General features: G+C 42.1%; 10 protein-coding genes across 11 annotated transcripts; 4 read left to right on the forward strand and 6 right to left on the reverse strand.

The window, feature by feature from the left end:
- Positions 1-219: 219 nt before the first annotated feature.
- pgls (6-phosphogluconolactonase) lies at positions 220-5,837 on the reverse strand. The gene is made up of 6 exons (XM_061090481.1): positions 5,773-5,837; positions 4,394-4,680; positions 3,525-3,632; positions 1,981-2,082; positions 1,601-1,741; positions 220-955 (listed from the first exon to the last, which is right to left on the reverse strand). The coding sequence occupies exons 2-6, from the start codon at positions 4,655-4,657 to the stop codon at positions 809-811; spliced, it is 762 nt and encodes a 253-aa protein (XP_060946464.1). The 5' UTR covers positions 4,658-4,680; positions 5,773-5,837; the 3' UTR covers positions 220-808.
- Positions 5,838-7,298: 1,461 nt separating this feature from the next.
- On the forward strand, positions 7,299-22,249 carry LOC133023738 (zinc finger protein 619-like). The gene is made up of 12 exons (XM_061090800.1): positions 7,299-7,627; positions 9,112-9,187; positions 9,283-9,379; positions 10,107-10,793; positions 11,568-11,741; positions 13,082-13,135; positions 13,310-13,442; positions 14,158-14,230; positions 16,387-16,612; positions 18,699-18,835; positions 19,977-20,082; positions 20,166-22,249. Exons 1-12 carry the CDS (start codon positions 7,335-7,337, stop codon positions 20,777-20,779), a joined length of 2,670 nt encoding a protein of 889 aa, XP_060946783.1. The 5' UTR covers positions 7,299-7,334; the 3' UTR covers positions 20,780-22,249.
- On the forward strand, positions 11,475-14,272 carry arl6ip6 (ADP-ribosylation factor-like 6 interacting protein 6). The gene is made up of 4 exons (XM_061090723.1): positions 11,475-11,741; positions 13,082-13,135; positions 13,310-13,442; positions 14,158-14,272. The coding sequence occupies exons 1-4, from the start codon at positions 11,555-11,557 to the stop codon at positions 14,249-14,251; spliced, it is 468 nt and encodes a 155-aa protein (XP_060946706.1). The 5' UTR covers positions 11,475-11,554; the 3' UTR covers positions 14,252-14,272.
- Positions 22,105-25,981, reverse strand: LOC133023647 (zinc finger and BTB domain-containing protein 17). Of its 2 annotated transcripts, none has more exons than XM_061090722.1 (4): positions 25,615-25,981; positions 24,205-24,317; positions 23,416-23,509; positions 22,105-23,328 (listed from the first exon to the last, which is right to left on the reverse strand). In XM_061090722.1, exons 1-4 carry the CDS (start codon positions 25,889-25,891, stop codon positions 22,589-22,591), a joined length of 1,224 nt encoding a protein of 407 aa, XP_060946705.1. In that variant the 5' UTR covers positions 25,892-25,981; the 3' UTR covers positions 22,105-22,588. The 2 variants fall into 2 exon arrangements, with proteins under 2 accessions (XP_060946705.1, XP_060946704.1); XM_061090721.1 differs by having other exon boundaries at positions 22,105-23,331.
- Positions 25,982-27,341: 1,360 nt separating this feature from the next.
- Positions 27,342-31,886, forward strand: vac14 (vac14 homolog (S. cerevisiae)). The gene is made up of 2 exons (XM_061089992.1): positions 27,342-27,707; positions 28,616-31,886. The coding sequence occupies exons 1-2, from the start codon at positions 27,342-27,344 to the stop codon at positions 30,590-30,592; spliced, it is 2,343 nt and encodes a 780-aa protein (XP_060945975.1). The 3' UTR covers positions 30,593-31,886.
- Positions 31,887-34,851: 2,965 nt separating this feature from the next.
- On the forward strand, positions 34,852-37,525 carry trim35-13 (tripartite motif containing 35-13). Its single transcript, XM_061089758.1, has 6 exons — positions 34,852-35,274; positions 36,132-36,227; positions 36,316-36,546; positions 36,655-36,677; positions 36,769-36,887; positions 36,975-37,525. Exons 1-6 carry the CDS (start codon positions 34,873-34,875, stop codon positions 37,508-37,510), a joined length of 1,407 nt encoding a protein of 468 aa, XP_060945741.1. The 5' UTR covers positions 34,852-34,872; the 3' UTR covers positions 37,511-37,525.
- A 72-nt stretch (positions 37,526-37,597) lies between these two features.
- slc27a1a (solute carrier family 27 member 1a) lies at positions 37,598-49,524 on the reverse strand. The gene is made up of 13 exons (XM_061089759.1): positions 49,386-49,524; positions 45,521-45,688; positions 44,356-44,750; positions 42,386-42,553; positions 41,710-41,779; positions 40,742-40,833; positions 40,535-40,644; positions 40,210-40,419; positions 40,000-40,126; positions 39,746-39,883; positions 39,329-39,493; positions 38,731-38,877; positions 37,598-38,627 (listed from the first exon to the last, which is right to left on the reverse strand). The coding sequence occupies exons 2-13, from the start codon at positions 45,685-45,687 to the stop codon at positions 38,470-38,472; spliced, it is 1,947 nt and encodes a 648-aa protein (XP_060945742.1). The 5' UTR covers position 45,688; positions 49,386-49,524; the 3' UTR covers positions 37,598-38,469.
- Positions 49,525-51,153: 1,629 nt separating this feature from the next.
- ptger1c (prostaglandin E receptor 1c (subtype EP1)) lies at positions 51,154-53,231 on the reverse strand. Its single transcript, XM_061089314.1, has 2 exons — positions 52,365-53,231; positions 51,154-51,393 (listed from the first exon to the last, which is right to left on the reverse strand). The coding sequence occupies exons 1-2, from the start codon at positions 53,229-53,231 to the stop codon at positions 51,154-51,156; spliced, it is 1,107 nt and encodes a 368-aa protein (XP_060945297.1).
- Positions 53,232-56,830: 3,599 nt separating this feature from the next.
- On the reverse strand, positions 56,831-67,614 carry LOC133023739 (adhesion G protein-coupled receptor E2). Its single transcript, XM_061090801.1, has 22 exons — positions 67,600-67,614; positions 67,495-67,510; positions 67,369-67,382; positions 63,826-63,841; positions 63,634-63,717; positions 63,256-63,408; positions 63,006-63,158; positions 62,310-62,456; positions 61,592-61,714; positions 61,402-61,445; positions 61,193-61,297; positions 60,605-60,764; positions 60,270-60,392; positions 59,954-60,160; positions 59,714-59,862; positions 58,979-59,173; positions 58,583-58,800; positions 58,433-58,493; positions 58,246-58,337; positions 57,933-58,101; positions 57,754-57,849; positions 56,831-57,416 (listed from the first exon to the last, which is right to left on the reverse strand). Exons 1-22 carry the CDS (start codon positions 67,612-67,614, stop codon positions 57,375-57,377), a joined length of 2,382 nt encoding a protein of 793 aa, XP_060946784.1. The 3' UTR covers positions 56,831-57,374.
- A 33,051-nt stretch (positions 67,615-100,665) lies between these two features.
- Positions 100,666-102,835, reverse strand: LOC133023203 (E3 ubiquitin-protein ligase TRIM39-like). Its single transcript, XM_061090175.1, has 2 exons — positions 102,771-102,835; positions 100,666-102,687 (listed from the first exon to the last, which is right to left on the reverse strand). The coding sequence occupies exon 2, from the start codon at positions 102,683-102,685 to the stop codon at positions 101,048-101,050; it is 1,638 nt and encodes a 545-aa protein (XP_060946158.1). The 5' UTR covers positions 102,686-102,687; positions 102,771-102,835; the 3' UTR covers positions 100,666-101,047.
- Between the last annotated feature and the right edge of the window lie 31,955 nt (positions 102,836-134,790).

Below are 134,790 nucleotides of genomic sequence, written 5' to 3' on the forward strand. Positions count from 1 at the left end.
TCTATCTATCTATCTATCTACATGTATAAATATGTGTATATAGACTTATATATACAAAGAATATACAGAGTATGATATAATATATGATATATAGTAGAGGTATAAATATAAGTATTTGACTATACAATAGATAATATAATATACTATGAGTGTAAGAATATGTAGACAGTGTGTGCAAAAGACAATAATATTGTATAAAATGAGGAATGACACAAGGTAAACGTTTAACACTTTATTATTTGGGTTTTGACTGCGAATGAAAATACAAGTTGCAGATGGTTTTATGATGCACCAACGTTTTAAATTAGATTTTTTTAAAGATTTGTTTTAAGTGGTGTGAATGCAACTCTGAGCTGATGAGAAGAACAAACTGTTTCTTTACAGTTTCCAAATAAAATCCCTTTGACAGGTTATTGGTCTGTTTTTTGCGAAAATAAATGTTATAAAAATGCATATGCACACATTTATATATCATATATGTACCGTATGTTTGTGCCATTCACCCACATTCACACACTGCATCTATGTGCACTTTCTCTATGAGGACAAGGGACAACCTCTGCAATTCAGCCTGCAGAATGGGGGAGACTGGGATCAAGCCAGTGACCTTCTTGTTTGGCGGACGACCGCTCTAACCCCTGAGCCAAAAAGTCCGCCCCCAAAAATGAATATCCAGTTTCTTCAAATTCACAGTGACGAAAATGCCCGCAACGCCTAATATGTCAAAAGACATTTAGAATTACTCTCCCTACTTATATCTGATGTGATTAAAAGCACATCAGATCTTTGCATCAGGGTGGTAAAGTCTCTACAGTTTGGCCCCTGAGCCCAGCCTCTCCACCTGGATGGTCAGGGAGGCAGCTGCAGGTTCATCCACAAGCCAGAACAGCTCGCCGTTGGTTGGGACCACGCGGGCTGCTGGGAACGCCGGACCCTCTCTACCCTCCAGCACTTCCTGTAAAGAGAGAATTACTGCGTTACAACCCAACAGTAGTGTTGATTCAATGGTATGAATCATATTTGTGCAAGGTCATAAAAGCACTGAACCATAAATCATTTTACAATTTAAGTAGGCATTGGTGGAAATTAAAAGATATTTATTCTTAATTTTAAATTGTCCTCCTTTCTACAGATACCAAATTGATAAACAGAAAACCCCACGATAAAGTCCACAGTATATAAAACCAATAACAATACAAAGAAATAAAGTAATTTCAATATATGTTTGGATTCCAGTTGAAAGATACACCCAACATCTGTTCATATAAAAGCGCGGATTATATAATATAATATAATAGCATAGCATAGAATAGAATAGAATAGAATAGAATAGAATAGAATAGAATAGAATAGAATAGAATAGAATAAAATAGAATATTATATTATATTCTCCTGGTCCCATTTAATCTTTCAAACTGCAACTAGTGTTTCCTGAAATAGAACCTGCAGAAACTAGTTCAGCGGCTTTTCTTGCATTGTTGTATTTTTGATCTCCATCTCATATTTAATTCCGCCTGTTTCTGGACCTGATTCAAGCTGATTTCTCTCGTCATGGAAATAGCCGCTTTAAGATTCAGGATTAAAAGTCTCTAAATGTTACCTTCAAAATTGGTGCTTTGCTTCCCCCCGTTGACACAAAAGCCACACAGCGGGCAGCGTTCACCACGGGAAAGGTCATAGTTACGCGCTGCGGTGGTGGTTTGGGAGAGTCGCTGATGGGGGCCACGATCTTCTTGGTTTCCTGAGTATGAAGCACACCCAAACCCAATCATCCATCATGTGTACTGTGAGCAGGCGTCAGAAAGTGCCATTGTGAGAAACAAGATTATACCGTTACTGTCAATTATATGATGAGCCTCACAGAAATGTAGCCAGGCATGACGGTGCAGAACACAAGGCACTCCCTGAATAGACAGCATGACTATACAGAAACTTAAATTGTCTGTATGTGAAGCGGATTCACTGGAGTAGAGTCCTCACCTCCAAGAGAGGGTGGTCCGGGAAGAGAGAACAGGTGTGTCCGTCCGGCCCCATGCCCAGCAGCAGCAGGTCAAACACAGGGAAGTCGTCTTCTGGGAACGCCTGGGTGTTTGAATGGAGCAAAAAAATACTGTTCAGAATCAGAATCAGAAGTATTTTATTGCCAAATACGTTTACACATACAAGGAATTTGCTCTGGTTATTGGTGCAAACAATGAACATAGAAACATAAAAACGCAATAAATACAACATACATAGGAGAGCAATAAAAAATAGGAAACCAGTATATATTTACTCACTGTTTACTTCTTATTTACTCACTTTATACCAATATTTATACAAAGTAACATTTATTTGACATAAACATTTCTGAATAAAAATATATAAAAGATATAAAAAGTGAAGTAAAAAGTGAAATGCTAAATGCAAAACAGTGAACAGTGTCAGATTGCAATATGCAATGTAATGCAGTATAATATAATATGATATGATATAATGTGTTAATATAACACATCCTAGAGGTGTGGGGGTGGAATAAAAAATATATTAAATAAAAATATATTAAAGCTTGAAAGAACATCCCTGTGAGAATATGGAGCAATAACTGATCTTGTACCAAACAGTACAGGGCAGCTACAGATCATTCAAACCAACAATACCATCAGGGAGGCATCTGATCACCCCCATATTTGTTCTAATGTATAAAAATAACCCCAGCCCCCCCCCCCAACAGATGGTATGGCCCAATAGAGCCCTACAATCACTGTTTTGCTTTTTGCATTGTGCATTTCACCTTTTACTTCACTTTTTATAGCTTTTATCTTTTATATATTTTTACATAGATAAGTTTATGTCTAAATAAATGCTACCTTGTATAAATATTAGAAAAAATGAGTAAATAAGAAGTAAATAGTGAGTAAATATATATTGTTTTTTTATTATTACTATTGTTTTTCTTATGTGTGGTGTATTTATTGTGTTTTTATGTTTCTATGTTCATTGTATGCACCAATAACCAGAGAAAATTCCAGGTAGGTGTAAACCTACTTGGCAATAAATACTTTCTGATTCTGATTCTGATCTGATTCTGATTCTGATCTGATTCTGATTCTGATTCTGATTCTGATTCTGATTCTGATCTGGGGGAACTCAGATCTCTGTATCATTTGCCTGAGCAGGGTAATATAACCTGAAGGCATCACTGGCCAACAAACACTACTTTGTCCCACGGTCCATTACAATCTCTAACAACACTTAGGTTGAAATATGTGTTTTTTTTATCATACTATTTATAAACTTTCAAATGTAGATGGGGATGTGCAAATCGACAGAAAAATGTATTGTTTTCGGTTATGATTTTGTATCACAGGGAGGACATTTCTCATCTTATTTTATCTTTTCTTATTTAAGTTAACCTGGGAGGGAGCCATGGAGAGACATTACACAATAAGACAATATAATTTTGGCAAGTTTCTCCAAGTCCATGATGTTTGGAAAAACCTAGATCTTTAACACAATGCTGTGTGTGTAAGAGATGTGCGTACCTCCTTCAGCTTGCGGGTGTAATCCTCAGCGCACTGACTGACAGGCAGAGAGGGGTCGATGGTTAGGATCCCGCTGTCAGGGAGGTTCACCTTGGAAAACAATTTACTCTGGAAAAGAAGCAGAGGTGTTATATTCTGCTCCGATGTGACAGAACAACGTAAATACTAGTGGTGGGGGAAAAAATTCTTAATATTCTTCTTAATATTTTATTTACAATTACATATGTAACAGCCCAGAGGAACTTTAACATCTGAGCATGTTGACCAACTCCTTTTCTGAACAAAAATGCCAATATTCCCAAATGAATTTAACATTTTGGGTCATGACCTTGCAGCCAACTGGACTGGACTCTAGTAGTACACATTTGTTTATTTTTCTCAATTTGATTGAAGCTCTAGGTTACTCTTATTTATATGATTATTCTCAGGTTTATGTTACTCTATTATGTCTGCTTGATGTTACTGTATTGTATTTAAATAATTGTAAGTTATGTGCTGGAAGCTCAGTGTTCATGTGAGAGGTCTCCTATTCAGAAAATAATTACAAAGGTCCTGTGTCCTGAATGTTCAAGGACAAAGTTTTTGCACTTCAGTTAATGTGTAGAAGACAATGTTGTTCACAGAATTAAATGTGACATTTGAAGTGAGGTGAGCAGTCTTATTTTCCTCATTTTTTGTAATGCCTTTGAATAATATGGGGGACACTTGCAGTATCGCAATATATCGCAGAATCGAATCGCAATACTTGCAGAATCGCAATACTATTGAATCGTGGCCCAAATATCGCAATACTATTGATACGTCACATTTTTGCCAATTCCCACCCCTAGTAAATACACACACACACCCACACACTCCTGAACAGATACCTTGTACAGCCCGTAGGTGCTCTCGGGATCATCGAAAGGAAGCAGCCGCTCGTCACAGAAGCCGGCCAGCCACCTGCTGCAGTCCAGCTCCGGCACGGCGAGCAGCTCTTTGCCGAGCATGGACACCAGGCTTCCTCCGGAGAGGCCCAGGGTGAACCGGCCCCGAGAGGCGATGGCCTTCTCGGCCCGGGACGTCACCAGATGGGCCAGCGCCGGACCGAGCTCCGCTGAGGAGGGGAAGACCACAACTCTTCTGTCAGCCATGGCAACGGAATGAATGGAAATGTCTGAGAAGAAGAAAAACAGGGGATGTCAAAGCGTGTTTGTTTATCCTTTAAGAGAAGTAGAGCCGAACTCAGTTTGCTCAATCAAAGTATTTATTTAGAAAGCAATGAACAGGTTACAGCAAAGCAATGGGCTTCCAGTACATTAGGTGTATCAGAGCGCCATGAACATCCGGCGCCTGTCTATTTTATACTCGCACACATCATTGCAATATTTATATTTTCCTTTATACTATCTTGTAGTATTATTTATATTATGGTCACTACTTTTTAATTATTTTTTTCTGTATCATGGTCACTACTGTTGCAATATTACTTATAATACTTTTGTTTTCATTACAATAACACTTCATCATTCCACTTTCTCCCCAGTACCTGCTCTTGCACAGTGTCTGTTTTGCAGGTTGTTTTTGTTTTTGTTTTCTGTACTCTCATTATGTGTAGTTTAGTAGTATATATATTTTGATCTTTCTTTTTTATTGTGCTTCGGCACTGTTATTTAAATTCTGTTTTTCTCTTTTTTGTGAAAGTGAATTTCCCCGTTGTGTGGATAAATAAAGAAATCTAATCTAATCTAATCTAATTTATAATTTGTAGATTAAACATTACAAGAGGAAAAGGTTATTATAAAATCATTTGTACTAAGGCCTTATATCTAGCTAAAACTACTCATATCTTTTATGTTAAGAGTACAAATATAATTTGAAATGCTTCTATCTTTATTTGTTTAGAGAGTCAGTCACAACCTATAGTTAAAAGCTGGAAATCCCAAAAGGGAACAAATGAGTTTGAGCAACATTTTTAAGGAAGTTTCAACAATCTGTTATGCAAGTGTTCCTGTTGCATCTCTCCTCTGACACATTATATAAACTACTTGTGTGTTTGTAGGTTAAAGCCTTATTCTAATGTCATTTATTCTAAAGTTGTAGCTGAGGCTGTGCAGACAAGACACTGGGGATTAAACTACGAGCCACAGGAAACTGCTTTGACCATTTGTTGGACAACATCCGGGAGAGGAGACGATTTATTAACATAATAAATAAACCTGACATCTGACCAGAAACTCATCAGTTAAAAAACAATACGTTTCATTACCTTGTTGGAGTCTGAGGTGCCGACTGTCATGAGGAGGATTTTCAGTCGGCTAATGTAATTCGACGGCACCACTTCCTGGAACGAGTTTTCACCAGCCAATCAGATTCTTTGTTAAGACCGCACTGCATTCTGGTCAGTCGAGGATATCCCACACAGACTGTCTGATCCATAGATATCATATATAAACACCTTATATATATGTCTATGGTCTGATCCACTACTAATAAATAATAAGAAAAAAAGGTAATTTATAAAACATCTATGTATATTTGGAGTTCTGGTTACACAACACATACTAATGTTTAAGTTAACTCTTTCTTGATTGCAAAATACAAATCTTTGCAACATATTTCTTAAGATAAACACACTTCTGTGCAGGACTATGATTACAGATGCCAGTACAAGTACAGAGCAGGTTCACACAAATAAACAGAAAACACCTAAATAAATTCCAAAGTATATAAAACCAATAACAATACAATAATACAATAAAGTAATTTCAATATATGTTTGGATTCCAATTGAAAGATACATCCAACATCTATTCATATAAAAGCGCGGATTATATAATATAATATAATATAATATAATATAATAGCATAGAATATAATAGGATAGAATAGAATAGAATAGAATAGAATAGAATAGAATAGAATAGAATAGAATAGAATAGAATATTATATAAATCTTGCGCACTACTTCCTCGAATGAATTTTCACCAGCCAATCATGGTCTTGGTTAACACCGCACTGCCTTCTGGTTAGTGGAGTCTAGACTAGTTTATCCCATTTCGACTCTATCCACTCCTTATAAGTAAAAAAAGATAATTTTACAAATATCTCAGAATATTTTGAGATCACTAACAAATCAGGGACTTATAATTAAATATATAAATACAGAAATGAAGGGAAAAAAATAAATAAACAGAAAACCCCTAAATAAATTCCAAAGTATATAAAACCAATAATGATACAATAAAGTAATTTCAATATATGTTTGGATTCCAGTTAAAAAAAACATTCAACATCTATCCATAAACAAGTGCGGATAATATAATATAATATTATATAATATTATTTTATATAAATGTTATTATATAAATGTAAAATATACTTCCTCGAACCAATGTTCTCCAGCCAATCACGGGCTTGGTTTACACCGCACTGCCTTCTGGTTAGTGGAGTCTTAACTAATTTACCCATTTCGAGTCAATCCACTCCTGATAAGTAAAAAAAGACAATTAAGAAAATATCTTAGTATATTTAGAGCTATGTTACAAATCATAGACTAATGATTAAATACATAAATAAAAGGGAATACAAGATTAAGATCAGACAAAATATTGTAGTTTCGTAAACCGTAATGATTCATCCCATCCGGCAGGTGGCAGCAGGGCGCCGGTCAGTCCACCGACCACTTGAGTTCTTGTTGACACACTCGTACCTCGCTGTCATGCACACACGCTGCTCCTCCCGTGCGTGATATTATAATAACTACATATTAACAATAACCACCGACAAGCAGCTCGTCCGTCCACGTCAGAGAGACCCTGAGGAAACACCATGTCCACCGCCTTCTCCTTCCACACGCAGCTCGGCTCCATCATGGACGCGATCTCCAAAACGGCCGTGATGGAAATCAGCAAACTGGTAGAGATCGAGTCGAAGATGCTGAAGATCGAGATCACCCGAGGACGCAACGAGATCTGCTCCCTCAGCGAGAAGCTGCAGCTGATGGAGAAGCTGCTGTACATGGCCCAGGGGGGGGGCAGCCGGCAGGAGGCGCTGGTGGTGAGGAGGGAAGCTCCGGTCCACAGAGACCAGGAGCCGGGCAGGACCAGAGCTGCCATGAAGAGGTGAACTCCTGTGTGGGTTAGGGTTTCAAAATTCCGGGTATATTCAAAGTTGGAAACTTTCCATGGGGATTAACGGGAATAAACTGGAAATGTTGTGGGTAATTTATACTAACTGTATTTACCTTGTCATATACAGACATAAATATAAACATTTTGTTGTGTCATAGGCTGATTTGAGCCCTGAGGAAACTTTGGGCACTTGACTATATGCTTCTGCATCGTTGTGTCATTCTTAACATAGGTCTTTGCACAGTATTTGCAAATGTACACAGCCTCTCCTTCTACATTGGATGAGGTGAAATGTCTCCACACATGAGAGAGTGCACGTGGCATTGTTCTGTAGAATAAGATGAGAAAAAAGTTTGTAAAAAAACACTAATGCAATGCCAGAGATATAAATAGTTAGCCAAACAATTGGAATCGTCTGTAAATATATGTTACAATTGATGGATAAATGAATGGAAATAGTCTAGATGAACAGATGAACAATCCTCAATCAGCATGCTAATATATTTTCCCAGTAATATCATGGAAACTTACCTGACTAGTCCTTCACTCTACAGCAGGCCTCAATAGCCCTGCTGTAGAGTGAAGCATGCTGGGAGTTATCTGTGCATGTGATGGAAGAATGCACAGTGGAGGCTTGAAACTCAACGTTCCATACATCTTTAAAATAGAGTTTTGAATGATGTTTTTATTGCTCAGCGTTTCATTTGCATAGTTGTTGTTTTTTTCAAAATTCCCGAGCTTAATATTCCCGTGGAAAGTTTCCGGAAATCAGTGGTGGGAAGGAACGAAGTACAAATACTTCGTTCCTGTACTTAAGTAGATTTTTCCCATATCTGTACTTTACTTGAGTATTTATTTTCCTGACGACTTTTTACTTTTACTCGTTACATTTGAACACCAATTTCGGTACGTTCTACTTCTTACATTCTCAAAACTGTCTTGTTACTTGAGCAGCGGAGGTTAGCGCACCACGGGCTTTACGCACTAGTCCATTACTATTTGAGATATATATATTATATATATAGTATTTATTTTTTTATCATTTTTTTCATTTTTTTTTCTCAAGGAACAGTACAACAATATAACACGTTTGATCATATCAACTTTTAAATGACGTCTTAGACCTACTATAAAAAGCACTTTGCATTTTTAATTCTGGTACTTGTACTTTTACTTTACTAAATGTCAACACCAGATACTTTTGATACTTAAGTACATTTAATATGAGCTACTTTAAGACTTTTACTCAAGTCATTTTCTGACGGGAGACTTTTACTTTTACCGAAGTCACTTTCAGGTAAGATATCTGTACTTTTACTCAAGTATGGCTTTAAAGTACTTTATACACCACTGCCGGAAATTTACCAGAAACTTTCCGCCCCTTTGCAACCCCAGTGGTGATAGGGAGTTGCCACCATGTCCTGTGTGCCATCCTGCCTGGTGTATTAATCCAAGGTGTGTTTTTTTCCGCCCAGTGAGATCCACTGGGAAAGCACAAGTTCCTCCACTGAGATCAGCAGCTTGCATCACGTTGAGGAGGCTGCAGCTGAGGTAACTCTGCTCTCATCATAAAGTCTAATCGCCATTATATCATATACTGTCCTTCATTTATAACAGGTGCAATTTGTACATTGTTTTCTCAACAGCCTCCACAGAAAGAGCAGCCTGATCTGATCGTGGTGAAGGAGGAGCCTGCAGAGGTGGAGACCAGGGACACTCAGCGAGACAGGACCAGTGGAACCAGTGAGTTTTAAATGTACAAGTTACTGATAATTATCACAATTAATCTCACATTATTATTTCTTTCAGTTTAAAATACTGATTTGTGATCCTGAGTGACATTTGTGGTTTTAAACTCAGAATGATTAACACTTGAGAAACAGCTAAACATTTCACAAGACTGAGATGAGATCAGTTATGTGGTTTATCTTCCTTCTGTGCTTTCACAATCTTCATATCAATATACATCAAACTTGTAGTGCATTGCTTTTGCTAAAATTATATTGTGATACTTAGTGATGTTGGTTTATTGCCCAGCACTATTAGAAACAATGTTTTAAAGGGTATGATGAAGAATAACTTTATTATGATATCAGTGAATTCATGTTTGACTCCACCCTGGCTTGGACTGCCACTGTTACTTTGTTTTTTATTACTATCCCGCCAATAGTGTATTCATATTTATATATATTTATATTTTTATCCTGCTCATAGTGTATTCATAGTCCTTATATCCTACAATTCCTGTTAATACTGTAATATTCCATATATATTTCTACTGTACAGATCTTATTTATTACATTTTCACTTTAATATGCACGATACTCTGCACTTTTACTGCCTTTTTCTTGCACTTCTGGTTAGACGCTAAACTGCATTTCGTTGCATATGTACTTGTGCAATGACAATAAAGTTGAATCTAATCTAATCTAATATTTCTCATTTCAACATACTTGTGTGATGTCAACAGGAAGGAAAGCGGTCACAGACGCTCAGAGGAGCTCGGATGTGATGAAGAGCCACAAACCCATCGCAGAACGCCATCAGCCCGTGTTCCCTCCTGAACGCTTTGTGACCCTGAACGCCCAGCCCCCCCCCGCTGCACCAGGGAGGGGGGTAACACAGTGGAATCAACAGCTCGCCCCTGCAAACACATCAAACCCAGAGCCCGGGAAAAGCATCGCTCAAAACGTTGCCTCCCAGAGCTTAAGCGTGCTCAGGAACATGAAGATTCACACTTTGAGGAACACCGGGGCCAAGAGGTTCGCCTGCCTGCAGTGCGGCAAGAGCTTCAGGTGCTTCAGCCAGCTGGAGATCCACCAGAGGAGTCACACGGGAGAGAAACCCTTCAGGTGCACGCTGTGTGGAAAGAGATACGCACAGAAAGGACATCTGTACACACACCAGCGCACACACACCGGGGAGAAGCCGTATCGCTGTCCAATTTGCGGGAAGGGCTTCATTCAGAAATGCACTCTTGATATGCACCAGCGCACACACACCGGAGAGAAACCCTTTGTTTGTATCAAATGTGGCAAAGGTTTCACCAAGAACTGTAATCTGAAGAAACACCTGGCAGTACATTTAGATCCGGGTCTGACCATGTATGATTCTGCTGCTTCAACATTCAGTGTGACATTAATCAATGGAACCACTTAGAACAGTCAAATGTAACGTCCACAGCTGTTTGTTTGAAATTAAATATTTATAATAAAGGTTTTTATCTTTGCTCCAGATTTGAGTGGCAGATTTTTATAAAGTGTAAGTACTTACTTTCTGCTGCTTTCCTTTCATATCTCAATTGAAACCTGATATTATGCTACAATACAAAAAATACACACTTGACAATACAAAAAAACACCTTTTCTGAACTGACCCTGAGGAACAAACAAATAAGTGAATCACTCTCATCTGTCAATAATAAATATGTTGAAGTTGCAATATTCCAAATGCCAGAAAATTTGCTCTTCAATAGCAAATGCTGTGAAACAATGGAGGGAGGGGTCGCTCTGGAGTTATCTCAAGCTATACTGTAGTAAGTATAAAGTAAACTTTTTTTTTAAGACTTTTTATATCTTGTATATATCTGTTTTGCATTTTACTCTTTATTTAACTTTGATGTCTTGTATATATATTTGTTTTATATACAGTTATTTCTTTCTTATGTAAAGTACTTAAATGTATGCACCTTTTCACCAAAGAAAATTCCAGGTAGGTGTAAACCTACTTGGCAATAAATCCTTTCTGATTCTGATCATAGACTGTATGATTCTGATAAATAAATAGAATCGAACTACAGATACGGAACAGCCCGAGGGACATTTCTGAATGCGGAAGTCCCACCTGAATATGGGCAGAGCAGAAAGTGAGAAGAGTTCCTGACTGGGCAGCGGAACACGGAGTTTTTTTTTAAAAGACATGGAACATCCAGGCTCTTCCCCCGAGGGACCCGGCGGGAGGGTCGGGTCAGGGGTCGCGGAACAGCCGCTCTCCCCCCGGTACGACCCCCGACGCTGGTCCGTGGTCGGCCTGTCCGTCCTGGGCTCCGCGGGGTGTGTGTCCGCGGTCGGCTGCTTGTGCGCCTTCATCTACCCCATCCTGAAAGGTAACGCGTTTAATAACATTTAATAACTATTAAGTAACTTTTAATTAACTTTGTGGAAGTGTTTCTTGGCTCTTTGGTTAGAAGCAGAATCTCCCAGGCCCCGCCCCTCAAACCGCATTCCTCAATGTTATAATATGTTGTAAATAATCTCGTGTAGGAAGTGTTTTTAAATTGAAATGTTTCACCTGCATTTAAATAAAGAACATTAAAACCTTCCAATTTTCAAAATGTGAAGAACAATAAAAGCCTTAAAGGTGTCAACCTTAGCATTCTGTTGCTGCCATTATTACTATATACTGCTATTATATTGGTATAATTACTATCATATATAAATGTACATTGTTATATTATATACTATATATACTGTACTATTTTTATATACTGTCTAACAATAACATTAGCATCATATCATCAGTACTATTACCATCATCTTGCCACTGCACCTTATCTACCTGTTTATCTTGTGTTTCTGTTTTTATTCTTTCTACCTCAATATTTTTTATTTTATTGTATTGTATTTTATTGTATTCAAATATACCGGCTGCTATGACAACTTAATTTCCATTCGGGGATGAATAAAGTAATCTATCTATCTATCTATCTATCTATCTATCTATCTATCTATCTATCTATCTATCTATCTATCTATCTATCTATCTATCTACCTATCTATCTATCTATCTATCTATCTATCTATCTATCTATCTATCTATCTATCTATCTATCTATCTATCTTTTAGCTGGCACAATATAAATCTATAGAACGTCATAAATAACTTGAAATAAAAGCTAAACTTGAGTAGTGTCTGTACTGCCATGTTCGTTTATTTTTCCTCATCATCTAGTTTTCTCTTTCTCTCATAAAGGATATTATTTAAGAAGGGATGACGAAGTGGAAATTCGTCCACATTTGATTTCTTTAGGCAAATGTTCAATGAAACGACCCAAACACACTAACAGTGATATGTATCATGTTCATCATGTTGCAATCTGACACTGTTAACTGTTTTGCATTTAGCATTTCACTTTTTACTTCACTTTTTATATCTTTTATCTTTTATATCTTTTTATTCAGAAATGTTTGTCAAAATAAATGTTACTTTGTATTAATATTGGTAAAGTGAGTAAATAAGAAGTAAACAGTGAGTAAATAAATACTGGTTTCCTATTTTTTATTGCTCTCCTATGTATGTTGTATATATTGCGTTTTTATGTTTCTATGTTCATTGTTTGCACCAATAACCAGAGCAAATTCCTTGTATGTGTGAACGTACTTGGCAATAAAATACTTCTGATTCTGATTTATGAGAATGATGCTTTTGCTGCTGTGACTGTTTCAGAGCTGCGGGCAGGGAGAGTGAGAGGAGAGGACGGGACTGAAGAGAGAATCCTGGGTGAGTATCAGGACGTCTCTCTCTCTGTCATCTCTACGTACAGTTACATGAAGTCAGCATACAATCCTCCATCTGTAATAAAGAGCTGAAAGTACTTCTACTCCCACTTTAGTCGGGTTTACAAAAATAAATACAGATTAAAACTAATTTGATGATGCTTTTGCATTTGTGCAGGTTTCTGGAGCATCCTTGTGCTGTCAGTAGTCGTTGGATTCATCTGCTGCGTCTTCTCGTGGACTCTCACCTACCTGGACTCATACCAGCCGGGCAAGGGCTTCCTGTCACCGCTGCCACCGGCCCACCTCAGGTAACAGGTAGTGGTGGGGGGAAAAATCGATTCTGTTCAGTATCGCAATTTTTTTTTTTTTTTTAATATTTATTTACAATTATATATGTAACAGCCCCTGGCTGGCAAAGCATGACGAGGAGAGTTTCAGAGTTTCAGATACCTAGTGTGTTCTCCACTGCAGGAGATATAGTAACGTTCCAGAGGAACTTTAACATCTGAGCATGTTGACCAACTCCTTTTTCTGAACAAAAATGCCAATATTCCCAAATGAATTTAACATTTTGGGTCATGACCTTGCAGGTCTCAATTTGATTGAAGCTCTAGGTTACTCTTATTTATATGATTGAGCTCAGTGTTCATGTGAGAGGTCTCCTATTCAGAAAATAATTACAAAGGTCCTGTGTCCTGAATGTTCAAGGACAAAGTTTTTGCACTTCAGTTAATGTGTAGAAGACAATGTTGTTCACAGAATTAAATGTGACATTTGAAGTGAGTTGAGCAGTCTTATTTTCCTCATTTTTTGTAATGCCTTTGAATAATATGGGGGACATGAATGGCAATAAATCGCAGAATCGCAATACTATTGAATCGTCACATTTTTGCCAATTCCCACCCCTAGTAACAGGGTGTTGGACGAGTGTGTAGTGTGGTTCCTTGTGTTTGAACTCACTGGTAAACAGCAGAGGATGACGTCATGTTAAGAACTGCCTTGCCTCTCTGTGTTTCCTCATAGAGATGAACCTGGCCATCGGTCTCAGGTGGGTTATGGAGCTGTCGTCCTCAACGGCCTCATGGCCGTGCTCACCGTCTTCTGGATCCTCACCTGACACACACACACACACACACACACACACACACACACACACACACACACACACACACACACACACACACACACACACACACACACACACACACACACACACACACACACACACACACACACACACACACACACACACACACACACACACACACACACATACTGTTTCTTCTGTTTGTGTTTCTGTAAGTCTGCGGGATTACACAAAACTACTGGACTCATTAAAACAACATTTTGAAAAAAGGATGCAGTATGGGTCAGGACCTAAGAATTATTATTATTATTCACATTATCATCATTGTTGATATTATTATTATCATCATGTACTTTAGGGTCTTTTCAGTGCCAAGGCAAACAGGGTCTGCACTTCACTTTTCTACAGCAGTGAGAGTTATTAAGTTGCAAATCCACCCAAAAAAAGGAATAATATTAATAAATAACCACAAAGAAATGAGAATAAAATTCAATGTGTTTGCCTGATTTATGTTTTCTGTTTGTTTTTTGGTAAAAAATGAAAACACTTTCAATCTGTAGACTACTGCCTAATAGTCGTATCTTTGCCATTTGATGGCAATTGCTCATATACTGTAAGCCTAAATAAGTATATTTATTATTTTGAACAAAGGTTAAATATTATTTCGCAAGTTTCAAAAAGTGCCCCCAATTTTTTCAAATGCCCCTGGATTTCAGTCAGTTACAAAATATGTAAATTTCCTACCCTGACCCCAGGGCAGTCGTCTTAGCCCCCATCTTTTCTCACTGCCATAAATTAATATAACAGTGTTTATATTTTTACATTAATTTCACATGAATTTACCTCTAACTGTATGAAACGTGTTATATTAACAAAACTGACCTGCCTCTACGCTGTGTGCTGCCTTCAAGTGCCCCTCGTTAATATCGCAACGCAATTTACAGATTTCCATAAATTAATATTTATTTGCCATAAATTAATATAACAGTGTTTATATTTTTACATTAATTTCACATGAATTTACCTCTAACTGTATGAAACGTGTTATATTAATAAAACTGACCTGCCTCTACGCTGTGTGCTGCCTTCAAGTACCCCTCGTTAATATCGCAACGCAATTTACAGATTGCCATAAATTAATATTTATTTGCCATAAATTAATATAACAGTGTTTATATTTTTACATACATTCTATATGAATTTACCTCTAACTGTATGAAACATGTTATATTAACAAAACTGACCTGCCTCTACGCTGTGTACTGACTTCAAGTACCCCTCGTTAATATCGCACCGCAATTTACAGATTGCCATAAATTAATATTTATTTGCCATAAATTAATATAACAGTGTTTATATTTTTACATTAATTTTATATGAATTTACCTCTAACTGTATGAAACGTGTTATATTAACAAAACTGACCTGCCTCTACGCTGTGTGCTGCCTTCAAGTACCCCTCGTTAATATCGCTACGCAATTTACAGATTTCCATTTATTTGCCATAAATTAATATAACAGTGTTTATATTTTTACATTAATTTCACATGAATTTACCTCTAACTGTATGAAACGTGTTATATTAATAAAACTGACCTGCCTCTACGCTGTGTGCTGCCTTCAAGTACCCCTCGTTAATATCGCTACGCAATTTACAGATTTCCATTTATTTGCCATAAATTCATATAACAGTGTTTATATTTTTACATTAATTTTATATGAATTTACCTCTAACTGTATGAAACGTGTTATATTAACAAAACTGACCTGCCTCTACGCTGTGTGCTGCCTTCAAGTGCCCCTCGTTAATATCGCTACGCAATTTACAGATTTCCATTTATTTGCCATAAATTAATATAACAGTGTTTATATTTTTACATTAATTTTATATGAATTTACCTCTAACTGTATTAAACGTGTTATATTAATAAAACTGACCTGCCTCTACGCTGTGTGCTGCCTTCAAGTACCCCTCGTTAATATCGCAACGCAATTTACAGATTTCCCACAATCCCTCGCGGTACAGCTATAACATACTGGACCAGAAATCAGCGTCGCTGCGCTGGGACATTTTTCCTCCCTAAAATAAAAAAAGCAGTTTCGAAATATCCCGTCTCCCCGTCGCGATGATGTGCGACACCACGAACCGGAGCTTCCGGACGCAGCTGGCCGTCATCCTGGACAAAGTGACCCAGGCGGCTCTGCTGGAGATCAGCTCCCTGGCGGACGAGTGCTCCTCCGTCCTTCACGCCGAGATGTCGCTGCACAAGACGGAGAACGAGGCTCTGAAGAAGCGCTGCTACTCGCTGGAGCTCCAGCTGCGAGCCGCCCGGGAGCCGCAGACCTTCCCCGGCCACAGCGTCCACAGCGTCGGCCGCCGGCTCCCCGCAGGTCAGGCCGGTCACAGACCCCCGGACCCAGCCGGTCCCCGGGCTCGCTCCGGCGGGTGGAGGTGTCAGCCAGCCCCCGGTCTCTGTTTGACAGGCTGTAGCTAGCTGCTCCACCCCGGTGGTGTTAGGTGAAGCAGGCTAAAGCTAAGGGAGGCTGGGATTGAAGATCCACTGGTGTAATGTTCAGCTTCTATTGTTTAGTGGTTTTCTGGAGGATGTTTGTGGAGCTGTTTGTGTTCTCAACATGGGTGGGGGGGCTGAACCACTGCAGGGGGGCGTGGGGGGCGTGGGTGACCACAGGAAGATGGTGTGACATCAGACAGAATCAAAATCTGAAAGTATTTATTGCCAAGTAGGTTTACACCTACCTGGAATTTGCTCTGGTTATTGGTGCATACAATGAACATAGAAACATAAAAACACAATAAATACACCACACATAAGAAAAACAATAGTAATAATAAAAAAACACTATATGCATTTTTTCACTATTTACTTCTTATTTACTCACTTTTTCTAATATTTATACAAGGTAGCATTTATTTAGACATAAACATATCTATATAAAAATCTATAAAAGATAAAAGATATAAAAAGTGAAGTAAAAGGTGAAATGCACAATGCAAAAAGCAAAACAGTGAACAGTGTCAAATTGCAATATGCAATGTAGTACAGTGTAATATATTAATATAATAATATGTGTTAGTTTAATGATATTATCCATGTAGGCACAATCATTTTAAAGGCTGCTGATGCTGCTGTGTTTGGATTTAAATATTCATTTTTTTTTTCTAGTTTATTTTAAAATAATTGCTTGACTGATGTCAGTTGTGGTGTGAGCTCTCACCTTAGATAAGTGGGTAGTTGACAAATAAGGGTGAAACAGTATTTTTTTAATAAAGTTCTAATGAGGATTACAGTTGTATGAAATTATAATGTTCAAATGCTGATTTTTTTTAAACTGCTAGTCCCCCATAGTTGTCCATGTAACTGCCCTTTCAAAAATCTGATTTTCCATGTCACGCCACAGGACAGCATTGGTGTTACGAAAGTTATTTTGCTGTAAATACTAATATACTAGTTTTGTGCATATTAAAACCTAATATTAATAAAGTCATGATATACAATATAATGCCAAGGCAGTTATTACCTGCTCCAGATATTTCTGGTTTATTTTGTTAATATGTAAGTTTAATGCTTCACCTATGTTACGGTCACACCGCAGGACATTTTGCGTATTCACCTTAAAATATAATCAAAACATAACAGATATTTCATACAAAATCATAAGTTTAAAACAAAGTACCATAATATGCATCACATCCATGTGTTGTTTAAGTGGTTAAATGCATCTAAATAAACATTCACACTTAGTTACAGAAAAATCATGCGTCATGTCATCCACCCATGTATATAAAGATGGATGACACGCCCCCTCTTCCTCCCACTATCCACAAATGCTGCTACAATTGTTGAATGTGGGAACAAGTGAGTGGGGGGGATCGAGCTGTGGTAGTGACCAATCAACAGCCAGTCTCAGCTGTCAATCATGACATTTCACCCCCCATATTGACAACATCAAATTGATTATTAACACCAAAATTACCATAAAATAAGAAACTTGAATATAGAATACTGTGAGAAGAACTGCTTAAAATGACAGAACTCATGAGAAACAATGATTGAATGTGTACTTTGACGTTTTAGTTTGGTCTGTGTTTCGTCCACTAACATGGAGGAGGCGGGATTAATCACCAATTCTGCATCCAGCCACCAGGTGGAGATCGAGGTGCTGTGGCTTCACTTTTTTTGGAAGCCTTCATCTCGTCAACATTGATATGAAGGAGTTGGACGATAGCCCTTAAAATGCAATGTAGTTGAGTAGCAGCGCAAACTGACCATGGAGTCGATCACTTCCTCTCTGAAACAAAGTCAAACAACCTGAATGTAGAATTTATCGTAGCGCTGTTTTGGCCAAAGTGCTGATCTTCATTCGCAGGCCTTCACATTTAGTCTCAATGAAAAAGACTTTCACTTTGATAACCATCTGTTGGAGATCTCAAGTTCATATCTGCTTTGTCCTCCAGAACTTCATCAACCTGCTCCGGCCATCGATGGAGTTTTTGGGAAGGACTGGTGTATGGACTTCTGGAGAGAAGAGAAACTCCCCTCTCACAGAAAAGAAACAATGGAGCCTCCTGCAATGACAAGCATGGGAGCACCGGTTAGTCAACCACTCAGGAACTGGTTTTCAACTTTTGAATGATCTATTCTTTCTTAGTGAACTGAAATGACTAAATAAACCTGTCTCCTTGCACTGTGGACCTGTACAACACTCTGCTCCATATACACTTACTTCACATCATATGTGATATGTGTTAATGTAAACCATATTGATATTATATATCATTTTATACAATAATATTGTCTTTTGCACACTCTGTCTACATATTCTTACACTCATAGTATATATATTATCTATTGTATAGTCAAATACTTATATTTAAACCTCTACTATATGTCATATCATATTATATCATACTCTCTGTATATTCTTTGTATATATAAGTCTATATAAACATATTTATACATGTGTACATTTTATTATTATTATTATATTTACTATTATTATTATATATACTGTTGCTGCCATTATTACTATATACTGCTATTATATTGGTATAATTACTATCATATATAAACATATTTTATGTTATATTATATACTATATATACTGCACTATTTTTATATACTGTCTAACAATAACATAACCATCATATCATCAGTACTATTACCATCATCTTGCCACTGCACCTTATCTACCTATTTATCTTGTGCTTCTGTTTTTATTCTTTCTACCTCAATATTTTTTATTTTATTCTATTGTATTGTATTTTATTGTATTCAAATATACCGGCTGCTATGACGACTTAATTTCCCTTCGGGGATGAATAAAGTAATCTATCATCTATCTATCTATCTATCTATCTATCTATCTATCTATCTATCTATCTATCTATCTATCTATCTATCTATCTATCTATCTATCTATCTATCCATCCATCCATCCATCCATCCATCCATCCATCCATCCATCCATCCATCCATCCATCCATCCATCCATCCATCCATCCATCCATCCATCCATCCATCCATCCATCCATCCATCCATCTATCTATCTATCTATCTATCTATCTATCTATCTATCTATCTATCTATCCATCTATCCATCTATCCATCTATCCATCTATCCATCTATCTATCTATCTATCTATCTATCTATCTATCTATCTATCTATCTATCTATCTATCTATCTATCTGATCGAGTTACCTTTAATTTACAAAGCTGTTTCTCACCTGCAGGCCATAGACCTGACGGAGAGAGAGCCTGATACCATCTTTGTCAAGGAGGAGATATACGATGATCATCCCATCGGTCAGCAGATGACTTTCACAGATAGCAGAAAAAGTGAGATAATAAAAGATAACAAAACAAATAATTGTAATCCCTGAAGTTGCTGTGGTATAACCACATTTATTCTCACTCAACAGTTGCTGGGATGTTCGAGGAGGACACCATGCTTCACAGGTCTGTGGATGAGCTGGAGCTTCACCCGGGGGAGTTAAACAACTTCCCCATGACGGCCGACAGTCAAACACTTCTACGCACGCACCCGACAATCATGGACAAGTTAATAGACGACGCGACAATGAGCACTCTGGCCGACAACACAAACCCTCCTCCAGCCACCGCCGAATACCCTGACTACACCAACGACATCCACATGAACACCAGGAAAGAGCTCACGATTCAGCCCAAACAATTAAAGCCAACAAAACGGTTCGAGTGCTTATTCTGTGGGAAACTGTTCAACTACTTGAGCAGTTTAAAAGTCCACATCCGGCGCCACTCCGGTGAGAAGCCGTTCAGCTGCTCCGTGTGCGGCAAGAGATTCGCTCAGAAGACCTACCTGAAGCTGCACCAGCGCGTGCACTCGGGGGAGAAGCCGTACAGCTGCCCCAGCTGCGGCAAGAGCTTCTCCCAGAAAAGCTCCCTGAACATTCACCTCCGGACACACACCGGTGAAAAGCCTTACAGCTGTGTGGACTGTGGGAAGTGTTATGCTTACAAGTACGGCTTAAATCACCACCAGTGTTTCACTTGACCTGTCAAACGACCACGTGGCTGTTTTTGGTGAGATGTCTGGCTGTGATGAGCGGTGCTTTCGGTTGTTCTCACAGTGGTCCAGCATGTGCCAGTATGTATATAATAATAATTAATAATAATAATTCATTTTATTTGTAAGGCACTCTTCATCCGAGGATCTCAGAGTGCCACAAGTACATAGTTAAAAACAAAGTCCTAAAAAAACTCAACTCAAAGTAAAAACGCCTTCTTGAATAAAAAGGTTTTTAGGCCAGTCTTAAAAGAGTCCAGGGTCTGTGTTGCCCTCAGGTGGTCAGGGAGACCGTTCCATAAGCGGGGCGCTGCTGAGCAAAAGGCCCGGTCGCCCATGGTGCGGAGCTTGGTGTTGGGAACCCGAAGGAGCGAGCTACTTGTAGATCTGAGGGTGCGGGTGGAGGTTTGGGGAGTTATATAGGGAGATTTCAAATACCCCATTTTAAATCAAAAAGCCTGAATGGTCAACAGGGCTGTAAATTGTAGCTTGTTTGGTGTTTTTAGTTTTACTTTATAGGAAATCCTGCAGCAGCAAAATGAGGGTATAAATAATATTGATCCCTTTCAGTGTATCATTTGATTTGGTGGGATTCTTGGCCGGGGGGGTTGTTGTCAATTTGTACGATCCCCTCATCAAATTGTTTTAAGGTCAATTTCAGAATTATCAGCTTAGATGAGACACATTTTCTGATCCAAAAATATTTCCCATTTTGCCCATGCATGTTGTCTTATGACTGGCGAAATGTGTTACATATACATATATACCTCAGTGTTGTTCTGTCCATCAGACCACAAAAGGCCTGTGTTGATGCCAAAATAGCTTTGGACAAGTGCTCAGTTTGCACACATGTAGCATAAACCTTTAAAACTACCTCTTCACAACAAGGTTGGAGTAAAACAACTTCCTCAGTTTGCTTCATTGCCCATTGCCTCAACTCTGCTTTGTATTCACCACATGCCACGCTTCATTTATTGGCATTTATCAGTGGAGAGAGTAGGTAAGCCAATTGCTTTGAAATAACATGAAATGTTCTGTGTTGGTCACATATTTTTAAGATTTGTATTCATTGTCCAGGTCTGAGAGGTGTTACTGTTCTGAAATGTGTTTGTATGGCTGTGTCATTATAGTGGAGAGACAAGTGTTGTCAATGTTCAGTCTCTTAAATGTTAACCAAGAAATTATATTTTATTCTGTACTTTCCATTGAAAGATCCTCATCAGAGCCGTCTTCCTCTGGACAGAGCTATTAGTGGATCTTGGGTATGACTCCGGATAGGATTCCCTCAGAACACACCACGCTAACACACTAAATGAACCCAAGAGGGATGTCTTTTTTATTTCCTTCACACCTGCATGCCTCCTTCACAGCCCTCCAAACTGCCAAAGTTGAAGATTATATTCAAGGCAAAAATACTTTAAAAGAAAGAGTTCTATCAATAAACATTTGAATCTCAAAGTGACCAACTGTGACTGTTCTTTATTGTAAAGATAGAAAGAACAACAGACACTGAACTGCATAAAAGGGTAAATAAAAACACATGGGTATGAAATAGAACATTTGCTTCACATTCCTGCTACTAAACATGACATTAACTACCCTAAAGTCAATGTGAGCAGAACTATTTTGCATTTAAATCAATAAAAATAAAAGTAAAATCAGTCATTGACAGGTTTCAGCGAAGTTCTAAAGATGTCCTCACGCTACAGGCTCGTCTCCCACGACCTCAGAATGTCTGTGTGCCATCATGTGCTCGTTGAGGTTCACCTTTGGCGTGAATGTCTTTCCACATTTACCTCAGCTGAACGGTTTCTCTCCAGTGTGGATGCGTATGTGACATTTTAGATTGCCTTTCTGGGTGAACCCCTTCCCACAAAAGCTGCACGTGAAGGGTTTCTCTCCTGTGTGGACCACATAGTGCATCCTCAGAGCCGATGGGTTTTTAAAGCTCTTCCCACACAGGTGGCAAGACTTGCTGTCCGTCATAGAAGGATGTGGAGGCACGCAGGTGTGCGACTTGAGCTTGGTCTTGTTATTGAAATGCTGCTTACAAATGCTACAGAAATTGGACTTGTGTGATTTCATGTGGCTCGTCAGAGTGCCCTTGTGGTGAAATGGCATGCTGCATATTCTGCATGTGAAGTTTGGTTTGTTTGGAGCTCCGACTGTTGCTACATTAAGCACAGTGAGGTTTTCTAGTGAATCCATTTTCACAAGCGTGCTGTTTTCAGTGTTGTGGGTTGGTGATATCTGCAGCTTGTTGTTGCTGGGCCGACCTGCAGCAGCGTTCAGAGGCTCCTGCTGACTTTCTTGAACAAACTGTACGTCGTCGTCGCCATCTTCCATTGGCGTGATATAAGTGCTGAAGGCTTCCTCTGTGTCGTTGTTGGAAATCAGCTGCGTGGATGGTTTCTCAAGAGCAGCTGCAGACTCGACCTGTTCTCCTTTCCAATCAATTGACAACATGGAAGTGCTGCCATCAGCCGAGTTACCCGATGACAGCTGCTCTGGTTTCACAGCTGTACTTTCTTCAGGTTCTGCTGCATGGAAATACACAAAAACAAACGCTGACAAATCATCTCATCGTGTGTGTGGTCCTTAGTGCCAACACTGCACCGTCTTACCGTCTGTACTCAGCGTTTCCTGCTTGCAGCAGCTGACAGCACCCGCCACAGAATCCTCACTTTTTGTAATCTGGCCAGATATTGTTCCCACAGACTGTCAAAATAGAAAAATTCCATCTGTTGAACTGTAGTTTAATACGGCAACAATTTCTGTGATGAGAGTTGAAATGATTAATCAGGTTCAGTCAATAATGAAAGGTTCAGTGTGTAGAATCTAGTGACATCTAGTGGTGAAGTGTCACAATGCAGCTCACCTCACCCTCCCCTTCCAAACATGAAAAAGAACCTGTGGAAACCTTCAGTTGTCATAAAAACTCAAAAGGTGTTTAGTTTGTCCAGTTTGGGCTCCTGTAAAGAACATGGCGGACTCCGGAGAGAGGATCTGCTACCGATGTAAATATATAGTACCTAAATATAAAGAGCCCATTCATAGGTAAACAATTTGTACAATTTAGATGAAATTGAATGAAAGTGAAAAAACACGCTAGGATTATTTTATATTCAATTTCTGCCAATGGATCCCTTTCACCTAAATCATACACACTGAACCTTTAAGAGGATAAAACAAAGTTTGAGGATGTAGCTAAAGGTGCAGTTTGTGTTGTGTTTAGATGCATTACAAATCATCCATTGTTATTAATAAGTGTGCTGCCTTTAGCTGGAAAATTTATATTACTAGCATAATATAAAATAACAAGCATCAACCACACTGGCATCGATAAAGTGTTATATCTATACATGGACTTTTAAAGCCTGCATATCTTGAACACAGTTGTTTATTCCTCATACCTTATCACAAGTCTGTGGTGAGTCTGTGTCCGGATGATACGGGTCTCTGTCTTTCCACAGGCTCATGCACCAGTCTTTCCCAAAGATGGCTTCTATGGTCGGGCACCCGGACTCTGAGAAGTCAAACAGAGAAGACAGAAGAGTTCACATCGAAGAACAACAGTCGCCAAAAAGTGTTGGTCCTTCAAGATTCAAGATTCAAGATTTTTATTGTTAAATGAACAGAGATAACATGAAGCAGTCTCTGTCAATGAAATACTTGGGTCACAGGCTCTCTTTAAGCAATGCTCAGTCATTTCAACCCAAAAAAATCAAAAATAAATAGTATAAAATAGAATAAAAAAGAATAAAATAGAATAACAATAAAATAGAATATCAAAAATTTAAAATAGAATATAAAATATATATATATCTAAATGTATATCTTTACAGATGAAGAGAAAAATAGAGCAACAGTTGATCTTAAAGTTTTATTGTCCCGTTTATTTGTTTTCTGTGTCATTTTCCTTTCACCTTTTATTTCCAGATTGGTTAGATACATGTATTCATTATAAAGCAAGTATCCCTATGTTTCTGCATTAATTTCCTCCATTTTATTTGTGTTCTGTGTTATTTTCCTTTCACCTTTTATTTGACTTGTTCATTTTTAGCATGATTTTCCAGATTGGTTAGATACATGTATTCATTATAAAGCAAGGATCCCTATGTTTCTGCATTATTTTCCTCCATTTTATTTGTTTATTCTTTATTTTCCTTTCACCTTTTATTTGACTTGTTCATTTTTAGCATGATTTTCCAGATTAGTTAGATACATGTATTCATTATAAAGCAAGTATCCCTATGTTTCTAAATTATTTTCCTCCATTTTATATGTTTTCTGTTTAATTTTCCTTTCACCTTTTATTTGACTTGTTCATTTTTAGCATGATTTCCAGATTGGTTAGATACATGTATTCATTATAAAGCAAGTATCCCTATGTTTCTGCATTATTTTCCTCCATTTTATATGTTTTCTGTGTAATTTTTCTTTCACCTTTTATTTGACTTGTTCATTTTTAGCATGATTTCCAGATTGGTTAGATACATGTATTCATTATAAAGCAAGTATCCCTATATTTCTGCATTGTTTTCGTCCATTTTATTTGTTTTTTCTTTATTTTCCTTTCACCTTTTATTTGACTTGTTCATTTTTAGCATGATTTCCAGATTAGTTAGATACATGTAGTCATTATAAAGCAAGTATCCCTATGTTCCTGCATTGTTTTCCTCCATTCCCCTAAAGTTTAAATGAACTTTTAAAGTGCAGCAAAACTCTTATTAGTCACTTTCCCACTAAATCTCGACCACTTCCAGGCGGAGGATCACTTTGTGGGACAAGGACCCAACCTGAGCCGGGGGAGGATGAGTTACCCTGCGGCTCTCCATCACCGGGGCGGACGGTCTGGACGCCCACGGTGCGGGAGCTTCTCCCCGGGTTGGAGGCTTCGCTTCTCAGGGTGCTCAGCTCGCTCTCCAGCCGGTTCACTCTCTCCTCCAGCGCGGAGTTGGCGAACAGGAGCCGGGACACCTCCAGCTGCAGCTCGGCCGAGTCCTCGTCCACCAGGCGGCTGATCTGACTCAGGGCCGAGCCGGCCATCGTCTCCAGGACGGAGGAGAGCTGCGAGTGAAGCGGGAAGCGGCTCGCCATCGCTGCGACGGATTCAATGGGATTATGATTTCATAAAAACAACACAATAGCCGTAAGCTAACTGGAGCTAACGGTTCCCCCCAGGCGTAGAGGGACCCAAATACATGTAGCAACCGTGACGTACTTCCGGTGGATGCCACCGGTCAGCTAACGGTTCCCCCCCTATGGTTCCCCCCGGCGGAGAGGGACCCAAAAAAGGCTAGATGTCTCGTCTGCGTTGCCGGCCAACGGAGACGAACGTCCGCACATGGCGGCCATCTTGCTACAGGCAGCTCGCTCACCCATAACATTGTGTTGGTAGTGGTTAATAACCATAACCTGCTAAATTTTCAGCCGATTTTTAAACGGTTTGGTTTTTTATAAACGTCAGAGATGTAGATATGACACTGCATAAATTATTCATTTTTTTTAGAAAATAACATAATTATTCATAAGTCTGGAATAATTATGTTATTTGCAAAAAAAATATTAATTTTTCATTAATTAAAAAAAAAATTATTCATTTTTTTTAGAAAATAACATAATTATTCATAAGTCTGGAATAATTATGTTATTTTCAAAAAAAAATGAATAAGTTATGCAGTCATTTTAGAAAATAACATAATTATTCAATACTTATGAATAATTATGTTATTTTCTAAAAAAAATGAATAATTTATGCAGTGTCATATCTACATCTCTGACGTAGATATTCATTCATTTTTTTTTAGAAAATAACATAATTATACATAAGTCTGGAATAATTATGTTATTTTTTAAAAAAAAAGTATTCTTTTTTTTTTAGAAAATAACATAATTATTCATATGTCTGGAATAATTATGTTATTTTCAAGAAAAAAATGAATAATTTATGCAGTGTCACAACTACATCTCTGACGTTTATAACAAACCACATCGTTTAAAAATCGGTTGAAAATTGAGCAAGTTATGGTTATTTACCACTACCGACACAATGTTATGGGTGAGCGAGCTGCCCCGTAGCAAGATGGCCGCCACGTGTTGCCGTCCGGCTCCGTCGAACGAGACATCTAGTCTTTATATATGATTGAAACATTTAAACAGATGTCGCCTCTCCTCCAGTAGATGTCCAGTGGAAGTGAACCGCTCCGTGTCGCTTCCTTTAAAAATAAAAAACACACAATAGCCGTTTCCACTTAAGCTAACTGAAGCTAACGGTTCCCCCCCCCAGGCGGAGAGGGACCCAAATACATGTAGCAACCATGACGTACTTCCGGCGGATGCCACCGGTCAGCTGCGTCGCATTACAAAACTTCCTGGTTCGTCCATTGAAACAGATGTCCCCTCTCCTCTCGTTAGATGTCCGGGGAAAGTGAACCGCTCCGCGTCGCTTCCTAGCCGGTTTTACCCCTGAGACCCCCACCCCCTACCCCCCCACCACCGCCCCCCCACCCCCTACCCCCCCACCACCGCCCCCCCACCAGCCGCCACCATGAACCCGGAGAAGGACTTCGCGCCGCTGACGCCCAACATCGTCCGGGCTCTGAACGACAAACTGTACGAGAAGAGGAAAGTGGCCGCCCTGGAGATCGAGAAGCTGGTCCGGGAGTTCGTGGCCCAGAACAACTCCACGCAGATCCGCCATGTGATCCAGATCCTGGCGGCGGAGTTCGCGCTCTCGCAGCACCCCCACAGCCGCAAGGGGGGTCTGATCGGCCTGGCCGCCTGCTCCATCGCCCTGGGGAAGGACTCGGGTCTGTACCTGAAGGAGCTGATCGAGCCGGTGCTCACCTGCTTCAACGACTCCGACAGCCGCCTGCGCTACTACGCCTGCGAGGCCCTGTATAACATCGTGAAGGTATTATTATTATATCACCATTACTATTATTATTATTATATATACTGTTGCTGCCATTATTACCATAAACTGCTTTTATATTGGTATAATTACTATCATATATAAATATATATTATGTTATATTATATACTATATATACTGTACTATTCTTATATACTGTCTAACAATAACATTACCATCATATCATCAGTACTATTACCATCATCTTGCCACTGCACCTTATCTACCTATTTATCTTGTGTTTCTGTTTTTATTCTTTCTACCTCAATATGTTTTATTTTATTGTATTGTATTTTATTGTATTCAAATATACCGGCTGCTATGACGACTTAATTTCCCTTCGGGGATAAATAAAGTAATCTATCTATCTATCTATCTATCTATCTATCTATCTATCTATCTATCTATCTATCTATCTATCTATCCATCTATCCATCCGTCTCTCCGTCTCTCCGTCTCTCCGTCTCTCCGTCTCTCCGTCTATCCATCTATCTATCTATCTATCTATCTATCTATCTATCCATCTATCTATCCGTCTCTCCGTCTATCTATCTATCTATCTATCTATCTATCTATCTATCTATCTATCTATCTATCTATCTATCTATCTATCTATCTATCTATCTATCATCTATCTATCTATCTATCTATCTATCTATCTATCTATCTATCTATCTATCTATCTATCTCTCTATCATCTATCTATCTATCTATCTATCTATCTATCTCTCTATCTCTCTATCATCTATCTATCTCTCTCTCTCTCTCTCTCTCTCTCTCTCTCTCTCTCCCTCCCTCCCTCCCTCCCCCCTCTCTCTCTCTCTCTCTCTCTCTCTCTCTCTCTCTCTCTCTCTCTCTCTCTCTCTCTCTCTCTCTCTCTCTCTCTCTCTCTCTCTCTCTCTCTCTAGGTGGCCAGGGGGGCCGTGCTGCCCCACTTCAACCTGCTCTTCGACGGCCTCAGTAAGCTGGCAGCAGACCCGGACCCCAACGTGAAGAGCGGGTCCGAGCTCCTGGACCGACTGCTGAAGGACATCGTGACGGAGAGCAACAAGTTCGACCTGGTGGCGTTCGTCCCGCTGCTGAGGGAGAGGATCTACTCCAACAACCAGTACGCCCGGCAGTTCATCATCTCCTGGATCCACGTCCTGGAGACGGTGCCGGACATCAACCTGCTGGACTACCTGCCCGAGATCCTGGACGGGCTCTTCCAGATCCTGGGAGACAACAGCAAGGAGATCCGCCGGACGTGTGAGGTGGTGCTGGGCGAGTTCCTGAAGGAGATCAAGAAGACGCCGTCCAGCGTGAAGTTCGCCGAGATGGCCAACGTCCTGGTCATCCACTGCCAGGTCGCCGACGAGACCAAGCTCACCAACGACCTGATCCAGCTCACGGCCATGACCTGGATGAGGGAGTTCATCCAGCTGGCCGGCCGGGTGGTGCTGCCCTACACCTCGGGCATCCTGACCGCCGTGCTGCCCTGCCTGTCCTACGACGACAGGAAGAAGAACACCAAGGAAGCGGCCAGCGCCTGCAACCACAGCCTGATGAAGCTGGTGACCGCCGAGGATGACGAGGATGAGGAGGAGGAGGAGAGGAGTGGCAGCACGGTGTCCCCGGCCCGGGAGGAGGGGCCGCCCCGGACGGAGGCGGACTGCAGTGACGTGCTGAACGCGTCCCAGGAATCCGTGGGTTTCAGTAACATCAGCTTCTTCGCTCCGGCGAGTTCCGACCGGCCTCAGGTGACCCTGGACCTGGATGGGATCGTTCAGGTTCTGGACCGGCACCTCCACGACTCCTCCACCGGGATGATGACCCGCATCGCCGTGCTCAAGTGGCTCTACCACCTCTACATCAAGACGCCGCGCAAAATGTTCCGCCACACCGACAGCCTGTTCCCCATGCTGCTGAAGACCCTGTCCGACGAGTCCGACGAGGTGGTCCTGAAGGATCTGGAGGTGCTGGCTGAGATTGCGTCATCTCCCGCCGGCCAAACGGACCAATCGGGCGCCTGCGACGGCATCGACAGCAAACTGGTGCTCAAGGTCCCGGGCTCCAAAGCGGTTGACTCCTCCCCCTCCACTCCCAGTATGAACTCCTACTTCTACAAGTTCATGATCAACCTTCTGAAGCGCTTGAGTCAGGAGAGGAAGCTCCTGGAGAACCGAGGAGCTTTCATCATCCGGCAGCTGTGTCTGCTGCTCCACGCCGAGAACATCTTCCACTCCATGGCCGACATCCTGTTGAAGGAGGAGGACCTGAAGTTCGCCTCCACCATGGTCCAGACGCTGAACACCATCCTGCTCACCTCGGCCGAGCTCTTCCAGCTCCGCAACCAGCTGAAGGACCTGCGCTCCCAGGAGAGCTGCGCCCTGTTCCGCTGCCTCTACCGCTCCTGGTGCCACAACCCGGTGGCCACGGTGTCGCTCTGCTTCCTCACGCAGAACTACAAGCACGCCTACGACCTCATCCAGAAGTTCGGAGATCTAGAGGTGACGGTGGACTTCCTGATGGAGGTGGACAAGCTGGTGCAGCTCGTAGAAAGCCCCATCTTCACCTACCTGCGGCTGCAGCTGCTGGACGTGGAGAACAACCCGTACCTGATCAAGGCGCTGTACGGCCTGCTGATGCTGCTGCCGCAGAGCCAGGCCTTCCGGCTGCTGTCCCACCGCCTGCGCTGCGTCCCCAACCCGGAGCTCATGAGGACGCTGGACGAGTCCCGGGACGTGGACTCCAAGCAGCAGACGGCCTCCAGGCGGACCTCCCACGCTCAGGTGGATTACAACGAGCTGCTCCAGCACTTCGACCGCGTCCAGAGCAAACATCTGGAGGTCAGACACCAGCGCTCCGGGCGGGCCTCGGACCACCCGGACAGGAAGCTGGTGTGAAGTCTCTGTGCCGCAGCGACCTCAGGTCATCGAGACCAGTGAGAGACGGGTGAATCATGTTGGGACGTAGATCTAGTTGAACTGACAGATGCTAATGAAGCCAAAAAGTATTAAGAGATTTAAAAACCTATCAGAGAAGCACTGGATCTACAATTCATCTTCAATAACCACCTCTTATGTTTGAACGTTTCTTTGCTAATAAAGAGGGAAAGATTATGCAACATAAGTAAGATACATTTAAAACAGGAAACAGATTTAATACTCGTCAGATTGTCTTTAATGTGAAGACTCAAAGAATGTGCATAGAATCACAACCAGCTGTGGTGAGGATGTGGTCATATCCCGAGTTATAATCAGCTGCCTATAGGCTCTTTCTTTTCCAGCATAAATTAAATATTATTTCAACCGAAACTGTCACGCATACCAGTGTTTTAATATTTCACTTGTTTCATTTGCTGTCCACGTGAACCTCAGTCTTTTCACGCTGTTTCCTTCTGAGCAGAACAAATACAGCGTGAACTCTTTGTTGCCTTAATCTCACGACAGCCAGGAAAGACGTCTGCACCCGGCTCGGCCGCGGTGAACTCTGGGAGCCGTGGTGACTGATCGCTGGTATAAACTCTGGTTAGAACCCGGACTGTTCCTCCTCATTTCTCTGTTATTACAGTTGATCAGAAACTTGACTTGAAACACTTCCAAAGCTTTTATTTCACTTTCGCCTTCTTATATAATCTTCAGCAGATTTGTATCTGTCTCTTGTTTGTGAAGTGTCTGTTTGTCTTGCATTCCTTATTTAGAAAAGATCTGACTGTGTCATTTTTGTGTGGAAATTATTAAAGTGGACCACATGTTTAAAATCATACTTCCTTTTCCATGTCTGGGTATTACACAAAACCTGTGTATTTATAAATGATGGTTGAGGAAGGAAAAGAAGAAACCACTTCCTTTTCTTCGGTTAGAACCTGAAGCCTTTGAAATGTTTTAAATCAATATTTTGCACTTGATTATATTATAGCAATGTTGCTTATTGTACACCAGGCTTGAAATTAAGTCAGTCTTACTTTCCGTTTAAATGTTTAAAACGCATTTTTAATCATTTTGTTTAGGTGTGTGCTGTGATTAAATGTTAAACGCTAGACTTTATTGAAGCGAATGAATGGTTGTATTCAAGCAGCAGACTTTAAAAGTTTGCTTGTACATATTTAATTGTAAAGAAATATAATCTTTCACCTGTTCAAATGTTTCCTAGTCCTTAAAAACAAATCACTGCAGTAACTGTAAAATTGTAACTAAACTGATCATAAAAATATATAAAAATCTAATTCAACAGTGTTTCTGTATCAATGTTTTTTTCATAATTGCAAATGAAAGCGGTTGAAGTCAAAGCTTTGAAAACAACTTAATATGCAAACACGTGACATCAGAAAAAATATTTCAAATACAGATTAAATTCCTCAATGTGAATTTAAATTGTAGATCTCACTGCTGCATAGTAAAATAGCACATTATACGATATAGCTTCTATATCTCTCTCTTCCATATCTATGGGATTTACTTTTCGTGAAAGTTTGACGTCTCCTCTCCAGTTGAAAACCTTGGTCTGGAAATGAGCTGAGCTGTGGTGAAACCAGAGGAGCCGGGTCTCTCTCGTCATCACTCATCGGCTGCCGGCCCATATGCTGCTGAACACCCATGGTACATAGTGTCCATGGTTAATATAGGTCTTAGTCCCTGGTCGAGATCCTGTGAGTCAGGAGGTCCCGTGCTGCATCAGTAGCTCGTTTGCTTTTCCAAACTACTTTTGCACCTCTAAGGATTTTTTAACTCTTTTTTTGGAGCAGTTCTGGAAACAACATGGTGATGAAGATTGAACCGAGAGTCTTGGATTTCCACAGAAATGATCTGAAGCTCATGGAAAACCCCAGTTTCTCCTCTGTGCTGCTGATCTGGACTCTTCCACTGATCACCACTTCATGAATCACAGCATGTTTCCCTTAAAGGACACATTCAAGGATTGTAAGGTAAGTTGAATGAAAATACCTTTCAAGGTTTAGTATTTCTTTCTCATTTTAAAAGTGTTTTAAAACTTAACTCTAGAAAAGTTAATCCACAAAGTCAGAACACGTTGAAGACCAGATTAAGGTTTGTATAATTTACTGGATCATGGTTATATTCTTAGCTGCTATCGTTAACAGAATTTGTTGGAAATTAAAAGTTCTACCCAAGAAACTTTAGTTTTTTTGCAGAAACAGCTGTAGAGAACATCTGTTTCCCGAGGAGTCCCTGCTCTTCTCCAGGGGATCTGTGATGTAATGCACTGGAGATGATTCGACTCTCAGTTGCTCATTATCCCTGTTTGCTTCGGTATCACACACACACACAGACTCACACTCACACTCACACTCACACTCACACACACACACACACACACACGCACACACACACACACACACACACACGAACAAGCACACACACAGACTCACACTCACACTCACACACACACACACACAGCATCCAGCTGTCCTTCCCCAATTAATGTCATCTCAACAAGTTGGAATTGACTGTTGCGTGTTCAACAAATGTCTGTTATGTGTAAAGGTTTAAAAAGCGATTCACCAAAAATAAAATGACATTAAACTATGTTTAGTAAAACAACTAAAACCACAATGACTTTGTCACCAGAACCTAAAGCTTATCAATGGAATTGATATTTAAAAAAAACTTTAACTAAAAGAAATAACCATTCAAATAAATATTTATTGTCTTAAATTACTAATACCATTAAATACATATTAAAATAAAATAAAAATGGCTAAGTTTAGATTGAGGCATGATATTTTACAATTTAACCATACATTATAATAGAAAACCAAACTGCAACCAAATTTATAGAACTCAAAGTGAGAAAAGACCAGTCTTGCATAAAATATTAACAAAAATGCTCATCTCTTTTCTGCGTTGTCTATTTTGTAAAATAAACGTCTTCATATCTGTGCATATTTTCAAATATAAATGTAATATTACATAACATTACATGTTATTTACCTGACGCTTTTGTCCAAAGCGACTCATTTTTTTTAGTACACTCAACATTTATAATATAATGCATGTCTCTGAAAGGCTAGAATCAGACGATATTATAAGGCAAGGGATTTTTCGTTCTTCTATCATCTTCACTTTTTTGCAATTTTTTGTTATATTGCCATATTACAAATGATATTATGTTGAAGAAGGTCTTATTTAGAAATCCTTTCAGAATAATGGTTTCTAAATTATTGGGCTGTTATAAGTGTGAAGGACAAATGCTCAATGAGCTCATGTGTGTGTGACCGATACAACACACAGCAGTAACATTCCTGTCCGTGTGATTAAATACGTGACGTACAGTGTATTAATTCCCAGAGTTCAAGCAGCACGGGTCTACTCACTGTTTCCCTGTGGCAGGATCATATTCTGCATGGCTCATATCTCTCTCTACGCACTTGGTCTATTTTAGATGCAGCGTTTATTCTGGTAATCGGAGTCCCACAACAACGTCCTGGGTTACAGGTCAAACAAGGTCAGCGAACTGTTAAATACTTTGGAAATTGACAAATGAATCTTCACAATGCTACTGTTGGAATATCCTGCTTTTTACAGAAAAAAGACAGCGAGAAATGTGAGCTACGTTCAGAGTTTTTGGGGGAGTTTGGACGTCAAGTTTTAAAAATAACCATGCGTCAGTTCTTACAAAGCTGTTGCTCGTAGCTAAAGGTATCTGTGAAAATGAATGTCCCAGTCGTCAGCAGGAGGATATTTCTCTACTCACATAACTTCAGTCCAGATCTGTCTATTTATATGTCCACCCCGACTCCTATTTTAGAGGTTGGTTCTCTGCAAAGTCTTAATAACACTGTGACAGGCTGTTTCAACAGTCTTCTCAAATCACTAACTTGGAGGTGTTTGTGGCATAATTCAAATCTAAAGTCCCTCCTGAGTGCAAATCCCTCCGCTGTCACCCTCCTCTCCTCTGTCATGCTCAGGTTATCCAAAGCTAATATTTCCTCGGAGTGTCACAGATAAAGAGTCCATTACATGTGACGCCAGTTTGTTTTATTCTGAGCTGTAGTGTTAATGTGAGAATGAGCAATGTGCATGCTCTTCAAAGCATCCCAACAGGGGATACGACTTGGAGGAGCTAAAGCATTAACACTTATTTCTGAGGGTAAGATGAGGAAGCTGTGCAGAGCCATGGGAGGGGCCTGGGATCCACGCCTGCCATCCAAACCCTGAGAGGGAGAATGGCCAGCAGACGTGCTCATCCCGAGGATGACCTTTCCTGTCCGATCTGTGGTCATATTCTCAGCCAGCCAGTGGTGCTCAATTGCAGGCACCGGTTCTGTAAAGCCTGCCTGAAAGACAGCTGGGACACACAAGGCGCTGGGGACTCACACTACTGTCCTCTGTGCTGGCGCCGTTCCTCCATGGAACAAATCGTGGTGAGCTCGGTGCTGGAGAAGGCCTGTGTGTCATTCAAGGAGGACAGCAGGAAGAACGACCCCGAGGCTTGTAAGGAACATGGGGAGAAGCTCACCATGTTCTGTTTGGAGGATTTGGAGCCGATCTGTGGGGTGTGTGTGAAGGCAGATGCACACTCTGGACACAGGCTCTACCCCATCGGGGAAGGTGCTCATGACTGTAAGGTAGGCAATGTGAAGGTCTCATGGTTGTTCTCCACAATGTTTCACCTTGGCAGAACATTGTTAACCAACTTCAGCTACTTTGGAAACCTGGCGTTAACAAAAAGTATATAACAACAAGTATTCTTGCAGATTGCTGCAGTGTTAATGATATTATCATTGAGATATGTCACTTTGATAAATGTGAAGACTTGTATCTAAGGTCAACAGTAGTGTGAGTGAGCCTTAAAATAGAAATGAGAATGTTTGCTTTTTACTTTTTCTGCAAATTCACAAATAAATTCCTAGTATCTATCCATGAACACATGAATAGAGGTGACACTTTTATAAATTACACCTTTCCAAAATTGAGAAAATGTCTCTCTGTGTATTTAACTTGATTAATTACTACCTTTATGCTTCTCTAAGCCTGAAATGCTGACATGTGCCAAGGTGTTTGGCCGGGTTCATTAACTTTCTAATTTTAGCTTTATATTTTTGGTTTGTCGTTGCTGCCGGGGTCCCGAGAGGAATGAAACTCGACTCCCACAAGGTTTCTGTGATGCGACATTCCTTCTACTCCTGCAGTCCTCACCAACCGGGACACCTTGAGTAAACATTGTCCTTACGTGTCCATACCTGGACTCTAAGCCACACTCAGCTCGAATTTGTTTATGTGAGAAAGGCATTAGATCACCCAGCGACGAGTTGTCGTTTGCTTTGATCCCGCTGTATTGTTCAGCTCCGCATTTACATGGAATGCTGTCGTGGGAGAGTATGTGGCAGCTGTATAGGCCCCGCCCCTCATTGTGCCGGGAGCCTGGCCACCTGCCATGTTGACCTTGTTTTTAAGTGTCAATGCCATGTAACTGACTTTGCAGGAGGAACTGAAGAGTGCTCTGGTGCCTTTGAAAGACAAGTTGCAGCTGTACAAGAAGGCGAAGGTGGTCTGCGAGGGGATGGCCGAACACGTGAAGGTACTTTGAGTCCCATCAGCACCAACTGTTACTAAGGGCACCACCAGTGTGGAGCTGGTGATCACCCATCCATCATGTCTCTTTGCAGAACCAGGCTGAACACACGGAAACGCAGATCCGAGAAGAATTCGAAGCCCTCCAGCATTTCCTGAAAGACCAGGAGGCTGCGAGACTTTCCTCTTTAAAGGCCGAGGAGGCTCAGAAGAAGCTGATGATCAACCAGAGAATCGAGGAGATGAACAACGAAATGACGTCTCTCTCCAACACCATCAGATTAGTGGAGCAGGAGATGAAATGTCACGATATTGCATTTCTGAAGGTAGATCAAACAGATGCTTCAGATCTTTGGTTTGACAAATCTTAACCAGCTATTGCTCGACATTCACGTGCACAAGAATTCATGAAGTTTGTCCACTTTGTTTTTTAGAATTACAAGGAGACCGTAAGGAGGTAAGTGTTATCACCACATCGAATATCTGGTTAAACCTTTTCTTTGTGAATAAAATAGATCAACAACTGACTGCTAACGTATTTTTTTCAGAACCTGGCGGAATTCCCTCGACCCACAACGGATCTCCGGTGCTCTGATCGATGTGGCCAAGCACCTGGGCTCACTGAAGTACAAAGTGTGGGAGAAGATGAAGAGTATAGTTAGATACAGTGAGTTCCTCAAACCAGGTCATGTGTTCTTAGTCAGCTCTTTCTTTGCCATATTAGTAACTTCTACTTCTTTTCCTCTTTCTGCAGACCCTGTGATTCTGGATCCCAACACAGCCGCTAGCTGCTTCATCCTCTCGGAGAATCTCACAGTGGTGCAGAACTCGACCCAGATCTTCAAGCTGCCGGACAACCCCGAACGCTTCGACATCAGCGCCGAGCTGCTGGCCGCTGAGGGCTACTCCTCTGGACGCCACAGCTGGGAGGTGGAGGTGAAGGACAACACCTACTGGGTGGTGGGAATCGCCAGCGACTCCATCAACAGGAAGGGGAAGCACGTGCTGACCCCAGCCGAGGGGTTCTGGACTATTCGCTTTCGCAACGGAGAGCACAAGGCCTGCACGGCGCCGTGGGAGCCGCTGACCATGACTAAGAAGCCGGAAGTTATAAAAGTGGTTTTAGACATGGACCGAAGCAAGGTGTCCTTTTACGACCCTGGAGAGAGAACGCCTCTCTACACATTCATGGATGTCATCACACCCAGGGCCTTTCCCTACTTCTGCAGCGCCTGCAAAGAGCATCCACTGAGAGTCCTACACACCAGGATATCCTTGTCAACAGACTAATAATTCAGCATTATTGAAGGAGATGATTACAGTTTACAGCTCATGAAAATCTGTAAATGCACTTCAAATGAACGACTGAAACAAAGAAATGTTTAAAATACTTTAATTTGCGTTAAAACAAATGTAGTCTGAATGATTTGAACTTGTAAACAGTGTCACAATCTCTACCACTCATATATTACTACATTGATAAGATTTATTACATAATATAATATTAACAATGTGTGACTCGGGTTTGCATGGCACACAATTACTGTGGTTTTTCTTTTTAACCCTTTTCCAAGAAAAAGATGATACAGGTGTGGAGTTTCATATAAGGCACATACAGTACGTGTATTTGCTTACCCAAGCCAGTGTTGTTCAGAGGCTCAATTATTAACATCTGAGATTAGTTTTCCATTTCATTAAAAAGACTCTATGGTTAGTGTTGGATTTAGTTGCCTAGTGTACAGCATGTGGAAGTCTGGTCTTTTGAGTTTCATCCAAACACATGGCTGTAAGTATCTTCACTCTCAAGTGTTTCCTAGACCTACACAGAAATAAACTTGCAGCATATTCCAAACATTGGTAAAATACCCTGTAACAGAGTTTGACTCGACGCTACCCGTGCAGTCCTAATCACGTTACTGTAACATGCTCCTATGTCACACGGGTTATGGGAGACACCCATTCTATGACTGGTGAGGCTCAGAGGCTTTTTGAGGTGTTCTTTTAATATTTTAAAAAAGTTATTAAAGAAAAATAAATGCCCTCACGTTGTGCCCTGTCCTCATACAGTGTTAAAACTTCATCTGTAACAGTGCTCTCTCTCTCTATGTAAGTAGTTCTCTCAACTTCCATGAGCAGTTAAAATCCAGGCAGGTCAGACTGATGCCAACACCAGCCCATGACTGTTCTTCTCCATCTCTCCACCGTCGGTCTCCCAGAGGCACCTTCACTGCCCTGCTGCGGCCGACACGTCATAGAGACATTCGTCCCTCCGCTATCGCACTGTAGAGCTCCTCATCAACAGCCTCATAACGCGCCGCTCTGGCGTTCAGAAAGTAGATCTGGTCGGTTGTGAGCCGTGGGTCGTATCCCTCCCTCTGCAGCCGGGTCTTCTGAATTTTGAATGTACCTATGCAGGAATGTGGAGATGGACAGATGGTGATTCATTGATATGAAATCATCAGTGGTGGTTGCTGGTGTTATGGACTCAGAAGGGATATGGGAGAGGTTACCTGTGGTGTCTACATTTGGGGAGATTCGCAGGAACACGGGTCGAGCGTACGGAGGAAGAGCACGTTGGACCTGCTGCAAGAAATCACTGCAGTCGAAAGTCCCTGTAGCATCTGCAATGGCTGCCATGCCTGCTTTACCCTCCACACCTATAATAATAACCCTGGCGTTAACAAAAAGTATATAACAACAAGTATTCTTGCAGATTGCTGCTGGAATTAGTGTTGATGATATTATCATTGAGATATGTCACTTTGCTAAATTTGAAGACTTGTATCTAAGGTCAACAATAGTGTGAGTGAGCCTTAAAATAGAAATGAGAATCTTAGCTTTTTACTTTTTCTGCAAATTCACAAATAAATTCCTAGGGTCTACCCATGAATACATGAATAGAGGTGACACTTTTATAAATTACACCTTTCCAAAATTGAGAAAGTATTGCTTTCTGTGTATTTAACTTGATTAATTACTACTAATAATTAAGAGACGTGGAGATAAATGGTTACCAAGTAGTGCGTACGGGCAAAATCCATATGTGACAAAAGGTAAACAACACTTATGGTCTCAATATAAAGCTAAAACAACAAAGTTAACAATCACCTGGCACGGCAGCACCATACACGGCCACATCGGTCTGACCCAGGAGACTGCTGAGGATCCCCTCCACCTCAGTGGTCGAGACGTTTTCTCCCCTCCAGCGGAATGTGTCTCCGCCGCGGTCTCGGAAGTACATGTATCCCAGGTCATCCATCACCAGCACGTCACCTGAGAGACAGACATACGAGTCATAACTATGTCTTGTCCACAATCATAAACTAGTACTCCTAATATTACTCACACTGACGAAGGAAGCCAAGTTTTCAAGTTTCAACATTTAGGAGCTATAAATATCTTTATCTCCAACTTTTTAAGACTCCTTGCATTTTAAAAAGAAAATGCAAACAGCAAGTAACTGTAGGTTCAGTGCTATAATGCAATATTACTATTACATTTTGAAGAATACAAAGAATTGGCAACCTGATAAATATGCAGAGTCGTTTTTCTTGAACACATTGTGAGCGATCTTCTTCTTGGTAGCATCCTGATTCGCGTAACCATCAAATCTTCGTAGTGGGTCCTGCTGGTTGATGCGACCCACCAGAAGCCCCGGCTCCCCTGCAGGACAAGGAGGAGTTGGACAGACATATTATACTTTCTTTATAAATAATTAGGCTTATATACTATTAAATTTAACATGCTACATCCAGTAAGGCCATCTTTGTATTAGTTACCAGGACGGCAAGGCACACAGAGGCCCCGGCTGTCTCGAATCAGCTCCATGTTGTCCTCGTCCACCCTCACCAGGCGGATGGGGTACACGTTGGGGAGAATGCGGCTGTTGAACCCACAGGCTCCCACCTGGCAGGACAAGAAATCAATTTCACTCTGATCCACTGCACATCGGATCAGTGAGCACACAAGTAACCACGGCGACTGCTGACCTTGCCGTCCATGTTGGCGATGCTGCAGTTGCACTCCGTGGCGCCGTAGAACTCGCCGATCTGCGCCACCCTGAACCGCTCGGTGAAGGCCTCCCACACGCTCGGGCGCAACCCGTTCCCCACCGCCAGCCGCACCTTGTGGTCCTTCTCCGACGGCCGCTCCGGCTGAGACAGGAGGTAGCGGCAGATTTCCCCGATGTACTGCACCACCTACAAAAGAGGAAGTAGACTTGTTATTGTGGCAGAGGAACAAAGTCATGTTTTATTATGGTTGACCTCATAAAAATATGGCAGATCTTAATATTTCCCAAGCACACGCTCTCACTGTGCAGTTGTATTTGATGCAATCTTCCCAGAAACGACTGGCAGAGAATTTCTTTTTCACCACCACAGTGAGGCCGTGGATCAGACACTGCCCGACTCCCATGATGTTACCTGGCAGGAAGAGAAAGCTCACACGTCAGAGATGGGAACATTAAGGGGGGGGGGGGGGGAGTGTATTCATTAAGAGCTGGAGGGTGACTGCACTCACCTGCTGAGTGATAGAGAGGCAGGCAGTCATAGATGATGTCATCATGGCGCATGCGGAAGGCAAAATACCCAAAAGCAGCGATTCTGTAGTAGCTGTCATGGGGACAAACACACATATATCATGACAACCATAGATATATATATATAATAAAGACTAGATGTCTCGTTCAACGGAGCCGGACGTCACCACATGGCGGCCATCTTGCCAGAGGTTGCTCGCTCACCCATAACATTGTGTTGGTAGTGGTAAATAACCATAACTTGCTCAATTTTCAACCTATTTTTAAACGATCTGGTTTGTTATAAACGTCAGAGATGTAGTTATGACACTGCATAAATCATTCAATTTTTTTAGAAAACATAAATATTCATAAGTATGCAGTGTCATATCTACGTCTCTGATGTTTATAACAAACCAAACCGTTTAAAAATCGGTTGAAAATTGAGCAAGTTATGGTTATTTACCACCATAGATTTATATATAAAGGCTAGATGTCTCGTCCGCGTTGCCAGCCAACAGTCCGGACGTCACCACATGGCGGCCATCTTGCTAGGGGGCAGCTCGCTCACCCACAACATTGTGTTGGTAGTGGTAAATAACCACAACTTGCTCAATTTTCAACAGATTTTTAAACGATCTGGTTTGTTATAAACGTCAGAGATGTAGTTATGACACTGCATAAATTATTCATTTTTTTTAGAAAATAACATAATTATTCATAAGTATGCAGTGTCATAACTACATCGTTCAAAATCGGTTGAAAATTGAGCAAGTTATGGTTATTTACCACTACCAACACAATGTTATGGGTGAGCGAGCTGCCCCCTAGCAAGATGGCCGCCATGTGCAGACGTTCGTCTCCGTTGGCCGGCAACGCAGACGAGACATCTAGCCTTTATTATGTAAATCTATGATGACAACTGTGGAGGGTGGTGTTTTCTTTTGAGTAGTTGTTCAAGGAAACGTACCGACTGTGAACCACGATGGCGGCCTTGGGGAGTCCCGTGGTTCCAGAGGTGTAGATGTAAAACAGACGGTCTGCAGAAGAGAACACAACAGAGCTTTACATTTACAAACTGGAATCTTCACCGCTTTTCATTCACTGAGGGGATTTCACTGGTGAACCCGAAGAAAGACAGAACAGAAAATAAAGTCAGAACCAAACGTTTTTCATGGCAAAACAGACATTTGAACTGTTAAGTACAGGATATCGTAGACTCACACCCTAAATGCTGACTTATACCATATGTTGTTTAATCTGAGACAGATGTATCATTGTTATTCAGAAGGCCCACACCTTAACCAATCATACCTCCTCCAGAGAGATTGTGCTGTCCAGAGAAAACTGTCATTATCTGTCCTGAATTAAATATGACTCATATCTCTCAAAGTTCTGCACAGTCAAGCATTCACGTCCCCAGGTTTGAGTTAAATAATTACTGGGAAGCAATTTCAGATCAGAAACTTGACAACAAAAGGAAAAATTCATTACTGCACTGCATATCCCTGGGAATTCAAAATAGTGCAAAACCGGTTATCAACCAAACAGGATTTGGACTCTGTTTGAAGAGGGTTATGTAAAATGAAACTACTCATTAGCATAGATATTACGTTTCAAATCCAGTAAGGAGATAAGGTACTCACCGCTCATGCCTTTAGGGGGAACACAAGGTGTCGGAGGATGTCGGGAGGCAGAGGCTAAACTTGGGTCCAGAGGTTGAGCTCCCAGAGAGGCTGCATGTTCTGCACTGAGCTCTCCGGTGGAAAACCGTACCATAGACTGGGAGATGGAGGAACTGACTTCCAACATGGCTACAAGAGGGAGAGGAGAGAGCGTCCGTCAGGTCAGGTCGTTTTCATGAATACAAACTGTAAACACATATTTAATAATTTTGGGAAAATAATCAAAATACGTTCTGAAGCCATGTTCAATCCCAGACAACTGATTAATAGAACGGCTTCATCTTAGTGACCAGAGACCATAAAGACAAAGGTTGTGTTGTCACCAAGAAAGGTTAAGTCTATATACACATATTTATACATGTGTACATGTTATAATTACTATTATTATATCATATCATATCACCATTACTATTATATATACTGTTGCTGCCATTATTACCATATACTGCTTTTATATTGGTATAATAACTATCATATATAAATATATATTATGTTATATTATATACTATATATACTGTACTGTTTTGATATACTGTGTAACAATAACATTACCATCATATCATCAGTACTATTACCATCATCTTGCCACTGCTCCTTATCTACCTATTTATCTTGTGTTTCTGTTTTTATTCTTTCCTCCTCAATATTTTTTATTTTATTCTATTGTATTTTATTGTATTCAAATATACCGGCTGCTATGACAACTTAATTTCCCTTCGGGGATGAATAAAGTAATCTATCTATCTATCTATCGATCTATCTATCTATCTATCTATCTATCTTAAGCAAATGTTAATCGAGTTCACAAAATGATGGAGAAAGAATTTCACGAGCACTGTGATCACTGATGAGCATGTGCTGATGATAGGTCTGAGACCATCACAGTGTTTGGTCCACACACAAGAGACGGAATATTAACCATGTGACACCACAGAGAGAAACGTTGAGCACCTCACATGATGTCAGACAAAACAGGAGATTTCCCCTGAGGTTGATCAATGTTTTACTTTGGCCTCTAGCGGCCGTATAGTCACAAGTGGTATAGTGATAGATAGATAGATGGATAGATGGATAGATGGATAGATGGATAGATGGATAGATGGATAGATGGATAGATGGATAGATGGATAGATGGATAGATGGATAGATGGATAGATGGATAGATGGATAGATGGATAGATGGATAGATAGATAGATGGATAGATGGATAGATGGATAGATGGATAGATGGATAGATGGATAGATGGATAGATAGATAGATAGATGTATAGATGTATAGATGTATAGATAGATAGATAGATAGATAGATAGATAGATAGATAGATAGATTACTTTATTCATCCCTGAAGGGAAATTAAGTTGTCATAGCAGCCGGTATATTTGAATACAATAAAATACAATAGAATTAAATAAAAAATATTGAGGTAGAAAGAATAAAAAACAGAAACACAAGATAAACAGGTAGATAAGGTGCAGTGGCAAGATGATGGTAATAGTACTGATGATATGATGGTTATGTTATTGTTAGACAGTATATAAGAATAGTACAGTATATATAGTATATAATATAACATAATATATATTTTTATATGATAGTAATTATACCAATATAACAGCAGTATATAGTAATAATGGCAGCAACAGTATATATAATAATAGAAAATATAATAATAATAATAATAATAATATGTACACATGTATAAATATGTGTATATAGACTTATATATACAAAGAATATACAGAGAGTATGATATAATATGATATATAGTAGAGGTATACATATAAGTATTTGACTATACAATAGATAATATATATACTATGAGTGTTAGAATATGTAGACAGCTTAGAATAAACGCTGCCACTTATAAAAAATGTAAAACTAAATACAAAACGCCATGAATCGGCATTTTCCTGCCCGAACACATTCTTACCATCTGCGAGTTCAGCTCCGAACACGATGGCCCGGGACCCCGAGACCCCGACGCAGTGCACCAGGGAGTCACTGCGCAGGTTGAAGTTGATGAGAGCAGCCTCCACCCCGACCTTGGCCAAGCCCAGCCAAAGTGCCACCTGCAAGGGTCTGCTTTCCATGAAGAGGGCCACCACGTCCCCGGAGACCCACCCCTGACCTCTGGCCCAGTGCGCCACGGCGTTGCACTGCTCGTCAAGCTGCGTGAAGGTCCACGTCTCGCCCGTGGCCTCGTATATCAGCGCTGGTTTGTTTGGGTAACGTTTCACTGTCTGGGCGAAGATGGAAGGAATGTTGGCTCCATTTCGCATGTAGCGCCACAGAGACAGCTTCACTCTGAACAGCACGTACAGGCCGCTGTGGGGGGGCAGAGGGGGGGGGGTCAGGGGGAGTGAGGATGTACATCGGAACACGAGTAGGGTTGCAAAGGGGCTGAAAGTTTCTGGTAAATTTACGGAAACTTTCCATGGGAAGTTAAGCTTGGGAATTTTGAAAAAAAATAATACGCAAAAGACGCTACTGAGGCCTGTTGTAGAGTGAAGGACTAGTCAGGTAAGTTTCCATGATATTACTGGGAAAATATATTAGCATGCTGATTGAGGATTGTTCATCTGTTCATCTAGCCTATTTCCATTCATTTATCCATCAATTGTAAAATATTTTTACAGACGATTCCAATTGTTTGGCTAACTATTTATATCTCTGGCATTGCATTAGTGTTTTTTTACAAACTTTTTTCTCATCTTATTCTACAGAACAATGCCACGTGCACTCTCTCATGTGTGGAGACATTTCACCCCATCCAATGTAGAAGGAAAGGCTGTGTACATTTGCAAATACTGTGCAAAGACCTATGTTAAGAATGACACAACGATGCAGAAGCATATAGTCAAGTGCCCAAAGTTTCCTCAGGGCTCAAATCAGCCTATGACAAAACAAAATGTTTATATTTATGTCTGTATATGACAAGGTAAATACAGTTAGTATAAATTACCCACAACATTTCTAGTTTATTCCTGTTAATTAATTAATTAATTCCCATGGAAAGTTTCCAACTTTGAATATTCCCGGGATTTTGCCACCCTAAACACGAGCATCAGAAATGTCACCGCTCTCATCCAACTTACATGAGGTCTCGCTTGGCGGTGCGAGCTGCAACATAGAAGTATTTCCAGCTCCTGGTGCCCAGGTAAACCCCGAGTCCTGCGGCGAGACTCCAGGGCCAGGAGACCCCGAAGAGACGCAGCAGCCCCATGGAGCCCAGAGAGGCCGAGACACTCGCTGCACTGTGCATCCTGTCAGGAAGGAAAAGGAAAAGATGAGCTTTGAGGAAAAGTGATGAATTTCCCTCAGGAAATTGAATTACCGTAGAGCAGGCTGTGCATCAAATAAATATATTTCTTACTTAATTATACTTATTATATTGCATTAAATAGTATTTCCATAATAGTTAACTATTGTATTATAGTTAAAAATGTATGTATGTATTGATATGCATTGCTAGACGATCAATATTTGATTTAGATATATCTAAATAAAAGATCTGACTTTTTTTTAACAGTTTATGGATATTTAGGGCCCGTGCACCGAACAGTAGGAGACAGTGGGAGGCCCTATTTAAATTGTAAGGATTATCACCAGGGACCAAGCACCTCCGGTGGGAGGACCTGTTGTATTTCGAAGGATGAACAGGTTTAGTATTTCCCTTTCGGGCTTTTTCAGGACCTAGACATGCTCAAATTATTGCCAAGTTTGCAGGGAATTCAAAACCCCCAAAAGTTTATATTCTGGCATAATTTGAAATGGGCGTGGAAAAATGGTTCAACAGCGCCATGTAAGGAAAAGCCCCTCAGTTAGCTTTCACCGATCTTCACAAAAATCGTAGCCCAGGTGTATCATGACCAGACAAACAAAAAAGGTCGGAGGTGCAATTGGAGAAAAGCAACAGGAATCCCGCCCTTTTGACTTTCGTCGCCATATTGGTCATTTTCCACATTTTTACTTTGATGTACTTGTCTCAGGGCTTTCATCAGATATATTTCATATGGCGATGAAAACTTACCTCAAAGATCGATTTTTCGCCACATGGTGTGACAGGAACTACTTTGTGATCCACAGGTGTATCATGACTAGGGACGGAAATCGGCAGGGACCTCCCGATACGATACGATCACGATACTTAGGTGGCGATACGATATGTATTGCGATTCTGTGGGTATTTCGCTTCTGTAAGTATTGCGATTCGATATTACGATTTCCTGGGATTTCTTTTGGTTATTTTTTTTTTTTTAAGTACTGGACCATGGAAAAATGTTGAATCATACGTTCAAATACAACACAGTCAAATTCACTTAGAGCTTGACAAGTTTCATTTCAAATATTAACATTAACTTAATGACTGCCGGGCAGCCAATAGAGAAAATAAATAAAAATGTGCCCTATTATTGTAAAGCCCCTGTCAACTGCACACAAACTGACAGATTAAGAAATGTAAGCCACTTAGGCTACTTTTAAACAATTAATAAAAGGTAAATTAAATAGAATGAATAAAAGTTTACTTCAAATATAAACTTTGAAATAAACAAAACATGTAGGCAATACAAAGCTAGTGCTTGGGTATGTTTAGATTCTTGTGCAAAAACAAGAGCTGGTCAACATGCTCTGGGGTGATGTTGCTCGGGGGCCCCATATATCCCCCACGTTTAAACCAATAAATATGTTTAAAAAAAAAAAAGAATCACAAGAATCGCGATTTGTAACTGAATCGATTTTTTTCCCCCATCCCTAGTCATGACCAGACAACCAAAAAAGTCTAGAGGTGCATTTTTACTTTGGGGTACTTGTACCAAGGCTTACATCAGATCGACTTCAATTGAGATGTATGGACCATGAATCCTTTGATGCTGAGCCGTCAACAAACAACTCCACTCCTGCAGTGACAGGGTCAGTGGTCAAAGATCAAATGAATTTTGAATGTCTGGTAAAGGCGAAGTCTCTCTTTCTCTCTCTCTCTCTCTCAGAATTGGGACATTTCCTCAAACCGTGTAAACATTGAGGTAAGGAGAAGGTTCATCCTTCGCCAAAGGAGACGATGTTGTCATTACTCCACTCTGCATTGTCCTATCAACACCAAACTTCTGTCTCATGATCAGAATCCAAGCCTGAACAGCTCCATGTGTCAATATTTCCTCAGGGTCATAGCGCCACCTACATCAGAGCCCCTACTTGAACGGATCTATTTTACATTGGATTTTACAAATTACAGTTACTTAAAGACGTAAGAGGCATTAAGATAAAACTTTTCCGCCTCTTTACACATTTTTCTATCTCAGTTTGCGTCAAAACTCAAACCCTGCATTTGACTTCTTTAGCTCCATTTTGTTCACCTCTTATCATGATGTATCGTAACATGATTTCCTTCCAATTGATTTATCATCCCTGTGTCATCATATTATCATTGTATCGAATCCTATTGTGAGTTACCCTGTGATTCCCAACCCTAATATATCATGCATGTATTTCCAAATATTGGTATTATTGTCTATAGAATATAAAGATGTTGTAAGCACTTGTTCATCGGATTCATCTGGAAATTCGGACTGATGCTGTTTGTTTAAAAAACACACTTATCTTTTGCTATACTTTGTGTGTGTGTGTGTGTGTGTGTATTGTAGGGATGGGGGAAAAAATCGATTCAGTTACAAATCGCGATTCTTGTGAATGACAATTTATTTATTTTTTTAAAACATATTTATTGGTTTATACCTGGGGGGATATATGGGGGGGGGGGGCAACATCACCCCAGAGCATGTTGACCAACTCTTGTTTTTGCACAAGAATCTAAACATACCCAAGCACTAGCTTTGCATCGCCTACATGCAAACAACAATAGCCTACTTTTTGTTTATTTCAAAGTTTATATTTTAAGTAAACTTTTATTCATTCTATTTAATTTACCTTTTATTTATTGTTTAAAAGTAGCCTAAGTGGCATACATTTCTTAATCTGTCAGTTTGTGTGCAGTTGACAGGGGCTATACAATAATAGGGAACATTTTTATTTATTTTCTCTATTGGCTTCCCGGCAGTCGTTAAGTTAATGTTAATATTTGAAATAAAACTGATAAAGCTCTAAGTGAATTTGACTGTGTTGTATTTGAAGGAATGATTCAACATTTTTCCATGGTTCAGTATTTAAAAAAAAAAAAAAAAAAACCAAAAGAAATCCCAGGAAATCGTAATATCGAATCGCAATACTTACAGAATCGCAATACCCACAGAAATCGCAATACGTATGGTATCGCCACCTATGTATCGTGATAGTATCGTATCGGGAGGTCCCTGCCGATTCCCGTCCCTAGTTTATACGGGGGATATATGGGGGGAGCAACATCACCCCAGAGCATGTTGACCAGCTCTTGTTTTTGCACAAGAATCTAAACATACCCAAGCACTAGCTTTGCATCGCCTACATGCAAACAACAATAGCCTACTTTCTGTTTATATTTTAAGTAAACTTTTATTCATTCTATTTAATTTACCTTTTATTTATTGTTTAAAAGAAGCCTAAGTGGCATACATTTCTTAATCTGTCAGTTTGTGTGCAGTTGACAGGGGCTATACAATAATAGGGCACATTTTTATTTATTTTCTCTATTGGCTGCCCGGCAGTCATTAAGTTAATGTTAATATTTGAAATAAAACTGGTAAAGCTCTAAGTGAATTTGACTGTGTTGTATTTGAAGGTATGATTCAACATGTTTCCATGGTCCAGTATTAAAAAAAAAAAAATAACCAAAAGAAATCCCAGGAAATCGTAATATCGAATCGCAATACATATCGTATCGCCAGCTAAGTATCGTGATAGTATCGTATCGGGAGGTCCCTGCCGATTCCCGTCCCTAGTGTATTGTGTAAAACACTACGTTTGAGTTAGTTAACACCAGAGTGAATACACATGAGTTAGCATCGACCACACACAACCTCTTCTTACCTCCCAGTGGAAGCCCCGGGGCGACGTCACCCTTCACCCACTGCCCTCGAGGCTCCTCACAACTTGTTCTTCAAGTTTGCCCCCCCCCCCCCCACCGTGGGCACCGACAAGTACCGGGCTTGTCCTCCGTTTCCCGGGGGTGGTGGTGGGGTGGGGGGGCTACGTGAGGACACAGCTCCGACGTCACCTCTTCACACCGACCGACCGGTTCTCAAATAACCGGAGGAGCACTTTCTTTCCAACAGTTGGATGCTAATCAGCTCGGTGGTGGTTGTTGTTGTTGTTGAGTCGTTTTAGAACCGGACGCTACGTGTAGATGAGTCACCTACCGACACCGGGGGACTCCCGCCGGCTGCCTGCGGGCTGTGGGTTTCCGGTGAGGGCTCGGGAACCGGGACCGGTCGAGCTGGGAGAGAGAGGAGCGAGCTGCTGGGAGCACCGGGCGGTTCTCTCTACTCCATGTTGAAGTGAGGCTCTGTCACAGAAGCCCCGCCCATCCCGGCAGTGAGCGGCCTCCAGCGGCCTCCCCATTGGTTCACCTCGACGCTTCTTAAACCGGTCTCGTTTTCTGATTGGACGATACTTGCGACCGGCTGGTTGCCAAGCTACGTGATTGGCTGGAGACTTCAAGTGGTAGTGGTGCCGGCACGGATTACTAAATACTTTCTACTTTGTTTGTGACAGTTTATGGTTTTGGATTGTGTCCGAGTTTGAATATTAGATCTTTAGGCTAAGCTCCAGATCAGTGGGTGGCAGTAATGTGCCCTACAGAAGAAGAAGAAGAAGAAGAAGAAGAAGAAGAAGAAGAAGAAGAAGAAGAAGAAGAAGAAGAAGAAGAAGAAGAAGAAGAAGAAGAAGAAGAAATAAATAAAGAATCCTAATAATCAGTAGAAGAAGAAGAAAAAAATGAATAAATAATTCTAATAATCAGAAGAAAAAATGAATAAATAATTCTAATAATCAGAAGAAGAAGAAGAAGAAAAAATGATTAAATAATTCTAATAATCAGTAGAAGAAGACAAAATGAATAAATAATTCTAATAATCAGTAGAAGAAGAAGAAAAATGAATAAATAATTCTAATAATCAGTAGAAGAAGAAGAAAAAATTAATAAATAATTCTAATAATCAGAAGAAGAAGAAGAAAAAATGTATAAATAATTCTAATAATCAGAAGAAGAAGAAATAAATAAAGAATCCTAATAATCAGTAGAATAAGAAGAAAAAATGAATAAATAATTCTAATAATCAGAAGAAGAAAATGAATAAATAATTCTAATAATCAGAAGAAGAAGAAGAAAAAATTAATAAATAATTCTAATAATCAGTAGTAGAAGAAAAAATGAATAAATAATTCTAATAATCAGTAGAAGAAGAAGAAAAAATTAATAAATAATTCTGATAATCAGAAGAAGAAGAAGAAAAAATGAATAAATAATTCTAATAATCAGAAGAAGAAGAAATAAATAAAGAATCCTAATAATCAGTAGAAGAAGAAGAAAAAATGAATAAATAATTCTAATAATCAGAAGAAGAAGAAGAAAAAGAAAAAATGAATAAATAATTCTAATAATCTAATAAGAAGAAGACGACCTTCATGATGTATATTTGACGTTGTGATTCCCCATTTGTCATAGTTTGCCCTTCAAGGCCACCCAACCATGTGGAATTCATCGAACCCAGATGCCAATAACATAGCAAAGTTCCCCCATTTTCCACACACATCAAATAAAGTAATTATTTCCGTTCTCATGAGAGGAGCAACATGGTCATTTTAGACTGAAGGTTTGCCTGCGTCCGTCTGCGTAGGAACTATCGGCCGTCTCTAACCGCCTCTGAGTGTCGAAACAGAAAACTCTGAAAAGCACCGCTCTCCTCAGCAAGATGTAAACCCAAGGGTCCAAGATCTGGTTCCAGGAAGCCATACGTAAACCCAGGAGAGTGAATCCATCTGGATCACTGTCGGAGGGTCTGGGGCTTTTGTTGATCTGCATCACAAGAATATGGACCTGTAACATATGGGAAATATCGATGATGATGTGTAGCCAGCCAAAGCTTTATAATGTACAATATTGTTTTAAAAAATACCTAACTATAAAAGGTGGAGATGGTTCCAGAAACAAATTATTCAATCTAAATATGTATTACTGATAGGGTTGCAAAGGGGCGGAAAGTTTCCGGTAAATTTCCAGACACTTTCCATGGGAAGTTAAGCTCGGGAATTTTGGAAAAAAGATAAGCAAATTAAACGCTGAGCAATAAAAACATCGTTTTTACTTTGATGTACTTGTCCACTGTGCATTCTTCCATCACATGCACAGATAACTCCCAGCATGCTTCACTCTACAGCAGGGCTATTGAGGCCTGCTGTAGAGTGAAGGACTAGTCAGGTAAGTTTCCATGATATTACTGGGAAAATATATTAGCATGCTGATTGAGGATTGTTCATCTGTTCATCTAGACTATTTCCATTCATTTATCCATCAATTGTAAAATATGTTTACAGACGATTCCAATTGTTTGACTAACTATTTATATCTCTGGCATTGCATTAGTGTTTTTTTACAAACTTTTTTCTCATCTTATTCTACAGAACAATGCCACGTGCACTCTCTCATGTGTGGAGACATTTCACCTCATCCAATGTAGAAGGAAAGGCTGTGTACATTTGCAAATACTGTGCAAAGACCTATGTTAAGAATGACACAACGATGCAGAAGCATATAGTCAAGTGCCCAAAGTTTCCTCAGGGCTCAAATCAGCTTATGACGGAACAAAATGTTTATATTTATGTCTGTATATGACAAGGTAAATACAGTTAGTATAAATTACCTACAACATTTCCAGTTTATTCCCGTTAATTCCCGTTAATTCCCGTATATTCCCGTATATTCCCGTTAATTCCCGTTAATTCCCGTTAATTCCCATGGAAAGTTTCCAAGTTTGAATAACCTGGAATTTTGCAACCCTAATTACTCACAAGAAAGGGGCTCCAGCACACACAGGAAACCACAGTGAGCACCGCCAGTTGAGCCATCATCTCTACGTCCAATGTGCAGAAGAAGGAGGAAGTTGATGCGGAAGATGGACGACGTGTGCAGCGACCTGTTGATATTGTCGTATTGGTGTTGCGGGGGTTTATTCTGGCCTGCAGCAATGCCACAGCACTCAGGATGTTGCAGAGCAGGGAAAGAGCGAGCGCCGTGAGGCCCAGACATGAGAAGGCCAAAGCCAAATAGGTGTCAGGTGTAGATTGGGGTTGATGGATGGGTAAGAAACACCATGTTCCAGGAAACTGGGTAGTGTAAGTCCCTATGGCAAAAAAAGGTAGAACTGCCAGCATGAATGCAAGAGAAGACAGAAAAAACACAACAAGTCGTACATGAGTCACTGTAATCACAGCAGCATGGAAAAACGGCTGAGTGATGGCCACGCAGCGCTCCACCGCCATCGCACCACCAAACAGCAAAGGGCATAAACCAAAAAACACCATACTCGCCCCAAAGACCAGACAGAATGTGGTGGGCTTCTGGGCTTGCATCTTATACGGCTGCTCCATGTGTAAGTACAGAGCAAAGGCTCCTGGGATCACATGACCTCCCAGGTCAGCGGCTAGCAAGGCCATCGTCAACAGCAGGAACGGCGCTTTGGATTGGCGGTGGAATCGGAGGCGGGATCTGGTCAGGACGCAAAGAGCGGCGAGGTTGGAGATGGCACCGAATGTCATAATGAAGCAGGACATCCCTATGCCTGAAGATCTGATGGGCGGCCATGTGCTGCTGTTCAGCCAGAGACTGAGCTGCTCCGAGGAGTTGATCTTCATGTCCTGGTGGAGAGTGGAGGGCATAGGTTAGAAAACAGGGAAATAAAGTCATGAGTAGTATGTGTCGTCATTTACAGAGAATTAGGAACACATTAAAAAAACTGGACATAGTTTAAAGCCACCCATGTTTCAATGTCGTCCTATTCTATTATCTTAAGAAGGGGTTTTCAACCGGTGGTCCGCGGCCCCCTGGTGTTCCGTGATGGCATTGCAGGGGGTCCGCAAAATTCGCTTTGATATTTCAACACATTTCCAGATTACTCTTGAATATCGTGAAAAATATCTAAAATAAGACAAAAATGTCTAAAATAATAAAAAATGTGCTGGTGATCATGAGGTTAAACTTAAGTAGGCCTCAATTGTTCGTGTGATATTGTATGATATTCATTTGTGACATATTCTGCATTACTTTGTCATCTTCCCTCTTCAGTTGTAGCCCCAGTTTATGTTGATTGTTATTGATCACCGTTACTTTAACGTTCTCTCAACATGTCAGCTACATGTCTGTACCTTTAAGTCATGAACGTTATATATTGATGTACATATGGTTCTGAGATGCAGTACAACTACAAACTGCATTTTAATTTTGTTTTTAATTCTTAAGCACTGAAAATCAACCGTTTTTACACAGATTTTTCTAGATTTCTTTGAGGTTTTTAAGTAGATATAGATTTGTTTGAGGTTTTTAAATAAAACCAACATGGAAAACCAAATGTTAAAACTTCCTTTTATCCACACACGTAGGCACATCAGTGGGCCGCTGATTACTTTATAGTCAGAATGGTCCCTGGGACAAACCAGTTGAAAACCCCTGATCTTAAGTGTGTAAAATGGTTACAACAGAGTCTTGATTGCAGAAGCGTGTAGCAGTAGGATACATGCTTCACTGGGCAGCTCAAAGACTCATTACAACAAGTGGTCTGCCTCTGCCACTTGGGATTTAGACCTTAATTAAAAAAGCTACGAATTTACAAGCAATAGTACCGAGGAGTGAATAAATATTCTGCTGAGCACAGATAGTTTTTATTGTATTAATCTGTCATGCACATTAAAGGACATCGATGTATTCTCACAAAAGTTAATTTAACTGCCTTTTTTGAAAAAGGGCACTTGTGTCAGTTCTGCTGCTTTTATTTCTGTATGTCTGTTTCACAAAATAGGTTTTGCTGTAATTTGTTTTGACTTGTAAGAGCTCTCACTTGTCATAAACCGTCAGGCTCATTTACAGTTTATTTTATTCTCTCTGGAATTGCACCGTTCCAATGCTGCAACTCTGTGCTTGCATGTTTCACTAATGTGTTAGTATATTTCACACAGTATGTTGGTTTCACCTGAAGTGTCAACATGCCTCAGTTTGTGTGTCTGTGTTGAAGAGGGAGGTGGAGATGGGTTTAATTGTGGGATAGATAATAACTTACAATCACTCTCTAAAAAGCTGTGATATCTGAGTCAGTGTAAAAGTAATCCCCCCCCCCCTTGTGATAGATGATACAAAAAGCACTTTACCTAATACTGTATCAGATTAAATAATTATGACTTTACAGAGAGATTTTATTCTAAGCTCTTTTCTCCAGAGCATTTCTTATGCATGTGGATGGAAATCGTAAAAGAGGACTTAAATAACAAAAGGTTCCAGGAGCTGACATTCTTTTTTATAAGAAGATGAGTAGGAAATGAAACCTGTAGATAAATTTGATGTTCTTTTTTATTATGTTAGAAAAAAATAATAATCATGACCAACCGAGAACCTGGCTGTTTATTTCACAACTTCTAAATAGATGTTCGGCTCAAATACACTGCTCCGACTCGTGCCCACACTATTAACTCACAGCGAAAACAGTTCATATGTATATTATCATCTTTAATTTACTTTACCAATTTTTTTTACTATTAGTATAATAAGAATGATTCTGATTATTTCCAAATAACTAGTTACCCAAATTACGGAGAAACTATGTACAGAATTTTAATATCATCTGTTATTTAAATTCTCCAGACAAATACTTCTCTCACATATCTTGTTGAATTTTCTTCTGCTGAACACACGGCTCTTAAAAAACAAGATATTTTCCCGTAATTCAGACGCATTAAGGAACGCCCTGTTAATCTCATGGCAGCTCTACCACTTCATCATCCGTGTCATAAATTCCTTTACATCTGGATCTTGCTTTTCCCTTTCGTCTATCATTCTTCATGAAAGTGGATTAGGTTAATAAAATAAATGATGAATCCCAATTTTCCTTGTGATCCACCTCTTACCTCGTGCATCAGTCATATTTCTTATATTCAACACATATTTTAGCTTCAGTTAGTCTAATGTGCTGCCTGAGAGGAATGTGCTTAGTATTTTGTCTATGAATAATAAATGAAACTCACCATCGGAGGACTCTGGATGAATGCTGGATTGCTTGGGATGAATCAGGGGGAATGAAAAAGGACAAACGTGTCTCTCCTGTCTGTCGAGCTGCTGGATTTGTCACATTCACTTATCACTATTGTCCACAATCATTTACTCTTCTTCTTCCTCTGTTTCCCCCATGACTCGCTGACACTTTCCTTTCCTCCCAGGTTGTTGCCTTCTTTCTCTCTCTCTCTCTCTCTCTCTCTCTCTCTCTCTCTCTCTCTCTCTCTCTCTCTCTCTCTCTCTCTCTCTCCCTCTCTCTCTACAGGCAAGTTTTATTATATCAACACTCTTAATGTACTTAGTTTCCACCCCTCCTTCCCTCTCTCTGTTCCCTCTATCTGTTCATCTCCTGTTCAGCATTTGAATCAGAGCTGATCCCATTTCTCCTTTTCATTTTTAATACTGATTCAATTGTAGCTGAATACATGAGCAGCCAAATTCAGGGTGAGTCGTCACCAGTATTTTTCAATTCAATGTCATGACATGTTTGTGTTTATGTGGCTGTTGATGGAAGAGTACGATGGTTATTAGATTTTTAAAGAGTTACTGGTAAACTTTTGGATACTCAGAAAAATGACAATACCCATGCTGAACTTAAAAAACAAAATTTATTTAAAGATGTCCTCGTGCAGGAGATTAAGCATAAACCAAAGATGCATCAACATCTACTCTTCCAGTTTTCAAGGCTTCTTTAGGTTTGTTTGCTGTTTGAAGCCGTCATGCCTGTGATCAGACATAAACAGGAAGGAAGAGAGAGACTACCATTTCCTCTGTATGCTTGTTGTCTTACATAAACCAGACAAATGTGTTCCAGTAATAAGCGAGAGGCTATGAAAAAGAGATTCAGATATCAACATATCTGATGTCTAATTTTTTCAAACCCAGCCAAAAATTAGGTCTGACATCACACACTTTTAAGCAATGTTTAAATAAGAATTTTTCTTCTATATTTTCAATAAAATGAATCAAGAGGTGCATCAGAATAACTTGTTTATTTTAAAGCTTCCAGCAGAGGCATGAAAAGGTATGAAACAACACAAACACACACAGAAATACACACACACACACACGCACGCACACACACACACACACACACACACACACACACACACACACACACACACACACACACACACACACACGCACACACACACACGACACAACACAAATTGTAAATACACTACAAAAGATAACATCATTAATTAGAAATTCAAAATGTGTGATGAACCAGCACTTATACATTTATTATATTCTTTAGACGGCAGTAAATAAAATATAAATTTCAAGTTTTTTAACTTATTTGAACTAGGTAAATAAAAATAATATTTTCAAATATAGATACAATACATAAAAGAAGTTACAGCTTGCGGAACAGAGAATGCAGTCAAATAAAAGAACCTGGGAAATATACACAAACATACATACATTTAAAATCCAGCTCTGTATCTTAATATTTTTTTTTGGTCATCCGTTACCCAGTGAGTGGATCAAAGAAAGTGCTTGCCTTTTAAAATATCCCTCAGATTGTCTCTGTCTGTTGTTTTCAGTACCTGGACGACACAACCAGCTGTATTCGATGTACCCAATAAACAGGTCTTCGTATAATATCATCTAGCATTTTTATTTTTACTCCAAAATCAATATTATTTTTTCAAGGAAATCCCTCAATAGTATTTACCAACAGTTTCGTAACTTAAAAATACAAATAAGAGTGCAGATATACAGTAATTCCAGCTTTGCTCTTGAGTAACTGTTCTGTCTCGTCAGATCTGAGACTCTCCCGTGTCCTGGGAGCTCTTGGACGCCTGCGGATGACAGCGGGGGGGATCAGATCAGTCACAAAGCACTTTGAGTGTACTTTTATAATCACGACAAGGTTTGCGTTGGCACCATAATTTAACACATTTCACATCTCCTCTCATACTCTTATAATGTCACCGTGGAATATAGATTAACAGTCTTTTAAACAATTCAATTACAGATCAAGTGTTAATCTGTGCTGTCAACCAAATTCAAAAACAGTATCAGATATTATACAGAATCACATTTGCTTCCGAACACAATGCAGTTATAGGGAAATACAGTTGGATATGACTAATTCTATAAACATGAAACCTAAATATAGAATTGAATACAGCTTACATGTGCTTTGCTGGAGTTGGAGAAGGTGAATTCTGTGTATTTCTTCTTCTGGGGTGCACAGCACCTTTGTAGGATGTTTCTGTATTCTTCCCTGACCTGCATTGGATCACAAGTTACAATATGAGTTTAAAAGTGCAGAAGAGCTTGTTATTTATTGTTTGAAACAAGCGGAAACCGACCTGTTTGGAACACAGACAGTGCATGACGAAGAGCATCACCCCCTGGAGGCTGCCGAAGATGGTGAACAGGTAAGACATGACTATGGTGCTCTCCTTGAACTGGAAACATCCAAAGATCCACATGGTGCCCAACACGCACAGCTGAGCCACTGCAGTAATAGTGAATGCCCTGCAGGAGGCAGCAAAGATACATGTGAAGGAAACCCTCTGGTCAAATCTGAGGCACTAATCTCAAAGAGCCTGTTATTTATTGGAACAGATAAAATGCACAGACATAAAGAACATGCATGTTTCCTGTCAAACGCTGTATTACTTTATTTTCTGCAAATTGTCCAGTTCAGGGTTTAAACTTGAGAACTTCTGTGCCAACTTCACGACTGTGATGAGAAAGAAGAAGATGTTGACCTGAAAGGAAACAGAGGCGAGGTTTTAAAAATAAAAGCACTGAAGACTATTTTTTAAGGTTGATGGTTCAGCCCATTAATGATTTTCTTACTTACAGCAATGATCAAAGAGACAGGGCCCAGGAAACTCCAAATGAACTCCAGGTTTAACCAACAACTGGAAAATCATTGAGCAAAACCGTGGGTCAACATAACCTGAAGTTTGAATTAAAAATAAAGTACTCAGCATCAGTAGAGGGAACTTACTGTGCCTCAGTGCCGTAACCTTTGGGATTAACTAAGGCAGAGATGGCGACAATCACAGCTGGGACTCCATAGCCACCTGCCATCATGTACAAGGTTTTGAAGTGGGTGTTGAAGACCAGGACCACCATCCGGAAGAGTTGGATGCCCTCCAGACACATCCAGCAAAACGCTGCCAGGAAGAAGAAATGCAGCAGCCCTGCAACCACTGCACATCCAACCTAATGCAGGAGAGAGATGAGGAGGGCAGCAGTGAGAAAGGGACACAGGATGCTGAGGAATGGAGATAGAGAATTAAAGGTTGTTCATTCTGTAAAAATTCAGCACCCACATAAATCATTCAGTGTCAGAGACGGTGCAGGAATTTTGATCACGCAAGCTGTATTTGGAGTATTTTACCCGGTTCTCGGTGCGAGAGATGCCTGCGAGGAAGATGAGTATGGAGATGAAGAGGCTGATGCAGAGGTGGAGGTGGATGGTGGTTCTTGTGCTCTTGATGGCGCGGATCAGCGAGAAGGTCAGGATGCACGCAAACAGGCAAATAAGCGAAAGGGGCAGACCCACCCAGGTGATGAGCTGCAACTCAAACTTATGCTGCAGGAGGAGAGAGAGAGAGAGAGTGAGCGAGCGAGTGAGAGGGATAGAGATATCCCCTGTCAAGCATATACTGTCAACCCACATCCTTTTATCCTCTTTCCTTCATTTTCACCTACATCCTTTTATAAACATATATATATTCAATAGGGCTGGGCAAGTTAACTCGTTTAATCGAGTTAACTCAAGTGATTATTTTATCTCCCATTAACTCAGGTTTGATTATTTATTGTTTTATTGTGAAAGTCAGGCTTTTATTTTGTGAAAGTCTGTTGCTGACTGCTGCAGAACAGGAAAAAAGAAAATAATTGGCGGATAAACAATCGAGTTAACTCATCATTTGAGTTAACTCGATTAAAACGAGTTAACTTGCCCAGCCCTAATATTCAAACATTTTAATCACATATTGTCCTGGCTCGGTTCTTGCCATTTAATGTGCAGTATAAATCAATCTGACTTGATTTACACTGCAGATGAATAGACTGAAGTTATAAACCCTCAACTCTATGTATGATCCTGCATGTGACAAAGAGTTTGGACCTTCACGTCGTAGAGGGCCATGAGCACGGCGAAGCTGCTCAGATGGCTGCAGGAACACACAGTGTATTCAGGGTTGGACTCCACCACTGTGCAGCCATGAGGAGACCACGCCCCTCCATCCAACGAGGAATTCCAGAAGACACAGCGGCTGCTTTCGTTTAACTGTAAAACACATGGAGACACCACTTGAATTAGAAACATATAAATGTGATATACCAATAACATGCCAGCAGAAAAAAAGAGATTTTCTTTCCTCTTTTCTCAGGTGGTAGAAGGTCAGTGTGACCGGCAGGTTGAGGTGGCTTGTGTTTCTGTTGCTGACGCTGACAGTCACCACCTTGGAGTTGATCTTGTAGCTGTGGTTCTCCGGAGGTTTCATCTCACCAAAGAAGCCGTCTGCAGAGTCCTCCAGGTTTCCGTAGCTCAGCAAGGAGAGTGCTGCAAAGCCTGTTGGAATCAGAGCAACACTGGACTAAGTGGACATTCAGTACTTTAGCAAACCATCTGTGTGTTGATATAAGTGGGAACAAATGTGTTCATTAGGGCTGATCATCACCAGGGTATTCGGAGGGATCTCCTGCAGCTGTCTCCATCTGCATGTCCAGCCGAGCTTGCTTGGTTGATGCAGTCACGGCCCCCCTGGGTAACTCCGCCCCTTTATGGACCCTCAGCTCCACCTCTGGACCCAGATGCAAAGACAAGCTTTTTATTAACACGTATTTGCTTGTTTTATTCATGAGCTTTATATCTGAAGCGGCACAAAAGAAGTGCAAAACTCTGAAAGGAATAAATTGCCTTTGAATCTTTCTTTATAAGTGATCAATAAACTGTGAATAAAAGGGAGAAAAAAAGCAAAGAAAGCACATAAAATGCTGCAAATATATTTCAAACCTGTGTGTGTGGAGGTCATATTTGTCCCCGGGGTCTGTATGAGGGGTCCGATCAGCCCCAGGGCGCTCTCCACAATGTGCAGAAAGGTGGAGACCTTCTCTTTCTTGTTCTCTTCGAAGGGTCCACCGGACAAGAGCTCGTCAATCTGAGACAGCAGCCACTGCAGAGATGTAGAAACACAAGCATGAGCAGGGAAAATACAGGAGACCGGTCTGCATACCACCTCCAATCAGGATAAGATTAGATTAGATTAGATTCAACTTTATTGTCATTGCACAGTACAAGTACATATGCAACGAAATGCAGTTTAGCGTCTAACCAGAAGTGCAAAAAAAGGCAGTAAAGTGCAGAGTATTGTGCATATATTGCAGAGTATTGTGCATATTAATGCAGAGTATTGTGCATATTAAAGTGAAAATGTAATAAACAGGATCTGTAAACACGGTAGTGCACAGACATATGAACAGCATGTGACAGAGCCTGAAGGAGCCAGAGCTTCCTGTGTCTGCACTGGTTGTGAAGATATTGAAGATTTTACCAGATAAAATTGCATTTCTGTTGATGTGATGATAAAAAATGTAGACAAACCCTTAAGAGCTCTTCTCCAGAGAAGTCTTTTGAACCAATGCTCTCTTTGAGCTTCAGGCAAGTCTTTTCCAAATCCACCAGGGGGTTATGTGCACCGTGAAAATTCTTGGAGAGTGAGACAGGGAGAATGAGACAAAGAGAAAACAGAAAATATAAAAACATTTTTGAATATATGTTGAGCTGTGATAAAACATCCGGGGTGGACTTACCTCTGTCAGATTGTTCATATCTTTGAAATCTTCACATTTGAACGCTGAGGAAACAGGAAGTTTGATTGATCAGATGTGCCTTCTGATGACCACAGCATTCACACCAAAATGCTCTGTTTATACATTTACTGAACAAACACTGAAACGCAGAATGGATGCTGGAAAAAGTTGAGTGCCGCTGTTTTCTTACCAGAGCAGCGAGACCCTTTGTCGCCATGGTTAGTGAACCCTGGGTGGCACACACAGTAATGGCCGCCCTCTCCGCGGTGGCAGGTTCCATTTCCACAGATTGTCTGATCAATCACACAAATGTCTAAAATGGGAACAGATCAGGGAGAGGGGAAAATGGTTGTGCTGTGTGTTTCAGTCAGCGCTAATGGAAGAATAAATATCCTGGTCCACTCCAGGAACACACATCCAAAATGGTACTTGTTAGTATTTTACAGATAATGGATCAAATAGAAAACATGAGGCAAAATAAGGGACATCCATTCACTAAACCCACTCGTTCTGTGACCAAACTTTACTGAGAGATCGAATAATCTTTTCTATTTCTAAGGATGTAATTTAAAGTCAGAACTAAAATCAAATGGCTCATTTGGTTCCACTTTTCGGGGACGATTTCCTTAAACCAACAAAAAAAATAATATATATATAACAATGTCTTACCAAGCATTTGAAGTACATTACAAGACACTTTTACCCTCCCCTACACATTCACTCACTGCCACCAGGGGCTACTTGGGGCTCAGTATGTTGCCCTCTTTACAACTGAGCTGGAGGAGGTGGGGATCGCTACACCCACCTTCTGATTCGTGGACGACCCGTTCTACCTCCTGAACCACTGCCTACCAAATTTTGAACTGTTAAACTCATAGCATTTGCAGCGTCACGTTATAGCCCCTTACCTTCACATTTCTCCTGACTCTCGGAGAAGTTTGATTTGCCAGATTTCGTTCTGAAGCCAGCGTCGCAGACACAAAGATGGCTGCCGTCCGTGTTGTTGCACGACGCATGTTGACCACAATACTGTTGCTCTTCACATTCAACAATATCTGTCGGGGAGAATCAATCAATCAATCAAGTTTTATTTGTATAGCCCACATTCACAAATAACAATTCGTCTCATGGGGCTTTAACATTGTGTGACATCCTCTGTCCTTAACCCTCAACAAGAGTCAGGAAAAACTACTAAAAACCCTTTTCACAGGTAAAAATATGTAGAAACCTCAGAGAGACACATGTGAGGATCCCTCTCTCAGGACGGACAGAAGTGCAATAGATGTCAGGTGTAAGAAAACATCATCAGGATTTTTAGCAGCATCCATGAGGCTAAACATTTTTCAATACTATGTGTCAGGCAGTCCCGCTGCAATCACAGTCTCTGGCCAGCAGCAAGACCACGATCCAGCATCAGGATGGGATCCACTATAATCCACAGTCATTGTCCACCGCCGCCAGTTAGAATGGAAAGAGGACACTCAAGAATAGCTACAAATAGGGAACTCTGATCAGGTTTTTGTTGCCTCTAGTAAAGAGGCACTAACATCATATCACTACAGCACATGGGGAACAATTATACACCTGTATATAAATGATCTTACCGATACATGTCACGTTGTCACCCTGAATAAACTTCTCCACTCCCGTGGTGGAGATGTATCCAACTCGACAGCTGCAGGAGTAAGGTGGATTTGTGTTGTTACAGTTGGCATAAGATCCGCAGATATCTTTGTCTTCCGAACACTCATCGATATCTAAAAGTAAAAAACATCACATTAGTTGTGAATTATGTTTACTAAATGTGAACTGGACTCTGCCGCCGTTGATTCAGTTCAATAAATGATGACTTACCGATACATTGAACGTGTGTGTCAGCGGAAAAAGTCCCAGCACCTGTGGATGTTCTGAAACCTTCTTTACATTGGCAGTAGAAGCTGCCGTCGGTGTTGGTACAGACAGTATCTTTTCCACAGGGTCCAGGTTCTTCTGCACATTCATCATCATCTTTGTAACAGAAAAAGTTCGGTTGAAGGACAACAAATCAAACATGCTCCTTTTATACATTATCTGTGGCAGAAATCCTTCATCACATTATATATTTTAAGATTCTAAATTCTGAGAGAAAAGATAAGCAATCTGTTACAAATGCCATAAACACCCGCACATGTCACAACATGCTTGTTTTTCCAACGGTGAGTTATGTGTGAAGATACGTTTTTTTTTTCATACCTACGCAGGGTCCCCGGGTCCTCACGCGGATAAATCCCTTGGGACATTGTTGGGACAGAACCACGATGACAGAGAGGCACAGAGCTGAAAAAAACAAGCAGGAAACTCTTCAGTCGACAGTTTATCATCCTCTGAACATCACTGCAACATCTGTTACTTAATCTAAACTTTCTCCCCTTTTGAATCATTTACCAACAGTTTGGTGCAGCTACAGGGACACAGCGGAAAGGCTCAGGCTCAGTAGAAAAGGTAAATACCTTCATCCTCTCCTCTCATTTCCTGAGATTGTTCCGACCGCATCTGCACCATAACTCAAAATGAACAATAAATCGGTTTCTGTAGAACTCTGCTTCCTTGAAGTGAGGAAGTGTGAGCTGGCACCGTGCAACCACAATGTACTTTTACATCCTCTCCTCTGTGAGCGCAGAGTCAGTCCCCCAAGGGGCGAGTGTTTCAGGAGGAAAGTGCAGTTACATTATCGGTCAGCATCATTGGGCTGTACGTTGAATCGAGTGAAATCCTCCGATGTCGTGGCCATGAAGATTTGCTCTATTTGTAGATATTCTGGGATTTTGGTATCAAATCATTCACCTGTAAGGATATATATTTAGATGTATATATTTTATTTTCTATTTTAAATTTTTTGATATTCTATTTCATTGTTATTCTATTTTATTCTTTTTTTATTCTATTTTATACTTGAGCATTGCTTAAAGAGAGTGTGTGACCCAAGCATTTCATTGACAGTGACTACTTCATGTTATCTCTGTTCATTTGACAATAAAAAATCTTGAATCTTGAATCTTGAAAGTACGGCACATTGATGGTGACTTTGGGTGAAAATCCCACCTAATACTAACTTGAGCAGACTTAGTGACATAAGGAGGAACTCAAACTTCTCTGGACAGCAGCAACTACCATCTGTTCACCTCGAAACAGGAAGACCTAGAATAATGTGCTTGCTTGGAATCATGACATTATACAGTGTGTTTACATGGTTGCATGGCAACACTTTATGCTTCTTCCTCCTAGGGCAGTTGTGTATGTGTGACTGTGATAACTCTCGACCAGTATGGGTGCTCAGCGATGAGCTCATAGTGTTTATAAATAGACAAACAGAGGAACAGGCTTCTCTGTGCACTGGGCCCAGATAGGAGGTTATTTGGAGACACGCTGCTTGGCTCAGCAACACTCTCCTTCCTTTTCTCCTCATTCATTTGGGCTCTTTCCCACAAAGTCCAGGACCATTCATTCTGTATGAGAGTTTGCGTGTTCTCCCCACATCGGTGTGGGTTGTTGTGTCTCCGCTTTCCTCCCACAGTCCATAGACAAGCAAATTGGTTTTAGGTTATTGGAGACTCTTGAGGTGTAAATATCTGTATTAGGGCTGGGCAAGTTAACTCGTTTTAATCGAGTTAACTCAAGTGATGAGTTAACTCGATTGTTTATCCGCCAATTATTTTCTTTTTTCCTGTTCTGCAGCAGTCAGCAACAGACTTTCACAAAATAAAAGCCTGACTTTCACAATAAAACAATAAATAATCAAACCTGAGTGAATGCGAGATAAAATAATTAATCGAGTTAACTCATCACTTGAGTTAACTCGCTCGAGTTAACTCCATTGAAACGAGTTAACTTGCCCAGCCCTAATCTGTATATGTCCGTCTCTCGACACATTGGATAAGGTTCCTGGCAGATTCTATCTCAATGGAAACTTGATAAACAAAGTGATAAAATATGGAATTTAAAACCAATTTGTCTTGACCATTATAACATGTAGTAAATGTATGTATTTATAGGTGATTGATACGTATCTTTAATACTAAAAGTTTGGTTAAAGACAAAACCATGTAGGGTTATATAGAACTTTGTAGGGTACTGCCTCAGCTTGGTTTCCTTTCTACGAGCACAGAATATGTTTTGAGCTTTTTTAAAAACAGATGATTTCCATTCTAACTACAGTGCACATGGACGACAGATGTGACTCACCCGATATCATGAGGATCCACCTGCCCGCCATGGTGAACAAATCAATCACTGTCCAGGTCAGTACAGGCGAGAAAGTTCAAACAGCCGAAACATAAACGAAGGAACTCTCCAAGTCAAAGGGTCCAGATCTCTTCTCCTCTTCTCTTTTCTTCTCAACTTCTCTAAAGTGACTGTGACGTAACAAAGGAAAAAAAAAAAAATCTGCATCCCCCGCTCAGCAGTTGTGGAAAAAGTGTGTTTGTGCAGTTGCTATGAAAACAAAAAGCTGAACATACATATATATATATATAAATAGATGAATGAATAATTCTCTTTCCTCCGTCCTCTCTGCCTCTGCCTCCCTCCTCCTTTTGAATCTCATGTGATGTGCTTGGATGTCTACACTTTCTGGGGGGGGGGGGTTTCACTCTCGCTGACTGACGCCCACACAGCTCGTCGTGGTCGGAGTGCAGCCTGCCCAAGTTCCTGATAACTAATTCTTTCACAACATGTTGAAGAACAGCTTTCTTTCCCACACGTTATTTATGTCTCTGTCACCGTCTTTGCTTAATGTGCTTTATCTTTTTCCCTCATGTGGGACTCGGTGAGAGGAGGACAGAGAGAAGGTCAAGAGGAGTTTGTGTCAATGGTCATTGTTTTACAGAGTCCATCTGGCTGGCACACCCTCCCATAGACAGAGTGTTGGCACCTGGTCTGTGAACTATGACGATGACATATATATAGGTTCTTTTCCTCAGTCTGCATCAGAATGAGGGAAAAGCAACAATGGTAAAAGTTCTGAGCTTTATTTGGAAGGAAGCAAACAAAGAAAAGCTGAGAATGTATACAGAGATTTGAATTTCCCCAGTCCCTGAAGGCAAGTCTGCTGTATTCTTATCCAATAAAAGTACAGATTGAGCAAATTCCTTAAGGTTATAGATGGATGCTTACTGGAAAAAATGTACATAAAAACCCACAAATGTCTTCATCTCTTTATCTTAAGTTTTATCAAGTGTTTGTGAAATGAATGTCATAACAGGAAGTGCAACTTCTTTCACACTTTTATTTTTTTCTCAAACCTCACTGTGTCCCTCTCACAAGGCGCTGCATGACATGACGTATGAAGACAGACGTGGGCTGTTCAAGCTTGAGAATTAAAACTGTGAGTAAACGCTGACACGGTTCACAGCAGCGACCAAATGGAACAATAGCAAATTGTTAAAGTTTCAGCAACTATCCAAGCTCACAGTGACGAGGTCAATTTCAGTTCTTGAACGCCCTTCCCAATGCTCGCAGGGCGGCTGTTGCATTATTTCACACTTGTAAACAATGAGGCTGACTTGGGGCTTTGTGCGTTTGGGAACACGAGGGTGACAACAACTCCTCAGGGACCGCAAGTTTGCATTGGTTCCACGAAGCATGATCACAGAATGACCCTGAAATATACTGACATGAGTCTGACCTATTACAGTTATGAAGTCTGGTTGGATATATTACTCATTCATAGAGCTCACATTCACATATTTTTAACCTCAATAACGTCTTTCAAAAAGCGACCCCTCAGGAATTTCACCTGAAGAATTATTTCGATTTTAGTAATATCTGTACCAAGGCAATCAGGATCACTATACTGACGCAAGAGACGTGGTTCTTTTTCAGCAAAATAGAATTATTTTTATTACAAAAATGGCATGTCTTTAAAGGCAGTACAATCCAGTCACACAGGGACGTGAGGAAAGGAGATCCTAATCAGGAGTTGAGGCCTACCTGATCCCTCCTCCCTGGAAGAGGGATCAGATCAGATCATTCTCACACATATGCTGTGAAAATCAAACCAGGGGGAGCAAGCACACAAAAGGCGGAGACCACCACCCGGGACACCAGCACCACTACCTTTGGCTCTCAGCGACTGAAAGGGATAAGGGAACACAGTCAGTAGGGAAACAGGCTTAATAAATTAACCAATGTACAAATACACACAATATACCAAAAACCTACATGGTTGGCCGCCATCAGGCTACACAAGAATTAAACCAAAGCCCAAATTACTCAAGAATATCAAAATTAAACTAAATCAGCCGTGGCAATGGGGCAGGCCCTTGACACCGCTAAACTAGGTGTGATAATCAATTAATATATTTATTTGAAATAAACTGAAACTCTAATAATAACAATTACCAAAAATGGAACATATAACATAATGCAACTGATTCAAAAACAGCAAACAAAAATAAATCTTAAATGAAAAGCAGTTAAAATTGATTCAATAAAATAAACAAAGGATCACAAGCTAAATAAAGGGAATAAACCATTCAACTGAAAAAAGGTCATCTTTTGTAGCTAGTTAGCCAAAAGTTAAATTATACAAAAAAAATGACGTTTACAAGCTTTTCTGAAAAAAACGAACACCATGTACTTAAAACGTTGTGAAACTTTATTGAGTGTAAATAAAAAATGTATTTTGTTGCAGCTCTGGATCTGTTTATTTAACAGGTGAAGAGACTCTTGTACAATATAGATGGATTTTGGATAAACTGTATGCCTGGTCACATTCAAAATACCTCACAATATGCATAATTTGCAAAACTGCTTACGTAAAAAAAAGAACTAAAAGAATTGTACAACATCGTATTGTATTTTCAAGTATTAACAGCTATTTATTGGCAACTTTAGTTGCCAGGTGACTTCTGTAATTTGAATAGAATACAAGGTAATGTTGTAAACTAGATTACAATTAATTGCGGTTTTCTGAAAAAAACAAACAAACAAGAAATTGTTGTAATAAAACAAAATACTGTAAAAAGTATCCTGTAATATCCTGTAATTATTTTTACAGTAATTAACAGTAATTTAACCGTACTTTAACGGCAACTTTTTTGCCAGGTATTTACTGTTAATTCTCCTGTTAATTCTTTACTGTGTTGATATCAACTGTGATTTCACTGTCAGTCACCTTCTTCAAACCCTAACCACCACGTGGATGATCCGCTCCCTGTACCACCACCACCAGGTAACAACAATGCTAATCTGAATTTAGTTTGGGCCTCTGGGTTAGAGTTAAGGTTCATTATGTTCTATGTTCATTGTTTGCACCAATAACCAGAGCAAATTCCTTGTATGTGTGAACGTACTTGGCAATAAAATACTTCTGATTCTGATTCTGATTCTGATGAAGGCTAGGATATTTGCATAAGGTTTATTTTGGGCATGGGAGACGGGCATCGAACTGTTACCGTCCCCCAGTGGCGGTACCATAAATCAGAGCCAGACAGTTTTGATAAAGTAATGTTGCTTTCAGTCCTTTAACTCGGCCTCAGTAGCTGCATGGTAGTTGTTGGGCTGTGCAGTGACTGGAGGACGCATCTTTGCCTGGAGTAAAAGCAAAATGACACACAGACTGGAAACAGAGTGTGTAAACAGGAACCAGAGCGGTTTCAAAAGGTGGTTATGAATACCAACATGAAGGAAATTAGTCAGAAACCACCGATAGTGTGTAAATACCAATTTACCGCATAAAAAAGACAAAAAGGGGAACTTCAAGTGTTGCACCTCAGATAGGGACGTTTTACTGTTGCACACACTTTTCCTGTGTAATGTGATCACTGCCATAGATATAAACACTAGATGACTCGGCCGCGTTGCCGGCCAACGGAGACGGACGTCACCACATGGCGGCCATCTTGCATCGGGCAGCTCGCTCACCCATAACATTGTGTTGGTAGTGGTAAATAACCATAACTTGCTAAATTTTCAACCGATTTTGAAACGGTTTGGTTTGTTATAAACGTCAGAGATGTAGATATGACACTGCGTACTTATGAATAATTAAGTTATTTTCTAAAAAAAATGAATAATTTATGCAGTGTCATAACTACATCTCTGACGTTTATAACAAACCAGACCGTTTCAAAATCGGTTGAAAATTAAGCAAGTTATGGTTATTTACCACTACCAACACAATGTTATGGGTAAGCGAGCTGCCCGATGCAAGATGGCCGCCATGTGGTGACGTCCGGCTCCGTCGAACGAGACTTCTAGTCTTTAAATATATCTATGATCACTGCCATCTTTATTTTGGTGACAGCGTGAGTCCACAGTAGAACACCGTTAATGTTCTATTTTCACACAATTCATCAATAATAATAATAATAATAATGATCATACATTTTCTTTCTGAACACCCAAGGACACATGAACACAATATATCATAAACAAACACATAATCTATGTAAATAGGTACACACACGTTAGAAACAGATCCAGAGACACACTTATCAATACAACAATCACAGTTTACCTTCAGTCTCTGTGTTTCCTTCTCACTTGTTGCCTATAGTTGCATAATAAAACATGGAGGTATAACTTGTTCCAACATAAATAAAACTTCTTCTTTGGTGTAAAACATGGAGAGAAAGCTATCGTGTAGTTTAACTACCTCAAATGTTTTATCTTATTTCAATTAAAAAAAATGCAGGAAGTTACTCTAAATTATGTATTGCATCACTCACTATCTCCATAATGCCGTGCGAATTACAGTAGCTGTAAAGATGTTTAACGGTATTTATACTCTGTAAAAATACAGCCGAGTTTAACAGTGGCTGGTTGCAGGTTATGGCAGGTATTATAAAAGGCGACTGAAAAGGAAATATGTAGGAAAAAGAGTTCTACTCTGTTCAACATGTGTATAAAGAACTTTTCAAACCGAACAGCAGCTGTTGCCACCGGCCCCGACACATTAAAAGTCTGTCAGACTGTGTGAGTAATAATGTTTTAAGGGGCAGGATGCTGTGGTCACAGAGTCACTGAGATGAGGTGAGAGCCGTACGTTAATACTCAGAACTCAAATAAAGAATAAGCTCTGCCTGAGCTTCGGTGTCTTCACACAGATTAATCCTGGAGGGACTCTCTAGTCAATACGTCCAGGGCTCATCCTGTCACAGCTCAACTGCTTCCTGGCCGAAACCAAAACAGTTTGCACATATATAGAGATTTGGAGATTTTGTGTTGGTTCTGCTTGTTTACTTTCAGCTTCTCTCTGAGATCTCGAACAATGGGGGGGGGGCCTGCAGCTTGGCCCAACAACTTCCTGCGTGGAGACAGACGAGTCTGGTCCGACCGCTGTGTCTGTCCCACAGAAACAACAGAGACTCATTTCAACATGTTGTCAGTGAATCAATCAATATTTGTGAAGCTGTTCATCACACTAGTGTTTTTCTGGAATGATCCTTCCTCATGTAAAAATCATAATTGCTGTTCTCCAATGATTTTGTTTCTCCTCTACCTGCAGCTGTGGTCTCGAAATCGCAAAAGATTTTTCAAAAGCTTGTGTAAATATTTTGGAAGTGGCTGAGTGACCCACACAGGAAAGTGTTGCTCTAATTCCCCGAATGTCAAACCCTCTCTGTGCTGTTTGTGGCTTGTGGTGAAGCAGAATGCACCTGTTTTAGTTTTTAAACATGTGTTGCTGACGGAGCTGTGGAACCCACCATGTAGATCGTGCTCTGACACAGATGCATGTAGTAAAATAAAAACAAAATGTAAAACATGTACATTCGTGGAATTGTACATTTTGTATCATAATGATACCGTTTTTTTTCAAATCTTCATTCTGTTTCCTACTTTTATATTTAAATTTTACACAAAAACACCACAGCTAATTACTTGTACATGTAAATGTACTTGGACAATATAAAACCATCTTTCTTCTTTCCAATTTGCCCCTTAGTGGCTTTCCCTCTGTTGGAAGCTAACCATAAAGAAATGTTTTAGTTGAATTTCCATTTTCCTTTTGTGTCTTTAGCGTCCTCCCTTTCAAAAGGGCAGAAAGAAGGTTTCTCGCACTTAAGTGTTTCCTATAATTGTGAAGAGCAGAGAAGCAAATGATAAATTTAACCCATGTTGTTAGATTTATTATAAAAAATCTAAAACTGAATCATGTTAACACACTGAGTTGTTATTGGTATAGATTAAGGGATTTAACTTGACATAATGTTGTTAGCATAATCACATGGTTTGGGAATTAGTTTTGCTAGAATTACATTTACTACTTGAAATTAATTAAGTATTCATGTGTTTGCAGATTTTCAGACTTAGTCTTTTTCATAAACCACCAACAAGGCTATTCTCCTTTTGAAAGATGAAACAAGACTTTTATTATAACCAGACCTATTTTTGTGTGTTACCTTTGTGGAGGGAAATTCCACTGACCAGGCGTCTCACTGCTGAGATAGTGTCTACCTGACAGGATGGAACCCTTATTTGGCGTTGTCTCACTGCTCTGACCTTGATAAACAGGGTGTATGCCCTTATTCTGTGATGTATTATTCCGACTGCTACAGCGGACGGACACAGCAGATAGACACAAATGATGATATCATATTTCATAATATGTTTTATGAGTAATATGTGTAAGTTTTGGCTTTTGTAAACTTGCGGCCAGTTCCACAGTACCCGTGCTTGTTGTGTAACCTCTGCAGAGCTTACTATTAAAAAGACTCAAAGGCAACTCCGGTCTGAGAATTTCCCTATTTCAAATCTTAAGATGAATTTCCATCACACCTTATTAAGTTTCTTTAAGTTTCACATCTGCTCCACTGACATGTAGTGCCTCGATGGGTCATCACCAGGAGGATTTAATCATTTCATCATTTGCAATAACAAAGTGTTTTCAGCCAACTTTACATTTTAATTTATCTAATAGCGTGGACAATGTTTTCATGTGACTGGATGTGGAGCGTTGTCAGACGGACACCAGTAACCCTGAGCAGCAGAGCTCCCTGCCCCGCCACACTGAGTCAGCTCTGCAACAATATGTGCAAAATGACATTTCCTTTATATAAGTGTGAAAAAATAGCTCTGACGCACAAAGAGGAAGAGCGCCCACACCTTCACACAGAGACAAACCTACTGAGGACTCAGTGCTGAGCTGAAAGATACAGCTTGAATTCTCAGTTTGTCATTTTTTCAACAGTTCCTTCAATTCAGCTCAATTGAATTAGTGTTGTGTTGAAAATGAACTGTGTCATGGTGTTGAGTAATGGACAAAAAATGTGTTACATAAAATCCTGATGTCACAGTAAAGTTGACCTTTGCCCCTTTCTGTGTAAAAATGTCTCACTTCATCATGTTATCACACAAGACGTTTGTGTATCTTTTCCATAGCTGGTGTAAGAATTATTAATATAATCCAAAAATGTTGTTTTTTGAGGTCACAGTTTTTTTGACCTATGACCTCCAGATTCTGATCAAGTCATCCATGAGTCCAAATGAATATTTTTGTGATGAAATTCCTCATGTGTGATTCCTTATATAGCACAAGAGCATAAAGTCACATGACCTTAACCTTTGACCTTCATGCACCAAATTCTAACCAGTTCAACTTGGTCCTAGTGTCCTGGTGAACGTTTTCACCAAATTTGAGGAATCCCCTTGAGGAGTTGTGTACATTCATGCGAATGGAACAGATGTACGGATAGATAATCTGAAAACATAAAGCCTCACAGACGTCACTGGTGCAGAGGCACAAAGAGGAAATGATAACGTGGGGGGGGTGACAAGAGGGGAGGGATGTCGTTCTTATGTTACCTCATTAACTTTAACATATTCCTCTTTTATTTGTGATGACTGGTGTGAAAACGTGTACTTTTTGTACAAGTGTGAAGCAGCCGAACACGCCCAGTTTGCTGAGTAGACTGGGCGTACTGAATAAAGATATAAATGTGAATCTCTAACCTCTAACTTCAATAACAGTGTTTAAAGTCTGTATCAACCCTCAAGTTCATAACAATAAAACATCCTTTACTCCAGCAGAAAACATGAAATCTTCAGCTTTAGTTTTGAGAACTGTATTACAAGATATTTTATACGATGTGTGAAGGATTCTTGGTTGATTCCTCCTGTATATTACAAAAAAAAACATTTTATTCTAGTTTTTCTTACAATGGGAAAATGACTTTCACATAAGCTTTTAATCCAGTCTGATGAGACAAAAGCTGGCCTCAGAAACTGCAAAGTTTTATTCAAATTGGTGCTGGAACAACCTGGAGTGTCTCAGCAAAGATTTTGTCCCAGTGAAACATCACATTCCAGTGGAGAGAAGTGAGTATTACACCATCACTCAAAAAGATGCTCCAGTTTCCTCCTGTTGGAGACGTCAGATGAGCAGTGGTTTTCATTATCTCAGATTTAATCTCCGGCGTGCAATTCCCCTCTGTAGCACCTTTGTTTTTTAATGTTCACAATCCCTGGCTGTGGATATAATTCTGTATGGATTACCTTTTGGGGCAATTTTACCTTTCGTGTGTTTACCCCAGAGAAAGTTTAATTTGTAAAAATCCTGTTTGGGGCTGCAGATTAGGGGCAGGCCGTGTCTGAGTTGAGACGGTATTAGGTGTAAGATAATTTTCAGTGTTGAGAATTATTCTTATCTGGTTCAATGTGGAACAACAATTTACCTCCTGTTATTGGGTCGGAAATTGAAGCAGATCCGCGAGCTCAGCAAATCCTGCAAGTTTAAATAAAACTCTAAAAGCTGCTGACTTGTGCATTCTGAACACGATGCTGGTTTACTTGTACGGTACCAAAGCCAGAGGGCCGCTCCGGGGCGAATGATCAAACCATGTTTTATGCTAACAGAGAAATACTTGCATTGAAATACCCTCTCTAACCTCCCAGGCCCAAAACTGAATCTATTTGGCTGTGTTAGTTTTCATCATATTGGACTCGATACCTAGTTCCTGTGCACTGAAACTCTCACAAGATTCACCACTTCATCATAGTTTTGACCCTCACTTTTTACTCTTGAGGTCCTGAAGGACAAAATGAAAACACGCAGGCTCCTCTGCAGTCTTAGTGCCCTTCAAATTAAGGATTTTTATCACATCTAACACATACTAATCAATTTATATTTTATAAATGTTCAGTTATTGACATTTTCCTTGTTTGCAGACACTGCATCAGAAGCCTGAATCACAGGTAAGGTTTTTGACAGGTTTAACATTAAAAACAGACATTCAGTCACAACATTTACTATAAGAAACGTCTATATGTTACAGGCAGCGCAAACATAGTATTGATTCCCGGGAGTGTGAACAAAAAACAGACAAAACAGTCAGCTACACAATCCATTCACACAACTGGAATCCCTGTAATCATTAACTGTGAACAATTAAGATGTGTGAACTTTTTCTTTAACGGCCGGGTGAAGTGATGCATCCTGGTGGGATTTAAGTCTTTAACAACACAATAAAATACAATACAATACAATACAATACAATACAAAACAATACAATACAATACAAAACAATACAATACAATACAATACAATACAAAACAATACAATACAATTCAGAGGAGGCAAAAACAAGATACAGACATGCACTGACAAACCTCCATAGAAACAATAACACAATAAAACACTATGTTGCATTGCGCTTTATTGTGTACGTGCACATTTGTGAGTATATTTCTGCCATATGGATATTTTATGCAATAAGCGTTCTAAAAAGTCTAAATAAGCACAACTTTTCTGTCTTATTCTCTCCTAGTATTTAGATTTGATGATATTTACCGCTCCTGGACATTTTTCTGCTGTGTTCGATGTGGACAGAGAAAGTGAGATGACTGGTATGTTATATGTTATATGTTTATGTTTATGTTACATGTTATATGTTACATGTTATATGTTATATGTTATATGTTATATGTTATATGTTATATGGTATGTTATTTTTATTTTGTAAAGCCCTTGCCTGCCAGGTCAAAAGATCACAGGTCCCACTTACTACGTACTTACTACATATATATTCATATTTTTTTGTTTTAATTTAATATTCCCCACTCCACCCGGTAAACATCTGCTTCTTTTTAATATTTTTCTGCTTCATTTTAATATTTTAATATTCTATACATTATATGTTGCATGGTATGTCAATTTTTTTTTAAATTTTTGTAAAGCTCGTCTACTGTGTAGATGCTGCCTTCCATGTCCCAAGAATTTCAATAAACTTTGATTTGATTTGATTTTGATTTGATTTGGTCATAACCTTCATGATGTGAAGGAGCAGGGAAGTTAAACCTGGAACGGAGACTGAGAGAGACTGTGGAGGAGACACACAATGTGACATCTGTACAAGTAAGTTCAACAATTAACTACCTTCCAGTTATTAGTCTTTATTCAATGTTTGTGGGTGTGTGTGTGTGTGTGTGGGTCCATGCCATCTCTCTGCTTCAGTGTGTGTTTGTGATGTGGAGCTGCTGCATTTGTTGTTTTTATTCTGCTGCTGATTCTATAATCTTATTTAATCCCTATATCTGGATTCCCCCCTTTTTATGTTTATAATTAAAAATAACCAATTTTCTCTACCTCTGTCTAATGTAAAGCCAGAATTACATTATCCTCACCTAGATATGACAAAAAACAAAAAAAGATGCAAACAACCGAACAATCCATTGTTGCTCTTTAAATCGGTCTCGCTGACTCGAACTCTGTCCGAAGATTGAACATTAAATGTGTCATTTGACTCTGTGATGTCGAGCTGGTGCAGAGTGGCAGGTGCCCTTTTTAAATCCCAGCAAAAAAAAAGATGGAACTAATTTTCTGCCAGGCTCCCAGGCCACATCCGACGTGACTGCGTATGAATTCTGAATCATCGTCCAGTGCAATCTGCTCTGAGTGATTAGTTCAGTGGGATCACAAATCGGATATTATCCTGCCCTGTGCTATCGTTGCAAGGACAGGGAAAATGAGAGAAAAACGATAAAAACGTCAGGTCTTCAGGATCATTTTGAGCGAAGCCGCAGAGGAGAGTCGTAAAAAGTGAGCCTGGGTTCCCTGGTCCCACCTGTGAGGGTCTGCTCTTCTCTGCAGGATTCTGAATGTGAAAAACACCAAAAACCTCCCCGGCCCATCAGCTGCATCCATGAGAACTACAAGGAGGCTGCACAGGTCTCCGGGGAGCCTCTGCCCCCGAGGTGCTCATGCCTCCAAGAGACGAGTCTGGAGAGTTCACTCCTGGTTTCATCCACATGGACTTTACTCTTTGCCTCAGTCTCTGACCAAACACCTCCACTGCTCGGGCGGGAGGACGGAGAGAGACAGTCTTACCCCAGCAGGAGATAATTCCCCCTGGAGAAACTTCATCAGGAAACAAGAGCAAAGAGCAGGCTGGTGCAGGTCTGTAGTGTTGATGCTGGAGGAGAAATGTACCAATGATACAAAACTTGGTGTAAAGCCATGTTGATTTAGAAAAAATAATTTATTGTATTTATGTTTTTGTTTGTCTGCATTATGCCAAAAAACACTGGATGGATCCAATAATGTCTTGCTCCATAGGGAATTTTGCACCATTTTCATTTATTTCACAGAGAATAATTCATGGTTCTTGATGAAAGAAAATCCGGAATGGTTATGGGTTTGATATTTAGCATCAATTATGGTGCAGATCCAAATAGAAATCTGGATCTAATGAATTTAATTGTGGTTTCACGAGGGATGTGCCCTGCGAATGCCCTTCCTGTTAATTAACAACTTCATCTTTTCTAGTTTCCTCAAATCTTCATCCTGGTTTATTCTCCAGCAGAAACAAAACGCTCCACCTCTCCTCACAGACTCGGTTGATGTATGCAGTTCATAAAACAAAATCTGTGGACATCAGTTTGTCTTCAGGAATGGATGCACTAGATTGGACTAGTGCATCAAGTGTGGATCCACCAGTAATCATGTTAACGGGCAGATTCTCTCAGTTTAAGGCGTCACATCCTCCTGCTGGACCCGGAGTTTGGAAGACGAATGCATAGTTTATTGTGCTGCGCTAATATTTGCGAAATAATTACATAAAATACTGTTTACTAACCTCTTCCATGCTCTTAGCCCGATTAACTCGGAGACATTTATGCTTTGCAGGGTCCATTTGATGCACAGCGGTTTTAATGGTTAATAATGAGCATATTTATGGTCTTACTGAGCCAACTTTACACAGTGAGCACTCTGTGTTAGTGGTTCTCGATGGAGGGCAGAGCTGTTAAACAAATTATTACTCAGAATTGCAATATTCTGGGCAAAGTATGAAGCAAATTTCCACAAATTAATTACCTTAATGAGATTATTATATTATTATGGTCATATGTGAGTGTGGATCTGTGCAAATAAGCCCTGCATTGAAAGGCAGGCAGACCGAACCACCAGCAGCTCAGCAGAGCGCTGATGTCTGAGGCTAATGTGGATTTAAGCGTTCACTGCTGTCAGCAACGAGCCGGAGATCGCCCATTTGTCTGGAAGCGAGCCCCTTCAGACCCATTCAAGATCACTAAGTTAATAATCATAGACTGATGCACTTCATATTGTACAAAGCACATTTGGACTTGATTACGCCGTCATTAGATCGCAGGCGTTCACAGCGCGAATGTAAATACGTCTTCACCTTTTTTCGAAGAGCATGAATAAACAAAAAGCCGCGCGGCTGCTCCAGGGATGAATGATCAAAGCCTCGTCCGCCATAACACCGGGATAATTGCGTTGCACACAATCCTCGGTGGTGTTCATAACTTCATACCATTAGTCGCGTCCATGCATGCGTGTGCAAAGGGAATAGCACCGAGTTGTACCCCATAGGTCTTTTAGGAGCCATGAGTGCAGAAGGGTTTGGATGCAACAGAGTGCTTAGGCTCCGGTTTTCTGCTTACACCACGAAAAACTGAACAACTATGGAAATACATTTGAGACGGAAAGTCTAAGTAGAGAAAAAAAAAAAAATAGTGCTGAAATGTGGAATCATGTAAAAAAGCAACCAATGCCAAAGACTGATAACCAGAATTATATAAGGATGTTTGTTTATTTTAATTATTGCAAGAAAAAGACAAGTTTTATTGTGGTGTATGGATCCTATTTTTCTTCTCTTTTCAAAACTCGACTTCTCGTTAAAAAACGCACGGTGAAGTAACGGCAATTAGTGCGAGCACACACCACGGTACCAGTAATAGGTGCACGGGTTTGCACTCCCAAAATCCCAGATCTAATTTTGGAAGTTGTGTTTGCAGTGTGAGCATTTTTAAAAATTCTTTTGAACTCACATCTGACACATGACGATTTTTTTTGATGTTCCTTTGCTTTGTGCGTTTGCCTCCTTTGTCCCCGACGCTGTGCAAACACTACGTGCATAAGGATTGGTTTGTGGAGGTGTAATCCGGAAATAATTAATTCGGATGTTTTATCTGGATACAGGCTGTGGCCTCATCCACGGTGCAGTGTGCGTTGTGTTATGAAGTGTATTTCTGGTCAGCCGAGAGGTTGATGTGGTTGTAGAAGTTGATGGTGAAGGAAAGGAACACGGACCCAATACTTACAAGTATAATAATGTTTATTACACAGAAGTTTCACAGGTCAGGACGAGCTCTAGAACTCGGAGAAATCACAAAATGATGAAGTCTGACAGGCCGTGGTCAAACACACATTATATAGAGAGGTTAGCTCCGCCCATGGCTGAGGGTAACATGTCATCCCACCTAAGGCCTCCTAATAAGGACGTGTGTTGTACATGAAGATGAAAATACAATGGTCAAGGATCTTCCCTTCACCTCCATCCATTTGCTGGTCAGAGGTCATCCCAAAGAAGGAAAGACCTGCTTGAATAAACAGCTGAAGGACTCTCTGAGAATGTCTGAGAGTCACCAAAATAAGCATCATAAATATCAGCCTGTCGCTATATTTAAACACATGCTAAAATCATTTACTCTGGTGAATACACGACAGTTACAACCGACACGTTTGGCCTTTTAACCTCTGAGCTACAGACCCAGTTCAGTCTCTGACTCTGGTAAAGGTTTCAATCTCCAGCGTTTCATCAGACTCTGCTTTCCAGCTTTGTTTAAACGAGTTTGCAGAGAGCATCGTCTGCAAAGGATGAAGCTGAAGTTGGTCAAGTGGAGGCTGTGGGCCTTGTTGTGCTTGTGCTCAGCCACCAGGAGGCACTGCAGCCCCATCACGCTCCAGCTCTAATGACAGGAGAACAAAAAACCCATCCAGCTGAAAAGCACCGTTTCAGAGCCTGAGATGAATATTTATATATGTGGGAAAATGAATGCCATTTTTCACATAAATGAATATCCCCGCGCAAATTAGAGGTTGAGATTATCTCGTTGCTTAATGCTTAATTGAAGCCTGCCTCTAATTAGCTCGGCTATTATCATCCAACTGAGGAACGATTCCAGTTTTCTGAAAGTTCTCAACGTGGCGCGAATAGAATTTGGCCCCTAGAAATAAACTTAAAGCTTCTGCATTATGAAGAATTCTAATCTTGTGTCCCCTTGTCACAGCTTCACCCACCGCGACCGCTTTTTAATTCTCATCAACATTCATTTGGCTGAGAGCAAAATGTCTGAATTAATGTCCCTCCGTTCCTCGTTCCTTCCACGTCAGCCTCATTTCATGCCGTGTCAGTGCTGCTTGTCTTACCTCTCGCAGGGCAAATGGAAGTTCACTATCTGCAGCGGATTTTTTCTTCCCTTTCATTCAGAACACTGAGACGAATGACACTGCAGCGGCTCCACGGGCTGGAGTTCATGCATTGACCCCCTGTGGCTTTCATAAGGGTATAATTCCTCTGCTTGTGTTTGCACTGCAGGCCGGTGGCAGCTCTGATTGTGGCCACACCGCGAGCCTGCCAGTGTGGATGAATCGTTCCAAAGTGATGCTCTGCACAAAGAGCTCACCTGGGAACAAAGCACCACGGATTCCGAGGCGCTGGGAATGTGCCAGGATTCCTGCCGCAACCGCTGGCGCATCCACGAGGAGTTTCCTGGCTCGTCCACACGCAGCAGACGAGTGGCGCTGCTGCTCCAAAACACCAAAACCTCCGGCCTCAAGACCAGCTTCTTCCCGGCTGCAGTGGGCCTGATCAACAAGGCCCGGGACCCCCACCAAGGCCCGGGACCCCCCCCACCTGACTCGGACTTTCATTCCACCCCCACACCTCTAGGATGTGTTAAATTAACACATCATATCATATTATGTTATATTGCATTACAATTCATATTGCAATCTGACACTGTTCACTGTTTTGCATTTAGCATTTCACTTTTTACTTCACTTTTTATATCTTTTATCTTTTATATATTTTTATTCAGAAATGTTTATCTCAAAATAAATGTTACTTTGTAAAAATATTGGTAAAAAGTGAGTAAATAAGAAGTAAACAGTGAGTAAATATATACTGGTTTCCTATTTTTTATTGCTCTCCTATGCATGTTGTATTTATTGCGTTTTTTATGTTTCTATGTTCATTGTTTGCACCAATAACCAGAGCAAATTCCTTGTATGTGTGAACGTATTTGGCAATAAAATACTTCTGATTCTGATTCTGATTCTGATGATGAACTCTGCAGACTTTCCCAGCCGGTTCCCTTTCACACCTGAACAAAACTGGAGGAGATTCTCTGCTCAGACGTGTGTTCAGGTGAGGGGGGGGCGGGACAGCAGGTGGAGACAGAATGGAAACGTAGAAATGTCCCTGCAGAGATCACGTTTTTTATTTAAAGTACATCCACACCGGCTGTTATCACCAAAAGCTCTCTTGACATTTTTGTTCGTATCTATTTTTTTTTTTTTTTTTAAAGTCATCAACAAAATTAATAAGATTCTGTCTATTAACAGTAATAAAAACCCTTTACACCTGCTACTTGGTATATCTGACATGTCCATCACTGACAAATTTAAAAGAAGACTTCATCAGACACTTGCTGTTTGTGCTAGAAAGTGTATTCTTTTGAATTGGATCACAGATAAAGCTCCATCTAAGGCTCAGTGGCAAAGGGTTGAATTTGAATATGTTGTGTTGGACCATTTGACATAAAACACAGGAACCCTTTCTGTCATATGTTGGTCTGAATGTTTCCACCATTCTCACCAGAGGGTTTGTATCACAGCTCAGAATGCTCTGCCTCAAAAGAGGAACTCTGTTTTACCATTTAAAGGGACTCTTACCTTTGTTGCGTTTGAGAATTACAGCACATTCAAATCATCCCGCCTTCCTCCAATGCCCCACCCCCTCGTTCCCATCCGCGGTGTTTTTTTGAAGAAACTTTATTTACAAGCAGACTTACGACCTACTGCCTCCGCGCACGCACGTGAGTTTTTGTTTACCAAAGCAATGGATTCGGTAAGTTATATACATTTACATTCACATGCCCTGATGACGCGGGCCCGAATGCGCCACAAGTTTATATCACTAAATATTATGAGAGTGAAATAATTGTTTGTTTTTACTCCTGGTGGGTCTGTCTTGCATTTTAGAGTGTCATTACCTTATTAATACCAATTTAACCTTATCCACAAAAAGTGTAAAAATGCAACAAAGGTAAGAGTCCCTTTAATCGATTTACTTTTATTTCTGTATACTTGTATTTTACTTATGTGTTTTTAATTTTTTCTTACCTGTATAGAACGTGACCCCTGAATTTTCTGCCTGTATGGATTTGAATATGTGTGTGAGCCAAATGTTTGTCTTGTTGTTGTGTTGTTTTGTGTTGTAATACCTGTTGGAAAACTAATAAACATATATGAGAAAAAAAAAAAGTCATCAACACACCCCCTTGCCCGCGGTGACTCCTCTGAAGGACCTCCTGCTGTGTTCCCCCCCATCGCCTCCTCCAGACATTCAGACATTCGGGCCCTCACCTCCACCCCCCCCCCACCGGAGCATGTGCACCGATTCTCTGTAGTTTAGTGCATTTCTGAAAGCAGCGATACAGTATTTTCTAAATGCCTGTCAGCCAGCGGCTCTCATTCCGTGGCCTCACTCTCCCCTGCTCCCTCTTTCCACACCTCCCTCTGAATTATTGAGCTCTTTCTTTCAAAGGCACCGGTTCCTCTCATCAGACGTGGAGGCCATCAGGCTCGCTCCGCCGCTCCTTCACCCGGGGCCGCGGCCGCCCCCATGTAGCCTCGTGACACTGAGGAAATCACTCACATGTTCCTCACTTACTTGTCACTCAGTCCAACACTTGCACGCTCTCAATCTCTTTTTTCCCTTCTTCCGAACCCCCGCTTCTTTGAATCTCTCCCTTTCTGCCTTCACAATCTCTCCACTTCTTCTTTTTTCCCTTCAATGTTTCTCCCTCCGTCCCCCGACACCCCGGCTCTGTTTTCCTGTAATGTCACGGCCCACTGCTGGGTGTCACTGAGTTGATGGAGGGAAAAAAAAATGGAGGACTGAGGCAGGGGAGGGGCTTGACAGGAGCGTGTGTGTGTGTGTGTGTACGTGTTGATATAAGAGAACGAGAGAACGAGAGGGAGGCCGGAGCGACAGGCGTTATGCCTGCGGGTGAATCTAGTGTAAAATGCTCCGTCCTGGTGAAAACACTCTTGGCAGTTTGCAGTAACGCCGTGCAGCCCGGTGCGTGTGACTCCTCCTCTAATGGCGTTCCATTACCGCCTCCCCGAGGACCTGTTCCTGTACGTACACACAGACTGGCTTCCATTTCCACCGTCTTATTATGCAATCTGGTGCAACCCGAAGCCAAGTGTATTGTCTGACACTAACATATACACGTGGAAAAGGAAACGCAGCGTAGCGATTGACCTGTTTGTGATGCTGTCGCCAAATCACCTCCTCCTTTCTGGCTGTGGCGGAGGAGCACGGCGCTCCCTGGCAGAAAGAGAGAGAGACCAATGGCGCCTTTTATTCTCGGCTCTATTGTCGTATAGCTTCACTTTGAGCCACAGAAAGCACTGAAGCGAAACCCTTAAAGATCTCTTTAAACAGCCACGGTGGCGGCGTGTGTGATCTAAAACCCGATCGGAGAGACACTTCACTTCGGCTGCTGCTGCAACATCACGAGAGTCGATGAGAGCGAACTGTTTAATGCAGTGATTTCCACGTGTCATCTCTCTTTATCGCTCGGGTCAGTCGATAGAATGGATTCAATCAGCAGCGCGGCACCAAACACAAACTGGGAAACATTCAGTGGCAAACACACCTACTGCAGACCAAATACCAGATGTGTTTTTTTTGTGTTTTGTTTGGATACACATGGGAGCTTAAACACACACACGCACGCATACACACACACACATACAAACACACACACACACACACACACACACACATACAAAACTAAACGTAATGAGTTACATTATGGACACTTGCTTGTGCCCCTAAGGAAGACCAGTTGTTACAATGTGACAGATCTGGTCCCCACAACATGAGTAATAACTGGACGACACACACACACACACACACACACACACGCACGCATACACACGCATACAAACACACATACACATTTAAATAATTTATTTGAATCCACCAATCATATTCGTACAAAAAGGATTCAAACATTTCTCAGAGGTTGAATACAGCTCAGTGACTCATGGGTACAAGAAACATCTCCTACGCCAAACAGCAAGACCACCTCTAACAGCTGATCACACATACAAAACACACACACACACACACACACACACACACACACACACATGCACACGATTAGTAAACAGGGATTTGGGGATCGGGGGGGGGGTGTATGTGCAGAGGGTTGGACAGTGAATTTTTGGGCGTGAATTCTGTTTGAGGAAAAGACAGATGTGTGCTCAGCCACCAAGACAGTAAATTCAGCGGGAAGTGCTTTTGGAACCCCTCGCCCCCCCCGCCCGCCCCCCCCCCAGCTATTCAAACAGATTAATGGTAACAAACAGGCCGGGGCAACAAAGAGCAATAAAACACTGACAGTGGACGCTCGCCAACTGACCGGTGGCAACAGTTGATTTATTCTCCGGGATGTGATGCAGCGTACGGGAGGTGAGGAGTTCCACGAGAGAGAAAGAAGAACCAGCGCTCTGTTATATATGTGTGTGTGTGTGTGTGTGTGTGTCTGTGTGTAGGTCCCTGGCATGAGTAGGTGGTAAAACGCCCCAACTCCTTCCTGTGACACGTGAGGATCTGAGGAGGAAGTGGGAATGTTCTGATCCGCTTCCACGTTATTAGTCGAGCTCTGTTGGACCATGTAATGGAGTCGCAGAGCAACAGGAAGTCGCTGTTCCAAGAGCCGACCAGGCCCGGTGTGACACCCCCCCGATGTGGACGATATTCGTAACAGCAAAACTCCCTGGATGGTGTCGTACAGGTGTGTGTGTGTCTCTGTGTGTGTGTGTGTGTGTGTTTGCATAAGTGCTGACTCGGCTCTTCCAAACCCTTCAACTCTGCATTTTCCTCCAGACTTCCCCCCCTCTCTCCGCTGTGCCCTCATCTCCTCTCCTCATCGCCCTTTGCCTCGATTCGTCACACACACCTTTTCATTACCCCTTTCCAACCCTGCCCCCCCCCTACTCCTCCTCCTCCTCCTCCTCCTCCTCCTCCTCCTCCTCCTCCTCCTCCTCCTCCTCCTCCTCCTCCTCCTCTTCAGAGAGTTGCAGACAACATCAGGTAGCGGAGCATCAGGCAATTTCCTGTTCTGAAAACGGTGAGAGCTTGACATTTACGAGACGGCTGTGAACCTCGGTGAAGGTGGAGGAAACAAGCGCTCGCTGCGTGGATGGAGTGGTGGAGAGAGAGAGTGGACTCGGGCGATCAGAGAGAGAGGGAGACATCATCTAAGTGGAAAGGCAATTACGCAGGATGAGAGAGAAAAAGAGTGTTAAGAGAGGATACGGATTCACAAAGAGGAAAGAAGTCAAAGAGTTCTGATCAAGGAGAAAACGGTTTGTGTTAGAAAGAAAGAGAAACTGGAAATCCAGACGGGTTGTGTTTGAGTAACTCTCGGTCTGACCTGGAGTTCGTCTGCTCCTCTTCCTCCGGAGGTCACCTCACCTGTTGTATCTGCTTCACATAACAGGAGGTTGTATAGCAGAGACACATTATCACTTCTCAAACTTACACCAGGAAATAACTAACTGTGGGCGCTTCAGACTTCTATCTCCGCTGCTTTTCTCTCTTTCGGTTCAAGCACTTTGAGGGAATTACACACAAACGCTCCGGCCTGGTTCACTGTGTGTGGTGACGTCGCCCCAGAAACGTGTCAGTGTCCAGACTCACAAAACCAACATGACAAGAGATGAATGGTTTCTTGCGGTGCCAGTCGGAGCCGGTGAAGAACCGAATCCACTGCAGAGTCATTTCACCCGCAGTGAATGTTGATTGTATCTGTTCCTATGGCAGACCAAATACCAGATGTTAGGGCTGTAGCGTGAGTCCAGAGATGTGTTTTGTTTGGATACACATGGGAGCTTAAACACACACACGCATGCATACACACGCATACAAAAACACACACACACATTTAAATAATTTATTTGATTCCACCAATCATATTCGTACAAAAAGGATTCAAACATTTCTCAGAGGTTGAATACAGCTCTGTGACTCATGGGTACAAGAAACATCTCCTACGCCAAACAGCAAGACGACCTATAACAGCTGATCACACATACAAACACACACACACACACACACACACACACACACACACACACACACACACACACACACATTTGCCCATCTGTTTTATTCCCAAATCAAATCAAAACTAACCCTAACTAAAAGCAAGTCTTAACCCTAATAATGCTTATTATATGTGGGTCAGAAACTGAGGACCGCCCAAATTTGTCCTCATTCTGTGGGTTCATGGCACACACACACACACGCACACACACACACACACACACACACACACACACACACACACACACACACACACACACACACACATGCACACCCTTGTGTCTCCATGACTTCACCCTCAGCATAAAACAAGTCTCCACCTTGAAACGTAATGAGGTACATTATGGACACTTGCTTGTGCCCCTAAGGAAGACGAGTTGTTACAATGTGACAGATTTGGTCCCCACAACATGAGTGATAACTGTACGACACACACACGCACACAAACACACACACACACACGTTTGCCCATCTACTTTATTCCCTATAGCCCCTTACCCCATCAACACCAACCCTAACTAATAGCAAGTCTTCACCCTCAAAATGCTCATTATATGTGGGTCAGAAACTGAGGACCGCCCAAATTTGTCCTCATTCTGTAGGTTCATGGTACACACACACACACACACACACACACACACACACACACACACACACACACACACACACACACACACACACACACACACACACTTGTGTATCCATGACTTCACCTTCAGCATAAAACAAGTCTCCACCTTGAAACGTAATGAGTTACATTATGGACACTTGCTTGTGCCCCTAAGGAAGATGAGTTGTTACAATGTGACAGATTTGGTCCCCACAACATGAGTAGTAACTGTACGACACACACACACACACACACACACACACACACACACGTTTGCCCATCCATTTTATTCCAAAATCAAAACCAACCCTAACTAAAAGCAAGTCTTAACCCTAAAAATGCTCATTATATGTGGGTCAGAATCTGAGGACCGCCCAAATTTGTCCTCATTCTGTGGGTTCATGGCACACACACACACACACACAAACACACACACACACAAACACACACGCGGCCCACACTCCACTGTGTGTGCATGTTCATGCAACCATACAGCATATTTAGCTTGGTAATAAAGCAGCATTGTTTAAAGAGAATGAATCAACACCCGGCCTCCATGCCAGGGCGTTTTATGTGGCATCTGTTTCCCGTTCCTCTGCCGGGCACAGAGCGCTGGCCTGCTGCCGCGGCACCGAGGCCAGTCTCTCTCTCTCTCTTCTGCCAGGGCGGAGGTATACAATCTGCATCGGGCTTCATCTCTTCACGAGTCCTGATGTACGTCCGTCAGAACAGGTGCACAACAAAGAGAGAAACTAACTGTGGAGTACCAGGGCTTTCCTGTGAGTGGTGCATTATTCTATCACTCCTCCTTTTCCTCTTTTTGCCAACATCACTTCCTCTGTTGTTCCGATCCGTAGCCTGCACCCCTCCCTCCCTTCCCTCCCTCCCTCTTTTTCTGAGTCTATTTGTCTCCCATCTCTCTTGTCGCTCTCTCTCTCTCTCTCTCTCTCTCTTTCTCATTCTTTGCTATTGTAGTACCACTGGGATCTCATTAAGCCACTAACTTCAAATAAATAAAACAAAGTGCGGGGACAAATGAGGGATCTATATGCTGTGAGAACGCTGGCTTGTAATGAGTTTTCCTTTTCCCTGTTCTGACACCTTTCTTCCCTCTCTTCCCCTTTTTTTTTGTTTGCTCCGTCAATTCAATTAATTTCAAACGGGCTGTATTGGCACGGCCGAGGCATTCTGATGGTGCCAAAACTTTGGAAAAAAATTGGAAAAAACCATGCTGCATTATATCAGCCTTTCTTTCCAGCCTCGGCGTTTCCCGGCTCTCTCGCTGCCAGCGTGCGATGGCTGCAGCCAGCAGAAGACGCTAACTCTCTCCTCCTTGCCCATCTTCCTCAGCGCCTCCTCTGTTTGGGTGTTTTTCCTTTTATTGTCCATCTGTAACAGGCCTGAAACAAAGATACTCTATTTGTCTCTCCCATTAGAGATGAAAAGACGCCAATATGAATGGATCGGAGGCTATGGTGTCGACAGCTCAGCTTGTTTCTCCTCTGAAACCCTCTTTCCTGTTTCCCCCTTGGACTCTTTGTGCAGTGTGTGTGTGTGTGTGTGTGTGTGTGTGTGTGTGTGTGTGTGTGTGTGTGTGTGTACAGTAGCAGGTCTGGTTATTTTACCATCCTCTGTAGGGTTCAGCTCCAGCGTATCATTTGTTGTTGGATTCTTTGTCCCGGGCCACGAGAGAGCTGCTGTAGTAGTAGAGGCTGGAATAGAAAGAAGGCTTGTTCTCACGTTGCAAGAGTCGTCTTTGTTACAGGCCGATGAACTGGGAGCTGGACTGGGAGCTGGACCGGGAGCTGGACCGGGAGCTGGACTGGGAGCTGGACTGGGAGCTGGACCGGGAGCTGGACCGGTAGCTGGACTAGGAGCTGGACCGGGAGCTGGACCGGGAGCTGGACCAGGAGCTGGACCGGGAGCTGGACCGGGAGCTGGACTGGGAGCTGGACCGGGAGCTGGACCGGGAGCTGGACCGGGAGCTGGACCGGGAGCTGGACCGGGAGCTGGACTGGAGACAAGACGAGAAACCTGAGGAAAGGTCTGGTCCACGACGACCTCAGAGGACGAGTAGAACCTTCAGATCTGCAGGAAGTGAAGTGACGTGACGAGTGCCTGGTGCTCCACGGACTTCCACCGGGATCAGGAAGCTGCTGGAGTCGATAGAGGGAGAGAGAGAGAGAGAGAGAGAGAGAGAGAGAGAGAGAGAGAGAGAGAGAGAGAGAGAGAGAGAGAGAGAGAGAGAGAGAGAGAGAGAGAGAGAGAGAGAGAGAGAGAGAAAAAATGGAAGGATAAAAGAAATCTTGATTTTGTCTGAGAGAGTATTGATTTTTTCCTCTGGGTCGGCCATGTGCGTTATTAGTTTAGAAACAAAAAAAAGTGGAATGTTGGTTTATGTGTGTGTTGCTGTTACTGTGTGTGTGTGTGTTGTGTCTGTGTGTGTGTGTGTGTGTGTGTGTGTGTGTGTGTGTGTTGCGCTCCGGAGCCCCTGGCTGGTTGGAGATGTTGGGATTAGAGGGAGATTAGAGCGGTGATTACACAATGTCTTCGCTCTAATGATCCCAACTGTTTGTTCATCTTATCAGCCACTCTGCACTGGATTCCACGACTGCGGCTGATACGAGATAACACGCGGATTACCCCCCATCCACCCCCCCATCCACCGCCCCCTCCAGGCAGTCCCCCCCCCCTGCACCCCCGCACCAGTCAGACAGCGGAGTGACCCGGGCCCCGAGTGGGCAAACAAACCCTCGGGAGAAACGGACGTGTGCTGAAGGAAACTCATGGAGGGAGCGGGTGACTTCCAGGCCCTGACCCCTCCAGTGCACAGAGGCATTAGCCAGAGTGCTCATTGCTCACTGAGACAATCCAGAGACCCCCCGGAGAGCCCCCCCGGCCTCGGTGCAGTGTACCCACACAGCCACAGCACATCAGAGAGGGAGCAGTGGGTGGAAGTAGTGATAAGGTGTCCAAAGTACTGTGCTACACTGTGTGGTGTGTGTACATTTTCTTGCTATTGGGGTGAAGTATGAGGTTATTAGTTTAGTGTGTTTGTGTGTGTGTGTGTGTGTGTGTGTGTGTGTGTGTGTGTGTGTGTGTCTGTGTGTGTGTGTGTGTGTGCGTGCATATTTCCCGATAAAAGGGAACGGCTGGTTTCAGTCGGGGTGGTGGCCTATGAAATAAAGGAGCGCATCAGATGTCGGGTGTGTGTTTTTAATAAAGTGAGGATGCGCAGATTTGTGTGCTTAAGTGTGTTTGCCTAAGTATGACTGTGTGTGTGTGTGTGTTGATGTCTGTGTGTGAGTGTGTGTTGATGTCTGTGTGTGTGTGTGCGTGCACTTCTCTCCATGCATGCATTCCACTCTGATCTCCCCATTACAAGGTCGATTAAGCCACTAATCCCCAAAATACACGCGTCCAACAGCACGACACTGGAAAAAAACCCTCTCCCAAGGAAAAAATGTCTGAATCTTTCCTTCCCTGTTGCTCAGAGCTTAAGCCACACACCAGTGTGACGGGCTGCAGAGCATGAGCACGGAAATGTGTTTCCCCTCCATAACCACACAGGCAAGGGGATTACCATGGACCCGAAACCTCGGGAAAAGCAGCTACTTCCACACGACTGGGGCCTGTAAAAAAAAAAAAAAGTTAATACACAACCACAGTGACACAGCAGGAGAGAGTGCGATATATAAAGTATCATTCATGCTAACTGAGATCTGATGTAGGTTTGATCTTGTGTCTGATGCCTTTCATATCTTTTTGTCACGGCTGCATATTGAAAACCAGTAATTATTACGGCTCTTTATTCCCTGTTGTGTTGCCGTGCGCTCAAGAGGAATCTTCATAACCATTAATTAGAGAGCTGAGGCCCTGGCAGGGAGATGGCCAGGGGGCAGAGGACCAGGGGCCCCCGAAGCCCCCCCCCTGATTCAAGCCTCTGCTGCCTAATGTGGCCTGATTCACCCGGAGCGAAGCTTTAGCGCTGAAGTCCGGGGGGGGGCATCACTCATGCTTCTTTTTCCCTGTCCTCCTACGACAGTATAAGGTTTAGACGAACGGTATGTGATGAAACATACTTCACACTGCACCTTATCCTCTAGGGGTGGGAATTGGCAAAATGTGACGATTCAATAGTATTATTCAAAGGCATTACAAAAAATGAGGAAAATCAGACTGCTCAACTCACTTCAAATGTCACATTTAATTCTGTGAACAACATTGTCTTCTACACATTAACTGAAGTGCAAAAACTTTGTCCTTGAACATTCAGGACACAGGACCTTTGTAATTATTTTCTGAATAGGAGACCTCTCACATGAACACTGAGCTCAATCATATAAATAAGAGTAACCTAGAGCTTCCATCAAATTGAGACCTGCAAGGTCATGACCCCAAATGTAAAATTCATTTGGGAATATTGACATTTTTGTTCAGAAAAAGCAGTTGGTCAACATGCTCAGATGTTAAAGTTCCTCTGGAACGTTACTATATCTCCTGCAGTGGAGAACATCCTTTCACAGACACACTAGGTATCTTTTAAAGTCTGAAACTCCTCGTCATGCTTTGCCAGCCAGGGGCTGTTACATATATAATTGTAAATAAATATTAATATAAATATTTTCTTTTTTTTTAAATATTGCAATACTTTGTGCTACAGTATCGATATAATCGAGGGCGCAAAATATCGCGATACTGAACAGAATCGATTTTTTCCCCCATCACTATTATCCTCCACCCATTCGTCCCTCTGCCCATCCAGCTTTGTCAATAGCATCTGACATTAGGCTAGAGGTCTCAACAGGTTGCCACCGTATCACTGGGTCCATCATACAGAGACAAACAACCATTCACACTGACGTTCATATGGTGTCTCCAGATAACCTGACCCAAGTCTACTGGGTGCACTCTCTCATGTGTGGAGACATTTCACCTCATCCAATGTAGAAGGAAAGGCTGTGTACATTTGCAAATACTGTGCAAAGACCTATGTTAAGAATGACACAACGATGCAGAAGCATATAGTCAAGTGCCCAAAGTTTCCTCAGGGCTCAAATCAGCCTATGACAAAACAAAATGTTTATATTTATGTCTGTATATGACAAGGTAAATACAGTTAGTATAAATTACCAACAACATTTCCAGTTTATTCCCGTTAATTCCCGTATATTCCTGTTTATTCCCGTTTATTCCTGTTAATTCCCATGGAAAGATTCCAACTTTGAATATTCCCGGAATTTTGCAACACTAGACATGATCCAGTGAACTAATCAGCAGAGTTTAATTAATTCAATAAATTTGAACGAGGTGGATATGACTTTGATACAGAGATGTAAATATTGAAAAAAAAATGTTCCTGTCATTTTGTCTTGACTACATATTTCTACTGGTATAAATATAAACATCAATGTGATAAGAACTACTTAAAATGATAGAAACCATCTTTGAGAAATATTTATTTGATGTTTACCATGACTTTTTAGTTTGGCTCATTTCCCATTCATTAACAAGGAGGAGGCAGGATTTATGACCTATATTTCGGCCAGCCACCAGGTGGCGACCAAGATGCTTTGGCTTCTCTTCAGAGGAGCTGTCATGTTGTCCATCTTCAGTCTACGGTTTGGTTTTCTATCTGTCAAACTCTGTTGTTGTCCAGACACACACCGTTGCACCGGGTGGCATGTTGTGTGTTTGTTGTGATGCTCAGAGTGGTTGAATCTCAAACACATTTTTTTTGTCTGTAGCTTTATGCTGAGCGGATATCAGAGCATGTGTGTGTCCTCCATCTCTCCCATGTCCACTACACACAGTTCATAAAGTCCCTGTGTGCAGTAGGAGACATGGACACAATGCAGTGTCTGTTGCGTGTTCCTGTGTGTATATATTCTGAACAAACACCCGGGTCCCTGTGCAGCTGGTGGTCTTTCTGCTCGCCGGCGGGATATAGATCTATCCTGTTCTCCAAGGAGCCAGTTAACATGGCTGACCTCTATCTCTGCAGGTTGTGTGCTCTTAAAGATCTCTGTGTGAGAGTCTGTCACCAGGAGCCGCTCTGCCCTGACCTCGGTCTAATCAGATTGTAATGAATCAGAATTCTTAATTCCTGCAGCTATTATGTGCACATTTGCATCCAGTGGGAACAACTGTTTTGTGATCATCTACCATATCGTAGTATATTTCCTAAGATATTAGATCATCTTGGAAAAACACAGATTTGCCCGTATTGTGATACATTAAAAATCAACCATATGCATGTTATTAAAGTTAATTAGCATCTGGGTTAGGGAGGTAATTAGTAAGAAGCAATGCAGCACAGGCAGTTCATTTGTCCTGATAATTTGTGGCCTATGAATGTGTGATTAGCCATGTTAAGGGCCCAGGTGATCTATTGTAGCTGTGCAGGCCAATCATTAATAATGCATAGGCATCACCTTTTCTGAAAAACCTCATGAACTGGAAAGTGGGAAAATCCACCCGAGGTTCAGACTCTTTAAAATGAAATAACTTGTAAATGATCCAACTCCTCTCAGAGAAAAACCGAATCTTCCTTGTTTGAATCTCCGTTATTTAGCAATTTTAATCTGAGCTTACTTCTTTTTTTAAATAAAAGGTCTCCTTGACTCAAAGGGCTGATGTCAACAGTGCTTGATCTCAGCTAAATACCTGGTTTATCCTTGATTATTGTGTAATGAGAAAATAATTAGTGTTCCTCAAAGTGGAAACACAAGAGCACAAGGTCTCCTGATTACAATCTCGCTTTTGACAACCACAGAAAACCTCCTCACGTCAGCGTATCTCCGCCATCGAACCCGGGAACGAATCAAGAAAACACACAACGCTACACGCCGCTACACAAACTACACAACAAATGCGGCTCCAAGGAGAAGCATTGTGCGTCTCTGACAGATGAGCACATTGTTTCTGTTCAGATAGAATTCATTCAAACACTTTGCTGCATTTTCTTCTTCGTGCTCTCTCAGGAAATCTGCAGAGTCCAGTTGTCGCCGGTGGGTGTTTGAGTATGTGTGTGTGATTTTTGTTGTTGCCGAAAGCATTTTTTTTGTTTTTTGTAGTGTAATTATGTAGTGGACTTTCCCGAATGCTGCTGCTGCTCCAGGTGACCAATCACTGAGTAATGAGAGAGCCAGAGACCTGGACCCCTTGGTCTCATTCAGGTCTGAATCACACTGGTCCCGCAGGATCCCCCATGATGCATGCTGGGCCCGGTTGACTCAGCGGGGGGGTACGCGCTCCCCAGCCCTCATCCCTCTTTCGCCATAGACATATATAAAGGCTAGATGCCTCGTTCGACGGAGCCGGATGTCACCACATGGCGGCCATCTTGCTAGGGGGCAGCTCTCTCACCCATAACATTGTGTTGGTAGTGGTAAATAACCATAACTTACTAAATTTTCAACCGATTTTGAAACGGTCTGGTTTGTTATAAACGTCAGAGATGTAGTTATGACACTGCATAAATTATTAAATTTTTTTAGAAAATAACATAATTATTCATAAGTATGCAGTGTCATATCTACATCTCTGACGTTTATAACAAACCAGACCGTTTCAAAATCGGTTGAAAATTGAGCAAGTTATGGTTATTTACCAACACAATGTTATGTGTGAGCGAGCTGCCCCCTAGCAAGATGGCCGCCATGTGGTGACGTCCGGCTCCGTCGAACGAGACATCTAGTCTTTGTATATGTCTATGTCTTTCCCCTCCTCTCTGTCCCGTTTCTCCTCCCCCCCGTTCGGATGGAATTGAAGCCAAGAGCCGGACTGTAGAACACCTGAGGGGGGGGCAAAGTGCTTCTATAAAGTGAAACGGCTCATGAATAGATTTTAACTCGCGGGCTAAAGTCTTCAGGTTAAAAAATGTCAACTTTCAAATGGTCCAGGGTCAGAGAGAGAATGGGGGGGGGGGGGGGATTCAATGAAAACCATTGTATCTGCAGCCGACTAATGAAGTCAGGGCCGCTGTTTAATTGCGTTTTCAAAAGCCTTTCATTTGCCTGGTAGTATATTTTCATTTTCTTGAAGAAGCACGGGGTGGGGGGGGGGGGTGGTGGGGGTGGGGTGACTGTAATGCTGTTCCACCTCCGTGTCATTTCTTATGTATGATTAATATTCAGCTCTGGCTCTTCTCTGCTTTGAATCATTCCAGTCGTTATGAATGTTTGGCCTTGGCGCTCCCACACATAGAAAACCCTCAATGGTCCAGTCAAGTCATTGTGGGATTTTCCATTTGACTATCTAATAACCTCATTGTAGATTTTGAAATGCCACGATAAAGAATGTAACTGTCACCGCCGTCAGTGCCCAGGGCCCCCCCCCCCCACCACCACCCCCCCGAGTGTTGGCGACAGATGTGGTTCATGGAATGAGTTGTTGTGGTCGCCTGCATTATTCAACATGAGACGTCGGGGTTATTTCTTATTGACGTGGAGAACACGTGTATATTTAAGATGTTACCTGTAGAGTGGGGGGGGATATAGAGCGAGAGATGAGGAGGAAGGGAAAGAGAAACATTCTGAAAGTTACCTTTTAGTGGCCAGGAAAAATTAAAAGACATGAAATATTTAACAGTTAGGAATAGGGTTGCAAAGGGGCGGAAAGTTTCCGGTAAATTCCAGGAAACTTTCGGGAAACTTTCCATGGGAAGTTAAGCTCGGGAATTTTGGGAATTTTGAAAAAAAAACAAAACTACGCAAATTAAACTCTGAGCAATAAAAACATCATTCAAAACTCTATTTTAAAGATGTATGGAACGTTGAGTTTCAACCCTCCACTGGTCATTCTTCCATCACATGCACAGATAACTCCCAGCATGCTTCACTCTACAGCAGGGCTATTGAGGCCTGCTGTAGAGTGCAGGACTAGTCAGGTAAGTTTCCATGATATTACTGGGGAAATATATTAGCATGCTGATTGAGGATTGTTCATCTGTTCATCTAGACTATTTCCATTCATTTATCCATCAATTGTAAATTATTTTTACATACTATTCCAATTGTTTGGCTAACTATTTATATCTCTGGCATTGCATTAGTGTTTTTTTACAAACTTTTTTCTCATCTTATTCTACAGAACAATGCCACGTGCACTCTCTCATGTGTGGAGACATTTCACCTCATCCAATGTAGAAGGAAAGGCTGTGTACATTTGCAAATACTGTGCAAAGACCTATGTTAAGAATGACACAACGATGCAGAAGCATATAGTCAAGTGCCCAAAGTTTCCTCAGGGCTCAAATCAGCCTATGACACAACAAAATGTTCATATTTATGTCTGTATATGACAAGTTAAATACAGTTAGTATAAATTACCCACAACATTTCCAGTTTATTCCTGTTAATTAAGGATTTTGCAACCCTAGTTAGGAACCGTGGGCACCTGCGCTGTTAAAACGAGAGTTGGGGGGGAAAAAAAGAGAGTGACAGTGTGAGAAAGAGGGCGAGGGAGATGGTGATTGAAAGGTGGAGAGGGGAGGGGGGGGGAGGGATGGATTGAGCTGCAGTGAGCCGGTCCCTCAGGAGCACATTGAGTGAACAGTTCTTTAGTGTGTAGGTGTGTAATGTCCCTTTTGTAGAACCTGCCCTTGCTTCTATAGCAACACGCCTCTGTGGCGCCGGCGTGTAAACTCGGCTCCGCACGCTTCCCGACCGCCGCCGCCGTCCTCAAGTGTTCCCACCCTCCTTCACCTAACCACGGTGATAATTCACCGCTTTGCTCGCACTAATGTTGGCGCTTTGGCTTCGACACCGAAAGTACACAACACCGAGCTAAACTGCAAAGTAAGTTTCCCTTCAGAACCTTAATGCAGCGGCCATTTGAGGAAAAGAAAAACCCTTCAACAACTCTGCATTCTCTCTCTCTCTCTCTCTCTCTCTCTCTCTCTCTCTCTCTCTCTCTCTCTCTCTCTCTCTCTCTCTCTCTGTATTATGATAAATCGTTTCCCCTCAGGCAGCAGTAGGCAGATTTAAAGGTCTGTTAAGTAATCTATGACCTCTATCGACCTCTATTGGCAACCATCAGGAATTGCAACAACATTAATAGAAGTCATCTCCTCCCACGCACCAAAAACCGCTCGCCCCCCCGCCCCATCCCAGCTGCTCCTCCCGCTCCCTCCCTCCCTCCCTCCCCCGGTGGTCTGTAACTGAAACAAACAATGAAGCCATATCTTCTCAAGTGAGATGGATACGGTGGCTAATTACACCGGAGATCCAACAGAAATAGCCCCTAAAAAAAAAAAAAGAAAAGGTAATACATCACCATGCAAAATACAAACCTCTGCAATAATATAATACTGCTGTGTCATTGGCTTCTCTGGCTTCTCAGCCTCTGGAGATGAAATGGTAAAAAACAAATGGTGAAACACAGCTTTGCTGGCTGGCAGCTCCTCCATCGTTCAGCCGGAGCAAGCAGCGCCCCGGCTCCGAGAGGGTTAGCTCGGTTTAAAAGCCAGAGATCACAACACCAGAGTAAACGCTCGTTGAGTCATTTGTATCGATCAAAAACACACACAACCCTCTCTGTGGATACAGTACGGCTGCACTGTGGGAATCAAACTGCTCGTATTGCCTCATGAGAATGAGTCACAGTCCTGTCTCTCCACCGTCGCTCGGCCGTGTTGCTCTGCGACAAGGGGCGGAAAGGGGCGGAAAGTTTCCGGTAAATTTCCGGAAACTTTCCGGAAACTTTCCATGGGAGGTTAAGCTCGGGAATTTTGGGAATTTTGAAAAAAAAATACGCAAATTAAACGCTGAGCAATAAAAACATGATTCAAAACTCTATTTTAAAGATGTATGGAACGTTGAGTTTCAACCCTCCACTGGTCATTCTTCCATCACATGCACAGATAACTCCCAGCATGCTTCACTCTACAGCAGGGCTACTGAGGCCTGCTGTAGAGTGAAGGACTAGTCAGGTAAGTTTCCATGATATTACTGGGAAAATATATTAGCATGCTGATTGAGGATTGTTCATCTGTTCATCTAGACTATTTCCATTCATTTATCCATCAATTGTTAAATATTATCACAGACGATTCCAATTATTAATATCTCTGGCATTGCATTAGTGTTTTTTTACAAACTTTTTTCTCATCTTATTCTACAGAACAATGCCACGTGCACTCTCTCATGTGTGGAGACATTTCACCTCATCCAATGTAGAAGGAAAGGCTGTGTACATTTGCAAATACTGTGCAAAGACCTATGTTAAGAATGACACAACGATGCAGAAGCATATAGTCAAGTGCCCAAAGTTTCCTCAGGGCTTAAATCAGCCTATGACACAACAAAATGTTTATATTTATGTCTGTATATGACAAGGTAAATACAGTTAGTATAAATTACCCACAACATTTCCACTTTATTCCCGTTAATTCCCGTTAATTCCCGTTTAATCCCGTTAATTCCCATGGAAAGTTTCCAACTTTGAATATTTCCGGAATTTTGCAACCCTATCTGCGACTAGTTAAACTCCCCCCCCCACTGTGTGAAGTGATAAACAAACTCTCGGAGCGCTGGATGGTTTTTTTTCCCGCGGAGCCGTCAAACGAGTTTCCGGCGTCTCGTCCATTAAACAGCTTGGATGTTTAGTTGCCGTGTGTTCAGTTCCTCCACCACATGGTCGGCGTTAAGCCTCCAATGCGGAATATGAAAAAATTTAAAGCAACGCATTGTCTCCTTGTGGCAGATTGTACAGACAAGTTCTCTCCTGCGTTCGGCTTATACGCAGACACACGTGCACAAACATTTATTGAGTTATATTTTTGCGCCTGTACATATTTGAATATTCTGAGCTTCAGGCAAAGGAGGATTGGAGCGGAGGTGGTGGTGGTGGTGGTGGTGGTGGTGGGGGGGGGGGCTGAGTGAGTTAGACCTTGAGCAGCGGAGGTTCCTGATAACGTCGCTGAAATCTTCCTAAGCTACATCCAAAACTTGTCTGCTGGGATTAATTTATAAGCCTCGGTAGTTTGAAAACCATTACAAGGCTCAAGACGACTTCCACTTTTTAAACGGCCACATTTGGTGAAGAAGACAAACAAAGTCATTTGATTTAGTAAACAGCTGTGGAAGGACTCATAAGGACGGTGTCCCATTTGGGCGCTCAACACCTGTTTCCCTTCCCAGAGTGAAATGAAATTCATGTGCAAAAACATTGTCTCTCAAAATTAAGAAAATAGCTCACAGGAGCAGAGCAGGTTTACTTTGAGTCGGCGCTTCCAGGGAAAATAAACCCGTCGGTGGCATCTGTTCTCAGCCGACTCGCCAGAACTGTATCACTACTGTCCATATGGTCACTGCCACCCGGAATCTGCACCTTCCTAACTTCGTTTGCGGTAATTAAAAGGAAAAAACAACAACAACAACGGCAACGTGTTTGTCCCACTGTATTTGTAAGTGTGTTGGACAAACATTAGTGGGGAGAGAGAGAGAGCTGATGAGAGGGGACGAGCGAGAGGCAAAACGAAAAAGACCGGTAATGAAGGAAAAGTGTAAAAGCAGAGAGAGTGAAGTGTGTGTGGAGATCGAGTCTGAAAGCAGATGTGTTGACGGAGCTTGTTCTGTTTGTCTCAGCCTGGACATGTAGAAACACCAGGATGTTATTCTGTCATGATGCAGACTTGTTGTTTCTCACACTGTGTTCCTCTGCCATGCGATGATCAGATGAGATGTTCCGCCGCTGTAAGTACAGCTTGTCTTTCCAAACGCACTTTAATATGAACTCATAGACCAATCCCCTCTCGTAAATGCTGCACAAACACACGCACACATTGCACGCACAGCAGAAGTGTGTGTGTCCTCGCCGGCTCTTGGGGAGTGTGAAGAGGTCAGGTTCATTTTCTTTGCGTTCAGGAGTAAGTGCTTCTCTTTGGATTCTCTTCTGCTGCAGCTCCGTGACGTCTCCATTTCCTCTGCTGATCGGACGGTTTCATCTTATTTTCTTCATTTAGAACGACTAGCAGGAAGGAGAAAGAGAGTGAGCTACACTGACACACACACACACACACACACACACACACACACACACACACACACACACACACACACATTGAGAACATGATCAAACTCCTCCCTCCCGACAGGTGAAGGCGCAATGAAAGGTATATACTGATATCCGCAAATTTCATTATTGTTGCTATTATTAACGGCTCGTAGGGATTTTCGGTGATCGGACGGTTTGATCTTATTTTCATCATTTAGACCGTCTAGCACAGGGGTTTTCAACCAGTGGTCCGCGGCCCCTTGGTGGTCCGCGACGGCATTGCAGGGGGTCCGCAAAATTCGCTTTGATATTTCAACACATTTCCAGATTACTCTTGATTATCGTGAAAAATATCTAAAATAAGAAAAATATGTCCAAAATAATATAAAGGGGCTGGTGATCATGAGGTTAAACTTAAGTAGGCCTCAATTGTTTGTGTGATATTGTATGATTATCGTTTGTGACATATTCTGCATTTCTTTGTCATCTTCCCTCTTCAGTTGTAGCCCCAGTTTATGTTGATTGTTATTGATCACCGTTACTTTAACGTTCTCTCTACATGTCAGATACATGTCTGTACATTTAAGTCATGAACGTTATATATTGATGTACATATGGTTCTGAGATGCAGTACAACTATAAACTGCATTTTAATTTTGTTTTCAATTCTTAAGCACTGAAAATCAAACGTTTTTGTTGTTTTTTCACAGAGGGTTAAAAGTAGACATCTGCAGAAATACAGTTTATTATTTATAAAAATGAATTACAAAAACGTTTACAGTTTAAAACATTTTCCACGATCATTGAGACAGATCTCTTGTAATAAGATGTAATTTAGGCCCCTTAACATTAATCTCAGTGCAAAATACTGAACCTGTGATCTGCTCCAAACACTGGAACCTCGGACTGTAATCCTACGAGTAGTGTGATGTGAGGAGGAACTGCTTTAGTCTTTAATATATAAATCCAGCTGAGCTGTGACATGAAACAACGACACAACAGAATCTGTATATATTCAGTTTATTATGTAAATATTTCAACGATTGAAACACCTGATGAAATAAAACCAACACCACATTATGACAGTAAACTTTACCATTCTTATATAAAAGGATCAGACAGTAACAATAACTAGAAACATGCTCTGGGTCCATACATTTTTTCCAGATTTACATGAGGTCCCTGTGACCTTTGACCAATGTAATTCATCAATAGATCTTTGATTCAAAATGAAAACTAATCAACATTTTCTCATTTGTTGTTCTGTGAGGCCACCATGACCTTTGACCTTTGGCTACCAGATTCTAACCAGTTCATCCTGGATTCCAAGTGAATGTTTGTACTGAATTTGTAGAAATTCCCACTTGACTTTCATGGGTTTCGTGTTCTCCAGAATGGGACGGATGGACTAGTGAGTTTGAGGTACAGGTGTAATGATGAGAGGGGCGGAGTTTCCATTATCATTCCACCAAGGGCTGAAGTACGGATAAAGTTTCTCTGTAAAGCAGCAGCCTGTGATGCAACCGATGCGTGATTTAGAGTCTGCATTGTAAAAAGACACCTCACCTTTGTTGTAGTCTACAAAGACGCCCACCTTCTGAAGCTCTTCTTTCAATATTATAGGTTTTGAGTCTGCAGTTGTTTGATATTTGCCCCCAAACAATTGAATGCACCAATATCCATCTTTAACTGACAGAACTCTCCAGTTCTTTCTATCCACCGACTCCCTGACCACACCAACGATCCAACCTATCTTTCCTTTCACCTGCACCTCAAAGTAAAACTTCCCTGTCATGAATCCCTCTTTTGCCAAAACCTGATCAAATGTATTAAATCTCTTTGGATTGTCTTTAACTTTGTCCTTTTTAATGTTGTCTTCTTGTGTAACTTGTTTTCCGTCTTCGCTTATGACAAGTGAGTTCTTTGCAGTGTCAGGGTCAAGGGTCAAGTCGACCGCGTGCTCTCTCATTCTTTTCATTCTTTTCATTCTGATCTCAGGAATCTCTTCCATTATTTCGTCGACTCTCAGTTTCAGCCGAGTCAGGTGACCTTGCATGTCCTGGAAAGACAGGTCAGGGCCGAGGTCTGTGTCGGGACAGCTCTCGTGTGGAGGTATGGACAAGGTCGGGAAGCTCTGGAGGAAATGATAGTGATCCTGTGACTGTGACAGATGTTCCAGCTGACTGCTTCGGCTCTTGAGCTCAGTCACTTCCTTCCTCAGTTCTTTGAGAAGCTCTTCACCCTTTTGCTTTATTCCTCTGTGCCTCTGCTGGATCGCCTCAACCAGCTCGGCCTGGCTCGTCTGAATGGACTGGATCAACTCGGTGAACACCTGCACGGCGGCTTGTTCCTCTTTTTCAGAATCTACCCGGCTGACATAGAGTAATTCTTCAACCTTCGCTATCTTCTCAATCCGTGTCTGTATCAACTTCTGCATGTTTGCCTGTGCCTCGTCTTTTGTTGCTGCCACTTTTTCATATTGCTCCTCCAGGGGGACGGCGTTGTGACCCTTGTGATCAGCTTTCAAACACAGGAGGCAAATGAAGGCCTGCTCCTTCAAGCAGTACAGCTCGGTCATCTTGTTGTGTGTCTCGCACATCCTGTCGTCGAGATTCTTCACTGGCTCTAATAACGTGTGACCTTTGAGCACAGCAACTCTCCCATGCGGCTCCAGGTGTGACTCACAGAAAGAAGTCAGACACGTCAGGCAAGATTTAACGGCCTTTTCTTTTATCTCAGAGCAGATGTCACAGAGAACGTCAACCTCCGGAAGCTGTGGGCCTGGAGTCGAGGCTTTGACTTGAACCAACTTCTTAAACTCAACAGCTAACTCTGAGATGAAAGTGTTGACTTGAAGTTCAGGTCTTGTGGAGAATTCCCGTTTGCACATGGGACACTGGCAAGTGTCTCCGCTGTCCCAGTACGTGTGGAGACATGAGCTGCAGAAGTTGTGTCCACACAGGATCGAGACTGGGTCTGTGAACACGTCCAGACAGATGGAACACAGTAACATCTCCTCTGACAGCAGAGAGCTGGCTGAAGCCATATCTGGACAAAAACATGGGAGGCAGTTATAACTCATATCTGTGCTGAATAATCTGTTATAGATTTAATGGAAGGTTTAAATTTACCTGTGAAGTTTGCGAGGTTTAGAAGCAGCAGCTTGAAGTGACGAGCAAACTGTGACTTTCCTTCTTGAGTTTCACTTCAGCTTGATGACGCTGGTGATGGCCCCTCCCCTGCTGCTCTGCTCCACTTCCTGGTTACGTTTAACTCTTTCCACTCTGTTCATAGATATATGACTCTGTTCACATTGGGAACTACGGTGGCCCTGAGAGCTCAACGCACCGCAACTTAAGAAAACACATGCAAGTGGAAAACATCTTCATCAGTTTCACAACACAACACTACACAACATATCACAGAAACTAGCAGCAATACAGAAAACGACAACGGAAGTGTTTCCAGAGGACAGCTAAAAGCGATGGACACTGATGTCATAGGATAGCGGTTTTCGTCCGCGACCCCCTGGTGGTCCGAGACGGCATTGCAGGGGGTCCGCAAAATTTCGCTTTGATATTTCAACACATTTCCAGATTACTCTTGATTATAGTGAAAAATATCTAAAATAAGAAAAATATGTCTAAAATAATATAAAGGTGCTGGTGATCATGAGGTTAAACTTAAGTAGGCCTCAATTGTTTGTGTTATATTGTATGATTATCATTTGTGACCTATTCTGCATTACTTTGTCATCTTCCCTCTTCAGTTGTAGCCCCAGTTTATGTTGATTATTATTGATCACCGTTACTTTAACGTTCTCTCAACATGTCAGCTACATGTCTGTACATTTAAGTCATGAATGTTGTATATTGATGTACATATGGTTCTGAGATGCAGTACAACTACAAACTGCATTTTAATTTTGTTTCCAATTCTTAAGCACTGAAAATCAACCGTTTTTGTTGTTTTTTTACACAGATTTTTCTAGATTTGTTTGAGGTTTTTAAATAAAACCAACATGGAAAACCAAATGTTAAAACTTCCTTCTATCCACACACGTAGGCCAGTTGAAAACCCCTGGTCTAGCAGGAAGGAGAAAGAGAGTGAGCTACACACACACACACACACACACACACACACACACACACACACACACACACACACACACACACTCACACACACACACACACACACACACACACACACACACACATTGAGAACATGATCATACTCCTTCCTCCCGACAGGTGACGGCGCAATGAAAGGTTTCAGATACATAAGAATATACTGATATCCGCAAATTTCATTATCATTAATAACTCGTAGGGATTTTCGGTGCATGTTGGTTCTTTGTCATTTAAGCTTGTAACAATGGAGACAAGCTCACCTCCGCTGGCCCCTCTCCTGCAAGCACACCCCCCCCCCTACCCCCCCCCCTCCAGTAATCAATTCTCAATGGTAGACTTCAGTAAGCTCATTAGGCTCTCACTTGGCACAGACTCCATTACAGCAGCATAATTACCACAGCTCTGCCTTCTCTCCTCCCCCCCCCCCCCCCCTCTCTGAGAGAAACACCTTCATTCCGGGGCTTTGACAGTGATTATTGTTTTGATGCATCACTTGGGAACCGAGCGCTGAAAACATTCTTTCCATCGCAACCATAGCATATCTACATGTATGTTGTGAGCTGGTAAACTGGGATCAGCCAGATCTAATGCATGCATTACACAATCTTTAATCTGCATCTGCCACCGCTTTGCAGGCAATATGCACAGGTCTGTTTTAAATGTTGTGTGTTTATTTTATGTCCCTCCCCTGTGTGTGTGGATTATGTCCTCGTTTGTGTTCACCGCACTCGTCTGATGTTCCTGTCGTACGTTCTTCAGGTTTTCCACCACGCATAAAGCACAACAGGTATTCATTTGATTTACATATGTTATGCTGATATTGCATATGCAATTGCGCCTGGTTGTATGCTCACATGAAAGTGTGCATTTGTTTCCCTTTCCGCGGCTTGTGTGTGTGTGTGTGTGTGTGTGTGTGTGTGTGTGTGTGTGTGTGTGTGTGCAGCGTGCAAACTGTGCATGTGTGAATGAATGCAGATGGGATTCGGGTAGCAGCCTGCACGCTTTGCCTGTCTTTCCTCACAGGCTGTGCAAAGGGAGTGGAACATGACATGAAGATAATTAAAAAAAGTAGATCCATATATAATAGAAGCAGCAGCGCCCAGCGTGGGAGCACCGGGCCAGGGATCATTAGGACGCTGTCCGTAATGTAAACTTAAACTGGGCCTTAGCGAACCACCCTGAAGGCAGAGCCGGCCTCTCAGAGAGCTGATATTTCATTACTCCCGTCTGGAGGGACGGAGTGCACCCCCCCTGCCCCCCCGCCCTGCCCCAGCTCCTCGGCTGGAGACTCCATGTGGGATTGAGCCCTCACTGTGCAGCTCCACATCGGACTCTGCTCTGCTAAATGTCATTTTCCATCCGGCCCACACATGTGACGGTGACTCAACCAGAAACGGGCACTTTGTTCTCGTGGACGCTTCCTCTCTGAACGTGTTTTATTAAATGTTAAACCTGCTGCTTGACAGATAAAAAACACAAATTCAGTCACGTTGCTTTAAATACGTCAGCACATCAAATTGCTACTAGGTCGACTTTATTACTTTCATCCGTGAAATCACATGAGAGAGAGAGAGAGAGATGTACATGTGCTGGGAATCAGGTGTGAACACTGACATTGTGCGTGAGTAAAGCAGAAGGTGACACACAACATGTTGTCGAACCTTGTGTGTCTGTCTAACACACAACCATCATTGCTCCCACATGGCTTCAAGAGTCATCTGCCATTCTCCTTTTAAATAGATTACTTCCCACAGTTTGCATCTTTGCTCCTCTTCTGAAGTGGACTGTTTACATCGCCCCCCCCCCCCCCCCCACCACCAGCCACCCCGAGAGCACAGGAATTGGCCGCGATAACAGCTGTAACAACAGAGTATATGATCTAATAGGAGCCCAGTGGCTCGGAGGTGAATATATTTCTTGAGGGGATGATTAAATGAGAACATTGCAGAGGAGGTGATAGATGAAAAGAGAGATAGAAATGTGCTGGGGAAGGAGTGGGAAGACTGCAGAGAGAGAGAGAGAGAGAGAGAGAGAGAGAGAGAGAGAGAGAGAGAGAGAGAGAGGGAGGGAGGGAGAGAGAAAGGCAGAAAGAAAAGAAAATTAGCAGGTGGGAGTAGGAGAGCTGAAATCAAGTAAGAAAATAGAATAAAAGAGAAGAGTGAGGTGGACTGAAAGTTACAGAGCAGGAGGAGGAAGAATATGATCTGTTTCATTAACAGTGCAAGAGATCCTGACTCGTTCCACACATGAAGGTGTATAAGAGAAGTATCTTCCATCAGAGCTGAGGATCACAAAATAAACCCAAAGTCCATTTGGCTCCAAAGCTGCTTTCAGACACTGAACTTCTCTGCACCTTCTCTGGAGGAGTTGAAATGTCAGAGTTAGAGCCTCTGGATTTTATCTAGACTTTCTCCGCCTGTGCCCCCTGGTGTAAAGTCAGGAGATCCCTCGCTGGACTCACCGCGGGTCAGTAGGGGGGGGGTTGATGGCGCTCACATGATGACTAGAGAGCTTGTGATGAGATAAGAGCCGACACCAGAGTCTGTGAGTTGTCCAGAGAATCATGTGATCTCCGCAGAGGAATCGATACGTCACTTCCTGCCTCTGCCTGCTGCTCCGCCCCCTGCCTGCTGCTCCGCCCCCTGCCTGCTGCTCCGCCCCCTCGCCGGAGTCATGTGGAGGATCTGTTGTGAACGCTTCTGTGCTGAGAAGCTCCTGCTGCATTGTGCATGTGTCAAGACCAAACTAACGTGAGTCTGGACACAATTCTCCGGACTTTATCTGCAGCCATGTCTGAAAACGGGCTAATTGTCCCCTCCTGTGCAGCATGGAGGCGGAGTCACAGCACAGCGGTGACCTGACCCCCCCCCCCCTGTGTCTTTGTCTGTTGAACTGTCTTCCAAATGGTTTGCATCAGACTACTTAAAGATGAGATGTTATGATGGACAAGTGTGTGTTAACGTGTTCCTTGCATGTTGGTAAATGGGCCGTGATTCATACTGGGAGAGGCAGAGACGCTGGCTTTTGCTTGTGTGTGTGTGTGTTTGTGTGTGTGTGTGTGTGTGTGTGTGTTTCTGTTTTACTGTATCATGTGTAAGCACGCGAGACAGCCGCCGGTGACTTCATCAGTCAGAGAGACGGGTGGGTTCCGTCAGTGTGACGGCCTCGTCAGCGGCCCACATTAAACACATTAACCACCGGGCCGAGCTGCTCATTAATCAGAACCGGAGCGACGACAGCCAGCTCCGCTATCGGCTCCGTATATGCACGCACGCCCGGGGCTGTCTGGGCCTCAGGTAATATACCTTCTCCTGCAGATAACGCTGTGATAGATGGACTGCAGCCACTCTGATTGGGGCTCGCTGCTGTAATACCACCTTGTCTGGCTTTATCAGAAGGAGCCCGTGGAGCCGTCGTGGCAGATCAGAGGTTTAAGAGCTCCGTGACTCCACTGGTTTCTGACTGGGAAGGAGTGTCCCGGTGTTTGTGTCAGCTGATTTAGTGTTGGACCTACCAGGCGAGACAGGCAGCGTCCAATCATCATCGTCACGTCGTCTCCGTCTCCGAGAGAATGATGTCGCTCTCTATGCAACCTGTCACATTAATTTTAACACGGTTGTTAACCCCTGAAGAGACGCTGCTGCTCCAGCTGCAGAGGTGAGACTGACTCGTTCTCACAGTTTCCTGCGATGTGAAGGTGTTTCTGGTTGGATTTCATGGCAAAATCTCTATCTATAATTAAAGGGACTCTTACCTTTGTTGCATTTTTACACTTTTTTTGAATAAGGTTAAATTGGGATTAATAAGGAAAGACACTCTAAAATGCAAGACAGACCCACCAGGAGTAAAAACAAACAATTATTTCACTCTCATAATATTTAGTGAAAACTTCAACCAATAAAATTCTTCGGACCGAAGGACCTTATTGGCCGACAGACCTGTCTGTTTGCTGCATGGACATGCAGGTTTTCCGTCTGCTTCTTGTGGCGCATTCGGGCCCGCGCCATCAAGGCATGTGAATGTAAATGTATATAACTTACCGAATCCATTGCTTTGGTAAACAAAAACTCACGTGCGTGCGCGGAGGCAGTAGGTCGTAAGTCTGCCTGTAAATAAAGTTTCTTCAAAAAAACACCGCGGATGGGAACGAGGGGGTGGGGCATTGGAGGAAGGCGGGATGATTTGAATGTGCTGTAATTGTCAAATGCAACAAAGGTAAGAGTCCCTTTAGTACAACATAAAATATTACCTTTCATTATCAGGCTTATCCAAAAGCAATCTCTGTAGTTTTGCATTCTGAATTTAATTGATTTGTAATTACACTGCTTACCTGGAAGGTGACCTTTAATCATCCTTGGTCGGTAATATTAAGCCTCACTCCTCCAATACACCACACACCTGATCAGCCACAACAACATGGCTCCTCACCATTATCAACTCTTCTCCTCTTTCTCCAGCCAGCAGACCCATCCTACCAAAAACAAAAACAGGATAGAAAGGAAGTAAAAAACCTTGAAAAAGGTGTATGAGGCCGATAGCGAGCGATGTGCAAATCACACCAATAACTGCTGCAGTTTGAGCTTCAACTTGATTAATGTGGCTTCGTTGAGGGAACACGTAACAGTGATGCGTGGTCGGGATCGAGGGTTTTGTTCTGCACCACTAGGTGTCTCTCTTCAGATGAGACTGGAGCTGACAGAGGAGCTGAGAGAGGTCAGACTCGGAGCACAGGGCGGAGAGGGGAGGAGTGGAAGAGAGGAACTCCGCTGGGTCCCTGTGCTTCTCTTTGTGCCCCTTGTTTCTCCACAGGCGTGACTGTCGACTCCGGGAGAGACATAAAGGCTTTTGGTCCGAGCTGTCCAACTGCGTTTTTCAGAAGCAGTCATTCAGGTGCATTCTTCTCCTTTCCATCCACTCGTCTGCGATGTCAAATGCAGAAGAACTGTTGCCTATAAATTCCGCTCAGATACAGTGTTCCCTACACTCCTGAAGCCCGTGAATGAAATGTCATGTATTCATTTACCCGACAAGTACTTTTGTATTTGTTATTCCTCTTCCCTTTTCACCTCTCTGGGCCTTTTGTTCTGCCAACTGCATATTCGGTTTGCCTTCTGGTTTTGTATAGATATGCTGCTCTGCCTTTCCATTCCTTTGTGCTCCCTCCTCTTCAAGAGGAACTCACATATTTCCTCCTCCGTGCGCTTTATTGCCGGCTCTCCTATTCCCTTGTATCTGCTGCAATCCTGCGCTACAGAGGTTATATCACTTTGTACTGGAGGGGTCAGAAGTGCGGCCGCGTGTTCGCCCAACTGACAGCTTATCTCAGCAGCAGCGTGAGACGAGAATCCAGCGAATCCCAGTGAAACCTGCCGGAGCTCAGTGAAATACTTGAAGAATGAACAGGGAGTGAGAGCGAAGGCAGGAACATATATCCAGAGGCTTTCTGTCTCCTCTTCAGGGACGTGCAGAGGCTGTTAAGGGAGCCGGGGCCCAGATTCACATACAGCAATTTTGCTTATAAATAAGTGCATGGATTTTTAAAGGGGTTTTTAAAAGTATGTTTTCAAACCAATTCATGGCTGAGGTTGACTCAAAGTGCTTGTAAAACTCTGAATAGCCACCTGTGTGACGCTTCTCCAGATTAAGCTGCTTGTCCGCATCACTGGGTTGAGTATGGATTTTGTTGTAACAATGAGATCATTCACTACACACACACACACACACACACACACACGCACAGACGCAATGACGTCGGTGACCAGATGCGACTTTGGCAATCTTGTCATCGTACAATATCTCTGCAGCATCAAATTAGGGCTATTATTGGGCTATTTCACTTTTATTATAAGCGCCTTGGAATCTTATTTTACAGAGGTCCAGACCCCGGTGAACTCCTGGTTGGATACGGAGCCGGTTCAGCCACAGATCTGGTGTCTGCTTCAAGGTACCTCATCATGTTAGTGTTGTGTCCACACAGCGCTGGAAGCTGGTAGGAAACAAGGAGGGAGGGAGGGAGGGAGGGAGGAGGGCGTCGCCGAGGGGCACCAATCTCCTGACCTGACTTTTTTATGTTTTTTTTTCATATTTATTGGCAGACAGGACGGGTTGTGTGCTCATTTTAAAGAGAAGAAAAAAGGGCACCTTTTCTCTAATACAGGGGTTTTCAACCTGGGGTCCGCGGCCCCCTAGTAGTCCGCGGCGGCATTGCAGGAGGTCCACGAAATTCGCTTTGATATTTCAACACATTTCCAGATTACTCTTGAATAGCGTGAAAAATATTTAAATGAGAAAAATATGTCTAAAATAATATAAAGGTGCTGGTGATCATGAGGTTAAACTTAAGTAGGCCTCAATTGTTTGTGTGATATTGTATGATTATCATTTGTGGCATATTCTGCATTACTTTGTCTGTACATTTCATGAATGTTATTTATTGATGTTCATATGGTTCTGAGATGCAGTACAACTACAAACTGCATTTTAATTCTGTTTCCAATTCTTAAGCACTGAAAATCAACCGTTTTTGTTGTTTTTTACACGGATTTTTCTAGATTTGTTTGAGGTTTTTAAATAAAACCAACATGTAAAACCAAATGTTAAAACTTCCTTCTATCCACTCGCACACACACACACACACGTAGGCACATCAAAGGACCGCGGATTACTTTCTAGTCAGAATGGTCTCTGGGACAAAACCAGTTGGAAACCTTTGCTCTAATAGGTGCTCAAGTGCCTGATTGCTCTGCTGCTGTGCTGTGGATTAGACATTGGACCCAGTTTAATTACTTCCATTTACTTACTTCACTTTCAGTGCCGCCATTATCACCGACACACCACGCAGAGCAACGGAGGCGGGGGGGGATGAGAATTGAGGCGACTCGTAATGGGACCTAAAATATCTACCTTCAATACCTTCAACTGATGCAGGGAGTCGGGGAGAGAGGAGAGAGGAGAGAGAAGAGAGAAGAGAGGAGAGAGGAGAGAGGAGAGAGGAGAGAGGAGAGAGGAGAGAGGAGAGAGGAGAGAGGAGAGAGGGGAGAGAGGAGAGAGGAGAGGGAGAGAGGAGAGAGGAGAGAGGAGAGAGGAGAGAGGAGAGAGGAGAGAGGAGAGAGGAGAGAGGAGAGAGGAGAGAGAGGAGAGAGGAGAGAGGAGAGAGGAGAGAGGAGAGAGGAGAGAGGAGAGAGGAGAGAGGAGAGAGGAGAGAGGAGAGAGGAGAGAGAGGAGAGAGAGGAGAGAGGAGAGAGAGAAGAGAGAGGAGAGAGGAGAGAGGAGAGAGGAGAGAGGTGAGAGGAGAGAGAGGAGAGAGAGGAGAGAGGAGAGAGAGGAGAGAGAGGAGAGAGGAGAGAGGAGAGAGGAGAGAGGAGAGAGGAGAGAGGAGAGAGAGGAGAGAGGAGAGAGGAGAGAGGAGAGAGGAGAGAGGAGAGAGGAGAGAGGAGAGAGGAGAGAGGAGAGAGGAGAGAGGAGAGAGGAGAGAGGAGAGAGGGGAGAGGAGAGAGGAGAGAGGAGACAGGAGACAGGAGAGAGGAGAGAGGAGAGAGGAGAGGAGAGAGAGGAGAGAGGAGAGAGGAGAGAGAGAGAGAGGAGAGAGAGGAGAGAGAGGAGAGAGAGGAGAGAGAGGAGAGAGGAGAGAGGAGAGAGGAGAGAGGAGAGAGGAGAGAGGAGAGAGGAGAAAGGAGACAGGAGACAGGAGAGAGGAGAGAGGAGAGAGGAGAGAGGAGAGAGGAGAGAGGAGAGAGGAGAGAGGAGAGAGGAGAGAGAGAGAGAGGAGAGAGGAGAGAGAGGAGAGAGAGGAGAGAGAGGAGAGAGAGAGAGAGAGAGGAGAGAGGGAGAGAGGAGAGAGGAGAGAGGAGAGAGGAGGAGGAGGAGAGAGAGGAGAGAGAGAGAGAGAGGAGAGAGGAGAGAGGAGAGAGGAGAGAGGAGAGAGGAGAGAGGAGAGAGAGGAGAGAGGAGAGGAGAGAGGAGAGAGGAGAGAGGAGAGAGGAGAGAGGAGAGAGGAGAGAGGAGAGAGGAGAGAGAGAGAGGAGAGAGGAGAGAGGAGAGAGGGAGAGGAGAGAGGAGAGAGGAGACAGGAGAGAGGAGAGGAGAGAGGGAGAGGAGAGAGGAGAGAGGGAGAGAGGAGAGAGGAGAGAGAGGAGAGAGGAGAGAGAGGAGAGGGAGAGAGAGGAGAGAGAGGAGAGAGAGGAGAGAGGAGAGAGGAGAGAGGAGAGAGGAGAGAGAGGAGAGAGAGGAGAGAGAGGAGAGAGAGGAGAGAGGAGAGAGGAGAGAGGAGAGAGGAGAGAGGAGAGAGGAGAGAGGAGAGAGGAGAGGAGAGAGGAGAGAGGAGAGGAGAGAGGAGAGAGGAGAGAGGAGAGAGGAGAGAGGAGAGAGGAGAGAGGAGACAGGAGACAGGAGAGAGGAGAGAGGAGAGAGGAGAGAGGAGAGAGGAGAGAGGAGAGAGAGGAGAGAGAGGATGAGGAGGAAAGCAAAACAGCTTCAGTCCACAGGAAACTGGATTTTCGTTGGTTGTTTGTGTCGTTTCGTGCGAACACTTGTTTTGCGACTTTCCCGTTTCCATGTTTGCAGAGAGTCGGGAGCAGAGCAGTGGGCTCGTCTCCCCAGCTTGTAATCAGCCAGCATGTCAGTAAACACTGTTAATAGGGGTGGACGCTCTCTCCCGTCTCACCCAAGACCCCTGCAGTCGCTAATTGGGATAAATGCAACTTCATGCTTCATTTAGCCTCACCCTCTCTATTCCACTCTGTCTCTTCCCTTCCCGCTCGCTTCCTCCTCCTCCGATGCCTCGGCTCTAACCCCGGCGTCCCCCCCCCCACTCTGTCTTCTGTTGCTCTCTTCGCTCCCTCTCCTCCGCGCTTGTTAATGGCTTCCCGGCTCATTGATGCCCCAGATGTTTTTTATAATCAAAACACGGGAAACGGCAGAGTGGACACGACGCTGCCTCTGCCGTCGCGGTTGATTTGAAGTGAGCTGTTTGTCGTGTTTACAAAACAACAAAAAAAACAAACCTGTATTGTATAATGAATCAGATGTGAGATATTGTCAGCAACTGCAAATACAAGTCACTTTTTTTCTTTAATTGGTGTAAACTGCCTTGCGACAAAGATACATCAAACCCCAGCTTCCTGTATATATGCATCCTTCATGTACCTCAGGAGTAAAGAAATAACTAGTTGATTTGATATAGTTCATTATGATTTATTGTTTTGCTGCTGCCTTCCACCCATGCTCTGCGTATATATGATGGTGGTAATGTATTCATGGGTCTTGCTGCACCATCATTGCTTTTGTGATGTAATCTCTTTTCCCCTGGCTAGGACCCCACCTGTGGGAGAAGTACAGAGAGCTGTAAGTGCTTGTGTGATGTAAAATGCCTAATTTGGGGGGTGATTGATGGTTTAATATTGCAGCCTGCAACCTTGCTGCCCCCACCCACCCAATGAAGCTGCAGGCAGGCACGAAACCCAGCACTGTGTGTGTATAATGTCACTTTCTATTCTCGCATTCAAACCCGGCCGGTGGAATTAAACCAATTCTGAGTTTGTTTTGGTGTGTGTGTGTGTGTGTGCAATGTGGGCGTACTGGAGCGTTTTCTACTATCGCGGCCCGGCTAAAATCCACTTAGAGATATTGACTGTGGTCTAGAGTCAGTGGTCAGTTATTGCAGCCATTTCTATTTTCCTCATTTTAACCAATCTTCCCTCATCTCTCCTGTCTCCTCTGTTTTCCTTGAGACACAGAGCGAGTTCTCAGTGTTGGTCATTACTGCTCCTTTAATGTCATCAATGCTCTCAGCCCTTACTCCCACGGTTGTCTCCCTGTTTGTCTCCCTCTTTACTTCTCTGTGTTTCCTGTACTTGGTTTCACATGTAGTCTTAAAGAATTTCATACAAATGTGTGACGTTATACATTGAACTCATGTAGCGTGTGTCCTCTATGGCAGAGGTCTTCAACAGGGGGTCCTAGGGGGTCCGCGGAGGTACTGCAGGGGGGTCGCAAAATCTTTGGTTGATTAGACAATTTTTAAAATTTTTAATAATTTATTTATTTTCGAACCAATTTTTTTTCCACAAATTAAAATGTCTTCAAATACACATTAACATGCATCCAACATATTGTGAGGCTGATTTCACCCTCTGCCTGACAACCTCCATCCGTCCAAGATTAGATAAGTTGTGTGCTTCCCATCAGGGTTCGACATCTCACTAATGTGGGAGTGTGTGTGCTGTCCACAGATGAGGATTCACTGTCTCTTCTACATGTATGTTTAAAATAAAAAAATCTGTGAATAACCTTAATAGCTCAGTGTTGTATGCAAGATGTATGTTTATAAATGGCAGTGGCATGGCCACCCTGTACCTTGCACATGTTTAAATTAAAAACATGAATATATAAACCTGTGTAATATTTGAATAGCTTAGTATTGACTGCAGAATAACAGGGTAGCTATGTTTATACATGGCACTAGGCCCAGTTTAATATAAAACATAACTTTATACAATATATATAGTAGGGGGTCCCTGCTCCATCTGTCCACCAGTTTGGGGGTCCTTGGCCTGAAAAACGTTGAAGACCCCTGCTCTATGGGGACAACTGATGGCCGTGGTGATTTGTTGACAAAGGAAAAACGACGTTGAAGCAAAGAGGTTGAGGTTGAAGTCTGGCTCAACAATGTGGTTTTTCTTTTAATCACGACAAATGCAGAGAAAAATGCAGTGAAAGTTTGACTACGCAAAATTAATTCATGTTACCAAACACCTAAGAGAGAAACCAGCTCTACAGTGAGAACTACAGATTTTTAATTGGTTCAGCTCCATGTGTTGCTGTGTAATTCTGAGACCCTGGTTCAACTACTGGAATCAGGTTGTGGACACAAAAAGTGGGATCAGTAAACTGGTAAAGGTGAAAACCCACAACAAGACGTCGGCTGTGAAGTGAATGAATCAGCTCGGAAGCTGCTGTGAAACCCAGCAGGAAGCTCAGGATTGTCTTTCATCGCGAGTATGAGTGAAGGTTAAATGTTAAACTACATCCAAAGTCTCTGCCGGGAGTGATCTGTCAAAAACTGACAAATGAGGAAGGCCAGGAAGTCTTATCTGGAGCCGACGTGAGAGAATATCCGTGCAGGAGAAAATAATTGTTTCTGGGTTTCCTTCTGATGTGTGACCCTTGCCGCCCAAAACAAAACCAAGTGCTGCTACCAGAGAAACTAGTGGTGTGATTATTTTTTTATCAACGCTTGCAAACAGGCAAAGTTTTCCAAGGCCAGCGAGTGTTGACGCGAGTGTTGAAGCGAGAGAAAGTCAGGGATGCAGGATTGGATCTTTATGTTAATGAGAAACATGTAAGGATCATATACAGTCTATGGTAATGATCTGGTAGTTGGACGCCTCCTAAAGCCTCCTGCATTAGCTGATGGTCGTTCGGCTCGTCTTTTAAATTTCCCCACAGGTTTCTATTTCTGTTGGAATAATTGTACATAAGTTATCATGAACTGAATTTAATCCTGCGTTGGAGTAGTTATGCATCATTGTCTGTAACATGTTAAAATAAGCTTCTGGGATGTGTGGCGACATTCTTACGCCAGAGTTAGCTTGACTAACCACTGCTGTGCTTCGCCTGAAAGCTGTTTTTGAGAAACTGTCTCTATGGTTGTGAAACCATAGACGTTGTTTTTGCTTTGTGAAGAAGGTGGTATTGCCAAAGAAGGTAAAAACCCTGAAGACAAAGGAGTTATCGAGAAATTAGAAAAGCCCACGCTTGATGTGTTGTAATACTGAGCTATGTGAATAAAAACCCTGCATTAAGGAAGTACCGTTGAAGCTGGCTGAGACCTTCTCAGAGGTACGGGCTTCCCTTGCAAGTGAAAACTAAGTACTTGTTTATGTTTGATTCACTGAATTCTTACAGCATTTGTTATATGTCTGGGTGAAATTCCCTCGACATTTTCTGCGCCTCGACCGGCTGACCTCCCTCAATCAATGTGTACATAGATGCTATCTGAGGGGTCGATGGAGGAAGGATTATCAGTACCCGCTTTTTAAGGTAGGAAACTTCAAACACTTTTCAAGTCCTCTGGACGTGTTCGTCATCACGTTGATGTTGTTGATCTGTATTCTATACCGTTCTCAGCGGGGCAATGAATCATGGCGTTATGCCTCTGAGTCATTTAGCTGTGCAGAAACTATGGAGTCATTATGTTGATATTTTGTTTACTATTAGCCACAAGGAACAACTGCTCGCAGTGAAATGTACAACGCCAGCCGGTCTGGACAAGTGCTGAGAAAGACGCTGAGGATACTTTTTCTGACTTTGGAAAGCACGCACGCACACAGACACACACACACACACACACACCAACATGCATGCGTGTGGACAGTCTCAAATGGTTGTTGTGCTAATATGTTTTTAATGTCTTTGGGAAGCAGTCGACATCTCTAATTTGTTTTTGTCTAAGCTGTGTGCTTATGTGGATGGGGGACATCAAAGCAGCAAAAATAGCATTTCTCATTAACCAGCCTTTCCTTCTCATTTATTTTCCTCGTTCTCACTTGCCAGTTTGTCCACAAGTGTTTTTTTTTAGGCGCAGCTTGTGAAGTTGCGGGGACGAGTTGCCGGAGAAAAGATAATGGGCCGATGCTCGGTGTACATGGTCCTCAGCAGGCCTTCATCAGGAAGCCATCATCATTTGAATCAAGCCGGTGTCAAATCAAGTTGCATAATGGTAATGGGAAAACCAGTTAGTTGTTCAAACTGACAGATCTTATGAGTAATGTTTGAGACGAAACAGGGAAAGAAACAGTTTGCAGTGTTAAAGTGTTTTGATAAATGAAGTCTGATTTTAATGACAAAAGAAACAAGCAATGTTTTTACCAAGTTTATAAACATCCAAGACTTCTGTGGATATTTTAAAAGAGAGACCCAACTTTTTTTACATCAACCTAAAGTACCTCTGTTGATGCACTTTAATAAGAAAAAGTCGGCCAATGAACTTTATTTAAAAAAAACTGCATGTGAACACTTTGTACCATTATATTTTTCGTATCATATCATTGTGAGATCCGGTGTTTTTATTTAACATTTTCACATTTTGCCGGTAAAAAAAATCATGCCATATTTAGGGAACTGATTTTTCTATGCTTGTCTGAAGTGTGCAACATATAAGGTGAAAGTTGGGCCCTGTTGGAGGTATGTGCTCCACATGTCATCTGGCTTTGCATTATAAATTATATAATTACATTTTAAATGTATAGCTTCATGGGTTAATTAAACCACTGCAGGTGCACAAATGGGTTCATTATTGTGTTATCATGAAGAATCAAGCTACTTTAACATATTTCTCACATTAACACAACACCCTGTAAATTTAAAGCAGTGTAAGCGATGATTGCTCGAGGTGCGACCCGTCCTTTGCCAACTCTTCGGGGGTTTCTCTTCAAAACGCCTCGATGAAAAGTTTCCCTCATACAAACAGTGATTTGAGTAGAGAGCTGCTTTTAACTGACTGATGTGGAAATGAATAGTGTCTCACCTCCACGTGCTACACAGTGTTAATATTCAGCTCCTCGTGACAAGTTTCATGTCACCTGTTCTATTTATTCCCCATTCGTCTCTTCAGCCCAGCGATGGAGCGGAGAGTCGAACCCACAGAGGTTCTCACACCATGAAGAGATTCAGCCAAAGCTTACAACATTAATCAGACCTGTAAGAATGTTTTAAACTGGAAGGACATAAGATTTCCTCTGCAACTCGTTTAGATAGAACCCCTTCTGAAATATTCACAATATAATTAGGATGATTATTATTTTTTCTAATATTAGCTTGATTTACATTTTACTTTCCCTTAAAGTTAAAGTGCTTCACAAGAGGATAAGACATCAATCAAATTACAAATTACAAATTAAAAAAATTAAGTAAACAGCCCAAAATTATATATTACATTTTTTTCATTGAAAAGGGATTTGAAATAAACAACAGATGAAGCATGTCTGATATCAGCTGGTTAATATATAATATGGCACAATGGTCTCATATTCATATGCTGTCAGTGTGAAGTATAGTTTAGAATCTGATATTGTATCAGAATTAAGCCTTTGGATTTTTTTTATAATGCACTGCAACCAGATTCAAACATTCAGTTTAGGAGAAATAGTGTTTGATCGAAAACCAAAAAATACATGGAAATATTTACCAGTTTAAATAATGTGAAGCTGCTGGATTGAAAAACCGTTTAGTATTCTGCTCTCTGGATGATTCAGTGTGTGATCAGAACGGTCAAATGTTGCTGCTGGAGAATAGTCGGCTCCAAAAAAGATCTGTTTTTGGCCTAAATTTCTGCATTGGATTGGTTTTGGTTTCTATAGTAATGACCGCGGAGTACACCATCCGCTCAACGGTGCCAGTAGATTTTCATTTTAATGACTATTCGGCATGTTTGTGTAATTTCAACATCTCCTCCCCCTGATATTATTGCACTCGAGCACAAAATGTTCATTTTAATCATATAGCTACCGCAGCTTTGTCCTGTCTAATTATTTGAGTGAGCAGGTTCCAATCAGCTGTGATGTTAGAACATCAGTGAGAGATGAGGAGCCTCACGCTGATGTTGAAACCGAACAGGATGATCATCCCCAGCCATAACAGAATACATTATTCTTAGCCACTTCATGTTGCTGTGGAAACTGTTTAAGAGTCAGTAGGTCTGCCAAGGGTGTGCAGATAAACATGTCATTGTGTGTAAGTGTGTGTAAGTGTGTTTGATTGTGTGTGTGGCTTAATATTCTGTGTTTTATCAATTGAAATGTTGCACTCTGCAGCAGCTTTGCCTGTTTGACGGGTTAACTTAAACTCACGGTGGATCAGAGAGAAAGATGATCGCGGTGCAGGAAAGAGACGGATGACAGGGCCGGGGAGTGAGAGGAGCGGAGGTCTGGATCGGAGGGAACGAGTGAAAGGAGGAAAGCTGGAGGGAGAGAAAGCATGACATGTATATGCAGTATATATAGATCTTTATGGGGGCGTGTATGAAAATCCCCTCTCTGCGAGGTGCGAGGCTCTATTAATGAAAGTGTGAGCGAGTGTGTGGTCACATGGATTTAGGACACACACACACACACACACACACACACACACACACACACACACACACACACACACACACACACACACACCTACACAGACACACACTGTGCTCTCTCTCCAGGCTCATATCATTACCCATCATTACACCCCCCATTTGGCATCAGCCGGCCGGATCGATTATGGCCGATAACTCTGTCTCACTCCAGGCCAGCCGATCTATCTCTATCTCTATCTCTATCTCGCCCTCCTCTCATATCTTACTTTTCCCTATATCTCTCTTTTTTTGTTCACACCATCATATCTACTCTCTGCCGCCTGCACCCCCTCACACAACTCTCCGCCTGCCTACAAACTGTATCACTTTCAAAAATTACTTAAATCATCCGCCTACCCGATCCTCCTTTGCTCTTTAGCTTCGCTCTCTCCAAAAGTATATCTCTCCATCTCCCGTCGACCAGATCTCTCCATCTATCGCTCACTAATCTCCCGCTGACCCCCCTCCACGTTCTGTGCCATATTTCCCCCCCAAACTCGCATCCCTTGCTTTTACCAGTGTGACCAGCATATCAATCACCTCACATTTCCATTTTGTCGCTGATCTGCGTTTCAGCTTCTCTCTGATTCGCCTCTGTTTTCCACGGCAGCCTTTCATCTCTCCGTCTCTGTCACCCGTCTCTCTCTCTCTCTCTCTCTCTCTCACGCAGCCCAGTCACAGCAGCTGTGTTTTTGCTCATGACTCACGGTCGCTTCCTCTTTCCTTTACTCTTCTCTTCTCGTCCTCCTCCTGCTCTTCCTCCTCTTCCTCCTCCTCCTCTTTTAACTCTGCATCCCTCTCCTCTCCTCCCCTGCAGAGAGTAAGTGATGCTTACATTAAGACTTCAAAGCTCAAGGATGGGCTCGGCAGTCACTTGGAAAAGTTGTGAGTTTCCTTTGTGCGCCCGTGCAGACTGTCTGTGTGTAGAAGTGCGAGAAAGCGAGTGACAGACACATGAGACGAACACTTGAAGATCAGAAAAAGCCAAAAACCAAAAATCTCATTCATGTGGATCTGATTTGATCGCGTGGCCTGAGAGGAGGAAAGCGATCAGCTGCTTTTCTCGTCTCCTTCTCCTTCAGTCACTCCCTGTCTCTTGATGTAATGATGCTCTTGCTTGTGTATGTTCCACATTGATTCTAATTCAATTTGGATGGAACAAGTCTTTCAGACAATTGTCTGCAGCGAGTGCCCCAGATGGATTTTTAGCTTCTTCTGCCGGCATTAGAGATTAATGGGAGGAAGGCCACGTTGGACAGAAACCAGCACCAATCAATTTCTCAATAATTCCATATTTACACATTCTCATGTAAAGAGAGTAATAAAGAAGGCAGAGAAGAAGGGGAGTGGAGCACCCCCCCTCTCCTGGGAGAAAAAACCTGTGTTGCAGGAAGAAAAGAATTCAGCATTGTCACAACATGGTGAGTCTGTGCTTTTTCTGATGTATTAGTTGATTGATATGAACCTCTGTCGTGTTGCATGAAGCAGCTTAATAACCTGCAGAATAAATGACAAATAATTGCATTGTTTATAAGGTTACACTATGACTAGGTGCTTTATTGTCCAATAAATATATTGATCAATTTCGTAATTTTTTTACTTTACTTTCATTCACAAACTTGTTTTCCCCAAATCAATGGACACATTAACATTAACCATCAACATAGTCCAGGCAAAGTAGCCCATTTTGGAGCCAAAAATAGAAGTAATTGTAAAATAATTTTTTTCAGCATAGATTACTTCTATGAGGTGTCCAGAACAACAAACTAAAAGTCCTAAGAAATCCTAGTTGAGGAAATATGTTTAATTCTCATCAGTGTGCCAATAAGGCCCGGCAACAATACACCCCAAAGGGGCTATTTTTTTCCTTTACTCCTATCAAAATAAAACTTTACACAATGAAAGTAGCCATGAAACGTAAAAATTTTTGTATTACAAGTTTCTTTGAAAATGAATTTATGTATGTATTTGTCATACATGTGAATGGTGTTTCTGCCTATTCAAATTAGGACATATTCAATAAGTGTGGAGCTCATGTGCTTGTCAAATTCATTTCAAAAGAAAATTGTAATACAAAAATAGTTACTTTTCATAAATACTTTTACTATGTAAAGTTTTATTGTGGTAGGAGTAAAGGAAAAAATTAAGCCTATTTGGGTGTATTTGGGGCACATTCGATTAGTGTATAACTCATTTGCATATTCAAATTAATTTTCAAAGAAACTTGTAATACAATAAATGTTACGTTTCATGGTTACTTTCATTGTGTAAAGTTTTATTTTGATAGGAGTAAAGGAAAAAAATAACCCCATTGGGGTGTATTGTTGCCTTATTGGCACATTGATGAGAATTAAACATATTTCCTCAACTAGGATTTCTTAGGACTTTTAGTATGTTGTTCTGGACACCTCATAGAAATAATCTATGCTGAAAAAAATTCTTTTACACTTAGTCGGTCGTAAAACGCTACTTTGCCTGGACTAACAGTTGATCAACAGACTAAAATGCCACAAGAAACCAGAATATAGCTCAGGTAGTAAAAACACACATTTCTTCCTTGAACGTTTTCCAAGCCAGTCGCTGCAGAGTCGGAGTCTCGTGGTTTCTGTTCAATGCTTTCACGCAGTCACACGCAGCCTTTGTTCAGTATATTCACTTTGACAAGTCTGTTTCATGCCCACTGTTGTAACACGGTTGCCACAGGCTACTAAGTGAGTGTGTGTATATGCCTTTGTGCGAGTTAATATGCATTTGCGCCCGTCCTGAGGCGTATCTCTACACTGCACTTGTCTCACGTCAAAACAGCGGTGACTTGCCAAGCATGAGCCGTGTGGTGGTGGGCGGTGATTAGTGTAAGCGGCGGTGACCGGCATGCGTCCTGAAGGAGCCGGGGCCTGTAGTGCAGTACGACCGGCCCCTGGATGGCGACTGTTTCTTGGCTTCCTCTGGACTTTGAGCTCCTGGCTGAGAGGTTCCCTGGAGGCTGTGAGCCCCAGACTCTCTCCCTGGAGGCCGTCTCACTGACAGCAGATCAGGCTTCATCAGTGAGTGTGAGAGGAACAACCGGGTCTGAGGGATGGATCCAGTTTCAGCTGATCCAGCACCAAGGGGGGCGGAGTCTCCCACTTACTGTGTGCTCCTCTGTGTGTGTATCTGTCTCTGTATAGATGTACCTCTATCTATCTCGACACGTGTGTGTGTGTGTGTGTGTGCGTGTGTGTGCGCGTGTGTGTGTGTGTGTGTGTGTGTGTGTGTGTGTGAGTGTGCGTGTGTGTGTGTGCGTGTGCGTGTGTGAGTGTGTGTGGCAAGTTTCATGTGATGTAAGTGGGTTTTTAGAAAAAGACAGTACAGAAGGATGGTTGAGACAATGTGTGTGTGTGTGTGTGTGTTCGTGTGTGCGTGTGTGTGTGTGTGTGTGTGTGTGTGTGTGTGTGTGTGTGTGTGTGTGTACGTGTGTGTGTGTGTGTGTGTGTGGCAAGTTTCATGTGATGTAAGTTGGTTTTTAGAAAAAGACAGTACAGAAAGATGGTTGAGACAATGTGTGTGTGTGTGTGTGTGTGTGTGTGTGTGTGTGTGTGTGTGTGTGTGAGAGAGAGATGGAAAATATGTTTGCCCTGTTCACACCGATCTGTTTGTGTGGGAGTGCATTAACATCTATGTGGGCAGGAAGGGAGGCTGAATATGCAAATCAGTTGGAACAGAGGCTAATAACTCTGGAGCTGCTGTGCAGAAAGACGGGACATTTCCTCGACTGTTGTGGAAGCCAAACAGACTTTGTTTGTCGGAGGAACACAGGTTAGTGTTACTCTTGGAGATTGGCAGTCTCAACGACAAACTGACAGTGAATCTGAAACCACCAGAGCCTTCGCACATTTGTATTCCCACTCTTTCAAAGGAGTTCATCTCTCGTCCCGTACAATAAGCTCGAGTAAAGCCAGAGATAATGCGAAAGTGTCTCACTAAAAACCCGGATAAAACCGTATTAAATCCAAGCATGTATCACAAGAACATCGGGGGAACAAGGTCAAACGGAAAGAAGGTGATAGCGCTTAATAGTTGGGAGGAATCTGAGTGTGCGGTGAAATTTCAAGGCATGGATTATTAATTCAAGGCAGCAAATTAAGTCATTTGAGGGGACAAGTGACTAAATTGGGGGATCGAGAAAAGTGTGTTGAGTGCAGGAATTAATAATATGAGGGTCTGATTTGTTCTGTGAGGGAACAGTGTGATAATGTGAGGGAACGATTCACCCCAGGATCTACCGTGCTCCGTACAAAGCAGTGCGCCCTGTCATAGACTTTTTTCTTTTCTTTCTTCCACTGTCACTTCAGAAATACCTTTGTTGTTATGACTAAAATATTTCCTCAGTCACCCAGCTGAGGAATGTGAAAGCCACCGATGCCATCTTGATATCAGTGTGAGCTAAAAATGTCAGGGTTATCTTCTTTCCCCGAGACGCTGTGTGTGCGAACGCTAATCTTTGCATCAATGTGCTCATGCATGCAAAGGGTTCATATACTTCTGGGTGTAGTAATGTGCAAGAGTGTGTGTGTGTGCACCTCTGTGTGCATGTGCGCTTCCTTTTATTTCAGTATAGTGGAAGGTTGCTGGCAGTAAAGGGATTTGAAATGTGTGATTTTGAACTTCTTCATGTTAGAAGTCAGTTTGATCAATGTCGGCTGCAGCTCTCGCTTGCTTTGGGGCACAGTGAACCACTGATAGATGAATTCCTCGGTGTGAGTCCATGGACTGATGTGTAGGTGTACAGTGAGGAGAGAGAGAGAGAGAGAGAGAGAGAGAGAGAGAGAGAGAGAAAAGAGAGAACAAAAGCAAATCACAGTCTAAATGTGTATGTGTGTTCACGCAACCATACCATGAAATCTACATATCATGTCTTTTGGCGTGGAACCGGTGTGGGTGTTGTTCATGTGTGAGCTGCTGCATCCGTCTGTGTGCAGCGATCCCTGATTGAATCATATATTCAAAGCCCCTAATTAGTATCGTCTTACATGTAAGCCTGTAGCAGCTAACAAAGACACCAATGGGTCTCTGGATTGTATCAGCCGGTCCAGCCACGGAGTCGGGCCGGCAGTCAGGCCCCGGTGCCCAGCCCGGCTGTGGAGCCCGGCCGCCTGCAGAGGAACCCATGTGCATAAAACCTTTTAGAGCTCCAGCAATCCGATTAAGGCGGCTCTTTTCTTTTCTGCTGCCTCTGTTGATGCTGAGATAAGTGTTCTAGTGGGCTCCTCAGATCAACTCTAAAAGCACTATTTCATTAAACCAAGAACTCAAATTTCTGAGTGGATCATTTTGGTTTTTCTTGGTAGGTTTTGTGGAGGTGAGCTGCGCCGGAGAGGCTTGGGTTCACGTGCACACGCAGACGTACGGCCGCCGCCATCGAGATGTGAAATAATGATGCTGATAAAAGGCGGTGAAGAAGCTGCTGACAGAGTGAGTGGTGCTTGAAGAATATAGGCACAAGAAGGATAGGTTTTCTTTCCTTTTGATATGCAGAAATGGATGGGAATTATGAGTCTGTGTATGCCTACTCTGCGCCTGTGTTTATGGTTGTGCGGTTTCTCAAAGGCAGGTACAACTTGAAAAGCCTCCATATTTATCTCCAAGTGTTTTGGCAGAGCGTCAGTGGGATGATGGATGATGTCTTCATCGGTGGCCAATTCTCTGAAGTTGTGGTTTGAGCGCTGGACTGAAAAACAAGATTACATTTAATGGACATTCACTCCCATCCAGAATTAACTGGAGGCTAAACACATACAGCTGCACCCGAACACGGCGTCCAACAAACCCATTCAGTGTCCAGTGTATTTAAAGCAACACGCAGATACATAAAGCTACTCCCAATTTATAGTTAAGTGAATGTTGCTGTTATGGGATAATGACGAGTGTATACTGAGCCGTCAGATAAATAGAATAGAACGTATTTATTCCTCATTGGGGCAGTTTAGAATCAATATGATGATATTTAAACAGTAAAACCTTTGTGAATTAGATACAGAAAGTTTTTTTTATCTCTGACAAATTATGATCTCATTGTGAAATTGTTTTGAGCAGAAGTGGGGAAAAATGAGGCTTAAATATTCATTTTCTCTTTGAGGAGGACGTTTCTCCTGCGATGTTGGGACACGAGGAACATGGAATTCTCATTTAAAATAAGAATTTATAATGAAACGGTTCATTTGGTGGCAGAACGTGTCCTTTAGTCGAACTGGTGTCTTTCCAGTTTTCACATCAGCTTCTCTGCAAGGACCTCTCGAGTGCGGTTTGGTTTAGAAAAGCTTTGATGATGCACCAAATCAAATGCAATAATTGATTCTGATAATTACTGAGCTCTGAATGTAAGTGTAAACAATTAGAACTTGTATAATTTAGCACAGGCGATGCTTTTTGATTCTTTCTTAATTTTGGAACTCATTTCATGTCAGTTTATCCATGACTCCACATTAATGCTTCTTTAAAACAGTGCATGATCTAATAGGGTTACAAGCCAGTTCAGACACTATTATGCAGAGCCAGTTGCGGCTCCCTATCTCCATCAGTGGTGACCTTTAGCACGGCCTGCTCCTGTATAGTTTCCCTCAGAGTGTGAGGATGTGGGCAGAGCTCGGGTTTATACAGTGGGAGTACTCAGTGGGATCAATAGCTCTCTCTAAAGCTGCTCCCAGACACACCTGCAGTACCCGGGGTGGCCTTTGTGACACGGAGATAAAGAGAAAACACTCCCCAGGCTGTTAGTGTCGGCCCATCTCCTCCTGTCCCTGCTTCCCTTCCTCCTCTTCCTCCTCCTCCTCCTCCTCCTCCTCCTCCTCCTCCTCCTCCTCCTCCTCCTCCTCCTCCTCCTCCTCCTCCTCCTCCTCCTCAATCCGCACAGAGGAAGGTGGATAAATCAAACTTGCATGACAGAGTGGGGAAGTATTGTTAATATTTTCATGATCCACAACAATATTGTCTTAAGTTAACCTTTGCTTAAAGGCGGGTAAAGAAATCCCCCCCCATCCATCCACGCCGGGCTCTGCTGAGACAGCTGAAAGAGCCGGAGGGCGGGGTCCATGTATATTTACTCACTCTCCGTTCCATCCATCAAACGACTCAGCACGCCGGCTCCACCTGTCTGTCAGTGTCCTCTCACATTCCCCGTCCACTTCCTCTCCCCCGGCCGCTCCATGCTCCTCTCTATTTGATATGTGCATGTTTAAGGAGACCACGTTTCCTTTCTATTCTCACCAGCCTCGGTTCCGCCTTTGGTCTTTTGTTGCTGACTCCAATCTTCCACCTCTCTTTCCTCCTCTCTTTCTTGTCCGACTCCTGTATGCATTCCCCAGTGCCCCCCCGGAACAGGAGTAGTGTGTAGTAGGAGTGTGCTGTCCAAGTGGGTTAGAGGGGGCAATTTGTGCCTCTGAGGGCGCTGGGAGCCTGGGATCTAGTTTTAGAAGGTGTGCTGACAGTCAGCAGTGCACTGATCGCACCAAAGTCACACAGATCCGTAAGATGTGTAAAAATCCTGGTGGGAAGAGTGCAAGTGTAAATGAGTTAAGGAGAGTGTGCAGAGAGTGGAGTGATTGTAGTCTTATCCGCTCAGCCACAGTCGACAGAGATGTCACTTTCCACCCAGGGCCGTGCTAGCTCTGGAGCTGAAGTCCATTTGCACCTGACACAAAAGGAGAGCAGGTTTTTCTGCCTGAATCCACACGTGTGCAGGATGAATGGAAAACTCCTGGTGCTCTAATCTGATGGGACCTGCAGGGAGAAGAGTCTGTTCCAGCTCAGAGCTTAGTTTCGACTAGGGCTAAACTTTCCATGGGAAGTTTAGCTCGGGAATTTGGGGAATTTTGAAAAAAAGAAAAATACGCAAATTAAACGCTGAGCAATAAAAACATCATTCAAAACTCTATTTTAAAGATGTATGGAACGTTGAGTTTCAAGCCTCCACTGTGCATTCTTCCATCACATGCACAGATAACTCCCAGCATGCTTCACTCTACAGCAGGGCTATTGAGGCCTGCTGTAGAGTGCAGGACTAGTCAGGTAAGTTTCCATGATATTACTGGGAAAATATATTAGCATGCTGATTGAGGATTGTTCATCTGTTCATCTAGCCTATTTCCATTCATTTATCCATCAATTGTAAAATATGTTTACAGACGATTCCAATTGTTTGGCTAACTATTTATATCTCTGGCATTGCATTAGTGTTTTTTTACAAACTTTTTTCTCATCTTATTCTACAGAACAATGCCACGTGCACTCTCTCATGTGTGGAGACATTTCACCCCATCCAATGTAGAAGGAAAGGCTGTGTACATGTGCAAATACTGTGCAAAGACCTATGTTAAGAATGACACAACGATGCAGAAGCATATAGTCAAGTGCCCAAAGTTTCCTCAGGGCTCAAATCAGCCTATGACACAACAAAATGTTTATATTTATGTCTGTATATGACAAGGTAAAAACAGTTAGTATAAATTACCCACAACATTTCCAGTTTATTCCCGCTAATTCCCGTTAATTCCCGTTAATTCCCATGGAAAGTTTCCTACTTTGAATATTCCCGGAATTTTGCAACCCTACTTTCGACACAACTTCCACAGGCCGCACTCATCCAACAACGCACTGTTACACCCAAAAAGAAAAGGAGTTGGAGTGGAAGTTGGGAGTGGCGTAGACAAGCATCTGGTAGAGAAGCGGTTTTAATATGTTCGCCCGTCTCCCTGCTGGCCTCCCCTCCCCCTCCCCCTCCCCTCCCCCTTTCAGGGACGGCACTAATGCCATTAAGTGTGGGACAGATCTGTTCCATGTCTGCAGGCCTGCCAGTCTACTGGTCTGCCCCGAGACCACTCTCCATCTAATCCTATCCTCTCTCTCCCTCCATCCTCCGTCTCCCCTCCACGCCAGAGACAGGAAGAGGCGGCTGGGAGAAAAAAAAATCTAATAAATAAATGAGAGGATGCAAGAGGAAAAAAATATATAAATTAAGTTCTCCGTTCTCGTAAATCATGTTGCCAACTTCCAGTAGACAGGAGGGAGGAGCTTGGGAGATGAGAGCGAGGGACTCCATAGGAGGAGACGGCGGCGGGCGAGCGAGAGAGAGGGGTATTGTGAGAGGGGGAGAGAGAGGGAGTGAGTGCGGGAAGCGTTTCTGTTCCACCCTCAACTCGGCTCGGCTCTGGAGACTCGGCGGCGAGGTGTTTTTAATTGATTTTTGATTAGATAGACATGAGGAGGAGGGGTTGTCCATTAGCATGAGGGGAGTGAACCTCTGAGACGAAGAGAGAGAGAGAGAGAGAGGAAGGCACAGAGAAGAGGAGGAGGAGGGGGTTGGGTGGGGGGGGTGGGGGGTGGAATTGTCAAAGACGCTGTGAAGCAAATGACAAGTAAACACACGCATATGAATATTTACACCGATGATCGAACATTTTCCCCTAATTCAAATTGGTTTGCAGCTTAATTGACTAAATTATATGTTATTAAGGTTTTCACAGATAAAGAATCATGGGTGGAGACAGACTCAGGACAGAGTTTAGTCCAGGATTGTCCTTAAAGTTGTGAAAGGGTATGTTCTGTTTTTCTTCTCCTGAGCTTCTGCTGCTCAGATACTGAGTCCTCAACAAGTTTTGTTGATATGCAGTCGCACCTTTCAGACACAGAGCAATCCAGAGGTAGAGCAACGCAGACAGACGCTGCTATAATTGTAATCAACTCTTGTATTGATGCGATGCAATCAAGTCGAATACATTATCCATCCCAGTCAATGGCCACACCCACTTATTCTCCTACATTTAAACAGCGGAGGAGAAAAGGTGGATGTTTAAGTTTGGGCAGAAGAGGACGGCTCCTCCTGGTGTCTGAAAGCTTCATATCTAGAATTACATTAAATGCGTTGATCCGGAGTGGAACTGACAGCTGGTGAGACTGTAAGCTAACCACGCTACCCCCCCCCCCCCCCCCCCTCCTGCTGTAGGAGTCAGAGCAGGCTTGTCATAACAGTTGGATCCTCGGGGAACATGGGGACAATTACATCAGATGGTGAGACGCCGACTTGTTGTCGGAAAGTGAAATGGAACCGAACAATATAAGCTCACATGAAAGAAAGAACTTATATTAGTTTCAGTGAGAGGTTCAACTGTGAGACGGCCTGTGTTCAAATAGAATAAGAGCTTCTTTCCCAAAGAAAAAAGTACAATTTAGAGTCTCCCTCTTTCGTTTTTTTGCCTAATGTTATGCTTGGCTCATGTAACAGACTTGAACACGCAACTCAGGACTTGGTATTGGTGTCTTTATTCACCTGCAGAGATGGACATATGTTCACTGTGACCTCTTCTGCTCCATATAAAAGTCCTCAGTGATGAAAAAGGTACACTCTCTGTTTTTCTTCTTCACATAAAAACTACACACAACAGCAACACACTACTGGACAAACAGTCATCAAACCAGAAGGAAACCCCACATACCTGCAGAGATGGAATATATGTTCACTGTGACTCCTTCAGCTCCATATAAAAGTCTACAAAATAAAATACATTGACATCAAAGACTGCCGAAATCCGCGTGGCGAAAACAAAATGGCGGCCGCATTAAATAAATACATCTCCGTGGATGTTAAATAACAACATTTCCAAAACATATAAACACTCGAAACAACAGCACAAGGTACTTATATATACACAACATACAATTTACAAAGGTCATTTCTTGAAGGAAAACTATAAAACAGTGCGGATCTTTTCTACATGTGACTTACCTCAGTGAAGGAAAAGTTACACTTAGGGAAAAAAAGAGCTGACAGGAAGTAATAAACTTTCGGGGAGCACAAAAAGTGGTACACAGCAACATCACTTCCGCAGGTAGTGTTAACAAAATAAAATAATAACATAAAAAAATTCACAACTACAAATTATAAACAAAAATAAATACAGTCCATTCTTAACTCTGTTACACCCACACCAAATGTGACACAAATATTTTTGCGCAATGACAATACTTACAAAGTCAATGCAAAGATGCAAATAAAAGCCAATTTCATATCTCGCGAATGGTGCGATGCGATAGATGTGAAACTTGGTCAAATTCTTAAAGGCGATGAGGGTTGAGAATGAAACTCACCGGACTCGGGTCCTGGCCCCCGAGCTAGCAGGTCATCAAAGTGGCCACTGGTCAGCCCCAGTTAGAACTGGAAACAGGCTCGTCTGTAACGGGTGCAGTAGAGTCTGAGGATTCAATCGCACAAGAGTACAGGAGTAGGCAGTCCAAACACGAGTGCAACAATCCACAGGGAAACAGGCAGCGACAGGGTTTGTAGAGAACACGGTCCAAGGTCGGTCAACAGGCAGGCAGTCCAAGATAGTCCGAGTATTCGGAAAGGGAAAGGCAGAGACGTAATCCGTTAAACAAAGCAGTGGTCAGCAACAAGAGAGCTATCAGGATGAAAATGCTGGGACGCTAGAAACATGGAAGAACTAAGACGAACTGGCTACGAGACGACAGGGACACGCAGACTAAATACACAAGGTAAATACGAAACAGTTGAAAACAATCAAGGCGGGGCCGATAATCAACAAGGTGGGAGAACACACCCAAGGGGAGGGAATGAGGTGAGTAAACAATAACAACACAGAACAGAAGAAATAAACGATAAATATCAGGCCAACATAACCTCAATAATCCGGACTGGACGTCACAGAGACCTGACACAGCTGCTGGAGAACAGGTCCTGAGCTGTGTGTGCTTGTTGATGTTCTCGTGCACCGGCTTCTCACAGATTCCCTCAACAAGTTCAAAGCAGCAATTGTCTTGGACTCAGCCAGTTGTCCTCCTCTCTTCTTTTTCCAAAGGAGAACAGGCGAATATTTGCAGGTTTTGTTTACTTTCGTTACTGCCACAAGTCAACAAATGATCGTTCGAATTGTGCATGTGTAAGTTTGCTTTGCGTCCGGTGTGACCACACTGAGTTTGAGGTCTTCCTCAGAGGTTCCATGAAGTTAGGATCGTTAAAATTAATCGGATCATTTTTATGGTTTTGCGCTTTTTTCAGCAGTTTAGGCTGGGCAAGTTAACTTGTTTTAATCGAGTTAAGTGATGAGTTAACTCGATTGTTTATCCGCCAATTATTTTCTTTTTTCCTGTTCTGCAGCAGTCAGCAACAGACTTTCACCAAATAAAAGCCTGACTTTCACAATAAAACAATAAATAATCAAACCTGAGTTAATGCGAGATAAAATAATTAATCGAGTTAACTCATCACTTGAGTTAACTCGATTGAAACGAGTTAACTTGCCCAGCCCTAATATATATACAATGAGTTTACATTCAATATTCCTGTAGTGCTGCCATCCCCCCCACTGCATTCAAAGGTACTCCACTTGCATGATAGATTCATAAAGACGAAGCAGCATGTAATCCTGCCACACTCTGTCCTCACGGTTTGGTTTCAGAGTCGCTGCTAATGCGAAGCAAACATTTCCTCATGCTGCTACACGCTAAAAGCATTTATCTCATGAAGCACAAGGTTGATTTGAATGTAAAGCAGTCAAAGGGACACACACTATGTACATTCCCCTGCAACGCACAATGAAAATAGGCTCTTCAAAAAAAAAAAGACATGGTCATTTTCAGCCCTTTTCACCAGTTGTGCTCTTTTCAAGAGCCACAGTTATCCGTCAACTTGAGAGATGCAGGCAACAGGCTTCACTCCACCAACTCCTCTGCAAGATAACTAACTCCTCACCGAGCTCTGCTGTTCTGTGGAAAACTGCTCGTGCCAGATTCAGTGTGAAAGCACTTTGCAAACACTTTTTTGACTGACTTCTTTATTAAAACAAGTTTGAATGGCTCTGCTAGAAACAGATACAATGGTTAGGCTGTATTTTTTGAAGCAGCTGCTCAAAGACAGTTCAGACGGTGACATGGATCTCATTGAAGTTAGCTGTAGTCCTTTCTATGCAAGTGACCAGGGTCTGTAGTAAACTGTGAGGGCCTACACTGGTGCAAACAGAGCTCATACAGGGAGCGTCTCCTTCTCTCTCCGAGTGAGTTGGCCGTCCCTCAGTCTCACCACAGTTATTTGCTGTTATTTGGAGAGCAAATGGCATTGTTCTCGCTCGCCTAAATGAAACAGTAACAGCTCCACAGTTCCAATAAACTGCTCCAAACATGTTTGGTGTGATCACACTCTTAAGTGTCCCCTCATGCCGACTACAATTGATGGAAAACACTCCTGCCTCGGTCTCCTCTAGCTGAGAAGTTGATGAAGCTAAAACCTGCTCACACTGTTTCATAGAAATAGTCTTTGGTATAGAAGTGCAAGAATAGAAACCCTGTTTGCAACCTTGGATCTTATTCTTACTTAGACCTGGAAAAGGCTATATGTGCAGTAGGCTAAATGTGATCTGAAACACAACTCGAAGCTCCCCACTGTGTGGTAAGTATAGATTTAATGAGATAATTGCATCCTTAGTAGAGCGAGAAGTCGCACTCCCCCGTGTGTGTGTGTTTAAATCTGAGCTTGTCTGATCTTGTAGCCGTGTGTGTGTTCACGTGAGAGTCACTCCCTCTAAAACCGTTGGCGTGCCCCATGTTTATATAGTGTCGGTGGCGGAAATGTAAAACTGACACCTGGGTGGACAGATCAATGGAGTCGATCAGTAATCAATCCAACTCGACTCGAGTGAAACCTGGTGGATACATGTGGTAAACGTCAGGGAAGAACCCGGTCAATTTTGGTGCAGATCTGAATCCAGGAATTGTTAGATTTGCGTTTTTTGGCATTTTGCGAATATTGAAAGTAGGGCTGGGCAAGTTAACTCGTTTCAATCGAGTTAACTCATGTGATGAGTTAACTCAATTAATTATTTTATCTCGCATTAACTCAGGTTTGATTATTTATTGTTTTATTGTGAAAGTCAGGCTTTTATTTTGTGAAAGTCTGTTGCTGACTGCTGCAGAACAGGAAAAAAGAAAATAATTGGCGGATAAACAATCGAGTTAACTCATCACTTGAGTTAACTCGATTAAAACGAGTTAACTTGCCCAGCCCTAATTGAAAGCAATAAGGCAGAAATCTTGATGAAAAAAAATCCATCTTGTGTAGACTGGATCATGTATGAACAGGTGGAATTTTGGTGCTGATCCCAATACTGATCTGGATTTTAATTTTAGGGAGTTTATCTTTATTCAGTTACTATACAGTAACACATATTCCTTTCAGCTATACCAGAGAATGGATGTTTTGCCTTCTGCTTATTCCGAGCAGTTTGCAGAACATGGTATATGTCGGCTTCCTGAAGTCAATATGCAATGTGGTGATAAAGTGGCCAAGCAGCCTTGGCGGAGGTTGGGGCTCTCCATTTGCCCTTCTAGTATTTGCCTGTGATGTCAGAGAGCACTGACACATGAAGGGTTGGGGGGGGACTGGTCGATTAAGTATTTGTTTTGGTCCGACATGCTGGCGCTAGAGTGCGACATCTAGTGGCAATAAACAACTTAAGTATAACCGTTTAATTGATAATGATATACAAAGATACTTAAGGACATTTTCATAAATCCATGTAGCAGAAGCCTTACGTCCAACACTACACAAATCAACTGCAATATTTATTTGATTATGCAAAGGTCAACACAGGCGTAATGCTTTGGTCTTTAGAAGTTTATTGTTGGCCTCATAATTAATGAAAGGATTTTTAACATGTTAATTTACAGTCAAATGATTCCCTCCCTGATCAGTTAGCGTTTGGAGCCCACCTGCTCAGACATGCATTCAAAGATCCTGCACTAATAGGAGGAAAACAGAAGGGAATTTACGGCAATAACAATAAATCCAATACAGAACTGTGTCGCTGTGAAGAAAAAAACGAGCTAGCCTCGCACAGAAACAGGCACTGACAAATGACCTCTCACATATTGATTGCTGTTCACCCGCAGCCTCACGCACAGAATAATAACAACCAGCAGCGAGCACAGTAGTGTTGATATTTGTTGTGTTTTTTTCTTCTTTGTCCTCAGGTTTAGTTTTAATGGCTGAGTGAACCAAGGAGAGAAACACAACACGGTATTCTCTCCTCATAAATTAGATTTGCACCTCCAGCAAACTTTCACTTTGCTACTTGCTAACTTGTCTGAGTTCTCCTAAGTTTTTTGGAGTCTCCAGACGCCCACCCTCCCCTCCTCCAGCTCTCATCCTCCTGGTCAGTGAAACTGGTCCCAGCTGCACTTAAACAGAAACCCAGAGCTGCGGACGTAGACACATTCACACACTCCCACTCCCTCACCGATTCCCTCTGAGGCACATAGGGTTGGAGTAATATCCAAAGTGCAGGTGGGACCTTCCTTTTTGTAGTGCGGCTCGACAAAGCAGGGCGAGAGCATGAGCCAAGTAATGGAGTGATGATCACTGCAGAGATTGAACAATCACAATGGGGAGGCCTGTGGTGGGGGCATTCATGGACTTAGGGAACCTGCACACTAATTGTATCTTATGACTAATTGGTAAATTAGCGAAACCTATTTCAAGGCACCAGGCTTAGCTTTGGGGGACACCCACAGCTCATTATAGACTCATATTCTGGGCAGAGGAGGAGAAAAATAAAGGAAATTATACAATTGCTCAGGTGAGAATGGCAATTAAGCAAGTGCTTAAGAAGAGGAGGAAATGAAGCCTCATACACGCATAATTTACTATACTCTCCTGTGTCTGGCTTTAAATCACAGCCCATCCAGAGCATGTGTTTATGGTGGCACGGAGAGGGAACATGCACTTTTTTGTTTGTGTATTTATTTGCATGTAAATGTGTGTGCGTGTGTGTGCATATAAATTACATATGATGTATGGATGTAAATGTGTATAATTATGCATAATAACTCGGGTTGATGTGGGTGCACTGCAAGTTTTAATCAATTACTTAA

Source organism: Limanda limanda, chromosome 17 (assembly GCF_963576545.1).
Source record: "Limanda limanda chromosome 17, fLimLim1.1, whole genome shotgun sequence".
In the NCBI taxonomy this organism is placed as follows: Eukaryota; Metazoa; Chordata; class Actinopteri; order Pleuronectiformes; family Pleuronectidae; genus Limanda; species Limanda limanda.

Coding starts and splice junctions, on each gene's coding strand:
- pgls (XM_061090481.1), bottom strand. CDS start 4,657: ATGGCTGACAGAAGAGTTGTGGTCTTCCCCTCCTCAGCGGAGCTCGGT. Junction 3,633..4,393: donor GCACCTACGGGCTGTACAAG/GTATCTGTTCAG, acceptor CTTCTTTTCCAG/AGTAAATTGTTTTCCAAGGT. Junction 1,742..1,980: donor CGGACCACCCTCTCTTGGAG/GTGAGGACTCTA, acceptor CTTCATACTCAG/GAAACCAAGAAGATCGTGGC.
- LOC133023738 (XM_061090800.1), top strand. CDS start 7,335: ATGTCCACCGCCTTCTCCTTCCACACGCAGCTCGGCTCCATCATGGAC. Junction 7,628..9,111: donor ACCAGAGCTGCCATGAAGAG/GTGAACTCCTGT, acceptor TTTTCCGCCCAG/TGAGATCCACTGGGAAAGCA. Junction 9,188..9,282: donor TTGAGGAGGCTGCAGCTGAG/GTAACTCTGCTC, acceptor TTTTCTCAACAG/CCTCCACAGAAAGAGCAGCC.
- arl6ip6 (XM_061090723.1), top strand. CDS start 11,555: ATGGAACATCCAGGCTCTTCCCCCGAGGGACCCGGCGGGAGGGTCGGG. Junction 11,742..13,081: donor CATCTACCCCATCCTGAAAG/GTAACGCGTTTA, acceptor TGACTGTTTCAG/AGCTGCGGGCAGGGAGAGTG. Junction 13,443..14,157: donor CTGCCACCGGCCCACCTCAG/GTAACAGGTAGT, acceptor GTTTCCTCATAG/AGATGAACCTGGCCATCGGT.
- LOC133023647 (XM_061090721.1), bottom strand. CDS start 25,891: ATGGCGAGCCGCTTCCCGCTTCACTCGCAGCTCTCCTCCGTCCTGGAG. Junction 23,510..24,204: donor CACCACAGACTTGTGATAAG/GTATGAGGAATA, acceptor CTATTTTGACAG/TCTGTGGGAACAATATCTGG. Junction 23,332..23,415: donor GGAAACGCTGAGTACAGACG/GTAAGACGGTGC, acceptor ATTTCCATGCAG/CAGAACCTGAAGAAAGTACA.
- vac14 (XM_061089992.1), top strand. CDS start 27,342: ATGAACCCGGAGAAGGACTTCGCGCCGCTGACGCCCAACATCGTCCGG. Junction 27,708..28,615: donor CCCTGTATAACATCGTGAAG/GTATTATTATTA, acceptor CTCTCTCTCTAG/GTGGCCAGGGGGGCCGTGCT.
- trim35-13 (XM_061089758.1), top strand. CDS start 34,873: ATGGCCAGCAGACGTGCTCATCCCGAGGATGACCTTTCCTGTCCGATC. Junction 36,228..36,315: donor GGATGGCCGAACACGTGAAG/GTACTTTGAGTC, acceptor GTCTCTTTGCAG/AACCAGGCTGAACACACGGA. Junction 36,888..36,974: donor GAAGAGTATAGTTAGATACA/GTGAGTTCCTCA, acceptor CTCTTTCTGCAG/ACCCTGTGATTCTGGATCCC.
- slc27a1a (XM_061089759.1), bottom strand. CDS start 45,687: ATGCACAGTGCAGCGAGTGTCTCGGCCTCTCTGGGCTCCATGGGGCTG. Junction 40,420..40,534: donor GCATCAAATACAACTGCACA/GTGAGAGCGTGT, acceptor CCTCTTTTGTAG/GTGGTGCAGTACATCGGGGA. Junction 38,878..39,328: donor GTATGGTGCTGCCGTGCCAG/GTGATTGTTAAC, acceptor TTATTATTATAG/GTGTGGAGGGTAAAGCAGGC.
- ptger1c (XM_061089314.1), bottom strand. CDS start 53,231: ATGCCCTCCACTCTCCACCAGGACATGAAGATCAACTCCTCGGAGCAG. Junction 51,394..52,364: donor TGTGCTGGAGCCCCTTTCTT/GTGAGTAATTAG, acceptor CATATGTTACAG/GTCCATATTCTTGTGATGCA.
- LOC133023739 (XM_061090801.1), bottom strand. Junction 61,298..61,401: donor ATATGAACAATCTGACAGAG/GTAAGTCCACCC, acceptor TCACTCTCCAAG/AATTTTCACGGTGCACATAA. Junction 58,338..58,432: donor CTGTCTCTTTGATCATTGCT/GTAAGTAAGAAA, acceptor GTTTCCTTTCAG/GTCAACATCTTCTTCTTTCT.
- LOC133023203 (XM_061090175.1), bottom strand. CDS start 102,685: ATGGCTTCAGCCAGCTCTCTGCTGTCAGAGGAGATGTTACTGTGTTCC.